Source organism: Heloderma suspectum, chromosome 6, assembly GCF_057233095.1.
Source record: "Heloderma suspectum isolate Gila_16-S chromosome 6, 16-S_ref, whole genome shotgun sequence".
NCBI lineage: Eukaryota > Metazoa > Chordata > Lepidosauria > Squamata > Helodermatidae > Heloderma > Heloderma suspectum.
The window spans coordinates 67,174,304-67,297,153 of record NC_139463.1 but is presented as its reverse complement, the minus strand read 5'-3'; the positions used below and the strand labels follow the sequence as shown (position 1 = coordinate 67,297,153).

Here is a 122,850-nt window from a genome sequence, read left to right as displayed (position 1 = left end):
ACTGAGATGAATAGAGCTTACTCTAAATATGCATAGGTTTGCAGTTATGCTGATCCTAACAAATTGGGTACTACTGCACCGTGTGCGTGGGGGTGGAACAGGAGGGTGTATATTATATGTATAAATAGATCAACACAGCTATTTATATTTTTAGACTCTTGGTGTGGGTGTGTCAATGGGGAATGTCATGATGAACCTCAGCACTTCAAATTTTACCATTGTCATGCAGGGCGGGAGAGGAGGGCTTTCCTTCTTCCCAAAAACGATTGTGACAGAGGGAGGTTTACCATTTATGATGGGGGGAAGTTTGGGCAGAGGAGTGTGCCTGCAAAACCAAATTTTCCAAACTGTTTAGAGAGGGGATGAGATGTTAACCAAATCTGGCCAGGGACCCTTGAAGATTCAACCCCAAGATCCAAGACATAGAAACTCAAGAAGCAGAGGTCAAGCAGTAAAGCAAATCCCCCCATAAAGTTTCCCCTTCCCTCCAGAGTTTAATTTGAACCCATGTGTTTCCCCAGATCCTGTTCTGTAAGCCAGGAATTGGCCCTGGAATGTTTGGTGTAAAAATACTGGTGGGGGTGCTTCCAAGCATATACAGAAAGTGTCTTTCCCTCCCTCCCCACTGAGCATCCATCTATACCCCTGCCTTGCCTGCTTCTTGGGATTAGGATGAAAAGCTTCCAAGCAGAGTCAAGCCCCTTCGCATGTTTTGGATTAAACTCATCCCTTCTCCCCCCACCACCCCAAAAGAAGGAGGATTGTGCTGGTTATCTTCTCTGGATAACCCTCCACAGAATGCCAGAGTTCAACCTGGGCATATATGAAATAAAAGAAAAGAATACCTCTGAGACTACTTAGAGTGCATTTTTATAGCCACTATTTAATACACAGACTTCACCCACATATCTTATCACATGGTGCAGTTTCCAAGCTGGCTTGAACCCTGGTATCTTTCTTGTCACTGGTTATGGCAAAACGACTTATGTGATCATTTAATGGCTGTCCCTTCCCCCTCAGGTCTCTGCTGAAAGGAGACGCCTTCGTAATATGGAATCCTATGCTTGACAGGCACATTAGTGTGGACTGATGGCCCTTCCTGCCCACAAAACATAGTGGAAAAGCTAAGGCTCTCGTTTGGACATAACCCAGCCAAAATAGTACATTGTGATTACTATTAGCAACAAAGAAGACAACAGTTATTAATTTATTTTACATTTATAACCCATCTTTCTTCCAAGAAGCTCATGCTCATGTTTCTTCCCCCACCCACCTTTTTATCCTCACAACAAACCTGTGAGGTAGTTGAGGCTGGGAGATAGTAGCCTGGTTCGCACATAACACTAAGCCATGGTTTATTTAACCCATGGTTTGTTCCTCTACCCAGGGTTTGTCTGGCAGATAATTGAACAAACCATGGTTTGTTTTCTCAATCCCTGGGCTGTTTCCCTCCTCCATTGCCTGCTCCCCCGTGTATCCCAAAGGCCTTTACGGTGCTGTAGTACTGGCATGTAGAGCGGCTGGGTTTTTTTGTTTTTTACCACTCTTGCCCACGCCTCTGTAGTCTGGCAAAACAACCCATGAACAACTCACAATGTTGGGTTCACACATAATGACAACCCATTGTTTAAACAACCCAGAGTTTACAACCCAACAATAAATTATGGGTTCTCTTTTTAATTTGTTCGTGGTTAATATAGCATGGTTTGTTAGTGGGACAGCATTTATACATCACACCAACCCAGAATTCAACAGCCCATGCCATTGATTAGCGTTATGTGCGAACGACAGGTCCAAAGTCAGCCAGTAAGATTGATGGTTTAGTGGAGACTTGAACCAGGCCCAGTCTCTGAACTGAACTGAACTTGGGCTGAATTTATTTAGGATGAGATAAGACATATGAAGAAATTATCTAATCCCCAAACCAGCAACTTGCTGGCAGTATGAAAAGTTAGAGTGTAACACCAATAGCGGCAAAGGCAGAGATGTTCAGGGGAGGACGATCAGCGGTATAAAGACACAGTATTTCACCTGAATGGATTTTTTTTTTAAGTGACAAAGGAAGAAATAGGATTAAAATAAGAAATATTTCGTAGCTTAGGCTAAACAGATGAAAGAAAGGACCAGAAGCAGGTGGATGATTGCCCACCATCATTTCTGCTTGAGAAAAGCCTTTTGGATGGCCTTTCTGAACCCACAACCTTTTCCTTTCTCCCACCCCAACCCCACTGTTTTGGGCCAAAAGTATGGTTTATTTATTTTATTGAATACTCCACTTTTCTTTATAAAATAAAACTCGAAGGGGTTTTCTGATACTTCCAATACATTTAATTTTAGGGTTGTCACTCAATTAAATTAATCAGAGGGCACAATCCTAGGCGGGTAGTCGGCCGCCTCCAAACTCAGAGGCGACCAACTATCCAATGCAGAGTGGGCGGAGTGCAGAGGGGATCTTCTCCTCTGCACTCCAGCTGCCCTACATTTGTGGCTAGACAGCTGATTTTGGCTGTCTAGCTGGAGTGGCTCGGGGGTGGGGGGAGACTGGACAGTGCATGGGAAGCATCGTACCAGCGCTTCCGCCATCCCTGCCCCTCCCTGCCTCCAGGAATGCCCCCTTTCCCCTGCTCCGCACTGCTCTTCCGAGCGTGGAGCCGGGTGTGGAGCCAGGGACAAACCATGCCGCCTATGAGCACTGGCTCCGAGGTTGGTTCCCAAACATTGAAAAATCCTATGGCCGTCTAGCTGCTGTCTAGCAGCCATAGGATTGCACCCTTAGTTTATTAATCATATCATGGGCTTTAAGAGATTAATAAAGTGTTCTGGTGGAGAGCAAGGAGGTTCACAAGCAGGGCACATTGGGAATATCCATCCACTTGAAATCACGTTCCTATTTCTGAATGTGGAAGTTGAACCTCATGCTGGCCATCTACAGTCTTATTCTCCCTGGACTCATCTCATCCAGTGGTTCTCAGACTTTCTGCCTTCCAGCAAGCCACTTTCCACATCCACTTATTCGCCAAGGGACCTGGGTGCATTTGCCACAGTTTGTAGATCCTGTTCTATGTAGGGGCACGCACTCAATTTATGTAAGGTGTTGACAGACCTCTTGGGCTTCACCATTGCTCTTGCAAACTAAGAGTTTTTCCAGATGACACCCCAAAACGCAGGAGTTTTTGCAAGAACTATACCAGGGATGGGGGACCTTGGGGGCGGAGGGAAGGTTCTGCACCTCTGCACTACATACACTAAAGCTCGCCTGCTCAACAGCAGTTGTACATTCTGTAGTTTCCATGGGCTATAGCAGGGATGGGGAACCTCAAGGGGCCAAAATTTGGTCCTCTGGGGTTCCCCACATGGCTATGCCCCCTTCCCCCTGGCCCCACCCTCTTTTCCCCAACCACCACTTTTTTGGTGGTCTCCTGGATTTTGTGCACTTCTCTCCTCCACTCCCACCCCCCATCCCCAATTCTAAAAGGCCTCTCCTAAGGCTTAGTTAGTGGCAGTAACAATCTTAAACTAAAATATGCTGGATTTTTTGGCCCCACCCCTTTTGCCCAGCCCACCATTTGAATGCAGCCCCCGAGAGCTTCTCCGAAATTGAATATTGGCCCTCAGGCGAAAAGAAGTTCAACATCCCTGCTATACCGTTCTGGCGCCACCATCAAAAAGGTCTTATCTGTTTTACCTGCCCTGTCCGATTTCATGTAACAATAGAATGGACCGCAGGCAGGGCCTCTAATGCTAATCTTAAAGCTCAGACATGTTTGCATGAATTGGGTGAATTAATGGCTACTGCTTCAAAAGTTTAGCATGTTCATTTAAAAACAAACACGAATCTTAAGTGTCCGTCATGTTTGATTTGAAAACCATCACTGATTCAGGATCTGAATTTTGGATTTGTACAATGTTTCAAGTAAGAGATGCTGTGCCTCAGGGGGTGGGCAACTTTTGGCCTTCCAGATGTTTTGGGCTACAGCTCTCATCATACCTCATGGCTGATGGGAGCTGTAGGCCAAAAGATTGGGAGGGCCACAAGTTGCCCAACCCTGCTGTACCAAGTTGAACTTAAGAGATGGTAAGAGAGAAGCGAGATGCTCACCTGCCAGTCATGTCCATTTATTCACTCATCCCAGGCTCCAAAACCACCAGCTCTTGCTCTTCCCGTGCCCCATGGGTCCCCATATTGTTGTGATCCTTCGAGGCCAGGACAAAGGCTGGAGCAGTCCTCTCCACTTGGATACCCTTGGTGCTGAAGTACAACTGCAGGGCACTGAGAAACTGCAGGAGAGGAACCAGATGAAGCAACTAATATAGCTCTCTTTGGTCATCCCTGCTTTGAACCTGGTTTTTAAGGGGTCTTCCCATGTTCCCTGTGCAGTCTTCCCTGATTTCAACAGTTCACCCTGCAGCTGTGTCTAGTGGCTGCTGGAGGCCATAGTGGTGCCTGACAAATGGATCAGGGAGAACCTTCACACATTTCTGAAAATATGAAGTTGCTTTATACTGCATCAGGCCGGTGGTGGGCTGTATCCAGGATCTGCCTGTTGTTGACAAAAGGGCTCCATTCACAGATCGGTGCTTCTGCCCGATTTTCAGAGATCTCACCTTCCCCAGCCCCGCACCACAGCTCACCCCATTCAGCAGGGTCCCCCAGCCCTCTGTGTAGCATTTTCAGGGGGCTGGAAGGGCTGCCATGGGAAGAGGGAAGTCTGCTTCCGCCAGCCCAGTTGTACGTGCCTATATCTGAATCCAACCCTGAATGTCTAGTTCACTATTGTCTATTCTGACAGGCAATGGCGCTTCAAGTTCTTGGGCAAGGATTGTTCTTAGCCCTGTTACCTTGAAACACTTTTAAGTGAAAAAGGACCTCGACATCTCAATTAGAGGTCTTTCTCAGTCCTGCTTAACCAGCGATTCCAGGGATTAAAACTGGGACCTTGTGCATGCAAAGCACGTGCTTTACCACTGAGCTACTATGGCCCTTCTCCAGAATTTTAACCCAAGCTATCATTTCTAGAGATCAGCAATACCAGACGGTCAGTTCGAAATCCACATCTCAATAGTTTCAACATCCTCAATTTTTGTTCAGGATTCTCACGGGGGTGGGGAAGAAACTCCCTGCCTCCTCCTGCACTGCTTCCTACAGCAGCCCTATAAACCACTTCATCTCAGGAAACTGCCTGGGAACCACACAGAGGAGGGAAGCAGCCTGAAATCTGCCTGAACAACCTGGGAAGGAAGACCTGTCCTTCACACAGCACCAGCATTGTACGTGCTGCTACGGTGTGTGGCATGGGGGTATCTTTACACCGGGGGTGCACAGCCTTTTTGGCCCTGAGGGTCACCTCCAGTGTTGCTGGGGACCCTGGGGGCTGTACTGGGCGGTATAGAAATGAAATAAATACATACATACATACATACATACATGTGTGTGCACAGACACACACACACGTGGGGTGGGGAGGCTCACACACAGCCAATGGTCAGAAATGCTGGCTGCTGTAAGAATATCTGGAAATCTACTTTCTGCCCATTCTGTCACTACTTTCTGTCACTGCTTCCATTTCTTCCCCTTCTATATGCCAGGAAGTGATGGGGCCAGCTGCCATGATCTTAGTTTTTTTAATGTTGAGTTTCAAACCAGCTTTTGCACTCTCCTCTTTCACCCTCAACAAGAGGCTCTTGAGATCCTCTTCACTTTCTGCCATTAGGGTGGTATCGTCTGCGTATCTGAGGTTGTTGATAATTCTCCCAGCAATCTTAATTCCGACCTCTGATTCATCCAACCCGGCATTTCTCATGATGTACTCTGCATATAAGTTAAATAAGCAGGGTGACAATATGCAGCCTTGTCGTACTCCTTTCCCAATTTTGAACCACTCGGTTGTTCCATGTCTGGTTCTTACTGTTGCTTCTTGACCCTCGTACAGGTTTCTCAGGAGACAGGTAAGGTGGTCTGGTACTCCCATCTCTTTAAGAATTTGCCACAGTTTGTTGTGATCCACACAATCAAAAGCTTTAGCGTAGTCAATGAAGCAGAAATACACGTTTTTCTGGAATTCTCTCGCTTTCTCCATGATGCAGCGAATGTTGGCGATTTGATCTCTAGTTCACTCTTTCTGGCGCTACTTGGAAATACCCTCTGCTCTTCCCCAGTAGTATATTGGACACCTTCCAACCTGAGGGTCTCATCTTCCGGCGTCATATCTTTTAGCCTTGTGATACGTTCCATGGGGTTTTCTTGGCAAGAATACTGGAGTGGGTTGCCATTTCCTTCTCCAGTGGACCACATTTTGTCAGAACTCTCTGCCATGACCTGTCCGTCTTGGGTGGCCCTGCACGGCACAGCTTATGGCTTCACTGAGTTACGCAAGCCCCTTCGCCACAACAAGGCAGTGATCCATGAAGGGGAGGGCTTTGTACACTAGCACTAATCCCTTAAACCTGGCCCGGTAGCGAATAGGCAGCCGGTGCAGTTCCCTCAGCAAACAAGTTACCTGCTGAAAAGGGGCAGCTCTCGACAACAACCGAGCTGCTGCATTCTGCATTAGCTCCAGCTTCCGGACCAGCCTTAAGGGCAGCCCCACATAGAGTGCATTGCACATACGTACATGTGTGGAGAATGAAACTGGGATGCCTCAACCACTACAGAAGCAGGAGGCATGGCCTGCTCAGGCTCACGCACTGGCAGTAAGATGTGCAAACCTTAATTCAGGCCTGCACAACCTGTGGCCCACCAAGTTCACTGCTGGTTTGTATGACGGCCCACCAAGAGCTGAACAAAGTTGCTCTTCGCCTCTTGTGTAGGACTGCAAAAACAAGGGGATTGTCAAAACACCTGGTAAGCCAAAGAATATCTCATTGGTGATGGTAGGATGCATTTGACTTGGTGGGTCACATATTTGGTCCAGCTTGCTTTAACTGATAAAGGGTGCAACCCTGTGCATGTTTGAACAGAAAAAAGTCCTACAACTCCCAGTATTGCTGGGAGTTGTAGGACCTTTTTCTGTCTAAACATGCACAGGATTGCACCCTTCATCAGCAGGCAAATCCACTTAAGTTTTAATTATATTTATATTGGTTTACTCTCTTTCATCTTTTATTTTTTCTTGTTTTTCTTTATATTTTTTATTTTAAAATAGATAAGATATCTAGTATAAAATATATTACTGATGGTTGAAGGTTTATATAAAGTTTTATTATCATATAATACTATATATACAGTCAGGGCCAGAAATATTGGAACAAGGATAACTGTTTTGGCAGTTGGCCTCTGCAAACCACCACACTGAAGGTGAAAGGAAACACACCCAGATGGGAGCGAAGTCAGGACTTTCAGCTGTCATTCAAGGGGTGTGACAAAAGTGGGGCACTAACCATTCAGGAAGGACGGCCAGTGGCATACACACACACCCATCATTGGTGGCCCATAAGTAATGGAACAAACCAACATCATTTCAAACATAAGGATCGCCTTTAATACCTGGATGAAAATCCTTTGCCGTCAATGACTGCCTGAAGTCTGGAACCCATGGACATGACCAAATGCTGAGTTTCCTCCCTCGAGATGCTTTGCCAGGCCTTTACTACAGCTGCCTTCAGGTGCTGCTTGTTTGTGGGTCTTTCAGCCTTCAGTCTTGTCTTCAGTGAGTGAAAAGTATGCTCTATTGGGTGGAGAGCAGGTGACTGACTTGGCCATTGAAGAACATCCCACTTCTTTGCCTTGAGAAACTCTTGGGTAGCTTTTGCTGTTTGTTTTGGGTCATTATCCATCTGCAATATGAAGTGGCGTCCTATCAGTTTGGCAGCATTTGGCTGAATCTGAGCAGAAAGTATAGCCCTATACACTTCAGAATTCATCCTGCTGCTTTTATCAGCAATCAGGTCATCAATAAACACCACTGACCCGGTTCCACTGGCAGCCATACATGCCCATGCCATAACACTGCCTCCACCAGGTTTGACAGATGACGTGGTACGCTTTGGATCATGAGCTGTTCCTTTCCTTCTCCATACTTTTCTCTTCCCATCATTCTGGTACAAGTTAATCTTGGTTCCATCAGTCCAAAGAATCTTATTCCGGAACTAGGCAGGCTTTTTTAGGTGTTTGCTGGCAAAGGCTAATCTGGCCTGTCTGTTCTTGAGCGTTAACAGTGGTTTGCACCTTGTTGTGAAGCCTCTGTATTTACATTCATAAAGCCATCTCTTGACTGTAGATGTTGACAATGACATGCCTACTTCCTCAAGAGCGTTCTTGACCTGGCTAGATGTTGTGAACGGGTTCCTCTTCACCATGAGCAGAATTCTGCAGTCATCCACTTTAGTTGTCTTCCGTGGTCTTCCAGGCCTTTTGCTGTTGCTGAGCTTGCCAGTTAATTCCTTCTTTTTCAGGATGTTCCAGACTGTTGTGTTGGCCACTCCCACTGTTTTTGCTATCTCTCTGATGAGTTTATGTTGTTTCCTCAGCCTACTGATGGCCTCCTTCACTCTCATGGACACCTCTTTAGACCTCATGTTGGGAGTTCCAGTGAACAGCTACCAAATGCAAATGTAACACTCAGAACCACCTCCAGGCCTTTTATCTGCTTGATTGGTCATGGGGCACCCAGGAAACAGGCCACACCTGGCCATGCAGCTGCTTGTCAGCTGTTCGTTCCACTACTTATGAGCCACCAATGATGGGTGTGCGTGTACGCCACTGGCTGTCCTTCCTGAATGGTTAGTGCCCCACTTTTGTCAAACCCCTTGAATGACAGCTGAAAGTCCTGACTTCGCTCCCATCTGGGTGTGTTTCCTTTCAACTTCAATGTGGTGGTGTGCAGAGGCCAACTGCCAAAACAGTTATCCTTGTTCCAATATTTCTGGCCCTGACTGTATATTATGATTATTATTACTAATGATATAGGCTTTTGGGAATGAATTGTAGACCTGTTTCTTTGATATAAGATTGATATGATACAGAAATGTAAGGTTGTTAATCAAACTGTAAGATTGTTACGGTTATAGATATAGTTTTTAAAATAGAATGGCATCAGAGGCCAGGTGGTGTTGGAATTTAAACTCAATTCTTTAAGGGGGAGGGGGAGGGGGATGGAGGGAATTTTTTTTTCTTCACTTCCTTTCCTCCTCCCTTCCCCCCTTTTTTTCTCTTTTGTCTCTTTTTTCTTCTCTCTTTGTTATTGTGGTGTCCTCATCAGAATATTGTACTGTTGGGAAATTGAAGTACTGATTAGGTTGTTGGTAATTTTGGTATTGTTTATTTCATTTATGAAAATAAATAAATAAATAAATATTTTAAAAAGGAAGTTTTAAGGGGGCAATTTTAATGGGTAATTCCATTGGTAACAGGGAATGCAAAAGAAAATATTAACTTTGGGCTTTTCTCTTTATGGCAAGTGGTAGCTGTTGTTTATTAAATAGCATGTAATCGGAGACTGTTTTTAACCTCCACTGAGGTGAAAAACCTCAGAGAGGGAGGCCAGGATCATCCCAGAGTGCAGGATATGGAATAATGGGCTCGAGTTACAGGAAGCCAGAAGCTGAACATCAGGAAAAACTTCCTGACTGGTAGAGCAATAGGACAATGGAACCAATGACCTAGGGAGGTGGTGGGCTCTCCCACTCTGGAGGCATTCAAGATGAAGCTGGACAGCCACTTGTCAGGGATGCTTTGACTTGGATTCCTGCACTGAGCAGGGGGTTGGACTTGATGGTCTTATAGGCCCCTTCCAACCCTACTATTCTATGATTCTAAGGAGCGCCTCCAACAACACCAGGGACACGCTCAATGAGATCGGCCTTGGAAGGCCGTCTGTCTGTCCCATCAGCCAGGACAGCTAGGCTGGTGAGGACTAGGGAGAGGGCCTTTTCTGTGCTGACCTCCACTCTGTGGAATTCCCTTCCTAGTGACCTCCGCCATGCCCCATCTTTGATGAGCTTCCGCCAGGCTTTAAAAACCTGGCTCTTCAGGTGGGCATTTGGGGTGGGTTAGGATTTTTTTAGAGCAGTGTTGTTTTGTTACGTTGTTTTGTTCAGTTGATTATATAAATTCGTTATATTTTGTGTTGTTATTAGTATTGTACGCTGTCTAGAGTGGCCAGGTAGCCAGCCAGATGGGCGCCTAATAAATCTAATAAATAAATTATATGATTCTACGATTCTATGATCAAGATGTGTGAAGTTGGCTGTGGTTATGTTGTGGTGAGGTAGAAAACACTCTGCCCGTGTTCAGAGGGACTCTTTGTATTACAACCTCACGTCTTTCAGAGCTGAGCCCGCATGAAACCCTTTCTCCCGTCTGTCATGAGGCCTCTTACCAGCTCTCGATTCTGCGGCCAGTCCAGCACCTTCCACTGCTCATTTTGAGTGGATCTTTTCAGTGCCCAGCCCTGTGCATGGAGACACAGGAGACTGAGGAAGATGAGTCGCAGAAGTAGGTTCATCACTCTTGAAACAGCTGCCTCTGGGAAGGAGTAACTGGAGAAGAGAACATGGCAAGTCATGGCCGGAGAGGAAGGAATTGTATCGTGCTTCCTACATTGCCACTGGTCTGGCAGCAAGAGGGACTATCCTGCTCAAAATCACACTTGGGTCTGTGGCAAGGAGGAGACTGGGTCAAGATTTAATATGAGCTAGGGCTGAGCCCCAGAACCTACTCAGCCCTTTAGGGCACAATCCTACGCATGTTTAGACAGCAAAAAGTCCTACACGTCCCAGCAGCCCCCTTGGGGCTGCTGGGACGTGTAGGACTTTTTGCTGTCTAAACATGCGTAGGACTGTGCTCAGAAATGCCGAGTAAATCGTAATGCCTCTGAGTACGTTTCAAATGTCTTAGCACTGAGACACGGAAGCCTGCCCCGCTTCCCCTGAGTAGTGCAGCTAAGAGATTTCAGACCTTGGATTTCATGGCATTGTGCCACGTGTATTACTTCAGTCGTGAAGCACATAATGGGAGCAATCCCACCTGGATAGGCAGCCGCCTCAGAACTCGGAGGCGACCGCCTATCCAATGCAGGGCAGGAGAAGCACAGAGGGGATTGTTCCCTCCGTGCTTCAGCTGCCCTGCATTTGTGGCTAGACAGCCGATTTTAGCCACGGGAAGGCGGAGCAGGGGAAGCCGTTGCCGGATGACACGTTGGATGTGTTGTACCGGCATTTCCGCCTTCCCCGCCTCGGAACGCCGCATTTGCGCCACTCCGCACTCCTCTTCCGAGCGCGGAGCACGGGGCGGTTTCAAGCTGCCTGGGAGGCAGTGTGGGAGCAGGGAAGGTCGGTTCTCTGAGAACCAATCTCGGAGTGCAGGCTCCAAGGTCGGTCCCCAGAAACTGACGTCTCCTATAGCCGTCTAGCCGCTGACTAGCGGCCATAGGATTGCTCCCTAAGTAACATTTCTCTCCCCCACCCCTTAACTGCCATTCCTTGCTCTACAACTGCTTCTACATTTTTGATTTGTTTGACGAAAACAAACTGCCAACCCCGATTAAAAAAAGAAAGACTCTGAGCATGTGCCGGTTTGAATCCTAAGCTTACTTTAATCATAGCACCATCGTGACTTGACAACAGGAATAAAAGGGAGTTTGTTTCTGCGGCCCTGATCCCGAACACATTTTCTTGGCCATAAGCACCATTGTGTTGCAGTAATGGATAATATTTTTTTAATATTTTTTTAAAGGAAAGAATAATTTTAAAAATTAGCATCTGTAACCATGTACTTGCCCACCCGGTTGCCAGACTATAATTTTTTTTTTTAAATAAGAAAAAAGAAAGGATGCTGTGGCAACCAGCTTCATCCTCAGTATGCCACTGTGGCCCAGGTGCTGAGGTTTGCCACTGCCCCCGTCACCTGCTGTTCTCTGGATGGTCATTTGGAGGTCTTGCTGCGCACAAATGGTCTCTCAAAATTCTTTACCTTCCATGCGGGCAGAGAAATTTGGGAGACAATTTCACTTAATTTCTCCAGGGGGAGGAGAAATTCTCCACCGTTTCTCCCAGGTAGGGCTCCCCATTCTTTCTCTTTTGGTAAGGCGGTTGGGGTTTTTAGTGCTGCAACAGCATCAGCTGTCTTGGCAGACTGGCCCCTATTTTGCATTCACCACAATGCAGGTGTGTGTGTGTATGTGTGTGTGTGAAGGGGCAGTGCTGTATCTAGCTGAAGGGATGAAATCTGGCCTCCAGTTTCATGAATGCTTTCTCCCACCATGAAGAGGCTTCTATCGTTCTGCCCCATTCTCAAGGTGTTTTATAATTCTTTTTATGTGGCATTTTTTTTTGAGCTTACCTAATCACTGATACCTTCCCAGGCTGCCTGCGCCTCCTGATCTGAAAAAGCCCCATGGGAGGAATGACCTCATGGTGCCTTAAACTGGGCTTTAGTTGAAGTGCAGGAAGCTGAGGAGGCTGCAGGCTGCCAGAGAGATGACTGTACAATGAAGAACAGGACACTGATGCTCACTCCTCGGCCGCCTCCTAAGTAAGATAAGTCCAAGAAACCCAAACCCAACCCATGAGAATTTCTCTGAAATTTCTTCAGCATCTAGTTTCTTTTCGAAAGCAATTTCTTTGCTATCAAATTAAAGGTGAATGGTCAAAACATGTGGGACAAATTTTTGGCACAGCACTATTTGGAGGCCCCTGGGCTGCAAGGCTATGGCCTTTGGCTTCGAGACTCGGCCCTAGCTGCAACTCTGCACGCACATTGGGAACAGGGAAAAGATTTCCATGGCAAGAGGGCCTAACTTCCAGGCAAGCTTGTGTGCCCTGGCCCAGGACCAATCCTCTTAGAAACTAAGCACCAACTTTGTTAGGGCCCCAAAACTTATTGTGAATGCCAAGGCTCAAACGTGGAATGTGTGAAGCCACAGTAATTAAGTCAGTTTCTCAACATGTGCAGAGTGCATTTTCTTAACCATTTGCAAACAGCTGAGGTAGGCTCCTGAGCCCTAGCACCTGTCTTTTAAAAAACAGCAGTCATCAGCCTGCATGCCCAAGTCCTCGTTCTCTACTTAAGCAAAAGCAAATGCTGGGGGCAGGGGGAATCTTCCAGTAAGCTCAAAGGAAGCCTAAGTACGTGTAACTGAAACAACCAGATATTGCTTCTCTATTTATCTCTGACTCCACTTCTTTCTCCTTCCTTTGTTGGTTCTCCTGTGTCATATTTTAAATTGTAAGCCCTTTGGGGCAGGGACTTGGCATCTTGTAAAGCACCATGTGCCCTGACAGTGTAGTAGTAGATTAAATAATAATAATAATAATAATAATAATAATAATAATATAATGATAATAAAACAATAGTAGTAATTACATTAATAATAATTTATTTCTAGTGATAAATGTTGCTGGACACTAATATTAAATACGATATATTTATTTATTTGTCTCATTTCTATACCACCCAATAGCTAAAGCTCTCTGGGCGGTTCACAACAATTAAAACCAAACAGCACACAATAAAACAATTTAAAATATATCGAACATTAAAACCACAATATAACAATACAACCACAATAAAACCTAGCAGCAGTGCAGGCGTTTAAAATACAGATTTAAAACGCCAAAGCTAAAAGGCTAGGAAGCTAAAATGCTAAAATACTGGGAGAATAAAAAGGTCTTCACCTGGCGCCAAAAGGAATACAATGTAGGTGCCAGGCGAACCTCACTAAGGATGAGCACAAATAATAAGCACGTTTGGAGTCTTGTTACTACCATTTTAGAGCCACAACGCTAAGCATTAACTTGTCAAAGTTGATACTTCACCCCCCATTTTCCTAAAACGTTTCAATCCAGCTGCGTCCATCACTTTCATGATGCATATTAATTTGAATTTAATGCAAGCAGAGTCAAGCTAGGAGAACTTTCTTGAGAATCCCCTGCCACCAAAAAAGCATTAAGGGTGCAATCCTATGCATGTTTAGACAGAACAAATGTCCTACAACTCCCAGCATGCCCCATGCTAGCTGGGGAATGCTGGGAATTGTAGGACTTTTGTCTGTCTAAACATGCGTAGGATTGCGCCCTTAATTTCCATTCTACTATATATTTCACCATGCCTAGCAATCAGGACTCCGATGGTGCTAACAACCCTCGGTGATGGGATTCCTGCAAAAAGGGATTCCTTACCTGTGCTGTTGTGTGTTTTCCAGTTGCAGAGTCTGTGGAGTATGGCGCAAACCCCCCATCTTATGTAGCTCTGTGGCTGGATGGGGAGGGGAGATCAAAGGAATCATTGGCAGCGGGAGAAGGTAGGTGGGAGGACAATTAGCTTTCCCTGAGACAGATGCCCTGATTGTGGCAAAGGGCTGGTACTTCCTGCTGTTGGGATCCATATATCTTAAAGCTTCTGTCCCCACTTCTGTGCCAACCCCATCAGTAGCTCAAGCCTATTCCAACTTCTAAAAAGCCTCTCTTTATTTCTTCATCGTCCCATGACACTACTCGATGCCTAATTTTAAAGCAGCACTAATGTACTTTTATTTAAGAGGGCGTAGGAAATAGATCAGTGTCGCACTTGAAGATATGAGCCTTGAAGAGCTCTTGTCGAGTCAATTTGCGGAGGCTGGGAGTGCTGTGCCGGCATGGTTGGCGTCACAGCTGTGACCCTGCCCATCTCGGACCAGCACCTGGTGCCCTGTGAACAAAGCACTCTCATTCCTCAGGCAGGAAATGAGACGAGATAGAAAAGGTGGCTGAAGGGCCTCTACGGGGTCACCTCTCTCATCTCACCTGCCCCCAAAGGCATCCGCCAGGAGAGGTCCTCAGATCCTCTAAGTTTGAGGGGGTCAACAGCAAGTTGGTCACTGATGGAGCTCTTTCCAAATCACTGGGGGCTGCAGGCTGGCTGGCTGGCTTTGCAGTAGCAGCAGCACGCCAGTGAGTCTGGGCAGCCCTCTGTGGGGGTCATGGAGCTGCCATTTTGATTTCCCACAATACCATGGAGTAATGCTACATTTGGGGCATTATGGGAAATAAAAATGACAGCTCTCTGACTAAGGTTTGGCTGGTGCTCATCAGAGTGCCAGAAAAAATAATTTGGGGCCCTGCCTTTGGAAGTTTCTATTTTGTTTTACACTATGACCTCTTTGATATACAGAGCAACACCACCCCTAGTACATTCTTCCCTTTTCTTCCTCTAGAATATGTATTCAGAGGAGACTATATCCCTATCAGGGGTGCCTCTGAGCATAGGCAGTGGCGGAGTAGCTCAGATTCTGAAGAGGAACTGCAAAACGTGGGGGAGGAGGAGTTTGAAGTCGCTGACATCCTGGACTCATGCCTTTTCCGAGGGTGCCTGCAATATTGGTGGACTGGAAGGGGTATAGCCCTGGCAAACGTTCCTGGGAACCAGCTGAACATTTGCATGCCCCTTTGCTGCTATGCTGTTTCCACCATCAGTACCCCCACAAGCCCGTGGCCCCAAGGGGGGAGCAAGAGGGAGGGCCTCATGGGAGTGGGGATGATGTCAGGTGTGCCTCTGAGCATAGGCAGTGGCAGAGTAGCTCAGATTCCGAAGAGGAACCGCAAAACGTGGGGGAGGAACTCTCCCAGACTCTTCCAGACACGGAGAGACAGACTCCTCAGGTTTCAATAGTCCAACTGGGCGGAGAGGGCCTCTCTTCACACACCCCTGTGAGAGATAGTGAACAGGGAGAGGTGGGGCTTGGAGGGCCTGAACTCTTAGACGCCAGGTGCAGACACAGAGCCAAGAGAGAGGTGGCAGGGGCAGAACTTAGGCGATCTGTTCGATTGGACTGGTGGGAACAGCTACACGTAGAGACCTCATGAGATAGAGGGAGATCCCCCACCCTCCCCTTAAGTTAGGAAAGCGTGCCCACCTTTTCTCAAATGGTGGGCAAGTTTCAACCTTCGTAGCTTCCCTTTGAATTCCCTGAAGGCATTTCCTTTGTAGACTGTGAGTTACTGACAATTTGCATCTGTATGACCCATTGAGGTAAAAGGATTAAAGAGCCGTGGACAGAAGCCACTTATCTGTGTTCTGATTTGGCTATTTGATGCTCAGCAGGGACAAAAGGGAACCCTGACAATCCCACTGGTTCTCTCCATTCCGCTCGGTTTCTGTTATGCGCATGTCATGGCCAATTCCTGGGTTGTTTAATCCAGGAACTGGCGGAGCATGTGGGAGCGAGCATGCTGCTTGCCACTTCCATTTTCAGTCAATGACCGAGGAATGTTCTTGAGTTATTTTGTGATGTCCAAACCTGGAAACTCTGGGTTGTGTATGGGTTTAAACAACCCAGAGTTAACCCAACAACGAGCCAGGAGCAATTGTTGGGTTAACTCTGGGTTGTTCAACCACTAAACATCCCAGAGTTCCAGGTTCGGACTTCATGAAACAATCTAGGAATGGGGCTTTCCTGGGTTAACTAAAAACGGAAGTGGCGAGTAGCATGCTTGCTCGCTCCCATGCGTCCCCGCTAATTCTTCTGTTAAACAACTGAGGAATTGGCTGTGACATGCAAATCAGGTCACTGTTTATGTACTCCTTTAAAACCAAGCACTCCAACTCCTCCATTTTGGCTTGGAGGCTTCTAGCTTTAGCACAGAAATGCCTGTACATTTTGCTCTGCTCTAAATGTCTCGTTGACTGCCTACCATGAACTAATGTACACTTCTTGCCTGTTTCTACTCTGTCCCCATCTGAACGATCAAAAACATTTTCACCCTCATCCCTTAGAGAATCCCAAACTGGAAGCACCATAGCTCCTTCCTGTCAGCTTTTCCCCAAGGCTCAGTTTATAAACTGCTTTGCTACCTTTTGGATGTTAAGCACTCTGGTTCCATCCTGGTTCAAGTGGCGCCTGCCCTTTTTGTACAGACCCAGTTTGTCCTAAAGTGTCCCCCCCACACACACCTGTGCCTAACAAATCTAAACCCCCCCTCCTCCCTCCCCCACCATCACATCCACGCATCGAGACGCCTCAGCTTCACCTGTCTAGCTGGCCTTGTGCTTGGAACAGGTAGCAGTTCAGAGCAAACTGCTTTGGCGTTCCTGACTTTCATCCTCCTGCAGAGCAATCTAAATTTGGCTTCCAGGATGGTGTGACTACATGTTCCCACATCGTTGGTGCTGACATGCAGCATGACCACTGGCTCCACCCCAGCACTATCTACCAGGCTATCTAGATAATGTGCAACACCGGCACACCAGGTAGGCTAGTCACTCTGCGGTCTCTGTGCCTGTCACAAACGCAGCTGTCTGTGTCTCTAATGACCAAATTGCCCAGTACCTCCTTGCTCCCCAGAGGTGTTTCCTCGGAGTGAGGGTATATCTGTTCATCTTCCATTGGTCCATCTAACTACTGTTGTCAGTGTTGAGTGGTAGCTGGTCTCCTGGGTTTCAGACAAGAACCGTTCTCAGTAATACCCGGAGATGCTGGGGACTGAATCTGGAACCTTTTTCTATGGCCTATTCCCATCAGTTACTGGTGTGTTTCCAAGCCCAATTCCAACTGCTGGTTTTGACCTTTAAAGCCGTAAAATGGCTTGGGACCAAGTTACTTGAAGGACTGCCTTAGAATCATAGAATAGTAGAAAAGTAGGGTTGGAAGGGGCCTATAAGACCATCGAGTCCAACCCCCTTCACGCATATCAGCCTGTCCGCCCTTTAAGATCAGAAAGAGAGGTCCTTCTCATTTGCCCCTCTGAGATCAGTCAGGTGGGCAATCACACGTGAGAGGGCCTTCTCTGCAGTGGCCCCACACCTTCAGAACAAGTTGCCATCGGAGGTCCGCCATGCTCCATTATTGCAGGCTTTTAAGAAGGCCTTGAAAACATATTACTTTACCATGGCCTTCTCTTGATATGACTGCGGTTGTTGCTGGCTTTGCCATTGCTGTTCTTGCTTGTTTTATTGTTGGCTTTTATTGTTTTTATGCTTTTATCACTTTTAATATTTTAACTGTTTTTATGTATTTTATTGCTATGAGGGCTGTGAGCCACCTTGGGAGGGCTTCTTGAAAGGTGGCCAAGAAAAGTTTTTTGTTTTTTGTTTAAATAAGCCTCAGGTCCCCATAAGAACCTAAGAACTGCCATGATTGCTCAGACTAAAAGTCTTGTCCGGTCTCCATCAGGTGTGCCAGCAGCATTTCAGCCTTCCTGTCTTCAGGAAGCATTTTCCACATTGACCCGTCTGCTGTGGAAACTGTCAATCATCTTCTGTGGCACACATTCAGTTCACCTAAAGCACTAGTTGAAGCCTCACTGCAGGGCTTGTTCACGCTATATTGCTATCCTAGGCAAAAAATAATGTTCTGCCCCAGATATTTTTGTCTGTATGGTAGGTTGTGTGTGCAGACTGTGTGTCTGCATGAGAGCCAGTGTGGTGTAGCGGCAAGAGAGTTGGACTGGGAGCTGGGAGATCTGGGTTCTAGTCCCCACTTAGCCATGGAAGCTCACTGGGTGACTTTGGGCCAGTCATAGACTCTCGGCCCAACCTACCTCACAGGGCTGTTATTGTGAGGATAAAACAGAGAGGAGGAGGATCATGTAAGCCGCCTTGGGTTCCTTGCAAGAGGAAAAAAGGCAGGATATAAATGCAATCAATCAATCAAATAATAATAATAATGATAATAATACTCTTCTCAAGGATTTCCTTGGGTTGTGGTCTCTTTGCCCAGCTCCCTAAACAATTTTCCCAAATTACTCAACTTGCAAAACTTGGGAACACTAAACCAGAATTTAAACTTGGGCCTTCATCAACATTTAGGGCGCAATCCTACGGCCGCTAGCCAGTGGCCCGTGCTCCGAGGTTGGTTTCCGGAGAACCATGTCCCTACTCACTCCCCCACCGCCTCGTAGGAGGCGTGGATCATGCCCATGCTCCACACTTGTAAGAACAGCACAGAGTGAGGCAAAAGTGGGTGTTCCCGGGGGGGCGGGACAAGCAGACGTGCTGGCACAACACTTCCTATGTGTTGTCCCCTCCCCGCCCCACACTTTGATGTCTGCGGCTAGTCTAGCCACGAATGCAGGGTGGCCAGAGCATGGAGAAGATCCCCTTGGCGCTTATCCCACCGTGCATTGGGTAGGCGGTCACCTCCGAGTTTGGAGGCAGCTGCCTATCACCATAGGATTGATTTCAGGGGTGTTTCTGAGCACAGGGAGTGGAATAGCAGTTCATATTCTGAAGGAGAACCATCAGACACGGGGGAGGTGTTTTCCCAGGCTAGTCCACATATGAGTAGGCCTGCTTCTCAAGTTACAAACGTACAGATGGCTGAGCTTGAGGGTCCCTCCTCACCCCCCATGACAGGCAGCGAACAGGAGGTTGACCTAATAGATGCCAGGCACAGAGCAAAGAGAGAGAAGGCTGGAGCGGAACTTAGACGGTCTACCTGATTCGCCTCGTGTGAGAAGCTGTGCTTCGAGGCCTCACGAGAAGAGAGGGACCTCCCCCCCTTAAGTCAGGCTAGCGAGACCGCCTCCCTCTTCAAACAGCGGGCAACTCTCGTAACTTCCATTTGGATCCCCTGAAGGCATTCCTGGTAGACGGAGAGTTTCTCTGAGAATTGGCATCTGTATGACCCTGTGAAGTAATGGATTAAAAGCTGTAGACCGAAGCCTCTCGTCTGTGTATGTTTGGGCACCGAAGTGAAGTGGGAGCTAAGGGAATCGTGGCAATTGGTCCCTTAATGTATCATTGTTCCCTGGGTCTGCAGACTCTGGCCTCGTCCATCAGCCAGAGAACCCATGTCCTGGCTGCACTTTTGTCTCCCAGGAAGAACATCATGAGAAGGGGGAGACCAACCTAGCCCAATACATCGGTCAGCGATGTATTTGCTTTCTTTCCGCTCCTCCCTCCCAATCCCTTTTCCTTTCGTGTCGTGTCTTTTCGATTGCAAGCCTGAAGGCAGAGACTGTCTTAATATTAGCCTTCCTTCGTAAGCCACTCTGGGAGCCTTTTTCAGCTGAAGAGTGGGGTAAAAATTCTCTAAATAAATAAATCATTGTAATGTAAGGGATTGCCAAGTAGACACCACCAGTTGCAGAAAGAAAACAAGTAGGCAGGGAAGATGTGAGGAGGGGTGGCAGTCTGATCACCGTGTCTCCTTCCTTGGTTCGTGAGCATCAGCTTCTCTCCGCTGGTGCAGGGGCGGCCACTGTTGGGCACCTGCCAAGGCACACTCCACTGGACGGTCCCCAGTGTCAATATCTGACACCTCCTGGGCCTGTTTCTCCTCCTCCTCGCTGGCGCTGCCTGTACATCTGCTTTCTCCAAGCAAAGCTGCCATGACAAGAGTAAGGGGACAGAGCAGTGTCCTTCACTTGCCTTGCACTCTCCTTCTGGCTGGGTAGTTGTACAGATTAGGCCCAGAGGAAGAGGGCAAACCAACAGGCAGCAGTGTGGATGACAGTGATGGAGAAGGATGATAGAGGCTAGGCTTCTCTGCAGAAGTCATGGGCAATTTATGGGCTTGAGACGGTCCAATTTCTTATGTTCAAGGACTAAGGGCACAATCTTATGGGGATAGGCGACCGCCTCCGAACTCGGAGGCAACCACCTATCCAATGCAGGGCAGGAGAAGCATGGAGGGGATCGTTCCCTCTGTGCTTCTCCTGCCCTGCATTTGCGGCTAGACAGCTGTCTAGCGGCAGGAAGGGAGAGCGGGGGAGGAGGCTGCCGGACGACACATAGGATGTGTCGTACCAGCATTTCCGCCTTCCCTGCCCCAGAATGCCCCGTTTTGGCCGCTCCGCGCTCCTCTTCCGAGTGCGGAGTACAGGGCCATTCCGTGCTGCCTGTGAGGCAGCGCAGAATGGGGGGAAAGTTGGTTCTCCGAGAACTGAGGTCACTTCCCAGAAAACCGCATATTCTATGGCCGTCTAGCCGCTGACTAGCAGCCATAGGATTGCTCCCTAATAGACTTAGATCTACAGTATTTGAGAACTGTTGCATATTTATTTATATATTTATTTTTATACCACCCAACAACCGAAGCTCTCTGGGAGGTTGACAAATAAAACTGGCTCTCCATTACTCTATATTAAATACAATAATTTAAATAATTACGGAATCACCGCAGCTTCATATCTGTATACATTAACCGTTCCAAAATATAGAAGCGCATTTACTCTTGCCCGTTTTAATGTGCTGCCATTGGCAGTATTAAATGGACGATTTAGAAAGATCCCAGTTAGTGACCGAATAAGTTTCTGTGGTGCCGGAGTAACAGAATCGGTCGAACACGTTCTCTTATATTGTGACTTCTATAGGGAATGCAGAGAAAAGCTAATTTCTCCACTATTAACAGCTTCCCCAGGAAGTACTTCCACCACTTTGCTATCCATTTGTTTAAGGGATGTGTCTTCTTGTGTCACTGGAAGGGTTGCCAGGTTTTTTATGATTTCAGTGCAAACTAGGAAAAAAATGATGTTATTTTCTTGAGAGAAGGAAGCTCATAAATTGTATTTTGGAACTGTGCTAGTTTTGACTGTGTTAGATATGTTTTATACTGATTTTGCTGGCCTGTGGCCATAATAAAGGAATTCCTCCAACAGGCAGCAGTGATAACGCCGAGGAGGAGGGAAGCCACCTGTGGGCCACCACTGAAAAGGGCCTCTAGGACCCACTCATCTGATGGATGTTGACAGCAGGCCCACAAGCAACGCTTCAGAGACAGATCTTAAAGCCCAGGCAGGTTCAGCTGGGTGCAAATGCTCCTTCAAAAAAGCTTGTCCCAAACAGTTTAGGACAGGGGCGGGCAACTTGTGACCCTCCCGATGTTTTGGCCGATAACTTTCAGAGGCCCTAGGCAGCATAGCCAATGGTGAGGGGTGATGGGAGTTGTAGGCCGAGACATCTGGAGGACCACAAATTTAGGGCACTGAAGGTCAACACTAGCACTTTAAACTGAGTGCAGCTGGTACAATATTGGTGTTATATGCTTTGAATGTAAGCAGGCATCCTGGCGGCCACATTCTGTACCAGTTGACACTTCGAAACCATTTTTAAAGGCAGCCCTATGTAGAGTGTGTCACATTAGCCTAGTCTGGATGCAAACGGCCTTAATCATTGTGGCAAGGTCTGCCTTCTCTAGATAGGGTCAAAGCTGGTGAATGAGGCAAAGCTGGTAAAAGGCGCACCTCGCCCTAGTGCCGCTTGCAAGACAGCAGCAAATTACAGACACAGGGATGTATGCCCTCTTACTGCTCCTGGCCTATCCAGAAACTTTTCCTTTCCCCTCCTCACCACCATCCCTGATACTGCTCTTGCAGTGGTCCTATACCAAACCTATTTGCTGATCAGAACCAAGGGAGGGGTGCCTCTGAAGTACTATTGCTCAGGGATGCTGTCCGAACCTTAAACCTGGTTGTGTTAACAGCCACCTCTGCAGGGAAGTCTGACCTGGGAGGCTCTGGCCCACTCAGAAAGAAGCATTCGGCCAGTCAAGCAAGCCAACTGCAGGAGGAAATGCAAGATAGCAACTCTCTTCCCTCCCCCATGCCCCCGCCCCACACACATGAGGAATTTCATGTGTAGCCCCAGCAGGAAAGCAGATTTCATTTGAACATTATAACACTCAGAACTTAAAACATTCAACAGGGGAAGAAACAAAAGAATTATAGAATCATAGGATAGTAGGGTTGGAAGGGGCCTGCAAGACCATCGAGTCCAACCCCTGCTCAATGCAGGAATCCAAGCCAGAGCATCCCCGACAGATGGCTGTCCAGCCCCATCTTGAAGGCCTCTAGTGTGGGAGAGCCCACCACCTCCCTAGGTAATGGGTTCCATTGTCATCAGACAGGTCATCAGACGGCATGCTCCTGGTGGTTCCACATGGACCCATAGCCCAGCTGGAGTCCACCAGGAAAAGAACCTTCAGTGTGGCAGCCCGAGATTCCAATTCCTGGGGACAAAACTGGTGCAGGCTTATGGGGCTTATAGGTACCAGCAGTAGATTTTCCCAATTCCATTGGAACCAATGGGAAGGAAAATTAAACAAACTGGTGAGCAAAAGGAAAGAAAGAAAAATACAAAGCCTCCACCCACATCTTCTGCTCTGGTCAGCATGAGCCCAGTATGTCAGTTCCTCCATCATGGACTCTTCCTTTCCCCTTCCTGGGGTTGTTCTGCTATGTGGATCACCTGCACACCTAGGGTTTTTCAGCAGCAACTGGGATCTTGCGTAGGATGGCTTTTTGAGTAACATGTGTATTGGCCCTAAGGAGGGCAAACCATATGCTGAAATTACAGTCTCGGAGGTGAGCGTATTCTGTGCTCACACTGGACAAGTGTGGCAACTGGTGTCAGGCTGAGAGTTCAATGTCTTGAGAACCCTGGCCTTTCCTTTTCTTTGTAAAGCAAATTACTAGTGCTTAAGCGCTTAAGTTAAACTCAAAAATTTGAATCTCAGGAGAGTGCTGAGTCAACGGGGGGGGGGGGGGGGGCTTCCTTGCTGTGCAGAGCTCTTTGCCCCTCCCCATTACAAGACGCAAAAAAAGGAGATTCGATGTAAATATGCTAGCCTGCACAATTTCAACATGTTACAGAATTTAGGTTGTCTTTTTTAATAAAGCATAAAGTACACCGAGCCCACATTATGGCTCTCTTTTTCCACAAGAGGGCACATTTAGAAATTAGAAATAATTACAGCAATTAGACATCTTTGTGAACAAAACATAATACGTGTATATGCAAACTTACCCCTTTGTTACTCAGGGACACTAAGGCACTGAGAAAAGTTAAGACAGGCAAAGTAAAGGAAGTCTCTTCATGGCAAAAAAAGAAAAATGTTGTTGGCATTATAGTTTCTCTGCATTAGTCTTTTATACTAAGAACCAAGAAGGGATGTGGGCAGTTTGGGGATTCAGTTTTTGCTGGCTAGCCTATTTTTGGCCTTCCTCCCATAGAGATGTTGGAGAAACCCACAGCAGATTCAAATGAGTTCAGATTTCTATGAACTCATTTGAACTCAGATTCTGCAGCAGACTGCCTTTTCTGAATCCCACGGATTCTGGGATTTGCGGACCGTTTTTTAACTGGGGGGGGGATTTGCACAAAATTTGTTTGCAAATGTGCATTAGCGCTAGTGTGCATTAACTAATTCACACTTGTGCAAACACACACTTGCAAACGAATAAAATCCTCACGCAAAAAATCCAATGCTGTCAATCAGTTGACGATGGAACGAAAGACACAATCTGTGAGACGTAGACAAAATGGATTTCACAAAATCCATACATCCCCAACCTCCCACAAAGCCCAGTAGGAGGATCCCAGTTTTCATCTTTCATGCCTCCCCCGCAGTCTTTCCTACCCTGACACTCCTAAGGAAGAAGGAAGGTTAATATTCCAGTGCTATGTGGAAGGTCCACAACCACTCTTCAACCCCGCAGTTCCACGATTCCAGAATGATCTCTAGTCCTTCCTTCCCCACCCCAAGCATTTCTTGCTCCCCTTCAATGGCCAGCCTAGCAGAAAGGGGAGCCCCAGACCACCGTCTCATGCTCAACCCCCTCAAGATTATCCCTCAGACCAGCAAATGAACCACATTGAGCACTGCAATCAGCGTGGTTTCTTCCCTCTTGAGTATATATCCCTACGGGGTGGGTGATAAACTGCGCCTAGCTTTTTTGGTTTCAAGCCCCTTACTGACCCTCTAGGCTCTCAGGTTCTAGAAATGTGGCTTGGCTTGCTTGTAGAAGCCCTCTGGAGCAACCTCCTTTGCAAGCACCTTTTCAGGTGTGGAACCACACTGTTCTTGATGGCACAGGATGACCTATAGCTATAGGGCCATCCTACTCTAAGGCAGTAGCGTCCGTTTCTCCCCGCGCCCCCTGCATGCTTTTGAGTTCAATTTGGGAACAGCTCAGGAACACGTGAATAACAAGGGCAAGTTCCTCCGAGAGAACGTGCTGAGTTTCTCACAATGATCACCAATCGATCAAGCTAGGCGCGGGGCTTCCAGGTCCAAGGACACCACTTCCAGGCAGGCTTCAACCCTGGCATCTCTTTTTTCTGACAACCGGGCACTGCCATCCTTTTACATCCCCCCCCCCACCCCACCCAAGCCACCAGCTCCAGGGCAACCGAGAGTCTGGAACATGCATTCAGAAGTCACCATGACAAGCTGGTCAGAGAATCCAGTTTGGTTCAAAGTATCAGACAAATACAGTGGCTGGAGTGATGGTCCGGAAAGCGAAGCCAAGAACAGCAAGTCTGCATCACACAGCCGTCCGGCGGCCGTGCTTCACGGCAGAAGGATAATACTTGAGAAAGATCTTGGTGGCGATCTCCAGCGTGTTGCCGATAGCCCTGTCTGGGTACCGTTTCCCGTTGTAGATAAATCCCTGCTCCACTCGGAAGACAGCTTGGTTGAACTGGTCCTGGTGGAAAGGTGTTCCTGCGTTGAGGCACTCCACCAAGGTGGAAACAAAGAGGCTCCAGCGCACCCCATAATAGTCCAGCACCAGCCCTCCGAGCTGCTTGTTGGCATAGTCCAAGATGTTGCCGCTGGGACCCCAGAGCGTCAGCTGGTTGCGTGCGTTGAGCTCGTACTGCTCCACCTCTCTGTCACTGGTGGCCGTTGTGCGGGCTGCCTCCAGCCAGTGCCCCAATAAAAAGCGCCTGTCGCTCGACAGCAGGCTGTCCAGGTCCGGGAGGAGGTCATAGATGAGTGTGCCACCAGCTGTGAGGAGGAGCGACAAGTTGCGGCTCTGGAAGGCCCGCACGATCTCCATGTAATGCTCACTGACCAGCTGCTGCACAGCCTGGCGCGTCACATCCACCAGGTCGTAGCAGAAGGCGGTGCTGGAGCCGAGCTCGCTGGCCGCGTGCTGCAACAGCCACCAGGCTTCGTAGACGTCACCCTCGTCATACCACAGCTCTGTGCTCATCCGCAAAGACGGGCGGCGAACGAGCGGGCTGCGGTTGTGGTTGACGCAAGCCCCCGAGCAATTGTAGGCGCTCCGCAGCAGCAGCAGCCAGGCTTGCGCCGCCTGGGTGTTCACAGCGCCATAGCGCTGCACTGCATACTGGGCCGCCCACTGCGGAAGACTCGCCGGCTCCTTGCGCCAGCCCAGGTCTGTCATGAGCTCATACATCACGTCGTTCTGCTCAATACCTTCGGGGGTCAGGCCGACGCCCACCATGGTGGAGTTGCGGAAGCCTCTGGCCTGGAAAGGGCCCTGGTTGATGCTCTCCGCCGTGCCGAAGAGGCCGTGGTTCCCGCCGAAGTTCTGAAGCATGCACCAGATGAAGGGCTGCCCGTAAAAGGACTCCGTCCACGGATAGACAGGCTTGGATTCAGCAAAGAGGTCCAGCACCACCATTCTGCCAAGAGGCACGCCCTGCAGGAGGGCTCGGACTTGGGCGGGCTGCCAGAAGTCAGGCTGGTGTTGGAAAAGCCAGCCTTGCATCAGCCACACAGCACTGGGGTCAACTGTTGGGGGAGGCACAGCTAATTATTACAAGAAAGAACAGAAAGTCCCAGGAAGCAGAGGTGCAAACAGTTCCTTTGATTGACAAACCTGTAACACACTGCAGAGCCTGTACTCTTCTCATTCAGGGAGAGATAAATAGATCTGTAGTCACAGAAATACAGTTCCCTAGGAGTAGTCCGACAATGGAAACCCATGACCAGACAAGTCCATCATGTAGACATAAACTGAGGGGCTAGTGTGGTACAGCAGTGGACTTCAGCTGAGGAGATCTGGGTTCAAATCCACTCAGCCAAGATATTAGCGGTCTTGGGCAAGTCAGAGGATAAACTAGGATAACGCTATGTAAGCTGCTCTGCCCTGAACTCCTTGGCGGAAGAAGGGATACAAGTCTGATTATACAAAATAATTAAGGGGGCAATTCTATGCATGTTTAGACAGAAAAAAGTCCTACAACCCTGGGTTCAAATCTCCACTCAGCCAAGAAATTAGCAGCCTTGGGCAAGTCAGGGGATAAACTAGGATAATGCTATCTATGCTGCCCTGCCCTGCACTCCTTGGAGGAAGAATGGGATACAAGTCTGATTATAAAAAAATAATTAAGGGGACAATTCTATGCATGTTTAGACAGAAAACTATCCTACTACTCTCAGCACGCCCCAGCCAGCATAGTTGGCTGTGGTATACTGAGAGTTGTAGGACTTTTTTCTGTCTAAACATGCATAGAATTACATCCTAAGTGTAGCCATCATCTTGCTTTCAACATCAAAGGTTGCCAAAAATGAAGGCAAGGTAGCCATGATAATCTGTTATGATCAGGACTCTATGAATGTCACATGGCACAAATGTGGAGTTTGAAACCAGGTGTAGAATTCAGAATCCTGAGAATCTCAGCTTCTAATAGTAAAAAAAAAATCTAGCCCTTATGGCTGAGAAAATAAGCTTTAAGGTGTGTGATGAGTACCCAGTTTAGTCTCAAAAAATGGGAGGAGAGGTGAATTGGAGAACTGAGATAATATACGCAAACCACTTTCAGCACTTAGGAAATGTGTTCTGCAACGATGCAAATCCAAAATGACTTCCAGTCCAGTAGCCAGAGTGCATAAGGCTTCATTGCTCTGCTTTGTTTCTGCCCCCCAAATTATGCAGAAGGAAATAAAACCTAATCTGGGCTACATATGAACAGATGAAGCTGCCTTATTCAGAATCAGCAAAGAAACACATAACACGTTGGGATGCGTAATACACAAAATCAGAAAATGACGAAGTTTTTAAAAATTCATGGACAATTGTTACATATGGAGTTTAACCAGTGTTATTAGTGGGTGTTTGTTTCATAGGAAGGGAATCATATTTATTTGCCTTAAAAGGGCCAAAAGGCAGTCTAGTTTTTAATTTAAAATGTTAAAAAAATGGGTTACATGAATTTGTAAAAGCTTTGTAGTTTTCTGATTTTGAATATTACACATCCCAACTTGTTATGTGTGTTTTTCTTTGTAGTTTAGCTGTTGTGTGCCATTTCCTTGTATGTATTATTCATTCAGAGTCAGATCACTGGTAGATCCAGCCCAGGATTGTACTCTTGACTGGCAGCGGTACCCTCCAAGGCATCTTTCCTGTTTGTTGTCCTTCTGCTGGGAGGCAAAGACATATTTATTCCAACTGGCTTTTGGTTTTAATCTGAATTAAGTTTTAATCTGGTTACAGTTTACTCGTTTTTAAATTGTTGTGTTTTTAATGGACAGGTTTTCAATTGATGGTTTTAACGGATGAGTTTGTGTGGTTTAATTATAATTATGTATTTTACTGTTAGCTGCCTTGAGTACTATTTTTTGTGGAAAGGTGGGACAGAAATTAAATAAAGAAACCTCCTAGTCTTGCTAGCAAAGATTCTTTTTTTAAAAGAGATGCCCCAGGGGACTGACATGGGGGGGGGGGGTGTCTTCTGCATACAAAAATAAAAGGGTCTGCTCTGCCACTGCATTGTGACCCCTTACAAAGAAAATAAAATGGGGGAAGGAGGAGGAGGACTAGACGAACCCAAACATCACGGTCCACAAAGCAACCCCAACGATACAATTTTATTATTACTTATTTATTAAAACATTTGTATCCTGGCCTATATCATTAAGATCTCAGGGCGACATACAGATAAAATCAGTTTAAACAGTATAAAACAATAAATAATTTAAACACCTAAAAACATATTAAACTATTAAACAAGCTAAAACCAGTTAAAATCTAGGGATGTACGAAAGTCACTTACCTGTTCGCGGATTATGCTGATGCTGGGAGGGAGGCGCTCCGTCCCTCCCCACGAAATTCTGGCCGGGGGGGGGAGGCGCTCCGTCCCTCTCCCCCCCGAATCCTGGCCGGCCGGCTCCGCTCCGCAGGGATTCTGCGGAGCCGCCGGCCAGCTCTGCCAGCGGCCGGACATCCGGCTGCTGGCTAGCAGGGATGCAAATGGCAGCGGCCGTAGCCGCCGCTGTTTGCACCCCTGCAGTCAGCCGTGATAGGCTACGTAAATGTTTACGTAGCCTATCACGGCTGATTAAAAAAAACAAAAAACAAAACGTGCGTACACAAATGGCGGCGCCCATGGGCGCCGCCATTTGCGTTCCTTATTTTGGCATGTCTTAGTCTACGTAAACATTTACGTAGACTATGGTGAAAATAAGGGGAATGCAAATAGCGTAGACGCTACGCTGTTTGCGTTCCCCTTATTTTCGCCGTAGTCTACGTAAATGTTTACGTAGACTAAGATGTGCCAAAATAAGGAACGCAAATGGCGGCGCCCATGGGCGCCGCCATTTGCATACACACATTTTTTTTTTAATCAGCCGTGATAGGCTACGTAAACATTTACGTAGCCTATCACGGTGTTTTTTAAAATTTAGCCGTGATAGGCTACGTAAATCTTTACGTAGCCTATCACGTTTTGTTGTTTTGTTGTTTTTTTTAAACTTGGAAATGGCGGCAGCGGCAGCTAGTCGGAAGACTGGCCGCCACCGCCGCCAAACCACTGCCGCAGCCGCCGCCACCAGGAAGATCCGCCCCAGGTAAGTCCTGTCCCGGGGGGGGCAGGGGGCCGTTCCGCCACCGATTTCGGGGGGCCGAATGCGCTGGCATTCGGCCTCCCCGAGATCCTTGGCGGAACTTTCGTACATCCCTATTAAAATCTAAAACAATAAAACAGTTAAAACAATGTGCTAGGGAATGCATTTAGCCCTCAAAGGCTTTGGTAAACAGCCATGTTTTCACTTAGCGCCGAAACGAGACCAATGTCTGCGCCAATCGGACCTCCGATGGGAGGGCATTCCATGATCCCAGGAGGAGCCAATCTGCTTCATTGGCATAATTTATTCAGGTTGTGGAATTTCAGCTGCAGAACCATCAGGGTATCTGATGGCTCCCCGCTTCCCGCATGAACCTGTGTGACAATTAACAGTAATTATCGGAGGCCGCCTGTTCAGTGTTCTGTCACCAAGGGAAACACAGCTGGCAGTAGCACGAGACAAGGCCTTCTCAGTGGCAGCACCCCAGCTGCGGAACTCTTTCCCAGTACACCATCACTCTGTTGATGGTTTTTAGGCAAGCAGACAAGATGGTTTTATTTTGCCAGGCTTTTAACAGGATTTAACTGTCTGTTAACTTTGCTGATGGCTGCTTTTGTTTGTTTTTATATTTTGTATTTTGACCTATAAAGCCCTATATGGCTTGGGACCAGGCTACCTGAAAGACTGCAGTCTCCCATACGATCCTTCCCAGGTTTCAAGATCTTTGGGAGAGGCCCTTCTTTCAGGAGGCGTATTTGGTGGCGATGAGCACAAGACAAGGCCTTCTCGGTGGCTGCTCCCAGGCTGTGGAACTCCCTGCCAAGGGTGGATAGTTTGGCTCCCTCTCTGCTGTCCTTTTATCAGCAGGCAAAGACATTTTTATTCAAGTAGGCCTTTGGTTGAGAAGGGGATGGCAGAGGATGAGATGGCTGGATAGCATCACCGATGCAATGAATATGAACTTGAGCACACTCCGGGAGAGAGCAGAGGACAGGAAGGCCTGGCGTGTTATGGTCCATGGGGTCACGAAGAGTCGGACACAACTGAACGACTGAACAACAACAACAACAACAAAGGCCTTTGGTGTGTAAGTTGGCCTGCTGGGTTGGATGCTGTTTCTATTCTGTTATTGTTGTGTTTAATGTATTTGCTTTATTATTGCTTTAATCAAGTTTTTATTTACAATTGGGTTATTGTTCCTACGATTGTACGCTGCTATGAATGCCATTTTCCTGGTAGAAAGGTGGGGTTCAAATCAAATCAATACATCAATAAAACTTATTTCATCAGGCTTTATTGTGGTGAACTGCCTTGGGGGCCCTTACGGGGTCAAAAAGGCAGCATATACATGTTTTTATAAATGAGCAAAATATGGATTAAAAAACAGCCCCTGCATTTTCACAGCCCTTCCTAGGGATTGGCGCACAAGATGGAATTCTCTACAGGGGAGACTCCTCCAGCTTATCACCACCCTACCAATTTACACAGCTACCGAAACTGGCTAAAGCGCCAGAGGCTGGAGAGGACTGGAGCAGAAGGGGGAGCAGAAGCAAGAAAACCCGTTGCATCATACCTCCCGTCATGGAGTGGAAGACAGCCGCGCTGACCTTGGACAGGTAGGCGGGCTCGGAAGAGAGCGGGCGCATCTCGTTGAAGGTGTCCGCGCTGTACACGTGGTCTGTACCGAACTCCTGGACCAGCTCTTTTAGGTAGAGGGTCCCAATGACCTGGAACATGGGATCTTCAGGTGACAAGAGATAGGCGCAAGAGTAGGTGCAGTCGAAGTGACTCCAGCTCCCCAGCTGCGTGGCGTTGACCCGGGGGAAAACCCTAGCATGAAAAGAAATCCAGAAAGGAACTGCAGTGCAAGCTGCTACTTCACATGTGTTGTGAGCGAGCTAAGTGCTGTAAGGTACAGGCTCTGCACGAGGGCTTAGGATCAAGACCAGGAGAAGAAAGCCCCAAAGGCAGAGGACGGGGAGGAGGGGGGGACCCCACCTTTTACTGCTGCACCAAAATCACTCCTGTGGTCAAGCTCGTCCCCTCTACCATTCCACCCCTTAGGGCACAATCGTTTTTCATTTTCTGGGAACTGAACGTGGAGCCAGCACTCCAAGGTCGGTTCTCAGAAAACCGCCTCCCGCCCCTTCCCCTGACGGAAGTGCCATTACGACGCTTCCTATGCACCATCTGGCCTCCCCCCCCCCCCCCGCTCCAAGGTGCCCTGGCTAGACAGCTGAAATTGGCCATCTAGCTGCTAATGCAGGCCAGCCAGAGTGTGGAGGGGAAGATCACATCATTCAGGTGCTGAAGGAGTTGCCCTGGCTACCAGTTGTTTTCCGGGCCAGATTTGAGGTGTTGGTTTTGACCTTTCAAACCCTATACGGCTCCGGCCCAGCCTATCTCAAGGACTGCCTCCGCTCAATAAGATCAGCCTCGAACGGCCTTCTCTCTGTCCCATCAGCCAGGACAGCTAGGCTGGTGAGGACGAGGGAGAGGGCCTTCTCTGTGGTGGCCCCCACTCTGTGGAACTCCCTCCCTACGGAACTCCGCCATGCCCCCTCTTTAATGAGCTTCCGCCACACATTAAAACGTGGTTGTTCAGGTAGGCATTTGGGGTGGTTAGGGTAGTTTTAGAAATATGATGTTTTAATGTGGAATTTTACTGTTTAAAACTGTTTTTACTGTTGTACATCGCCCAGAGAGGCTGGGTACCCAGCCAGATGGGCAATTAAGAAATGTAATAAATTAAAAAATACACGCTCCGCCCACCCTGCACACTGGGTAGTTGGTCACCTCCAAGTTCAAAGGCGGCCGACTATCCCCATAGGATTGTGCCCTCCATCTCTCTTTTGCAATAGGTAGATTCTAAAAAGATGGAAAATTGGGATTATGCCTTCCTGCCTGGAAGCCCCACTCTCTGGTTCAAGAAGGAGGAGGTCTGGCCAGAGGAGCTTAGCAGCAAGGAGGAAAACACTAACTGCTTAGGCGCATGGGCCCTTCTCAATGTTGTTATTTCACTTGGTCTGGAATTCTTACCCAGGAGTTCTCTCCAGTTCCAAGATTTGCTTTCACACATCCTGCCCAGCTTCCCACTGGTTTCCCAAATGCTCAACATGCTCCAGCTGTAGTGAAGCTCCTCATTCTTGAGTCAGAGCCTCTCTCATGTCTCATGGGGAAGGGACAGAGCTAACCAGCAGACCACACTCTTTGCATGCAAATAATCCTGGTGTTCAATCCATGGCCTATCCCAATACAGCTGGCAAAGCCTCTCGTCTGCAACCCTGGAAAGCCACTGCCAGACATACCAATAAGTCTGACATGGTCTAAGGCACGTTCTTATGTTCCTTGCCCAACCCCACTCCTTTCCCTCCTGCAAAGAATGGCCAACCTTAATTCGCATAACTGTCAGAGATGGAATACTCCTAACGCTTCTCTTATTCATATGTTTTGGCAGTGCCCAACAGTCTCCACCTTTTGGGAGGAGGCCATAATACGGATAAATTTTGTACTGGAACACTCTTTAATATTGAATGATACACATGTCCTCCTAAGCTGTTGACTGGTTTCTTGGAAGTTAACGTATGGCCAGTGCAAATGGATGTTCTGAGCCCTCTTGACAGCGAAAAGACTGATATTACAACATTGGAAGCACAGATGTTCACCTCCTATAATGCAGTGGGTGGAAGACCGAACAGCGCTGTCAACATTTGAATGGCTGGTACATAGGCGCCACTCACAAATGGATAAATATATGGATATATCGTCTGCTTTTCTTGAAGTTTATGCATAATCCCTTGTTTTGTTTTCCAAAATGTTGTATTTAATATTGATATTCCTATGCATGTAATTTCTTGCCTCCCCCCCTTTTTTGCATGATTTGTTTTTGTTTTGTTCTGTTAAAAATCACAATAAAGAGATTAATAACAACAACAAAAAGCATGGCCAACCTTTACCTTAAAATGCCTTGGGGGACGTGTCCAGAGAAGGCAGGCAGCACTGTAATCATACCCAGGCTCCGCATTCTCTCCAGGATCCTGTACTGGAAGGCAAACAGGGCAGGGTGGAGCAGTGTAACAAGGCCCACAAAGCATCCATTTTGTGCCCTGCTATCCCCACCAGTTAGCTCCAGGAGGAGGCCCACATTTTATCGAAGGTGTTGTGCATTGTGCAGGCCAAAGCTAGATGCAAGAGAGACATGTCTCCTGACATTTTTTCAACGAGGTCACTGCTTGGGCAGCAGTGGGGGCTATATGGGGGTGCTGAAACCTTCTCCCTGTGTAGCGTTCGGAATTTCCAGTGGCAAATTTGGAGGTTCAGGAGTTCATCATGATAGCCTCCATCCACCCACCGAAAGAGCAGGGGTACATAGCCCTCCTAATAAACCCAATTTATTAGGAGTAGCCAACAGCGATAGAATAGTGAGCTGGTAAAGGCTCACCTCCCTGATGTCAGTTCTTGCCAGTTGACTGGCGGCGATACCTCCCTAGCTGACAAAAGGGTCGTAAACCTCTCCAAGGCTGAGCGAAGGAAAAGGAGACTGAAGCAGGAAGCGTTACCGGTTCATTCAAATCCAGGATGTGGCACAGAGAAGTCCGTTTCCCAGTCCAAAGTCCAACACATGAGGGAACATGAGCAAGGCGGGGGTTAAGGTTCGGAGTCGAGGCGAGGCTGACAAGACCCGGCACGTGACAATGATGCTGTTCTCCAGCAGCCTTGCCCCTGCCTGCTCCCGGCTTTTAACTGCCATGTCCTGAAGCAGCGGCAAGTAATCAGTCTCTTGCTGCCGAGAGCCTCTCTGTCTTAAGTGGACAGAGGCCCGCCCACGTTGTTCTTTCACATGCAGCCACCTTCACTCTGCTGGGGTCAGTGGCATTTCGCCCTCTGCATCCTCTGGGGAGGCTGCAGTCAGGCAAGGAACATCCACAGGAGGTGAGGGGGCTCAGGATCCTTCTGCGCTGGTTCCTGCCCCTGGATCTGGAGGCTGCCATTCCCCTTCATCCTTGGGGGACTCCGAGGAAGGCATGACACCTGATCAGCCATGAAGTTCAATGGGTAACCGTGGGCAGGTCACTATCTGAGCCTCACTTACCTTATGGAATTATTAGGAGGATAGAGTGGAGAAACCCACAACCCATGCGTGCCACCCTGAGCTCAACGGTGGAAGGATTAGAACACAAATATGAATAACATTAAAGCACCACAGAGTACCCAGCTGGCCTTTTCACATGCTGGTGAGTCTCATGTAGAACCATTTGCATAACAGATTATAGGACAACTGTGTTACAGTCTAACACAACCTTCTCCAACCTGGTGCCCTCCAGATGTGCTGGATGACAACTCCCAGTCTCCACCAGCCAGCCATGTAATAGGAGTCATCATCCAACACATCTAGAGGCCATCCAATTTTACTTCAGCACCAAGTAAAAACATGGCTGTTTACCAAAGCCTTTGAGGGCTAAATGCATTCCCTAAAGCAGCACACTGTTTTAATGGGTTTATTGTTTTATATGTTTAATTGGTATGAGCTTGTTTAATGGTTTAATATGTTCTAAGTGTTTAAATTATTATTTTATACTGTAACATATCGTAGGGGTTGGTCTAACATATCTTTACATATCTGTAAAGAACAGGGGCTGGTCTAACATAGGGTTGGTCTAGCATATCTTTCCTGTAAAGAATAGGAGTTGGGCTAACATATCTTTCATATCTGTAGTTAATCTAACATATAGTTAGTTATCTACATGTAGGGGGTTGGTCTAACATAGCTTTCATCTCTGTCTAACATAGCTTTCATGTAGGCGTTGGTCTAACATATCTGTCATATCTATATAACATATCGTAGGGGTTGGTCTAACATATCTTTACATATCTGTAAAGAATAGGGGCTGGTCTAACATAGGGTTGGTCTAACATATCTTTCCTGTAAAGAGCAGACCCCTTCATTCCTTTTAAAATAACTCAGGAAAGGCTCTTGCCAGGTAAATGTATTACAGGAGACGTCATCGCTCCTGCTCTGAAGAAAAGGCCAGAGCTGCGCATCGCCTCATTGTGACTCTCAGCCCCCGTCCCTCTCCTGGAACAGCTGTTAGCCCCACCAGCAAAGAATACAGAATCTCCACCACCACCCCCATCCCGGACTGTGTTTTATAAGCGAATGGGGCAGACATGTGATCAGGCAACCATGGCTGCCCTGATGTCTACCTTGTCCTTCACTAGCATGAGTGGTGCACCCCCTTCAAGTGGCCTGAGACAGTGGTGTGTATTTCTGCACAGACTAACATATGGAAGGAAAACCCAAGTTCCAAAGGCAAGAACTAAAACACAGCAGGAAGACAAGAAGCACCCCAACTGCCAGGCCACTGGCCCCGGCCCGCCACCAGGTACCTGCAAATAGAGCTGCTTCAGGTGCCACGAGAGAGGCAGCGGCCCTGCCCAGGTGTGCAAGTTCCCCATTCGGTTCCATGCAAGAAAGGCCGGGCCAGTGAAATACTCGTCAATTTCCGACTGGTTCAGGCCCAGGGACAAATACACCTGGAAACAGAGAAGCGGGATGCTGAGCTTGAATTGCTGCAAACTGGTTTGGGAGACAATTTTTGTATCAACATATGGTTGCAGCTGTAATAATATGCTAAATAAAAAATAAATACTCAACCCGCTGCCAGATGGCTTCCTGCCCAGTGAATGCCAGTGCCATGTTGATACCATGGAGTGCCATCCAATCAATCTCCCGTTCCCAGCGGTCCCAGTTCCACCACACATATGAGTAGCTCTGAGTGCAGACATTTTGATAGAAGCGGAACCTGGGAAGAAAGGTTAACAGAGACAAGAAGTCCTTGCAGGTTGTCTTCCTCAACAGTATGCAGCTTGGCTCACTTGCTCGAGACATCTGGAGCCATTTGCCATTTGCACATTTCTTTTCTGCAGTGCACCTGCTGTCTTTGTTTGAGGCACACTGCAGCTAGGATTACGTTGGTGCATGGGGAAGCCTGCCCCTCAGCAGGGAGCTAAACTACATGGCCTTTTCATCACTTCCAACATTAAGATTTTGATACATTTTAAGAGCACTCTGCCTTTCCCCCAAGGAACTGTCGTTTTTGTAAGGCCCAGTAGCCATGGATGCAACTGATATCTTTTCTGCTCCTAATACAGTCTAACCTAATTCTTCCACTCCATGTTAACAAGCTTACGAACTGCAACCTGGGGCTTCTTCATCATCCATAGCAATATCTTCTCTCTTCACCTCCCTTTTCATTTTTGTTGGTTTTTGGTCTTTTGCTTAACATCCTGAAGAAGAGTTCTGATGAAACTGAAAGCTTGCTTCCTACGTTATGACATCTCCCCCCCCCGCCCCCCAAAATTAGGGTGCTGAAATCAAAAAAGCTTTTTTGCGGCGGGAGAACAGGACTAGATTGGAGTGTGAAAGAATTTGTGTACGAGTCCAGTTCTAGTACTGAAAACAAACTCCTGGGCTGAGCATGTGCTCAGAGGCACCTTGTTCTGCAATCTTATGTCCACCTTCTTGAACGGCTATTTTTTGCACCTCATTCTGGGGTTGGTGGACCTCAGGGGTTTCAGCAAAAAATACTGTAGATCAAGGAAGCCTAAAGTCTGCCCACCCCATGCCAATCCTTTTGTTTCCCAGATAGCCATTTTAGTAGTTGCGCTAGTCCAGGGCCAGGTAGGTAGGGTGGGGCAGGAAGGTCTTGATACTGCTGATGAGGATAGGGTCATATTTAGTGTTATTGCACTCTTCGATCCACACCTGACATTCACAGAGCCTTGCATGGAGGAGCTGTGCTTCCAGTCACGCCAAATTGCTGCATCCACACAACACCCATAACTCACAAGGCTGCCTATTAGCTACCGGGCCATGTTCAAAGTTTTGTGGTTGACATTCAAAGCTCTAAATAACTCGGCGCCAGGATACCTAGATGACTGCTTCTCCTAAACACACCAACTTGACACCTGAGATCTTCTGAGGAAGCCTTATTGGTCATTCCACGAGCAATAGCGTGTCATCAGGTAACAGCACGTAAGCGGGCCTTCTCGGTGGTGGCACCCTCCCTCTGGAACACTCTCCCACTGCAGATCGAGAGGCAAAACTGCGGCAAGCTTTAAATGACTCCTGAAAACACATTTCTTCACTCGGGCTTTCCCTGCAGCGTAACTGATCACGACACAGCTCCACTTTACTGATTTTGCTGTAATCTTTTAAAAGTATTGATTGCTTTATACTGCTTTTATTTTGGTTTTTGTATTGTACTGTATGTGTTTTTATGTAAGCTGCTTGGAAATCCTGCGATGTCAAGCAGTACAGAAGCAGCTTAAATAAAATAAACGATCCACATCGCTTTTGCTTTGTCCAGCAGGCCGTAGAACAGGGTGGTAGAAGTGCTTGAGTGATGATAAACGTGCAGAAGCGGTAAACGGTGCAAGCATGCTTAAGAAAGCAACATTGCTACGATCATCACAAGAACTTCAGATTAGCTGCCGGGCCACGGCCTTGCCTTGGGGTTGAAGCGATCCTAGAACTCCTTTGTGAGACAGCTGCTTTCCGCAGGGCCCCTGACACACCACCAACCTCTTCCTTACAATGTGGCACAGTCAAGTCACACAAGACTCTCTTTCACCCGGCCAACCCCTGTATTTTCACCGGGACTTTTGTCCGCCTACAAATCAAGGGACAGCTTCTCTAACGAGGCCCTGGGTCCCATCCCCCCACCCCAAAACGTCTGGGCTAATTGAGTTGATCTCTGAAAGGGCGAGACTGACGTGACATCCAACATGCAGATGGATCATCACGGTGACTGCTAGACCCATTCGAGTGGCATAGAAAGGAAGGGAAAAAACCAGGGACACACACACACACACACACACACACACACACACTCTCCTTCCCAAATCTGTTTGGCAGCCCTCTGTGGAGTGCTTGATTTTCCCCAACCCCCAGCAAATCATTTGTGATTGAAATTGATTTACTACTACGATTTTTTAAAAAGTAGTATATACCGTACAGAATGTCCTAAGAATGGGAAAAGGGAATCGGTATTTCCCCGCACTCCATTTTAGGTTAAATTAATCTTGAAATAATAATCCCCAGCTAAGTAATAATCCCCTGCTAAGAGTAACCTACATGCTGTACACAAAACTGATGCTGCCCCTGCTTAGCATCTGTGCTTTACACTACATTTCAGACTCTGTGTGTGTGTGTGTGTGTATGCACACCAAGGCTGCCTCTGAATTAGCTTTGGCCAAGGCCTCGAAAGTTTTCTGGGCACTTCTGAGAATGTGAATACCATGCAGCACCATTTAATCACTCCATTAGAAATTGCAAAGATCTTTCCACTTGGCTAGAAAAGGGGTTGGGGATGCTGCGGGCCTTCAGATGTTGCTGGACTCCCAACTCCCATCAGCTCCAGGCAGTGTGGCCAACGATCAGGGATTATGGGAACTGCAGTCCAACCGCTAGAGGGCTACAGGTTCCCCATCCCAGGCCAGACAACTAACATTAAAAAGCACACATGATTTGCACGTCACTTATGACTGTCCCTGCTTTCTAGATACGGGAATCAAGGATGAACAAAAGCGGACTTTTGCAAGACTTTCCTGTAAATTAATGCCATAGGGAGATTTTAGCTGTTTATAAGCACCAGTGTGCACAACACTTTACAGAACAACATAACCAAAGGGTGGGTCCCTGCCTCAAGGAGCTTACAATCTAAATGTAAGATGATATGACTTCACACAACTGCCTCTCCACCCTCAAGTCTTGAAAGCACATGTCTGGAAAGGCCGTGCATTGCACGGACTAAGCCTCACCCCACACTGACAATATGGTCCCTTCACACATGCTTTCAACAAGGGACGGGCTTTGTGTTAACCCCCCCCCCCCCCTTGAGAGCTAGTAGGGGCAGCTAAAAGCTCTAAACCAGGATGTCACCAGTTAAATTTCACTTAAGCCACTCTTTCACAGCATCAGCCTATTATTTACAATATCAAGATAGCCCTGACCTACCTTACAGGGTTGTTGTAAGGATTACTGAAAACATATGTGAAAGACTTTGAACACTCCGAAGTGCCATATAAGGGCTAACCATTATTATTAAAAAACTAGACCAGGGCAGGTGATGGGAGAGAAAACAGGGGAGAAGAAGGAGCTGGAGTTTGAAGGAAGAGAATGCTTCTCTTGGGTGAGGAAGTTTTTGATGTCAAGGCAGTATTCAAACATACAGTCCCCAGCAACATCCTGAATCGATATGGTGGCGGGAGGATTGGGCTATGCATGTTTTTTTCCTAACTATAATAATCAGCTCCAAGTATTTTCTGCAGGCCACGTGAGATTTTCTTTTACATTTAGTCGCCGGGTGTGGGGCGAGGCTTTCTTAAAATATGGGGTTTCTAATAGATCACATTTATTTTTATATCACAATATTTGTAAACTTTGTCACCTAACCTGAGGTTTTGTAGATGGGGCAAGATATGCAGAGTTAAATTCACACACACACACGCACACACACACACAGCTTGTTCCATATAGCACCATCTGGAGCCAAATGACCCCTGTGAAGTAGACCTCTAAAACTGAAATCAATCATCCCTCCCCATTCTGGAAGGAAATGCACTTTTGTTCTAAAATAAAAGATGCCTGTGCTCCAGACCACTTAGAAGTCATGCCTTTGTACCTGAAAGCCCTGTACAGCCACACTTGATTTGCTCCGGGAGAGTGCGCAGGACACGAAGGCCTGGCGTGCTATGGTCCATGGGGTTACGAAGAGTCGGACACGACTGAACGACTGAACAACAACAACAAGAAGTAGAAATTTATTTACAAGTGGAGGAGAAATCACTTTGCACATGTTCAGAGGTGCTTCAATTTATAACAATGTTGTTGTTCTTGTTGTTATTACTATTCATGCGCCCCAGGGCTAAGCCCTGTCACACTATAGGGTTGAGACTTGGAATTAAGCTTGCCAGGTTGTTTCTGCACAGAGACTCGCCGCCTTAAACAACTACAAGGCAGTCAGAAATTTGACAAGTACTCCTTTCCCAGCTACTCACATCGCCACGCCAAGAAAAGCTGCACCTGCTGGATTTCCTTTCAACACTGAAGCGCTTAAAGTTTATTAACAACGCGGCAAACCCCCTTGGAGACGAGCTTTGCTTTCTGGACATGCTCACAGGTCATTATGAATTATTATTATTATTATTATTATTTACTTCCACGTGTCAGGGTGGAAGCCGGACGCGCCCCTGTTTAGCAGCAAAGGCAGGAAAGGAAATCCTTCGCTCTCCCCCGACGTGGAATCACCTGTTGGGGCTGGTGACGAGGATCTCGGTGGGCACAGGCGGCAGGCGATCCGGCAGTCGGAGCTGCGCCCCGGACCAGGAGACGTGGCAGCCGCAGAAGTCTTTCAGGTAGCGGTAGGCGCCCGAGGCGGCGGCCACCCCGCTGGAGCCAGCCACGTCCACGACCCCCGGCGCCCCCGAGCGCAGCCGGTACGTGTCGAGCCCGCCGGGCCCGGCCAAGGACCGGTTGACCGACACCGAGAAGGCGGAGGCAGCCCGGGGGCCCAGCAGCCGCTGCAGCAGCTCCCGCGCCGCCGCCGCCTGCCGCGCGCCCGCCGCCTCCGGTTGCAGACGGGCGAGCGGCTCCCACGCAGGCCGGGGAAAGGCGGCGGCGGCGGCCGCCACCGTCGCCCAGACAAGCAAGACCCGCAGTCGCGCCATGGCAAGGCCCCGCTGGGCGCCCACAGCGAAGCCGACATTCCAAGGGGCGGCGCTCTCCCGCGCGCCTTAGCCAATCGCCGGCCGAGCAGCGGCTACGCGTCTGCCTTTCGAGCCAATCGGGCCCCGGGCCGCGCCCCTTAGGCATGCTGCCGGGGACGGCCCTCTGCGAGCGGAGGTGTCGGCCTTTGAACTACACAGAGTTCTTCAGTTCAGGCGTATTTCAAGTGAGCATTGTTCGGAAGCTGGGGAGGAGGAGGAGGCGCTCGGTCCTCTGAGCACGGGCACCCTCCTCCTCCTCCTCAAATTTATATGCCGCTTTTCCACAACAAGCGCCCAAAGCGGCTAACAACACAGCAGGAGTACAAGAACAAGAAAGCACACCAATACATCCTAATAAACAACCCAAACAATTCATTTCACTGATACTAACATTTCAAAGTAATTACAAAAGAGGCGAAATCAACCATTGCAACACATGATCAATTCTTATTGACCAGTAATGTGTAAATCAGAGCCAACTACGCTAAACCTTTCCTATGCATTGAGGCTTTAATAGACACTACCAACTGCGAACAGCTACCCCAGGAATGCAAAGTGCAGACATAGCAGCCAGAGTTCTTACAGCCTGCAGCAGACGATCTCTCTCGTGCTGGTGATGCAGTTCTCAAAGTACCAGCAGAGACAAGGGTGGCATGTTTAGTCTTTTCCCCTGTAGTCTGGATGTTTCTGCTGCTTCTGGAGGCCTGTGATGGCTGCAGATATATACCCAGCCGCTCTGGAAACCCAGTGTTTTCAGTTTCCCCAAGAGAGAACTCACCCTCCTCCACTCTCTCATGCTGGTGCAGTTCTCAAGGCTCAAACAGAGACAAGGGGGGGGGGGGTTGCCCAGCCTTTGTTTGGACACCTCCAGCAAAGGAAAGCCCACCCTACTATCCACCCTGACTGCTATCCCAAACTGCTCTTACCTTTAACAAACATTCAGCCAAAATCTACCCTCTGTCACTTGAGCCCATTTGATGCCATGTGACCCCTGTGTTCAATCTCCAGTGACAAAATTTTGAAAATAAAATATTGACAGGTGGGACCTGCAACAAAATGCAGGTGCATGCCCCTCACCTCTGAGTAACCACAGCCTCCTATCACGTGTTTCATTTATTATTTATTCCATTTTTATACCGCTCAATAGCCAAAGCGCTCTGAGCGGTTCACAGAATTAAAAGCACCAAAATACAACAGAAAATACAACAGAAAATATAATAGATTAAGGGCGCAAGCCTATGCATGTTTAACAGAAAAAAAAGTCCTACAGCTCCCAGCAATATAACTCGAGCACAATAAAAAAGACATTAAAAACCATAGAACGGTAAGAGTGCAATCCTAGGCATGTTTAACAGAAAAAAGTCCTACAGCTCCCAGCACTCCCCAGCCAGCATGGCTGGCTGGGGAATGCTGGGAGTTGTAGGACTTTTTTTCTGTCTAAACATGCATAGGATTGCACCCTAAAAGTACAGAATGAAAATGCAACCGGAGTAAAACCTAGCAGCAGTGCAGATACTTAAAACACAATAGTAGATTTAAGACAGCAGCGCTAAAAAACTGGAATGCTAAAAATGGCAGGGAAAATGAAAAGGTCTTCACCCGGCACCAGCAACAGTACAACGTAGGCAGGTGCCAGGCGAACCTCTCTAGGGAGTGTGTTCCACAACTGGAGTGCCACAGCAGAAAATGCCTTTTTCCTGGTAGCCACCTGCCTTACCTCTTTTCTCACATATACATCTGGGGTTAGAAAACAGGGTTTCTGGGTAAAGAAGAGTAAATGTTTCTAGGCAGGCTTGAGTCTCAACACCTTTCACTTCAGTCATGAATCCTCTTCTATTTCTGCTGCTGTTGTTTTATGTAGTTTTATCTGCATGGTGTTTTTAGATGTTTTGTGATGCTTGTTTTAGATTTTGCTGTTTTTAACTGATTGTTTTATTTAGTTTTTTATTTGATTTATAAGGATTTTGTGTTTTTTTTTAATTGTACATCAGCCTTATTAGCTACAGGGCAACTAATACATCTTAGAAATAAATAAATGCATAAGTAAATCAAACTGATATTTTAAATTTATTAGAGTTCGATAGTGAAGGCACTCTGCACAAGCTCAGAGTTGCTCTCCCCCTGCAGCCATGTCGTCTCTCTTATTTTGGACATTCTAACAGAGCCACACCCAAAGCAGTTTTCTATCATGAGAACTATGAGGAAATGTCTGGGGAATACAGTCACTGGCAGCTGACCATTGGGGAGGGTGGAAAGAACAATGAAGGAAATCCCTGTTCCTCTGAACAAGATATGGAGAAGCCAACATGAGCAACTAGATGCAAGAATGCATTGAGACTTTTTCCTCCTCTGGTCACATGGGGATACGGGCATGTAAACAGCCTTTTTACCAGCCAGTTCTGCTGTGACTTTGATTTTTCTTCTCTTCTTTTGTTATCTACCCGATTGCAGAAATTTAGATACCAACATTTTCTTTCTTGCTTATATCTCCTCTTTGGGTTCAACAACGAAGTGCGCAATCAGTGAGAATGAATACAAAACAACACCTAGTAAGATTCTTTTAAAGGCAGTAATGACCAGGGCTGTCATGGTAAATTCTGAAGTGCAGACATAGAATCATAGAATCATAGAATAGTAGGGCTGGAAGGGGGCCTACAAGGCCATCGAGTCCAACCCCCTGCTCAATGCAGGAATCCAAGTCAGAGCATCCCTGACAGATGGCTGTCCAGCCTCGTCTTGAACGCCTCCAGTGTGGGAGAGCCCACCACCTCCCTAGGGAAAGGGTTCCATTGTCGTATTGCTCTAACAGTCAGGACTTTTCTCCTAATGTTCAGCCGGAATCTGGCTTCCTGTCACTTGAGCCCATTATTCCATGTCCTGCACTCTGAGATGATCAAGAGATCAAGAGATCCTGGCCTTTTTCTCTGTGACAACCTTTCAAGTACTTGAAGAGTGCTATGATATCTCCCCTCAGTCTTCTCTTCTCAAGGCTAAACATGCCCAGTTCTTTCAGTCTCTCTTCATAGGGCTTTGTTTCCAGTCCTCTGATCATCTTTGTTGCCCTCCTCTGAACCCTCTCCAGTTTGTCTGCATCCTTCTTAAAGTGTGGTGCCCAGAACTGGACACAGTACTCCAGATAAGGCCTAACCAGTGCTGAGTAGAGGGGAACTAGTACTTCCCGGGATTTGGAAGCGATGCTTCTATTAATGCAGCCCAAAAGAGCATTGGCCTTTTTTGCAGCCACATCACATTGTTGGCTCATATTCAGCTTGTGATCGACAACAATTCCAAGATCTTTCTCGCTTGTAGTGTTGTTGAGCCACGTATCCCCCATCTTGTAACTGTGCATTTGGTTTCTTTTTCCTAGGTGAAGAACTTGGCATTTATCCCTATTAAATGTCATTCTGTTGTTTTCTGCCCAGCGCTCCAGTCTATCCAGATCACTTTGAATTTTGTTTCAGTCTTCCAAAGTATTAGCTATCCTGCCCAATTTTGTGTCATCTGCAAGTTTGATCAGCATTCCCTTCACCTCCTCCTCCAAGTCATTAATAAAAATGTTGAAGAGCACTGGGCCCAGGACTGAGCCCTGCGGTACCCCACTCGTTACCTCTCCCCAGTTTGAGAAGGTCCCATTGATAAGCACTCTTTGAGTCCGATTCTGTAGCCAACTGTGGATCCACCGGATCGTTGTTTCATCTAGCCCACTTTGAGCTAGTTTGCTCATCAGGATATCATGGGGCACTTTGTTGAAAGCTTTGCTGAAGTTAAGGTATATGATGTCTACAGCATTCCCACGGTCCACAAGGGAGGTTACTTGATCAAAAAATGAGATCAGATTTGTCTGGCAGGACTTGTTTTTGACAAATCCATGTTGGCTTCGAGTAATCACTGCATTGTTTTCAAGGCGCTTCCAGATGGATTGCTTTATCATCTGCTCCAGAATTTTCCCTGGGATTGATGTCAGACTGACTGGTCTGTAGTTCCCAGGTTCCTCCTTTTGGCCCTTTTTGAAGATAGGGACAACATTAGCCCTCCTCCAGTCATCTGGCACTTCCCCCATCCTCCATGATTTCTCAAAGAGAATAGACAGCGGTTCTGAGAGTTCTTCTGCCAGTTCCTTTATGACTCTAGGATGCAGTTCATCTGGCCCTGGAGATTTGAACTCATTCAAAGTAATGAGGTGTTCCTTGATCATATGCCTATCGATCTCAAGCTGCAATCCTGCCCCTTCAGCCTGTACTTCGCTTTTGCCAGGGGGGTCATAGACCTTCTTTTGGGAGAAGACTGAGCCAAAGTAGGAATTGAGCACCTCTGCCTTTTCTTTGTCATCTGTAATCGTTTTGCCATCCTTATTTAATAGCTGAACCACCATTTCTTTCCTCTGCCTTTTCCTACGCACGTAGCTGAAGAAAGCCTTTTTGTTGTTTTTAGCATCCCTCGCTAACCTCAGCTCGTTCTCAGCTTTAGCCTTCCTGACGCCATCCCTGCAATTCTGTGCTACCTGCCTGTACTCTTCCTTTGTTACTTGGCCTTCTTTCCACTTCCTATATGTGTCCTTTTTGTTTTCAGGTCATCCCTAAGCTTTTTGTGAAGCCACATTGGCTTCTTCTGTTGTCTTCCACCTTTTCTTCTTGTTGGAATTGTTTGTGATTGTGCCTTGAGAATTTCCTTTTTTAAAAGCTCCCACCCATCTTGGACTCCTTTTCTCGTTAGCGTCGCTTGCCATGGGACCTTACTGATCATTGTTTTGAGTTTATTAAAATCAGCTTTCCTAAAATCCAGGGTACGCGTTTGACTACTCTCGGCTTTTGCTTCCCTTAGAACCAAGAACTCAAGTGCAACATGGTTGCTTTCCCACAGAGTTCCTGTAACTGCTACTTTATCCACTAAGTCATCTCTGTTGGTTAGGATCAAGTCAAGGATAGCCGATCCTCTAGATCCTTCTTCTACTTTCTGTAGGAGGAAGTTATCCGCCACACAAGTCAGGAATTTCCTGGAGGGGCCATGTTTTGCAGAATTTGTCTCCCAACAAATATCGGGGAAATTGAAGTCCCCCGTTACTGCTACATCATGCTTCCTTAAAACATTGGCTATTTGCTTTTCAAAAGTTTCATTCTCATCTTCTCCTTGGTTGGGTGGCCGGTAGTAGACTCCGACCACGAGGTTCCTTTTATTCTTTGCTCCATTTATTTTGATCCAGATGCTCTCGATGGGGCTACCAAGCTCATCCTCCTGTATTTCTGTGCAGAGATATCTATTTTTCACATACAGTGCAACCCCACCTCCCTTTCTGTTCTTCCTGTTCTTTTTGAACGAGTTATATCCTTCCATTGCTGTATTCCAGTCATGAGAGGCATCCCACCAAGTCTCAGTTATACCGATCAAGTCATAATTTCCCTCTTGTATTAAGAGTTCAAGTTCGTTCTGTTTGTTTCCCATACTCTGGGCATTAGTATATAGACATCGAAGACCATGTGCTTCATAGTCTGGCTTTCTTCCTACATGTGTCTGAAGACTATTATTGGGCGCTATCAGAGCTGTTCTATCCGTTGCAGTGCATGCGCCTACGTCCATTGTTACCCCCAACATTACATCTCCCTTCCCCATAGGATTCAGTTTAAAGCCCTCCTGATGAAGTTCTTCATGCTGTGGCCAAACACATTCTTCCCATCCTTTGTGAGGTGCAACCCATCCCTTGCCAGCAGCCCATCTTCCAGGAAGTATAGCCCGTGGTCCCAGAATCCAAATCTCTCTCGTCGGCACCACCTTCGTAGCCAGTCATTCACCCGGAGTATTTTTCGTTCCCTTTCTATCCCTCTTCTAACTACTAGAAGGATGGATGAGAAAACTATCTGGGCTCCAAAGTTCTTGAGTTTCCTTCCCAAAGCTTCAAAGTCTGACGTGATTTCTTTGAAGCTCCGCTTGGCGGTATCATTTGTTCCCACATGGATGAGAAGAAAGGGATACCTGTCAATGGGTTTTATGAGTGCAAGCAACCTTTCAGTCACGTCTCTAATTCGTCCTCCCGGGAGACAACACACCTGGCGAGTCCACGGGTCCTCGTGACATACCTGGGTCTCGATCCTACGCAGCAAGGAGTCCCCCACTACTACCACTCTTCTCTTCTTGTTGTTGTAGGCCTGGGTTTCATTGCCTGTTTGACTGACCTTCAGCCTCTTGCTCACTCTCATGTAGGTTCCCCTGTGATTCTTCCTCTGCAGGCTGTCCTCCAGTCTCATCCGCATGTACCTGGAATCGGTTCCACAGGTCCACTGCTTCCACTGGTGCAGAGTGGTGTCTAGTTCTTCTTCTCCTGTCACCCTTTTCCAAGGAGTATCCTCTACTCCATTTTTCTTCACCTCAGCATTTCCCACTGCCTCATCTTGCTGTTGCTCTTCAAGCTTCTGGTCTTCCCTTTGCTGCTGTAGTTCCCCCATTCTGTCCAAGAACTCTTTGTGTTCTCTTATTCCCCGGAGGGTCGACAGTCGCCGCTCCAGTGCACTTACTTTTTCTTCCAGCAGCATGATCAACTTGCACTTGTTGCAGGTGTAGGCCATGTTGTTCTCAGACAAGAAAACAAACATTGCACACACCTTGCAGATCACCATCACTGGAGAGTCCTGTCCTTCCATTGCCTCTTTTCCCTTTTTGTGTCTAGCTTTGTGATTGTTCTAGACTAGCCTGTGCCTGCTCCTCTACTCAGTAGAGGTTAAAAGCAGAGTCCCACTCTTAGCCTCTGTCTCCTTTGTCTCTTCAATCACCGCAACTCCCCTGGCCAACTCCTGTTTGCTCCCCCTGTCTGCTCACTCTGGTCGCTCGCTCTCTGGGAGCTTGCCTGCTTCTGTAGTCCCTGGACCAGCTGGAGCAGCTTGCTCTGCTCTGCTCAGCTGGGAGGTGGGAAACAGACGGTCATCATGACAGTCCCGTAGCCACGCCCTCACAGAGATCGAATGTCCAGGCAGCTGTGTTGATCCATAACAAACCAGTTCTGGCAGTTTTCATCTCCACCAGGAGCAGGTCTTTTGTAAAGCTAGACCAAGCCACCCCTAAATACTTTGCATTGCAACAGGGAATATATTGTTGCTGAGAAAATTCATCTCCCCCACCCCCAGCTACTGTGAGGAGGACTGCAACTAAGCGGGAACTGGGATTTCTGAGGGGGGCAGCAAATTAGCAGGAGTCAGTGTCCCTGGGTGTCATAGCCCTGTGTGCCCTGGCTCCATTACGCCACTGATGGTGACTTAATGCCATGATGATGGCAAACATCCACTCCCCGGGGCTTAGAGGTTGATGCTGCTGGCATTGTGGCAATTTCAACTGCTGTGGAGACAGCAAGGGAGAATGCCCACGCCTGAGGTGCTGCTCTTCCTTCAGGTACCTGTCCTATTCTCTCTCTCTCTCTCTCTCTCGTTACTTTGTAAAGTACTACACTTAATCCAAGCAAGCCCAAAATGGAATTGGTTGGAGGGTTCTTCCAGTGATCGGGACACAGTTGCGCAACCAGTGTGTGGCATGGGGTTACCCGCCCCCTGAAACAGCCAGTTTGCAGCGTAGGGGTGCTCCAGGATCCAGCTGTTCCTGGATGACCACATGGTGTGTGTGTGTGTGTGTGTGTGACAATTCCCTTAGTCTCCACTTCACTTCGATGCCCGAACATACACAGACGAGAGGCTTCCGTCTACAGCTTTTAATCCATTACTTCACAGGGTCATACAGAAGCCAAGCCAATTCTCAGAGAAACTCTCCATCTACCAGGAATGCCTTCAGGGGATCCAAATGGAAGTTACAAAAGTTGCCTGCAGTTTGAAGAGGGAGGCGATCTCGCTAGCGTGACTTAATGGGGGGAGATCTCTCTCTTCTCGTGAGGCCTCAAAGCGCAGCTTCTCATGCAAGGCCAGTCGGGTAGACCATCTAACTTCCGCCCGGCCTTCTCTCTCTTTGCTCTGCGCCTGGCATCTATTAGGTCAACCTCCTGTTTGCTCGCCTCTCACGGGGGGGGGGGGGGCGAGGAGGGACCCTCAAGCTCAGCCATCCGTACGTTTGTAACCTGAGAAGCAGGCCTACTCATATCTGGGCTAGCCTGGGAAAACACCTCCCCCATGTGTGATGGTTCTCCTTCAGAATCTGAACTGCTATCCCATTCCCTGCGCTCAGAAACACCCCTGACACAGAGAGAGGATTCTGAGGTTATAAAAGGAGAGAGCTGACAGTCAGATAGGGCTTTGAGGATCGTGGAACCCCTAGTTAGTGGGGTTTGTGTACAGGATTTTAAAAGGGGGAGAATAGGCAGCGAAGTTAGGACCAAGCATTAACGAATAATTGTAACATATAACTCTTCCTGTGTTAAATAAATTTGCATTTGTTTTGTTTAAATACAGACTCCCATGTGTTGAATTGTTACGCTCCCTTTATTATATCTATTTCCTGGTTACTTCTCCTGTAGCCAGTTGAGAGAACCAATTGAGCATATTGAGTTTCTCTGGAACCCAGAGAGAGTAAAAGGGCTGAACTTGTGGGACTGTGGGTACAGCTGTCCCCAAGTGAAAGCAGGCGTTTGTTTCTGTTTCTGAGGAGGCGGCTGGGGAAAAGGTGGAACCCAGGCAGGTACACCACATAAAGAAAACCCCATTCATTCCGCTAGCCCGTTACAGTCTCCCTCAACTGGCAGCAGCTTACGTTTTCAAATTGAGGCGTTTCCTTGAACCTGGGACTTTCTGTGAACAAGGTGTCCGATTTAACACAGAATGTGCTACTGGACACAGCACTCACCTTCATCCGAATTCCAACTTTTATTAAAGCAAAACACAAAAATGTGCTCTGTTCCTAGCAGAGCCAGCCCTACTGTTAGGCAGAGTGTGGGGGCAGCCTCAGGCAGCAATTGCTGGATGCTGTGGAGAGGACAGCAGTGGCAGCCTCCTGGCTGTTCCCTTCTGTAGGAGGACAGAGCTGTGTGTTCCTGCCCTGCACCTGTAAGCTAATCTGCTGCCCTCAGGTGAGTAAGATTCAACTGCCAGTCCAGTTGGCTTCAGTAGGTGGAATGGGGTCTCCATCTTGTTCTTTGCCTCAGGCAGCAAAATGTCTTGGGCTGGCCCTGGTTTCTAGTCCTCATGACCATGGACACGCTTTTTAAAAAGACTATGCGGGCAAATAGCTAATGGAATGTCAAAAAGCTGAGAAAGAACAGGTGGTGGGCAAGAGAGATCAACCAAGATTTCCAGGAATTCAGGGCTTCAATGACTTGCATAATCCTCCCCAAGATGACCATAAATATAGAATTATGCAAAATAAGCAAACTCGCATCATCTATACAGGTAATAGAATCAAGATTTTCTTTGTACCAGCTTCACATAGCTCTGATGACTGCTTTCTGTACTTCAGTAATATATGAAATAGTATGAAAGTATTCAGTAATATATGAAAGTATTCAGTAATATATGAAATATATGAAATAGAGCAAATAAATAAATGGGGAAAAACCTGCTTAATAAATCAGCTGGATAATTAACCAAACCTGCTGCCCATGGGTCAGAACTCCTGAAATATATAGGGCCAGTTCACATGATCAAATATGCCATGGCGGCTTGTTTTAATCCCCAGCATCTGCCAGGCACCATTTCCCTAATTAGCCCCCCGGGCACTACTTGCCTTGTTGTCTGAATGCAGGCAGCATGGCTTGTTTGAAGAGGAATCAACCCTCAAACAACCCTACAACAGGCCATGGGTTATTTGACAATTGTTTCCCCTCACACAAGCCATGCTGCCTGGGTCTGGATGACATTACAAGTTGTGCCGGGGCAGCTAATGAGGTAAACGACACCCCGCACATGCCGGGAATTAAAATAAGCCACAGTGGTTTGTTTTAATCGTGTGAACTGAATCACAGAACATTTACTAAGACCAAAACCTTAATATAGTTTCACAAACTCTGCAATAGTGGATCTAAAAGAAGCCAGCACACTTTTTCTACTCAGACATATTCTTTATTATTTTGTTCCTTTTATTTATTAAAAAATGGAATGGCAACATTATTGGAAGGCCCAGTACGGCCGAGCCAGGCCCTGCAATCATACAGGTTAAGCACACAAATGTGGTGGGTGTAATGCAACAGTCACTTAAGAGAAGGAGGTGGTTCACCACTTAAATGCTTCCCTCCCCCTCTCCGCTCCCCTATTATAAGGTTCCGCAGAGGCATAGCGGGCAAATAACTCTCCTATAATGAGAGGAAAGGGGAGGAGGGGATGGGTGTGCACAAGGTTGGAGGAAGAGACCGGGATGGGGTGGAAGAAAATGATTGACCTATTTCCCGTAGCAACTTCTTTAGACTTTGTGGCTGATGCAATACGCTCAGTGTTGAGGGCCGCTGACAGCTGTTTGGGAAGCAATATGATGTTATGTCTTACAACTCCCTGGCAAGGTATTAATTTGACACATGCAGCCCCAAGCAACTTAGGACTTCCAGAGCAAGTACTTTAACACAGTGAAGTCCACCTGGACAGACTACCCACAAACAGGGAGCAAAGGGACTGGCAACTGAATGATCTGGTTAACATAATACGGCAAGCCAGAGTATGGCTTGAGTACATGTTGTCATTGAACTGCAGGTTGTTGTTGAATCATGGGTTGTTGTGTTGTGTGAACCCAGCTGTGTTAACAAACTATGGTTAGTGAACCACAGACCACCCACAATTTACAACCCAACAACAAACCATGGTTTGTTAGCAAGGCCAGATTCACACAACACAACTGCCCACAATTCAACAGCAACCCATGGTTCAACAACAACCCACACTCAACCTGTACTCTGGCTCGTTGTGTTGTGTGAACCCAGCCAATGGGGGCTACTAGGCCTCCCACCTCACCAACCCACTTTTTCTGTTTCTCCTCTCCACATTTACTGAATGGATCACTTGAATCAAGAAAGAAAGAAGCAGCTCAGGAGCAAGACCCCCCCCCCCATCACTCTCCCAGATCGCCCAAGTGATTTCAGGCAGTGCTAGAAGGAAGAGGAGAAAAGACATGGTGGGGCGCCCACATGCCCCATTAAATAGAGGCCACCAGTAAATTTACATTACCCTTCTAGGGTAGTCTTCCCGAGCCTGGTGCCCTCCAGATGTTTTGGACTTCAACTCCTATCAGCCTCAGACAGCATGGCCAAATCTGGAGGACAACAGGGCGGGGAAGGCTACATCTAGGGAACTTCACACATTTATTTTCCCCACCCCACTATGCAGGGAATTCTGGCCACGAGGACTGGAATTCCTATGGAGTTCATCTTTCCATAAACTTACCTTTTCCCCACCCCAAAATAAAAGAGCAAGAGATAAAACCACCAGAGATAAGGGACCGTTGCTTTTTCAATGGGAAAACAATTGGTGGTTATATCTCTGTGTCACCACACGGTGGCACATATATCAACCACCCCCAAATTTACAGGAATTTCAGGCGAGCAACCAGGGTGCATGTCTCTGGCCACACGGCAGCTTACTGTCCTCTATCGGACAGCATCTAGCATCATTTTAAAGTATCTGGTTAGCAGCAAAACCAGCCGCCCCATATGAAAAAATAAAATAAAATCTCTCCTAATCCCCCTAAATCAAGGCATGAGAAATAACCAATACAGCAGACTCTCACAGATGTATGTGCAGCGAAGTGCATGTCAGAGGGTGGGGTGGGGAGAGGAGAGATACAATCACCAACACCACTGACATGGTCAGAGGCAGCACCAAAGCTGAAAGGAGAGGCCTGGCTAGTTTGGAGAGAAGCGGGGGGGGGGGGGGGGAGAGGTCTGAGAGTAGACAACCATCAGTCATGGTTGTAGCTGACCAAAGAGCTGCAAGCTCCAATAAGTGCAGGGGGAAAACATATTTCGGAATGGTTCATAAACTGGAGTCTGGGGAGAGGACAGGCAGCCAGGCAGGAATGTCCGGGGTGGGAGGGGAGGCACAAACTTGTGGGGAAGCAGCCTTGAACATACCGCAACCATTCTTTAGCACTGAGTTAACTTTCGATTGGGCACTAGGCTGTTGGTGGATTTTGTGATGGCAAAGAGCTGGATCGGCCTAGTGAGTAGGGCAAAGTTGTTGTTTTAAAGGGCAATACGAGTTTTTGCTCCCCCGTCCCCCACCTTGGTTGATTACTGGCTTACCTGCCTCTCGTGGCCCACTGAGATTTAAGCCTCAAGGTTCAGAGGCTCCTACCCTCTGCGGGAAAGGAAAACTTATTCAGGTGAGCTAGTGGACACCTGTGAGCTGCCCAAAAGGAAGGAAGGGCTTCAGATATGGTCCCAGCAAAAGCTCTTGGGAGGGAGGGAAAACTCCCTATTCCTTTAGCCTGTATAATTCCCCACCCTCTTGGTCCTCTTCTGCCCCAGAACTGCTCCTTTTCTACATTCACATGTCATGAAGGAATGGCTGAACCTCAAAGCAAGGATGGCATGAAAGCAGATGAAACTCTCCAGAGGCCAGGCAGCATGGAACTACAGGAGACCCACAGACACAAAAGGGAAACTGGGGTGGGTGAGAAGGTGCAGCATGTCCCTTCTTAGATCTCAGACGCTTGCGTGATGATTCTGAACCCTTTTTGGCAAGAAGGGGAGAAAGCCATCTTCCAAAGCTCTCCCAGTTACTCCCTTCTGGAAAGGAAGACCCAATGGACGGAGTGAAAAGGCTCAGAAATTAACATGGCTGAGAACAGGTCACAGGCCATTAAAGGGAGTGTAGGGTACAGAGATGATCATCTGTGCGTGGATTCCCCCTTCTCCCCCCACCCCAATCATGAAAGGGGAAACCCCTTACATCCAGCCAACCACATCTGGTTTGTGCATGAGACGCGGCACAAAGCAGCCAGGAAAAAGGTCCAGCCGTTCACAAGCCAGAAGAGCTTCCAACAAGATGGCAGGGATGGAGGCGAACATTCCCACACGGTTGGCGGCCGCTCCTACTTGTCAATGAGCCCCCCTTCCTTGAGCTTGAAGTAGAAGAACTTCTCCAGAGTGTTGCCGCACTTGCAGTAGTCACTCTCCGGCGGGTTGTATTCACGGCAGTTGGTGATGATGCGCTGCAAGTCGGCGATGAACAGCTTCTTGGTGACGTAGTAGCGGTTCTTGAGCCGCTCCGTCATCGTCTTGAGGTCTGCAGGGTGAGGGGGTGGGAGAGACAAGGTCGCTTGTGTGGGCAGTTGCCCCCCCAATCCCAAAAAGGGTGGGCTCTATGGTTCACTCCAAACTCTGTTCCTCCTTGACAGGAATGGGGAATGGCTTAAGTGAGAAATAGCCAGGGGAGGTGGGGAGAGACATAAACCCAAAGTAATAATTATTTCTCTCATGCTGATTGGCTGGGGATGCTGGTAGTTGTGGTCTAGCATGACTGGAGAGTACCCGGTTGGGGAAGGCTAGTTTATAGCTTCATTTTTAATACTCTTTGGATTTGCTTTAGGGCTGGTATTAAGGTATTTCAGGAGCTCCTATTGTGTTTTGTAAGCTTTTTTTTTTTTTTTTTAACAGCCAGGCATTTATATTCAAAGTTTGAACCACCACCACTGTTCTCACTGTGTTTACACAGCTTCTGCCTTTAAAAAAAAACACACCTCGCCTGTAATAAACTGTAATAAACTGTAATAAATAATAAACTTTTAAGGAAATCAAGAAATACATTATTGTTTTTTTGGGGGGAAAAGATTCTCTTTTAGGACCGTTGTGGCTGTTTGCTTCGGTTCATGTGAACACAGCCTGAAGTGCCAAAGATGACACCGTCTTCACCTTTCTAAGCTCATCTCTGCACTCAGGAAAGCTAGAAACCCCCTCTTTGCCCTTAAAAGACAAGGTGTTAAAAGACAAGGAATCTGATGGGTACTCTGGCTAGGACACCGAAACCTACATGCCCTGGCTCTGTGGAAGGATTGTGATTCTAAAGGAAACCAATCTGCATGAATTCAGGCATCTGTAACAAAAAATATTTTCGCATCAGCTGCACTGAGTCCCAGCTTACCTCCCTCTTAGTCTAGAAAAGTTGATCAGTCCTCCAGGCAAGGCCCAGATCCTGCTACCTACCGATGGGAAAGCGGATGATCTCGTAGTAGTCAGGAGCTTCGGATTTCTTCACTGGTTCCATGAACGGCCAGGCGCTGGGGTGGGTCTGGCAGGTGAGAGAAAGACAGCGTATTAGCTGGTAGCTCTCTAAATAGAGAGTAAAACAATACCTTTATTAGGACCAACCAAGCCAGACAGAGGTGTGCAGGCTTTTGAGTTACACCGAACTCTTTCTCTGGCTGGATGTTAACAAAAAATATAAAAGGAGAATGAACTTTCTGAGAGGGCAGTTGCTCAATAAGAAATATATTGGTAATCCTTCTAAATGTTTTTGTTTTAACATCCAGCCTGAGGAAGAGTTCTGTGTAACTGCATACCATATTGCATATCTTAAGTTGGTCCTAATAAATTTATTGTTTTACTCCCTCTGTTTGGATACAGCCCCCCACCCCCGCAGTTACTGGCTTTTTATCCACTTTGGAGAAGTTCTCCCATTTATCCAGCTGTAATAATTTTTTTAATGTGTGAGTGTGCTAAACAAATATCACCGAGTCAAGTCACCTTGATTTGTGCAAGGAGATTTTTCAAGGTGGTATATAACTGGTCCGGATCCTTGAGCTCCTTCCTGGAAGAGAAAATCAAATTCCACCCCATCAGCCGCCATGAGAGGGCTTGCCAACCTTGTCGCTGCCCATTTACATGAAGACTTGCGATGTTTGGCTGCATTTCCATACATGTCCAATTAAATCTCAAGAACTTTTTCTTTGGGGGGCGGGATTTATTGCCAGTTTCCTTCTTAAATCCACAGCACAGCCTATTAAGACCCCAAAAGCAGCTGGGTCACAAGAAGGGAGATGATGTCCTTGGGAAAGTTAGAAGGGGAAAGCTAAGAGATGTTAGACTTCCCAAAGTGCACCAGGCCAGAGTCGTTTAATGAACAGTTGGCCCTTTGAAGGAGACTCAGAATGGGCTTGTCCTCCTCGAACAGTGGACCCTCTTTCTTTGGGGTCTTCTATCCTATTTCATCAACCCCTTAAGCAACAATATAAACAGTATTTTTTACTGTGCTTTGGGGTATTCAAAGGCCTCTGCCTGCATTGTCAGTAAGCTTCATAATTGTTCTGAAAGGGAAGTAAAGATCTTGGGAGGAGGAGGAGGGGTTGCAGAGAGGGAAAGAAGTACATGAAATGCCACATGCTGCTTACCCTTTTTCCTTCCCCAGTGGCTTCCATCCTGTTTCCCCTGGAAGAGAGGAAGAGTCACACGTTATCCCCAAAGAAAAAGTTCTCAAAGTGCTGGTGCTAATTTGTTGTGCTTTTTTTTAAAAGGCAGGCCAAGTCATTTTTGGCATCTGAGGCGGAAAATCCCACAAGCCCCTCTCCCTGGGAGTAAAAAGAAAAGCAATAATGACCATTTGCTATCCTTCCATGACACCCAAAACCTGAGGCAACTGCCTCACTCTCCCTAATGGCAAGGCCAGCCCTGTGGAAGAAACAGAAAGAGTGCAGTTACTCCTCCAAGAGGCAGGCATGAAAATTCTAAACCTGATTTGAAAAGGCCCAACCTGTGGGCGCAAGGGAGCAGAGTAACTCATTCCAGGATACCACCACTGAGAAAGAAAAAAGCATCCTTCTCCAACTGTGTGCCCTGGAGAGGTGTTGGACTGCAATTCCCAGCATCCCCCAGCCAGCCATGCTGGCTGGAAATGCTGGGAATTGTAGTCCAACACCTCTCGAAGGCACCAGGTTGAGGAAGGCCGGAATAAAGCGACTAAGACCTGGAACAGACAATATGTTTACAACGTCGGCGTCGTTATTTCTTTGTCTTTTATAGCCAGCTGTTCACCACTTTGTATCCTTTTACAAAGCAGTAGGTTCGTTTGTGCCATAAGTATAAATAAATACATCTATCCCCAGGGTTTTCTTGTAGAAATAGCACCTGGGGAGGGAAGATCTATTTTGTGACTGTGGCAAATGGAGGGGTGGAGGAGCGAACCCTTTCCTTCCTGTGTGGTTTTCCCACTGACAATACCTGCACCCCCCATACCAATTTGCTCTTGAAGGTGACACTCACTGCAAATTCCCCAACATCCCTAGTCAATGTTGCTCGGGGAGAAACCCCATCCCACTTTCAATGCTGGCTCATCAGCCAAACGTTGAGCAGGAACAAAATGCGCCCGCAATATGTGGAGCTCTCACCTGCGCGCAGAGGGTAGAAATGCCGCCTGGCTCTGGTTGCCCCCACGCCTCAACACACACCTCCTCGGCCTGCTTCTCTGGAGGGGAGAGGTGAGGAGGAAGCGAGAGGGACTGCTGTAGAATAGGTGAGCATGCTGCCATCCTAGGAGAGAGGGCAGACGTGGGGGGCCGGCAGAGATCTGGAGCCAGACCTGCCCCTAGTTTCAATGACCTAGGGAGGTGGTGGGCTCTCCCACACTGGAGGCGTTCAAGATGACACTGGACAGCCATCTGTCAGGGATGATTTGACTCGGATTCTTGCATCTAAGGAATCTCCAAGCCTTTCCAAGCTCCAGGCCCCTCCAACAATGAGTCCCTAGCACCCCAAAGAAGTGAAGGGGAGGGAAGGGGAGAAGGAGGCACAGCCACGATCCGGCAAGAGCTTTCTTCCAACCTGTGGCTGAAAACCCTACTACTGTTTAGAATCATAGAACAGTAGGGTTGGAAGGGGCCTACAAGGCCATCGAGTCCAACCCCCTGCTCAATGCAGGAATCCAAGTCAGAGCATCCCTGACAGATGGCTCTCCAGCCTCATCTTGAATGCCTCCAGAGTGAGAGAGCCCACCACCTCCTTAGGTCATTGGTTCCATTATCGTATTGCTCTAACAGTCAGGAAGTTTTTCCTGATGTTCAGCTGGAATCTGGCTTCCTGGAACTTGAGCCCATGATTCCGTGTCCTGCACTCTGGGATGATCAAGAAGAGATCCTGGCCTTCCTCCCTGTGACAACCTTTCAAGTCCTTGAAGAGTGCCATCCTATCTCCCCCAAGTCTTCTCTTCTCAAGGCTAAACATGCCCAGTTCTTTCAGTCTCTCCTCGTAGGGCTTTGTTCCCAGTTCCCTGATCATCTTCGTTGCCCTCCTCTGAACCCTCTCCAGTCTGTCTGCATCCTTCTTAAAGTGTGGTGCCCAGAACTGGACACAGTACTCCAGATGAGGTCTAACCAGTGCTGAATCGAGGGGAACTAGTACTTCTACTTGCTGTGTCTCCCCACGCCATGCCCACTCCCCGAACATCAAACATCCCCAAAGGCTGCCCAGCTTCGCTCTGCTAGACTCACGAATGCCTGGAATGCTTTCGATTGGGATATGCCGAACACCCTCCTTGAAGCAAGTGAGGCCAGGGTAGACTTTGCGGATCTGGGCCTGCTTCCTCTCTATCAGCTTCTTGATGATCTGTAGAAAGAAACAAAGAAAGAAAGAGAAAAGCAACTGGTGCAGCCTTGGAATGTCAACATGCCCAGAGCACCCCTGCAGGATCAGGGCAGGGCAGGGCGTCAGTTCCAAGTAGGGATGTACGAAAGTCACTTACCTTTTTGCAGATGTGATTCACCGTCCCTCCCCCCGGAATCCTCGACGGAGGGGGAGGTGATCCGGTCCTACCCCCAGAATCCTGCCCGACTGGCTCCGCTCCACAGCGGCTCCGCAGAGCAGCCAGCCAGGGCCGTCCGCAGCTGGAGTTCCGGCTGCGGACGGGCTGCTGCGGACGCAAATGGCGGCCGCCATAGCGGCCACCATTTGTGTCCAGCCAGGCTGCCGTGATAGGCTATGTAAGTATTTACATAGCCTATCATGGCAGGCCAAAAACACAGACAAAAAACAGCGTACGCAAATGTTGGCAGCTATGGTGGCTGCCATTTGCGTTCCCTATTTTTCACCGTTTCAGCCTACATAAATATTTATGTAGTAAATATAAATAGTAAGCTATTACCGCGAAAAAAAGGAACGCAAATAGCACCCACTACTCTATTTCCTTTCCCCCTTTTTTCGCCATAATAGCTTACATAAATATTTACGTAGGCTAAAACAGCGAAAAAAAGGGAACGCAAATGGCGGCTGCTGTAGCCGCCGCCATTTGCGTACGCTGTTTTTTTTTTTGCTTGCTGTGATAAGCTACGTAAGTATTTACGTAGCCTATCACGGCAAACAGCAGATGCAAATCGCAGCCGCTGGTGCCGCCGGTCAAAAGACCAGCCGCCGGAACATCCACCCCAGGTAAGCTTTGTCCCAGGGTGGAATCCATGGGGGGGCAGGGGGTGGGAGGCTGTTCCACCACCCCTAGTTCCAAGGCAGTAGTCCTGAGGGGGTGGGGTGGAAAGATGAGCCAACAATGTGATGTGGCTGCAAAAAAGGCAAATGCTATTTTGGGCTGCATTAAAAGAAGCATAGCTTCCAAATTCCGGGAAGTACTAGTTCCCCTCTACTCAGCACTGGTTAAGCCTCATCTGGAGTGCTGTGTCCAGTTCTGGGCATCACACTTTAAGAAGGATGCAGACAAACTGGAGAGGGTTCAGAGGAGGGCAACAAAGATGATCAGGGGACTGGAAACAAAGCCCTACAAGGAGAGACTGAAAGAACTGGGCATGTTTAGCCTTGAGAAGAGAAGACTGAGGGGAGATAGGATGGTGCTCTTCAAGTCCTTGAAAGGTTGTCACAGAGAGGAAGGCCAGGTTCTCTTCTCGATCATCCCAGAGTGCAGGACATGGAATCATGGGCTCAAGTTACAGGAAGCCAGATTCCGGCTGAACCTCAGGAGAAACTTCCTGACTGTTAGAGCAATACGAGAAGGGAACCGTTTACCTGGGGAGGTGGTGGGCTCTCCCACACTGGAGGCGTTCAAGGGAAGGCTGGACAGCCATCTGTCAGGGATGCTCTGACTTGGATTCCTGCATTGAGCAGGGGGTTGGACTCGATGGCCTTGTAGGCCCCTTCCAACCCTACTATTCGATGATTCTATGATGTAAGCTGGGCTAGTAGAGCCAAGGAGATGGGGAAAGGATGGCGGGGTGAGGCAGAACTGAGGGAAGAGGTTGAATTCTAGGCGCCTCATTGCACAGAGCAGAGGTGGGGAACATGTGGACCACAACTTCCATCATTCCTGACCACGGGCCATGCTGGCTGGGGCTGATGGGAGTTGGAATACAACAAAACCTGGAGGGCCACAGGCTCCCTGGCCCTGGCGTAGAGAAAAGCCACAAGGACCAGAACTGGGTGGACCACCCTTCCACCGAAGGTTCAAGGACTGCGACGCTCAACCCGAAGATGGCAAGCCTGTGTCTGGGCTATGGTGCTTCAGCCCGCCGGAGGAGCCTGCTGTTCCATACTGGGTGTGTGTGTGGGGGGACATAAACAAGAGAGCTTCGGCTACTGGGTGGCACAGAAATGAAACAAACAAACAGATCCCCACACACAGAAAATTAGCATATCAGGACCAAGGAGTCTAACCCACCTTCAGCGTGACATTCTAGTTTTCCGTGTGCAAAGAATGCTTTTGCACGGAAGAGCGTTCAGTAGCGCGAGCTTCCACACACAGGCTGAAGTGGTACAGAGATCACCCCAAAATTCTGGTGGTGGGAATCATAGAACAGTAGGGTTGGAAGGGGCCCCCAAGACCATTGAGTCCAACCCCCTGCTCAGTGCAGGAATCCAAGTCAGAGCATCCCTGACAAGTGGCTGTTCAGCTTCATCTTGAATGCCTCCAGTGTGGGAGAGCCCACCACCTCCCTAGGTCATCGGTTCCAGTGTCGCATTGCTCTAACAGTCAGGAAGTTTTTCCTGATGTTCAGCCGGAATCTGGTTTCCTGCTCATGGTTTGGAAACTGCAGCTGGTGCAGAACACGGCAGCTCGCCTGATTAAAGGCAGCCGCCAGCGTGATCACATCACTCCGGTGCTGAAGGAGCTGCACTGGTTACCAGTTGTTTTCCGGGCCAAATTCAAGGTGTTGGTTTTGACCTTTCAAACCCTATATGGTTCCAGCCCAGCCTATCTTAAGGAGCGCCTCTGCTCAACAAGATCAGCCTCGGACGGCCTTCTCTCTGTCCCATCAGCCAGGACAGCTAGGCTGGTGAGGACGAGGGAGAGGGCCTTCTCTGTGGTGGCACCCACTCTGTGGAACTCCCTCCCTACGGAACTTCGCCATGTCCCCTCTTTAATAAGCTTCCACCACGCACTGAAAACTTGGTTGTTCAGGCAGGCATTTGGGGTGGGTTAGGGTATTTTTAAATAATGTTTTAATGTATAATTTTACTGTTTTAAATTGTACTGTTGTATATCACCCAGAGTGGCCGGGCGATCGGCCAGATGGGCAATTAAGAAACTAACTAACTAAATAAATAAATTCTGTATCTTGCACTCTGGGATGATCGAGAAGAGATCCCGGCCTTCCTCTCTATGACAGCCTTTCAAATACTTGAAGAGCGCTATCTGAAGAAATGTGAGAATGAGCAGGAAGGCCAGTGATCAGTTATGCAGTAATGGGTTAAGGAAGGAAAAGCGTTGATGCTGCTGCTCAGGGCCCGGGAGAGATGCTGTTTTAAAGGCAGCTCAGGGGACAAAGCTTCCGTTCAGCTCCCAGGTTGGGACACTGCCCCTCATCCCCAACAACACATCCAGTCGATTGTCCTGGCAGCATTGGGAAGGGGAGGCCTTTCTTCCAGAGAGGGAGCCAGGTCCCCTTTCAGAAACGCCGCAGTGTGGATATTGTCCGTGTTGGGGGGTTTGCTGTTGAACTGGAGCTAGAAGAGACCCTAATGCAGCCTCCCCCGACCTGGCGCCCTCCAGATGGGTTGGACCACAAACTCCAAGGCCCTGCTAGCTGGGGATGATGGGAGTTTGTAGTCCCACCCAGTTGGAGGGCACCAGGTTGAGGGAGGCTGCAAGTAGGTCACTCAACTCAGGGATGGTTGTGGCAGATCAAGCATATCTGTCATATTTGCATGATCTTTCCTCTGCTGCTCGATTAGGAAATTCTATAATCAAATGCCTCCAAGAGAATTCTGGAATTAAAAATGGGATTCCAATGCCTAGCATCACCCAGTATGGACTTCTCACCCAAGAGTAATTAAAATGTGTTAGCTCTGAGGTTTGCCAGATGAGAGACAATTGTACCAGGCCATTAGAAATAAATCGTTAGATCCTTTTACTGTTTAGAAAGGAATCAGGATAAAGAAGTGTCAATATTAAATTTAGGGTGATGACTTTCACTCCATAGAGTCTCGTAAGGTCATTAGGTCAGATGGGCCATCAGCTAAGTGACCGAGGGGCCTCACTGGAGTTGGTAAATAGCTAAGAAAACAAGCTCACAAGACAGGATGAAGTCAAGTAAATACATTTGTGTCAAAAACACACCTGTAACATGTCAGAAAAAGCTAAAATGTTTAGATAAGTATGTTGGTATGCACATTAATCTCGGTAAGAAATGTCAAAATTCGATACTCTTATTTAGACATATAAAGATTTAGAGGAGAAAGGTTATCTTTGGAATTCTTGGATAAGAAATATCAACCGTGCTAGAAATAGTTTGGACATATTTTACAGCATCCAAAAAGTGCATAAAGGAGACTCTGAACATGCAACAGTGGAAGCTATCCTTTAGGATCAGCTTTCCCCAGTGTGTTACCGGTAGAATCAACCTGGTAAGCTTGATATTGATTATCACTGAGAACTAGCAAATGTACTTGACTCTGCTTAGAAGCCTTGTCTAAGAATGCTAGATGTTTCGTGTGTCTAAATGTATGCGTGCATAAGCTCTTGTATTTAGTACTGTTATGCTAATACTTTGTAATAAAAGACAAATCTTGTCTGAGAGAGTGTTTCTTAAGAACTAGAATTCTGTATTACCCATATCAGAATGAAGTACTGAACTGGCTCTAGATGGTATCTGGTTGGAAGAAAAATCTGACTGTATACACAGTAGACAAGTGATCAGCGGTTGCCAACATCCTGACAATATAGTTTGAGAGAATCTCTGAACCAGGGCATATGCCACATGGCTAACGAACACCTGTATTTCCAGGGACCCAACAACAGGCGAAAGGCTAGAACTGAAGGTGGGTTTCTCAGGTTGCTGAAATTCTGTACTGGACACCAGTTCTGCATATGCCCCATGGCTACTCACTCTGCAACTTCAAGATGGTGTGAGTTACTAAGTTGATTCACCAAAAATATGGCCAAAATATGGCTGACCCAAGAGCCACTGACAAGGGAGGCGCAGTTCCATCTTCCCTCCTCTTTCGCACCCAGCCCTCACCTCCTTCTGCTTCTTGATGATATGCGAGAGCTCTGTGTAGGGAATCCGGGGATTCAGCTCGCACTCCATCAAGGTGGCTCCCTCGTAGTCCTTGATGTAGCCAAGGTACCGGCTCTTGGGGACCTTGATGTCTTTCGAGAAACCCTGGAGGCCGGAGAGGAAAAGCCCATTCATTCTCCAGGACCAGCAAATCATGACTTAGCAATGAGAAACATAAGCCACTCATGCGGTGAGATGGTGCCCTTTCTCAAGGCTTTGAACCAACTCCTCCTCACTCACCCCATCACACTGAAGTAGCTAGTCCTTATTAGAAGGGGGGGGAAGGGAAGTATGCCAACCCAAAGCAAGGCTTGAGCACGCAGAGTTGACTCTGTGCCAAACAGCTGCTGCCTCATCCTCTTCTCTGTTGAGAAAGTCTCTTGCGCAAGTGATCTGCAATTTTTCAGGTCTCCCAAGCTGAACCTACCCAGACACTATGAGCAATGGCTGAGGCCTTCCTCTGAGGGCCACCTCCAAGAGAGGCTCAGAAAGTGGCAACAAGAGAGAGGGCCTTCTCAGTGGTGGCCCCCCAACTGCTGGATGAGCTCTCCACTGAGGACCGCCTGGAGCCAACACGGTCATCTTTTCGGCACCAGGTTAAGACTGCCCTCTACTCCCAGGCATTTAATGGCACAGGATGGGGCATTTATGTCAGCTGTCTTTAACAGGTCTAGTATTTTACTGACATTGTTTTTAACTGTTTAAATTGTTTTAAATTTTGTATATTGACATTTTATGCTGTATTTTATTGTCTTGTATCTGTGATTTTGTGACTTGTTGTGAACCGCCCAGAGAGCTTCGGCTACTGGGCGGTATAGAAATGAAATGAAATTAATATAAATATAAATATAAATATAAATATATATATATATATATATATATATATATAAAAAATAAAAAAAATATGAGTTTACACATGCTGTCTCCAATGTGGAGAATGGTAAAAGTCACTGCTGGAGTGGCACATCTTGGAGCTTGTTCCCGCTTGCACAAGTCAAGCTAAACTACGGTTTGGTGTGATGTGTGAATGTGGCCCTAGGAAGACCCCCCTCCAGGCTCTGGGCAGGGAGCCAGGCCCACCCACATTTTCGATCTGGTTCCCTAAACAGCACACAGCTCAGCACAAAGCCAGTTCTAAATCATTGTCAGCAGTGACACTGTAGAAGTACCTGCTTCTTGAAGTAGCCAATGGCATATTCGTCAGCATAGGTGAGGAAGTAGAGGATGCTGTGTTTGATGTGGTACTCCTTCAGGTGATTCATCAGGTGGGTCCCATAGCCCTTCAGGAAGAGAAGAGGAGGAGGAAAAATGATTGTGGGAAAAGTCCAACGACTCAGGACTCATGCAGGAAAATGTGGAATGTTACTATGTGTTAACCAAAGTATATCAATTTAAAATTAATTCTGAGGCAAATTAAGGATCAATAGATATTCTGAGGTAATTAATGTCAATTAGATGAATAATAATTACTTTTGTTTTAAAGTGGAGGTGGAAGATGTGAGATACAAATGAGACACCTCTCTCAAAGGATGCCCAGAGGAGTCCAAAGTCAGTCCCAGATGTGACAGTGAATTGTCCTTAAGGAATTCTGTCTTTGTAAGCAATCTTTTACTTGTCTGTTTCGAGAAGCAGATGGGTGCCAGTGCAATCCTTCACACATCTGCTAATAAGAACGCCCCACTGAGCTAAATGGGGCCTACTCCCAAGTAAGTGCTTCCTAACTCGACTGCTTTTCCATTTCCAAGACTGAAAAAGGTTATACCTTGGTATAACCTTCAATTCCTTTCTTTGCTTTTCTCCACACTCCTACCCCCCTCATAAAAAACCAATCTGCGCCACATGTAGTCTTTTGCAAAAAAAGATAATTTGACTCTCTCATCTGAAGTTACTAAAGCTCCTCAGACAGGCATTTCTCTCTCACATAACTACTGTAATGGTTTCTCGATTCTTTTAACATTCACTTCTGTGTCTCCTGCTTTCCTCAAGCTCTTGTTTTTACTTCTAAGTGTCTCCACTCCCATGCTCCTCCTCCTCCTGCTATTCTTCCACTTCTCTTCTTAGTCTTCATACACATCTTATTGATTGATTGATTGATTGATTGCATTTACATCCTGCCTTTTTTCCTCTTGCAAGGAACCCAAGGCGGCTTACGTTGCCCTCCTCCTCTCCGTTTTATCCTCACAACTACAACCCTGTGAGGTGGGTTGGGCTGAGAGTCTGTGACTGGCCCTAAGTCACCCAGCGAGCTTCCATGGCCAGGTGGGAACTAGAACCCGGATCTCCCGGCTTCCAGTCCAACACTCTCACCGCTACACTGATTCTTCTCCATCAATCGCACTGGCCCTATCTGTTTACTGGTACACTCCATCTTCCATTCCTTGGCTGCATCCTCTCTCTTCCGTGGCTCTCCGTCACTGGAATTCCGTCTCTTGATATCCGGCCTGCTCTTTTCCTTTGCAAGAGGTCACATATCCTCCCAGCACAATTTCCTCCCGGTTTCAGCCCTTCGGCTGTTCTGAGCCCATAACTGCAGCAAAATAGCTCTCTGGGAGCTGTCAACTCAACAGGGGTCTGGAGAAGACTGAGAGCTTATTTGCTGGCTGTCCCTGGTTCCCCAGTTGCAGTTGGGTCTTCCTCCTCATGGGTAGACCCCTCCTCCTGAGTAGACCCTTCCTCATGAATATACCCTGAGGGAAAGGGTCTTCTGGCTGCTAGGTGGGTGCTCCGATGGCAGCTCTGAGCCTCTCACCTGGTCCGTCACTGCTGGTGCTCTGGCGAGCCGGGGGCGGAGAGTCTGGAACTCCAGCTGGGCTCTGAATGGGGTTGAAGGAGGTTTGGGGGACCTCAACCCTGCTATAGGACCCCTCAGGCTGCCCCAGGTCTACTGTAGGAGAGGTGTGCTGAGGGATCAAACTCCCCCTTCTCCTCCGCAGAGGTTTTCCCTGGGCCTGAGTTGGCCAGGAGCCTGATATATCTAAAAGGAAGGCAGTGATTTCTGCCTAAAGCCCCACCCTGGCCAGCTGAGACTTTGCTCCTGGGCACAGGTCTCTGCTGCGGAGGCAGTATTTGGGCAGCATGATGCGGAGACCTTAGCATCCACCCCCCAACTGGCTTCGGTCGACGGGAGCATTGTTTCTTCTAAAACAAGCAAACAAACTTGATTTTCCTGCATTCCTCGGAGATCCCCAGGTATCTAGGAACCAACATCTGGCCTGGCCTTTTCCCCATGTTCCTGCATAGTGTGCGCATGCATAGGAAACCTACTTCACTAATAGGGACAGTGAGATGTTTGGCTGGATGGGGAAATAGTGCCTACATCCTAAGTTTGCACACTTTTTTTGGGAGGGGAGATTTGTTCTGGTTACAAACTTTGGAGTATTCCGATTAACCAGTTCCAAATGCTAATTTAGAACCGAGTTCTCTTCCCTGCCTCAGTTATCACTCCTCTGGTCTGGATATATTGTCACAACCCCCCTGGAGGAATTCTCCTCTGGGGAGGAGCTACAGCTCCCAGAGACAGACAGTGCCAAGGAGCCAGCCATGTCAGGAGATCTGGGGGAGCCTGGGCCCTCCGGGGAGATCACCGCTAGTCAGTCCCCACAGGAGGACGGGAGGCTGGGCAACCACTTAGTCCTGGAGAAGGTCATTGCCTCAAGAGCCAGGCCAATAAGGGTCCTTCGAGAAGAAGTGCTCGACGACAAAGGAGGACTGCTCAAGAGGACAGGACCCCTCGGGAGCAAGGCCCTTCTCCCGAGGAGGACTTTTGCCGGAGGACCTGTAGCGCACTGCAGCTGAGCCCTGGGTGGGGCTCAGAAAACTCTGGCTATTATAAGCCTTCAGCATTAGCTTAGCCAGTGCTGGAACAACGTCATTCCATCAGTTTTCCTGACCTTGCCGTGCGACTGAACCTCAGTGTTACTGACCCCTTGGACTCCTGCTTGACTTTGCTTCTGGACTGTGTATTGTATCTGACTGCTTAACTGTGCTTTGACCTTTGCTTGTGTCTTTACCCCTCCTGCTTTAGTCTGATCTCATACTGGACTGAAACCTTTGTGCCTAACCATTTGCCTGCTTTCTTACCTTGCTGTTTAGAGTGCCCTGTAATTTGCCCTAACACTGAATCCGATTCAGCCATAGCAGGACATATATGCACCCCATCCCACAGCATCAAAGAACAGTAGGGTTGGAAGGGGCCTATAAGACCATCGAGGCAGAGTGTCTAAGTGAGATGAACAGCAGAACTGAGCATGCTCAGATGCCTACTAAGAGGAGGAAAAGTACTGTTTTGACAACTTATGGTGTACACCTGCTGATAAGAGAATGGCCTTACTCAATGCTAGTTAGGTGGGGAAGCTGTAGCCCTGAGCACGAGCGACAACTGCAGGGAGGTGTTTGGGCGGATATGACCAAAAATGGCCAAAGATGACCGGGAGTTCATAGAAGATATAGCAGAGAGAAATATGTCAATCGAGATAACATGCCCAGATGGCAGACTTTGGGTCATATTTTGGGACATTTCAAAGTAACCTGTTTGTAATGGTGCTAGACATGTTCCCCAGACACATGAAATTGTGGGAGATAGATGAGACACCTTGCTTCTGATTGGTGAGCTCTAACCATGTGCATCCCATTTTGACTGGAAGATGATCGTCCCGTTGCTCCTTGGGCCCCACCTTTGATGAGGGCAGGGGTATAGAAGCACAGGGAATGAAAGCTCCTTGTGGCTCTGGTTCCTGCTGCTACTTCACTTCACTTTTTCTGCTGTGCCACCAGACCCAAGGATTTGGGTAACTATGGACCTCTTTAGATTCTTAGACTTTGGAACTTAGGATGTTTTCTGAAAGTAGAACTTAGAATTATTTCCGAGTTTAGGACTTAGGGTGTTTTCTAAGCTTGAGACTTGGAGGTTATTTCTGGGGAGGGGATTTGGATCCCATCTTCAGAGGTGGCAAATGGAATTATTTCCAGGTCTTGGGTTTTCCTTTCACTCTAACTCCTACCTCTATTCTTCATACGCCTAGAGGAACCTCCCTAGGTCATTGGTTCCATTGTCGTATTGCTCTAACAGTCAGGATGTTTTTCCTGATGTTCAGCCAGAATCTGGCTTCTTGTCACTTGAGCCCATGACTCCGTGTCCTGCACTCTGGATCGAGAAGAGATCCTGGCCTTCCTCTCTGTGACAGTCTTTCAAGTCCTGGGAGTCTGCTATCATATCACCCCTCAGTCTTCTCTTCTCAAGGCTAAACATGCCCAGTTCTTTCAGTCTCTCTTCATAAGGCTTTGTTTCCAGTCCCCTGATCATCTTTGTTGCCCTCCTCTGAACCCTCTCCAGCTTGTCTGCATCCTTCTTAAAGTGTAGTGCCCACAGTACTCCAGATGAGGCCTAACCAGTGCTGAGTAGAGGGAAACTAGTACTTCCCGGGATTTGGAAGCTATGCTTCTATTAATGCAGCCCAAAATAGCATTGGCCTTTTTTGCAGCCACATCATATTGTTGGCTCATATTCAGCTTGTGATCTACAACAATTCCAAGATCCTTCTCACTTGTAGCATTGTTGAGCCAAGTATCCCCCATCTTATAACTGTGAATTTGGTTTCTTTTTCCTAGGTGCAGAACTTGGCATTTATCCCTATTCAATTTCATTCTGTTGTTTCCAGTCCAGCGCTCCAGCCTATCAAGATCACTTTGACTGCCACAAATACCTCCAAACGTCCCTACCTTGACTTGCTCATTGGATGTCACAGCACAGAAGACAATCTCCGTGAAGCCCTGTGTCGGGAACATCCGGAAGCAGATGCCGCCAATCACTCGGCCGTCCTTGATCAGTGCCAGCGTCTTGTGTTTGCTGCCAAGAAAAGCAAAAGGAAGAGTCTGGACCAAAGGGCCAGGATAGAAACGGTGAGCATAATGTTCTTGTCTCACCCTTCCCCTTTTCTGGACTGTATTAAATAGAGGCATACAAATAGCACCAGCCCCTGTCTATGCTACAAACAGGAATAAGATTTCTAGCACTTCTAATGATCATGGCTTCCCACCTAGAAACTTGGAAACAGTAGGGTTTCTGTTGCTGTTGGAACTCACTGCAATCCGCAGAGTTCCCTGGGAAAGGTAATGACTGCAAAATCAGACTAAGCTTGTACTTCGATTAGAACCAATGGGAGATGCACCAGGCTCTACAGTATGGCAAACCTGTAAGCTACCCCCACCTCTAGCCATTAGCTGAGCTGCTGTGAGGCTACAGAATGTTCACAAACACTCTAGCTTCTGAGGACAAATAGAAAATAATGGTTTTATGATAAAGCACCTCCAGAATCTAGGCCATATGGTGCAAAACACTAGAATAAAGAAGGGGTATTCTATTTTTTCCATTCCGTTCAAGTATGACTTCTTTCTGTCAGTAGGGTCAGTTTGAGGGGAAGGCTCAGTCACAGAATGCTGAGGTGCAACGAAAGGTTAGCATAGTTATGGATGGTGTCACAAAGGACCTAGGTAAAAAGAGAGGCTGCATGGATGCTAGATGGGGGAACAATTTCATATACTGATTTGGTTGCAGGTCTCCAGTTATTTGGTTAAGAAAACAAGTTCTTCCATTCTTATCCACGAGCCTTTACTCAATCAATTTGCACTGATTTAAAACTGGCCCAATTCCACAGAATCGGGTTTTGTATCACGTGTACGGTCCTGACACAGCACCCCCCCCCCCTTTCTGGCACACCCGTTACTATGACCACCCGTTATCATCCAGAATGGGCCACTCTCCAACCTACGGGTCAAAGACCAGGCGGGTGATGTACTCCTTGGGCATCCGAGGCAGCTGGTGTGAAAACACATTCTGCAGCCCAACCAGCCACATGAGGATCTTCTTGTTCGATTTCTGCGAGAGCGAGTTGCCGATGACGTGGAACTCAATGATGCCACGACGTTCCTCTAGGCGGGCTGTCTCATCCCGGGCCGCATTTGCTGAGAGGAGGCTGGTCTGCAGGCAAAGGAAAAACATTGATGGGAATCCATTCATGTTAACATGCAAGGTTTGGAGTGGAACGGAGCCAATCGCTTCTGGTCAGAATTCAAGGTTTTGGTGATGATATTTAAAGCCCTAAGCGGCTTGGGACCTTGATATTTGAGGGAGCGCCTCCCCCTATATATGCCTGCCCAAGGACTGAGATCTGTGGGAGGGGCCCTCCTCTGTGTCCCACCAGCGCGAGACATACACTATGGTGGGACATTGGAGAGGGCCTTCTCTGCTGTGGCACCCCGGTTGTGGAATGCCCCGACATTGGTCTCGTTTCAGCGCCAAGTGAAAACATGGCTGTTTACCAAAGCCTTTGAGGGCTAAATGCATTCCCTAGCACATTGTTTTAACTGTTTTATTGTTTTAGATTTTAACTGGTATTAGCTTGTTTAATGTTTTAGGCGTTTAAATTATTTCTTGTTTGATAGTGTTTAAAACTGATTTTATCCATACGCCGCCCTGAGATCTTAATGATATAGGGTGGGATAGAAATGTTTTAAATAAATAAATAATAAAATAAAAATGTGGATACAAGCGGTTATGGGAGGTGGGGTGGGGGAGGTTGGCCTTTGTTTCCTACGTATGGTTATAAGTTACCTGAAATAATTCCTAGAACCCTTTGCTTCTAATTCTCTCATTATAGACTTTACCTACACAGAAAAAGGAAACAGGCAGTGATTTACATTCTCTATCAAAACCTAAACTAATCTTAACTCAGGTGCTGCTTATTTAAGTAACTTGAGCCAATTAACAGGTTCTTTTTAAAGGCTTTGTTGTCATTTTGTGTTTTCTGACACATGAGCTGGAAAAAGTTATGCGGAATATGAGGGAGGAATTCTAAAAGGAATATCTTCTGATGACATCTGGGGGAAAGAGAATCTTTTTCATGGCTAACTATAAAGCAGGGGTGTGAGGGGCGCCAGGCTGCTGCAACAGAGAGAGGCACTTCCTTGCTGAGGCCTCCTCTTCCTGGCTCAGCCAAACTGAGGGAGGCTGGGTCACTGGCCCTGGAGAGGGCCAGGGCCAGGCCTCCCAGACAAATAGATTTGGCAATCCATGTTGTCGCCTTGCACCATACATGAAGGCCCTTGACTACTGCTGAGCTTGGCTTGCTGTGCTCTGTGGTGGTCAGGCCAGAACTAAAGATGGTGACGAGCCGCTCCTTTATTTATGTATGATAAATGTTTATACACTGCCTTATTTGCTAAGAAGCCATCATGGCAGTGAACAACAATTTAAAGCAATATAACTGGAGTACAATAAAAAAAAAGACATTAAAAACCATAGAACAGTAAGAATGCAATCCTAGGCATGTTTAGACAGAAAAAAGCCCTACAACTCCCAGCATTCCCCAGCCAGCCATGCTGGCTGGGGAATGCTGGGACTTGTAGGACTTTTTTCTGTCTAAACATGCACAGAATTGCACCCTAAGACAACTACATACATTAAAAAGCTAAACTAAAAAGATGCGTCTTCACACCCTTTCTAAAAGCCAAAGGAGTGGGGCCAAACTATTTTAGGGCAACACAGGAGGAAGCCCTTTCACGCATGCCCAACAAATGGGCCTCTGCGAGTAATGGTGTCCTCAAGATCTTCTGCAGATCTTAGTACTTGATCAGGTTCCTAGGAAGACAGGCGGTCTCTTAGCCAGGTCCTACGCCATTTAGGGCTTCAAAGGTTGAGACCAAAGCCTCAAATTGAACCCAGAAACCAACTGGCAGGTCTTTCAGGATGGGGGTCATCTGGTCCGGACACTGTACACCATTGGCCTATGCACCAAATGAAGCTTCCGGACACTTTTCACGGGTAGCCCCACGCAGAGCGCATTGCAGCAATCTAAACATGATGTAACCAAGGCATGGATAAGTGTTGCCAAGTTGGACCAAGTCTTCTTACACCCTCATCCCCGCTTACCATACCTCAGGCCCCAGCATGGCTGCGGGATCCGTGATGGTCAGCATCACTTCATTGACAAGCTCCATAGGGATGTCGCCCAGCACACGGATCCGCTTGGCATCCTCGAGGGTCAAGCTCTCTGGAAGCTTCCTCTTCTCCCCTGTGTGAAAAGGAAGAGGCCTAAGGCTGAAGGACTCTTAAGTGTATGAGACGGAAACTAGGTGAAAGTGATTGATGTAACTCCCAGAACTCATTGCTTCTTTCTTTCTTGGCATATAGCATGCATTTCATCTGATTCAGGATTTTACTTCTACATGGCAGAAGACTTTGAGCTTTAGGTTCAGGGTCAAAGTTAAGACCCAGTTAAGTATTGCCTGTGAACTGACAGTCAGGGAAACAGCATCTTTGGAGTAGCCTTCCCCAACCGGGGTCCCTCCAGATGTTTTGCCTTACAACTTCCATCAGCCCCAGACTGCATCAGGAATTATGGGAGTTGTAGGCCAAAACATATGGAAGGACCCAGGCTGGGGAAGCCTCATTTAGAGGGGCCAACCAAACGTTTACATTTCAACATGCAAGGTTTGGGGGTTCACAACGTCATTGTAAGTCTGGATGTTCAGGAAAAACAAATGTTAAAAGAGGAAAAATAGATGTCTCCCAGCTAGGGCTTCATATTGAGCCTTTTGCTGCAAATGTTTGGATCTTCTTTCTGACATTCCCCGGCTGACCCCACTGACCATACCTGGCACAGAATCCAATGAACTGCCATCCAGGTTAATAGATGCCAAGGAGGAGCTGCAGCTCAGAGATTTGCTGAAGAGTGGAGTGCTGGCGGCAGGAACAGTGCTGATAGCTGCACAGGGAAAAACAATGATAATAATATGCAGCCCTGTTAAAACATGAAGCATCAGCAATAGAGAAAGCAGGTGGAACCATCTGACACCCCTACATCAAGCGCACCAGAAGCTGGCACAAATAGCAAGAGGATTGTACCCTGATATTTTCCTTCAAGGAGCTCAGGGTGGCACGGTTAGTTTTTTATTTTGGTTTTTATTCTTCTACTGTATTTTTCTACTGTTCTACTGTTATTTTCTACTGTAGTTTTAAATTTTTAAATTATACTTTATCATGTTGCATTTTATGGTTTTAATTGTCACGAACTGCCCAGAGATAAAGACAGAAATACATAAAATACTCAAGATTCTCCCATTCTAATGCTCACAACAATCCTGTGAGGTAGGTTAGGTTGTGAGATAGCAAAGGGCCCAAAGTCGCCCAACAAGATCTGTGGCTGAGTGGGGATTTCAACCCAGATCTCCCTGGCAAAGTCGTATACTGTCTTCCTTCTCCAACCTTGTGCCCTACAATGGGGTTTTGGACTACACCTCCCATCAGTTCTAGCGGCATGGCCAATGGTAAGGGGTGATGGGAGCGGTGGTCCAAAACATCTAGAGGGTACCAGCATGGGGAAGGCTGTTGACCATAATAATAAGACTGCCACTGGGGAAACTTGATTATACTTAGATAACTGGTTGATCACCATATTTATAGTTGGGAGGGCTTTTCTCTCCCTTTCCCGAACTTAAGCTGGCCAGAAAACCTGATTTTGTTTCAAGGGGGAAAGGTGCCTTTGCCTGTAGTAACTGGCTTATGGTTTGCTTGTCTGCCCCGTTCTCTGTCACCACTACCATCCCGCCTTTAAGAAAACTGGATGCCCCCCAAGCAGCGTTTGAGGTCTCATTCACACAAGCACCTAACTGCCCAAGAGCCATGGGAAGCACTTGCACTTGCTGAGACCCAGCCTGCAGTGGACTGCTCTGTTGCCACAAATGACTGGGTTCGCACAACACAATAACCCCCACTCAGTGGTTGAGTGTGGGTTGTCATTGAACCGTGGGTTGTTGGTGAACCATGGGTTATCGTGTTGTCTGAACCCACCATGTTTTCTCCAGGGTGGCTTGTTAACCACCCTGAACAACCCAGCAACAAGCCATGGGTCCTCAAGGTGGCTTGTTTAAGAAAAATAAACAATTTTTATTTTTATTTATACAATTTTATATAACAAAAAATAAATAATATTGTGGGGTTAACAAGCCACCCTGAGGAAAATGCACTAGGTTCAGACAAGATGACAGCCCACGGTTCAACAACCACCCATGGCTCAACATTACGGATGCTGGAGAAATTTGAGACAGACTAAAATGAGCTTGGATTTCTTAAGAATCCAACCTGCAGAATCCGCTGCGGAGCGACCCCCTCAGGCCGCGTGGAGTCCATGGACTGTCGGATGATTTTTTTACTTTCCCGAAATTTACGCATATAAATTTGTAGGAAAATATGTAAGCTTCTGCTGAGGAAACATTGAATGGACTGGGGTACAATATGCAAATGTTACGTACTAAGGTAAATTCTGTAAATGCTTACGTAAATGCTTAAGTAAATGCTTAGGTATTTTTTCTGCATGAAGAAAAAAAATATTCGCATCCGTCTGTGAGTGGACAACGGAACAAAACACACCTGACAATCTGCAAAACACAGACGGAGTGGATTTTACACAGTCTGTACATCCCTACTCAACGACAACCCACCATCAACCAGTGAGTGGGGGTTATCACGTTGTGTGAACCCAGTCATTGTGACACTTCTTCCAGCCCACTGGCTGTTGTGCAGCATAGGGAAAGAACAGCTTAGCGGAGGAGCCCCCCGCCCTTTTCTCATGCAGAAAGTCTGAAGCTCAATCAGCCTCACTGTCAGTCCAAAGACCTCAGAGAGCGAGGTCGGGAAAGATCTCTGCCCGAGACACTGGGGAGCCACTGCCAGTCGGAGCACGCTGGGCTGGGCCAGCGGTCTGATTCCATGTACTGCAGCTGCATAGGGTGAGATGCTCAACGGTTCTGTGAACACACACCGAGTTCAGATGGCTGCCAAATGGGGCCCCAGCAGAGAGGACCTACCTGGCCGGGGGACAAGGGGGGCTCCTTCTGTCGCAGGCATAGTAAAGTCGGCCTCCCAGATGGGGGAGCTCTCCCCATAGATTTCTTCCTCCAGCATTGACAGAAACCTGGGCAAGGAGAAACGGAGAGGGATCAGCAAAGCAAGACAAGATGTACGTACATACGTACATGTGTGTGTGTACGTATGGGGGGGAATTCCCATGCACCCAGTGTCCGCCCAGTGGGCTCAGCGCAAAGCGTTAGCTCTGGGTTCAAATCCCACTCCAGAAAGCCCCACTGGCTGGCTTTTGGCAAGTCTTTCGCAGCCTTCATTCCCACCATTTTTAAGAGCGGGACAGTAACACCCGGCCTCCTGAAACGGCTGTGCAGGAAAAGGAGGAAAAGGCATGAAGCACTTTGAAGTTGTAGACACACACGTGCCACTCAGTTCCTTCATGCTCTAGCAGGGGGCGCACAGCCTTTTCGGCCCCAAGGGCCACATGTGATGCTTCAGGGTCACCCATGTGTGCGCACAGATGTACATGCCAGCGGTCCTAATGCAAGATCCTGCTTTCCTCGCAGCTAACATTGGAGGGGAAAAAACAATCTGTATGAGGATCTCGGTGTGGGGGGGAGGAGTGGAGAGTGTAGGCCTTGGGGAAATGTGGCAGGGGCAGGGAGAAATATGGCGACAGGGAGGAGGTCAGATTGATCAAGACTCCCATTCACTCCTAGGGGAAACGGAAACAGTTGCAGTTACGAACAAAGCTGCCATGCAGGCAAAAGCTGCCCATCATTCTTGACTCCAACTGGTCTGGACATCCACAAACAGGGGCCCCATGGAACTTGTGCACACAGGAGTACATACTGCACCCTCCCAGGAGTCTCTCTAATATATGGGCCCTCCTCTTCATACATATACACCCTGCCCATCATGCCTGGCATGTCATGAGTTCAGAACAGGACAGATGTCAGGCTTGGTTAATCTAATAGTTGCTTTTACTAGAAATTGTCAGGAGCGCCTTGGCGGCCTCTCTCAGTAGATTCCAATTGCCAACTCAAGACACAGACGAAAGGAATTATTTTCAAAGCTTTAATCCTTTTACAACTTCATGACTCTTTCAGATGCTAATCACCAGCGGCTAAAGCAAGGAACAGCAGAGTAGCCTAAGCTTCAGGTAGGCAGTTGATCCCTGTCTGAAAGACAGTCACTTGAAGACCCAGAACTTATGGGCTAGGGAGAGATCCTCCCTCTTTCCCTTGGGTCCATGGGAGGCGACCGTTGCTTGCGCGCCAAACGAGCGCTACGCCTCCTTTCCGCGCCCTCCATCGCTCGTCGCTCCCTGCGTCTGCACCGAGAGTCTAGCAAGCCCCCCTCCTGCACTCCCTCACTACCAGGGTCACTATCTATCTCTGGAATGCCGGCAGGAGGAATCTCTGCCAAGTCCTGAGCCTGTGAGGGATGAGCTGGCTCCTCTCCCACAGATTGCTGTTCCTCCTCAGAATCAGAACTGCTCTGGGGCGCTCTGGGCTCAGTTTCCACCCTGACAGAAACCTGTCCATCAGGTACAAAACAGTGGCCAGGGGGGCAGGGGAGGGAGGAAGAAAGGCAGCACATACACTAGAGGTTCCCAAGCTTTTTGGGCTAGTGGGCACATTTGGAATTTGGGGGGTGTTGTGGGCACTCTCACAAAATGGCTGCCATGGCAGGCATGGCCAGTCACAAAACACTCATTCTCCAGAAGCCAGATTGGGGAGGCTAAAAGAAAAGTAACTTGTCCAAGAACCTAAATACAAGGCAGAGGTGGGTTCGGAGCTCCAAAACACGAAACCACTCCGTTGAACCCAAATAAAGATGGTGCTGGGGGGGGGGGGGGGCGACCCTGCAATTCACAGCATGCCGGCCTCCCAAGAAAATAATAATAATAATTAAAAATAATAATAAACTAAAAATCAGGAGGGGCAGGGAGTCTGGCAGGTACCAAAAGAGCTGTCCATGGGCACACTGGTACCCACCCATGGACATGACACTGGAGACCTCAGACGTACGCCGCAGAATTAAGGAACAGGCTGCCTCAGAGCACACGCTCAGCACAGGGATTAGTTTAATACTAGAGCTGAGTTTGAGTCCTTCCACACACAAATGCATGCCCAGTTTTCCCCCTTGGCTTTCTCCATTTCAGCAACCCAGTTTTTGGCGGCGGGGTGGAGGGGGGATGACCCCACCTTTATGTTGTGGCTGTTAAACAATAGGGCAGGGGTAAGCAACCTGGTGCCCCCCAGATATTTTGGACTACAACTCCCATAATCCCTGACCACTGGCTAAGCTGGCTGGGGCTTATGCAAGCTGGAGTCCAAAACGTCTGGAGGGCACCAGGGAGTCAAAACTCCTCACTGATCTACTGAAGATCACCCAGAGATCTAGCAAGAGACCTTCTGCTCATCCCTGCACGAGTTGGTAATAAGCAACCACCTCTCACTCATCTCGGTAGGAGAGCTGCTACACACACATGTGCCACACACACACACACACACACCCCTTGCTTCCTGGCAGGCAGATTAGAAACAGCAATAACATGGGTCATAGAATCCTAGAACAGTAGGGTTGGAAGGGGCCTATAAGACCATCGAGTCCAACCCCCTGCTCAAGGCAGGAATCCAAGTCAAAGCACCCCTGACAGATGGCTGTCCAGCCTCATCTTGAATGCCTCCAGAGTGGGAGAGCCCACCAACTCCCTAGATCATTGCTTCCACTGTCATATTGCTCTAACAGTCAGGATGTTTTTCCTGATGTTCAGCCGGAATCTGGCTTCCTGTCACTTGAGCCCATGATTCTGTGTCCTGCACTCTGGGATGATCAAGAAGGGATCCTGGCCGTCCTCTCTGTGACAGCCTTTCAAGGACTTGAAGAGCGCTATCCTATCTCCCCTCAGTCTTCTCTTCTCAAGGCTAAACATGCCCCGTTCTTTCAGTCTCTCCTCGTAGGGCTTTGGTCCCAGTCCCCTGATCATCTTCGTTGCCCTCCTCTGAACCTTTTCCAGTTTGTCTGCATCCTTCTTAAAGTGTGGTGCCCAGAACTGGACAAAGTGCGCTCAAGAGGAGGCCTAACCAGTGCTGAGGGTCAAAAGGGCTGGCTGGGAAAAGGCCATTTCCAGCTCCCAGAGTGACCTCAGCATGGGCCCTGCCAGCCTATCATGAACAGCAAAGAAAATGCTTAGGATTAGCTGCAGCCAAAGGAATCCTGACCTTCATGGTGACTCTAGGATCATGAAAGCTAAGGAGGAATCCAGGACCCAGAGGGACTGGCCAGTCTCCGGCCAGATTTAGACCTTCCTGCAGTGGTGACTGTGTACCAGGCTATTCCACCAGATTTACAGCGGTGTTGACAGGACCGAATGCTCCTCCGTTAAAAATAACATCCTCTACACTGAAAAGTAGCATGTCAAGGAGAGGGCTAGGATCTACTGGTACATCTCAGGCTGCTTTGCAGTGAAAACACTGCTGTTTCAGGAAGCCTTCCTCAAGTGACTGGCCACGGTTTGTCAGCCTTGGTTTCATCAGAACTCCGTTTCTTTTTCTAAAAATTTAAATTACTTTAACACATTGTTTTTAGTCTTTATCCTGTTTGCTGTTCACCGCTCTGAGGTCTTTGGATGTGGAGTGGTATATAAGAACTGTAAATAAATCAAATACATAGAATAGAAATAAATTCTATTCTATGAAGGAAATTTGCCACTCTTCAAACCAGCACAATTTCCCTGGGGCAGCAGCATCACACAAATATCCACTCCCACATGTTTGTACTACAGACAACACAGCACTGATATACATCAGGGTTGACTTCCTGTGCTGTAAAATGTACATCAAATTGAGGGAAGCCCTTACTCTATAACAAACTTGAATGCAGGCTTCATTTTGGCAACTGGACAAAGAAAATTACTGATTTACTTAAACACACACACATCTTGTAATTAAAGGCCAGGAGCAGTATGTCACTGGGCAGTCTTTGGCTCTGAATCAGCATAGTTACAGAACAAAGCAGGAACACATGATGTAAATAGAAATGCAAGATCAAGAATATAATTGATGCCCTGTACCCATTCTCAAATACGACAATGGAACCAATTCCTTCGGGAGGTGGTGGGCTCTCCCACACTGGAGGCGTTCAAGACGAGGCTGGACAGTCACCTCTCAGGGATGCTCTGACTTGGATTCCTGCATTGAGCAGGGATTGGACTCAATGGCCTTGTAGGCCCCTTCCAACCCTACTATTCTATGAGTCTACATCAGCAAGAGGAATTCCCAATGGTTTAACAACAGCAACAATGAAAAGACTCCCCGCTCCCCCCATATTAGATTGCTCCAACGAAGAAAGCTCGGGGGGAAACCAGGCCTGGATCTTTCATGAGTTGTGAGCTCAGTTCTGCTACTGAAAACAGACCCTTGGGCTGCACACGTGCTCAGAGGCACCCTGCTCCTTAATTCTCAGGGTACAGAAGCTCTCCCCGGCCCCGAGCCACCACTTCCATTTGGCTTTGGTTAGTGGACCTCGAGGTTCTAGGGAAAGAACCAAAGCAGGCCCATGAAGCTCAATGTCTGTTCCACTCCCCAGCCCCACCCCTGTCTGAAGGGGCCCGGCCCAGACAGAGCTTTACCCCTTGCTCCTCCTCCCCAGCCTTACCCCGCCACGGGATGCTTCATGGAACTGGCCTTACTTGGGGAAGTGGGTGAGGATGAGGGTCCGCTTCTCGGGCACCAGCTTGTCCTTCTCCACCCGGAACTTCTCCAGCAGCTGTCGGCGAGTGACCGTAAAAGTTGACTTCAGGAGGTTGCGCCCGAAGACCTGGGTGGTTTCGTAGCGTGGGAGGCTGTCGCAGCTCTGGGGAACGTGGCAGTAACACAGCCACCTGGGGTGGGGGGAAAGAGAGGCAGCACAGGCAGCGAGGACCAGTGGTTAGGGCTCGCTTCCACAAGATGGGAGTGATGGTTGTCAACCTGGAAGGCTTTAAAAGGGGATTAGACAACTTCACAGAGGATAAGGCTGGAGAGGACCAGTGTGGTGTAGTGGTTAGAGTGTTGGGCTGAGACTCGGGAGGTTTGGGTTCTAGTTCACACTTGGGCATGAAGCTCACTTGGTGATTTTGGGCCAGTCACTGACTCTTAGCCTACCCTACCTCACAGGATTGTTGTGAGGATAGTGACCACATAAGCCACCTTGGGTTCCTTGCAAGACAGGGAAAAGCAGGATATAAATGTAGTAGTAGTAATAATAGGAAATAAGGCTATTAATGGCTACTGGTCAAGATGGCTACATATATTACGATATTGGAAGGATAAAAGCCCACTGCCTATAATGCAACAGACTGAAGACTTAACAACACTAGCAACATTTGAAAGAGTGGTATATAGGCGTAACTTGCAGATGCAGATGGACTTATATCTGGATATTTGGTCTGCTTTTACTGAAGTGTATGTGTAACCTATTTCCCTCCCCCTTTTTTTTCTTTCCTTCTCGAATATTGCAATATTTGAAACTGAGCATTTTAGAATACGTTGTATTTTTTATTTTGTTCTCTCTCTTTTTGGTTTTATTATGTTTTCGGTTTGTTTTGTTAAATCTCACAATAAAAAATTGGGGAAAAAGATGGCTATATATTACCTCCAGTATTATTATATCATCATCATCATCATCAATATTTCTATACCGCTTCTCATTTGTAGAAATCCCAAAGCGGCTTACACAAGAATACAGGCAGTAATATTCCCCTCATGTCCTGCTTGTGGGCTTCCCAGAGGTATCTGGTTGGCCACTGTGGGAAGAAAATGCTGGACTAGAAAGCTCTTGGGTCTGATCCCACAGGTCTCTTCTTATGTTCTTAGGACTATGGACAGACAGATCTGTCGAGAAATGGTGCTTGTTTAGAAAGAAAACACTGAACACCAAACTGAAAACTTCAGGGGAGGTCTGGTGAACAGCTATCAAGGCTCCAGTTGGTAGCCAAATCCTCCCAGAGCGAAGACTTCTTATCAAGCCCTCCTTGCCAGGCCTGTGAATTAACTGGGGTGGAGCTTGATGGGGAATTGGCCTTGCTTGGCCAGGGTTAGGAACTAAAGCGTTCACAGCCAGATTCTGGTGGTAACATCCTGTTACCCTGTTCTAGTGGTGAGGAGCTATAGCTCAGTGGCAGAGCACATACTTTGCATGCAGAAGGTCCCGGGTTCAATCCCCAGCACCTCCAGGTAGGGCGAGGAAACAAAACCTGCCCGAAACCCTGGAGAGCTGCTGCCAGCCAGTGTCAACAATACCGGACTAGACGGACCGATGGTCTGACTCAGTAGAAGGCAGCTTCCTACGTTCCTGTCAGGAGCGCCCTAGCGGCCTCTCTCAGTAGACTCCAACAGCCACCTCAAGACACAGACGAAAGGATTGTTTTCAAGGCTTTAATCCTTTTACAACTTCATGACTCTTTCAGATGCTATCACCAGCGACTAAGCAATGAACAGCGAAGTAGCCTATGCTCCGGGTAGGCAGTTGGTTCCCGTTTGAAGGAGAATCACTTGAAGACCCTGAACTTATGGGCTAGGGAGAGATCCTCCCTCTTTCCCTTGGGTCCACGGGACGTGACTGTTGCTTGTGCACCAAACGAGCGCTACGCCTCCTTTCCTTTCCTCGCCTTCCATCGCTCGTCGCTCCCTGAGTCTGTGTTGAGCGTCTAGCAAGCCCCGTTCCCGCACTTTCTCACTGCCACGGTCACTATCTATCTCTGGAATGCCGGCAGGAGGAATCTCTGCCAGGTCCTGAGCCTGTGAGGGATGAGCTGGCTCCTCTCCCACCGATTGCTGATCCTCCTCAGAATCAGAACTGCTCTGGGGTTCTATCGGCTCAGCTTCCACCCTGACAGTTCCTATTCTTAAAAGCCTTTTAAGGAAACGGTAACTAAAAGTTGGTACATTATTTTGCCTATTTCTTCTTAATAAACTATACTACACTTTTGTTTTAAAATACATGAACCTCTGGTTTTCTTTTGTCTGATGCCTATGCTCAGCTACCTTAGGTATAAAAAAGGCTTAATAAATAAGAGGGTTTAAGTTTCATGGTGGCAGTGGAATTGGATGGGGAGATAATCCTAGACGGAGGGATTTTTACATTTTTACTCTGTGACATTTTACAAAACTTTGTTAGGGCACAATCCTATGCATGCTTAGACAAGAAAAAGTCCTACAATGCCCAGGGCTTTTTTTCTGTCTAAATATGCATAGGATTGCGCCCTGTCTTTTTGAACCCAGGCCTTCTTCTGAACTTACAAGCACTTACAACCCACTCAGGTGAATGAGCCCTTATGTACATAAGGAATGAGCCCTTATGCACAGCTACCTGTATGGAGCCCCCCGCTCTCTGTTGTGAGGATCTGTGGACTGGGAGACTAATCCAGGACTTAGCAGAGGACCAGAACAGGCCTCCCCTGACCCCCTCTTAAAATCAGCGAGGGAGGGACAGAATGTACTGTGGCCAGAGGGTCCCACATGCTCCTGTCTGCTCTGCAGCTTTGGTAGTTAGCACAGTAGTCTGAACAGCCACTAGGCATCTTCTGTCGAATGGGGAGAGACTCCACCTGCTGCAGGATCATCTCCCTCCCTGGATCTTTGCCTACCTTGGAGGGAAGACGTTGCCTCACAGACTGAGAAGCACTGAGGTTCTGAGTTGCCCATGGTTACTCCGGAGAGAGGGAAGCGCACTCTGCGCATGCCCAGAAGTGCTCCTCTTTATCAACACATCGCACATCCCAGAATCAAAACAGATGCTGGGCAGGAGCCCTGGGAAGACTTGGCTCCGCTTCCTCCTCTCCCATCTCGCCCCTCGCCAGGCTCACCGGGTGTAGTTGACCTTGTATGTTGCCACGTCATCGTTTTGTGAGCGCTGGCGGAACTGGGATGGCGTTTCCAGCTTCCAGTAGTTTAGGCACAGAAGGAACATCTTGGAGAGCTCAAACATGGTCTGCCGCTCTTTGGGAGGAAGGTGGCTGAACTTGTACTGCACAAAGTTTAAGACACCCTGGGGGTGAGAAAGGCGAAAGTCAAGTGACACTTTGCGGCAGGCAAACAAGGAGTCATTGGCCTTATGCCTCACCACAGCTCCAACAAACTGGGTTGCCACCTATGAAACACGCCCATCATTCGCTATTATAATATATCATCATCATCATCTATAACGTCCCTAAAATCTTCTCAGCGCTGTACACAGATGAAAAACAAGGAAGTCTCTGCCCACAGGCTGGCAATCTAAAATGCAGAACCCCAAAGGAAAAAAGGATGGGGAGGGAAGAGGAAAACAGCCAACTCAAGCACCGATTACTTAAGTTTTTAGGTTGTTCTTGTAATAACCAGCTTGAACAGAAACCGTTTGGGGAGGGGAGGAGCGATATGGAGACAAGTCTCTCAGCTGAGCCAGTGTGCCCAACTGTTACTTCCCTAGAGATGTGAAAGCCCAGAAAATAAAAAATGGAAAAATTTGGGAAAAAACCATTTTCTCCCCATTTTTTTCTGAGCACTTTTTTATTTTTTTCCAAAAAATCAGAAAAAACTGAACAGCAATTATGATTATGAAATGTTTTTTTTTTAGAATTTAAGACAAAGTATTTATATGTTGTTTTCCAGCCTTTCTATGATTTATATGAACATGATTTCTAAAAGCTATGTAATAAGAACACTTTTATAGAAAGACTAGAGATGTAAAATGTCTGGAAATAATGAAGCCAGGAGGAAAAATGTTGTTTTAATTCTCTCTGTAAGATGCCCAGGATAGTTATTTCTTTCACTCCTTTTTAAAATTATTGATCTAAGGTATATTTTACTGAAAGACATTTATGCTCAGTGCCCCAACATGTGCGTAGAGTCACCATTGTGCATTGCTGACAGTAAAGGTGCGTTCTTGGCAGTTTGGGTTTTTGTCCTATAGAGAGTCCGGTATTTCTGATGCTGTAGCAGTCCTTTAGGACGCAATCCTACCAGGAGAGTCAGCTGCCTGCAAAGTCGGAGGCGGTCAGCTACCCTATGCAGGGTGGGCAGAGAGCACAGAGGGGATCCTTCCCTCCACCCTCTCTGCTTTTGTATCTAGACGGCCGATTTTGGCTGTCTAGCTGGGGCGTGTTGGAGCGGGAGGGGGGGAGGCTACTCGGCATATCGGAAGCTACATAAGCGACTTAAGCAGCTTCCTCCCCTCCCCATCCTTGGAAACGCCCCCTATTCGCCTGCTCCGGACTCTGCTTCCGAGCACGGAGACAGGCGAGAACTGCACCACTTACGGGGCGCCGGGGAGCATGGTTCCTGGCAACCGTAGTTGGATCACTGGCTCCAACTTTGGTTCCCAGGAACCGAGAAATCCTATGGCCCTCTAGACACTGTCTAGCCACCATGGGATTGCCCTCCCCATGTAGTTCTAATCTATTCAGACAATTACAAATTTACTGAGTTTACTTTTAAAAGTTTTAAAACAGAACGATAATTTCATGAGCAAACTGAGTCACACATAAATTAACTTTAGGAACAGAAAGGGTGCTTCATGTTCCTTAAGCTGCCCTCCCCAATCTGGTACCCTCCGGATGTTTTGGACTACAGCGTCCAACATTCCTGACCATTGGCCATGCTGCCTGAAGCTGATGGGAGCTGAAGTCCAAAATATCTGGAGGGCACAAGATTGGGGAAGGCAGTCTTAAAAGCAACAAAGTGACTTTAGATCTGTAAAGAGCGCTAAAAAAAGAGTAATACTTACTTTCCCATTTCCCCCCAAATTTTCATTTTTTCCCAACCCCCCGCCCTGAAAAAACCCATTTTTTCCCATGGTCTTAAAATTTCCAGGAATTTTACATTTCTATCCTTTCCTCTTCCGCTGAAGGTGGAATGATTGGCAAATTAGCATTCACATTCCCTTTTCTCTGTTAAAACCTTTTAACAATCCACTTGAACTGCTTGTTGCATCTTGGGGAGTGACCTGGGATAGGAGCCTTTTCTGTTATGGTACTCCGCCTCTGAAACTCACTGCCCGCTGGAAATTCACCTAGTGACTTTCTATTAACTTTTAACTCTATTAACTTTTCAGTGCATGTGACGATTTCTTCATTCACTCGGGCTTTTTGGAATGTTTAGTTTTGACTGATGGGTTTATCCGGGAATAGCTCTGGCTACTGGGCAGTATAGAAACTTATTCAATCAGTCAATCTGAGAGCCAGTGTGGTGCAGTGGCTAGAGTGTTGGGACTGGGAGCCGGGAGATCCGGGTTCTAGTCCCCACTCAGCCATGGAAGCTCACTGGACGACTTTGGGCCAGTCACAGACTCTTAGCCCAACCTACCTCACAGGGTTGTTGTTGTGAGGATAAAATGGAAGGAGGATAATGTACGCCACCTTGGGTTCCTTAAAGAGGAAAAAAGGCAGGATATAAATGTAATAAATAAATAAATAAGTCTGGCATTTAAATGCTCCTCTGCTCAGTATAAATCTTTGTTAATACTGTATCACATCCAACATTTTGTAAACCACTTTGGCGAATATAAGGTATATAAAACCTTAAAATAAACAAAATAGATAAGTGTCCACCAGCTCTTGTCACAGTGGCAGAAGAACTATGTTCCCACTTAGGTCTGGATTTCACTTGGCAATTTTAGACCCGTGCCAACATTGTATTTACTGTGAATGATCCGGGTCACACATAACGCTAACCCACAGTTTATTTAACTCACAGGTTGCTGGAATTCTGGGTTGTCATGATGTGCGACAACCCAGAATCCTCTGTGGGTCCCGGCATCATTGAAAAGAACTTCTCCTGTAACCCTGTTGATATGAGACTGCTAAAACTGTGTGCCGGAGTTTGAGGCGCTCTGCTGTTTCGTCTTCCTCCTCCTATTGTTTTCACTTCCCTACAGGCAGCTCCTTCCAAAGGACCTAGCAAAACATGTACTTTCAGTCTTCAGCCACTTCATAGAAGGTGAACCAAAGCTCGCCTTTTTCCCTCACAAATTCCTCCAAGGAGGACATATCCATTTCTGACAGGCTGCCTGAAAACTTAAGCACCCAAGGAGCTCCGAAGTAATGCGGCACGGGCAAGGGAGTGCGTGGTAGCAGGCCTGTCCCTTCTTCCCCAAAAGGACCTGCCTTCATGTTCCCTTCCGTTTTGACTCAATCTGCTCGTTCTGTTGTCGCTGCTTTGGACTCCATGTTCTTGAGGTAACTTGTCACACCCTAGCAGAGAGGTCCAGATAGTAATTTTACTCCAAGTAAAGGAAGAGGCAGGGACAGTTGCCATCGGAGAATTTGGAAATCATTACTGAAGAACAAACAGACATTCTCTTACTAACCTATAATCCCTGTAACCTATAATCCCAGGCACCTTCCAGATGTGTTGGACTGCAACTCCCAACAACCCCAGCCCCTAGAGATGACAGGAGTCATAGTCCAACACATCTGGAAAATTCCAGGTTGACTGCTATGACACATTAGTAACAGCTGGTGCCTCTCTTTATTCTCACCCTAATGTCTTTTTCTTCCCTCACTCACTTTCCTCACAGACACGCTCACTGATTTGCACTGCCTTGAGAACACTCCCGCCCATCGTATGTGGCTTCTTGCTAATATTCTAAAGGACTTGGGGGATTACACAAGCTAGGAAATAAGGCAGGGCACTTGGATACCTGGCCTCTATCCATGCCTCTCCATCCCTCTGGTAGGAGTAGATGCGGAAGCTATGCAGCCATCTTCAAACCCCCGGCCCTAAATTATACCACTGAAATGAAGAAAGCTTGGGGCAACCAAGAGTCAGTTTTTGTGCGGAAGGACTATAAACTCCGTTCAGATCTGGTACTCCAAACAAATTTCTGGGCTCAAAAACCTTCAAGTCTAAGTGGGTGTTTTTTGTGCCAGGCTCCAGAAAGTGGATCTTGGGGTTCTTGTTAAAAAACAAAGTAGATCCTGCAAGCCTAAAGTCTTCTCACCCTTGCTTTAGATCATCCCCCTAGTTCCTGTACTTTATAGCAGGGATGGTGTACTTCTGGTCCATAGGCCTAATAAGGCCTGCAAGGGTTTCCCATCCAGCCAGCAGCTTCTTCCCTTGCCTCCCCTCCCACCCCCCACCCCCACGGAGGAAAAAGCTCATCTCTGATCAGCAGCTGATCGGAGATAAGTGCTTTCCCCTGCTTAGCACTGAAAAAGACTCCCTTTCTCGGTGCTTAGTAAGGGAAAAGCACTTATCTCTGATCAACTGCTGACTGGAGATAAAAGCTTTTCCCTGTGGGGCAGAGGCGGGAATGACACCACTAAGTGATTCAGTCCTTCTTCCTTCTGAGCCTTGTCCTGCTTACTTCTGAGTAGTCATGCAGAGACTTGCCCGGCTACTTGAGAATAGACATGCTGCTCAAGCTTCTGAGTGGGCATGCTTCCTACTATGAATTGCTAAAGACTGGATTTGGTGGTGGGTGGTTTTTTCAGCCCTTTCCACTTTTGACTATTGCCTCACCCACCGTTGGAATGCACAAGAGCTTCTCCGAAACAGAATCCATCCCTCATGCCAAAAAAGGTTACCCACCACTGCTTGGGTTCACACAACATGCTAACCCACCAAGTGTGGGTTGTTGTTGAACCATGGGTTACCGTGTTGTCTGAATGCAGCACTTTTTCTGCAGGGTGAGTTATTGTGTTGTCTGAATGAGGCGTGTTTTTCATAGGGTGGGTTATTGTGTTGTCTCAACACAATGCTTTTTCCGCAGAGTGGGTTATCATGTTGTCTGAACGCAGCACGTCTTCCACAGGGTGGGTTATTGTGTTGTCCAAATGCCGTGTGTTTTCCGCAGAGTGGGTTATCATGTTGTCTGAGTGCAGCACGTTTTCTGCAGGGTTGCTTGTTAACCATGCAGTGTGGCTTGTTAACCACCCTGAACAACCCAACAAGAAGCCATGGGTTCTCAAGGTGGCTTGTTTGAGAAAAATAAACCACACTGCATGGTTAACAAGCCATCCTGCAGAAAAAGCACTGTGTTCAGACAACATGATAACCCATCCTGCAGAAAATGCACTGCATTCAGATAACATGCTAACCCACTGCGTGGAAAAAGTGCTGCATTCAGACAACACAATAACCCATGGTATGTTAGCGTGTTGTGCGAACCCTGTCTTAGAGTAACTAAGCCAAAGTACATGTAAATGAAATAATCACATTCTTCCCCTGCCTCCATTTCCCCCCTTCTTTTGTTGTTTCCCTGGGTCTATTTTAAATGGCAAGCCCCCAGGGGGTAGGAACCTGCCATACCTGTTCTTCAGAAAGCACTACTTACACAGATGGCACTATATAAATAAATGAACAACCCATCCTCATCGTCCTTTCCCCGGTCTGTCTCCTGTCTGATCTCCTTGCCTTCTACACTTAACTTGAAAGCTGGAGATCATCACGCAACATCACCTCATTCTGCCTAATGACAGGGCCGGCCCTGGTCAAGGACACAAACACAGTTTTAAAATAAATTTAGGGAGCAATCCTATGCTCCTCACACAGCATCTGAGGGGAGCATAAGATAGTTCAGTTTCCCAACTCTGAGGTCGGAGCCAGGAAACCACGCTGCCCCCACTTCCCCTCCCCCTCGTAGCTGGCGCAAAGAGAACCACGCCAGCTGCCTCTCCACGCTTGGAAAATGGAGTGTGGAGATGGGGGAAAGGGGGCATTCCCAGGAGCGGGGAGGAGAATGGGGCGACTGAGATATGACGTATCCTATGGCTGTCCCAGCCTCCCTCCCTTCCCCTCTGAGGCGCTGTCACTAGACAGGCAAAATTGCCCGTCAAGCAGAAACACGGGGCAACTGCAGCACAGAGATAAAGATGGCCTCTGCTGACCTCCCGCCCTGCATTGGATACTCGGCAGCCTCCGAGGCAAAGATGGCCTCCGCTGTCCTCCCACCCTGCACTGGATACTCAGCAGCCCCTGAGGCAAAGATGGCCTCCACTGTCCTCCCACCCTGCATTGGATACTCACCAGCCCCTGACTTCGGAGGCTGCCAGCAATCCACTTAGGATTGCGTCCTTAGTCAATGATTGTCTCCATGCAGCCATTTTGTCCTCACCATCTGCTATTAGTGATGTGTGTGATGGGGTGTGTGGGGGGGGGGAGATGTCAATGAGAATGTAAAGCTAGAAATCTTCTCCCTGATATCTTTTTTTTTTTTTTCAAAGACACAGGGAACCTGACCTTTAGGTTCACCCCAGCGTTTTATATCTTGATGTCTATAAAAGGTCACCTCCCTGTATATTGTTCTTCAGATGGCCGGTAAAGACAGCATTGTTCTGCTGAGTTTGTAATAGTTAATGCAGGTCTCTGATTTTACTATTCATCCCTGGTTTTACTGAACAACATTTTGAACAGCTCTTTGTCCTTTATGTATTTTATTATTTTTATTGCTTTTATTTGTACATCGCCTCAAGCCCGCACTGAGCAGTGGTCCACAGGCATTCTGAATCAATCAATAAATGCACAGCATCTTACCTGTTCAATGTTTGGCTTTTCAAAAGGGGGGCTGCCGAGGGATCCCTCAACAACCGGGCGGCTCATCTGCAGGATGCATTTCCTTAGGAGCTGCAGAGGGAAAAATGTCATTCCAACCCCAAAATCACCCATTATTTCCTTGTGCTTGTTTGACTAGGTCAGTGATCTTCACTATTTTTCAAGTAGGAGGCATTTTGGCCAAAAAAAAAAAAATGTATGTGAGAGCCACATTACCTTACTACCAAAATTATTACCTTACTACCAAAATTAAAACAGAATAATCAAATGCAAAACCTACTTTAATGTTCTGGACTTCAACTCCCATCAGCCCCAGCTAGCTTAGCCAAAGGCCAGGAATGCTGGGAGTTTTTGTCCAAAACATCTGGAGGCTACTAGGTTTGGCACGACTGATTTAGGCTGCAATCCTAAGCACATTTTCCTGGGTTTTACTTTTCAAAGTAAAACCCTTTGAAGTAGTGGGACTTATTTTTGAGTAACCCTTAATAGGATTGCACTGTTGATGTATTCCTCCCACCCTCACTGAGCGGGGCTATTCACACAACATACTAGCCCACACTCAACCACTGAGTGTGGGTTGTTTTGAACCGTGGGTTGTTTGTTGAACCATGAGTTAGCGTGTTGTCTGAACACAGCCAGGATGGCTTGTTAACCATGCAGTGTGGCTTATTTTCTGGAACAACCACCTTGAGAACCCATGGTTTGTTGTTGGGTTGTTCAGGGTGGTTAACAAGCCACACTGCATGGTTAACAAGCCACCCTGCAGAAAATGTTCTGGGTTCAGCCAACATGCTAACCCATGATTCAACAAACAACCCATGGTTCAAAACAACCCACAGTGGGTTGCTTTGAACTGTGGATTGTTTGTTGAACCATGAGTCAGCATGTTGGCTGAACCTAGGGCATTCTTGACAGGGTGGCTTGTTAACCATGCAGTGTGGCTTATTTTTCTCGAACAAGCCAGCTTGAGAACCCATGGTTTGTTGTTGGGTTGTTCAGGGTGGTTAACGAGCCATACGGAATGGTTAACAAGCCACCCTGCAGACAATGTCCTGAGTTCAGATAACATGTTAACCCACGATTCAACAACCACCTGTGGTTCAACTACTGAGCGTGGGTTAGCATGTTGTGTGAACAACCCCAAAGACCTCCAGCCAGCTTCAACTGCAAGAAAAGAAGCAGGCGTTGCATTGCTAGAGGGCAGGATAAGGAAGGAGGTGGCAAAGGTACAGATGAGGGAAAGGGAGGAGGAGGAAATGCAAATCCTACTGTCATATGAGAAAGACTAGAAGGAAAGTTTTGCGAGTGGGGGGGGGGCTAACAATTTTCAAATAATCTTGGAACTAACCAGAGTTCAGTGGAATGGTCTTGGAATTCAGCTGACTGATATGTCTGTTTACTTTTATCCCACCTTCAGCTCCAGAGAGACTGAGCACCTCCCATCTCTCCTTCCCTGCGGTTCTTCTTCCCCTTCCAGAGGCAATCTCCTGTAGTTCTTTCCTCCACCCTCCCACCCTGGCTCTCCCACCTGTCCTCCCCTTTCTTTTCCTTCCTCCACCTCCCTTCCACTCTATTCTGCTCTATCCTCCTCTCCCCCTCTGCTATAGCATTTATCTCTCCTTCGTCTGGCCTCCTGCCAGCTGATCCGTGTCATTTGGAAGTGTGTGTTATGAAGAGCGCACAGTGCTGCAAGCAGGGACTTTTCTAAAGCTCTTAATGCTTGAGAAAATGCCCATTCCCGCTTCCAGCATTGGAAACTCCTGCCTGCAGTAGTCTCTCTCGAAGCGGCAGCAGCCATCTCCCTGGCTGGGCAGGAAGAGAAGGATTTTTTGCAAGCGCAGGGCCACCAGCAGACAACCAGCGCACCCTGCTCTTGCAAAGTCCTCTCCCTGCTCGGGGAGGGAAGCAGCAGTAGCCACCTCCCTGCCTGAGCAGGGAGAGAAGCGCCTTTGCATGTGGGTTGTTAAAGGAAGGAAACACAAGCGTTTCCCTCTCGGCCACCTTGTGAAAGGCGCTGTGCTGAGAATAAGAAAATATCACAGCCACAGCATTGGGGGGGGGGGGCAATGAGGGGGTTTGGGAGCCGCCAGCTGCCTGCGGGCTTTGCAGTAGAGAACACTGGACCTGGCCCATCTGAGACTTTCAAAAGGCTTGTGGAATCAGAAGGACACAGGCGATGCGTTCAGAATGGCTTCCACCCAGGCTATGCAAACTGTCCTTACCGACCTATACCACATTGTTCAGAATTTTTAAGGCTCGTCATGTAAAGGCTCAATAACTAAGTAGTCAAAAGAGAGAGCGACACACACGCTCTTCTTCCCTGCCTTTACACCCTCATTTACCCCATTGCGGGAGATGGAAACGGCCCCGGGGCAAACTTTGGAATGAACCATTCTATGGAAGCTGTTGTCCACCTGCTCTTCTCAAGCCCATTTTTAAACAGTCAGCGATTCAAGCTCTATTATCTGAATGGGCTGCAACAAGCCGCCGAAGCCTGCCAATGTATTGTTAAGCACGGCGTTGATGAGAATTGCCTGAGCAACTCCTTGGGCTCGCGTGGGTCTCTGCTCCAAAGCCGCTGGGGAAATTCTGCAATACTCCCTCTACCCACCTGGGCTCACCTTGAACAGGTAGAAATAAACCTGCTTGGTGTCTGTGTCCTCTTCCTTGTGCACAGACATGAAGAGGTTCTCCACATCCAGCACCATCCCCAGAAGCCGATTGATCTCCTCCTCTGAGACGTTCTCCAGGTGAGACACATGGTCAGCTAGGGGTCAGGCAAAAGAGGCTGCGTCATGGTTCAGATTTGGACCCTTCAAGCTGGAGGCCAAGATGGTCCAAAACTGAGGCTCGTCATTTATCAATTCCCCTTCCCCTTGACAACGATTTGGTGTTGATGTAGCCACAGATGGGGCTGTCTGTGTTACACAGGTTTGTTGTACACACAAGCCTGTACAGCAGGCGTGTGCAACCTGTGGCCCTCCAGACGTTTGAGCCTACAACTCCCATCATCCCTCACTGTTGGCAATGAAGGAAGTTGTAGGACAAAACATCTGGAGGGCTGCAAGTTGCCCACCCCTGCTGTAGTGTAACGAACAGAGTGAGACAGAAATGGGGAGAGCTGGCTTCGACATCCCTAGCCCCCACTAAGCCACAAAGCCCATTGGGTGACCTTGGGCTTGTCACTCTCGGCTTAATTTACCTTACAAAGTTGTTGTGGGGATAAAATGGGGCCAGGGGGAGAGACCATATACACTGGCCTGAATTTGTTGGAGGAAGGCTGGGATAGAAAGTTATAAATGCAACAAAACACCACACACCAAGTAAATCTAATACTGAATTTGGAATCCAGAGAGAGTTCAAGAGAAATGGAGTTTTCTTTAAAAAAAAGAAAGAGAGAGCAAGTCCTTAGTCGATAATAGGTGTAATAACCACTAGCCAGCAGCATCCTCAGATGCTACTTCAGGGGCGTGGTGAGAAATTAAAATACTCCGTTTTAATTCCCCACCACACCCCTGAAGTAGCATACAGCAGATGGTGATAATAGGATCTTTAGGCCTTGTGTCACCATAAAACCTCTAGAAGAAGTAGATTGCAGAAGGGCATTGTGGGAAATTTAAACGGCGACCACCATTTTAGATTGTAAACCTGCAGGCAGGGACTGTCTTGCTTTACCGATGGCACGTAAGTGGCTCTGGGAGCCTTCTAGGCTGTGGAGCAGGATAAAAGTAAGTCAAATAAATAAATGAGAAGTGAGAAAGGGAAAGAGGGGGAGAATAACTGTACACTTACCAACCTCTGCTCTCCCCCCCTCTGGCCACTGAAAATCAGCATGTCGCCTTTGCTGGAGGCAGCCCAGATGAAGAACCCCCAGCCCCACCACCAATGACAACCTAAGTGCCTTTGCTGGTGGCGGTGGAGAGCACACCAGAAGAAAGGAGCTGCGCATGATTACCTAGCGTGTGCCCACAGCTGCGGCAGGGCTCGCTGAGGTTGGTGACCGTCTGCTGCAGATCCATGCGGGGGGCGGTGGGAGGATTTGGGTTCTTCCAGCCATTGCATTTGCAGGAGTCGTTAGCCTGCAGGGGTGGGGAGAGAGAAGGGGAGAGAGATTGAGACAGCACGGTTCACTGTGCAGAGTAGGGGTGTAGAGAAATGGCGGCTCTCCAGATGTTGGTGGACTCCAAGTCCCATCTGCCCCAGTGTCAGGATTAGGCCCAGACTCCTTGCAGAGACCGTGGAATCAGAGTCAGAAGATGAGATGGGCCAGGGGGCGGGGGAGGAAATTCCTCGAAGAGCTCCAGGAGACAGAGAAGAATCTTCTCAAGGGCAAGCTAGTCAGTCAGAGCCAAGCACAAGCACCACTTCTCCTTCTGGGGGAACTCAGCAACTTACAGAAGGGGAAGGGGAGAGCGTGGCAGATGCATGGATCCAACATAAAACTAAGCAGGCAGACAGTCTACCAGGTTAGCCCATCACAGGAGCTCTTTAGGGGAAGTTGCTCCCTGAGGGTGGGGCTGAGAAAGCCTTTCAGGCCCTGTGCTAAAGTGTGAGGTTAGACTTGTGACAGCTTTCTAGTCCACCACAGCGCATCTGTCACAGAGATCCTTAAGTAAGGTAGTTAGGGCTGGGGCAGCTTAGTCCAAGAATTAAAATCTGAACTGGTGAAAGACTGACTGTTTCGCATAATAAAGCCTATTGACTCTGCGACTGAGTCTTTGTTTAGTGATTACTCAACTGGGAGGGCTCAGAGTCCTGACACCCAGTCAGCATAGCCAATGGTTGGGGAATCATGGGAGCTGTAGTCCAACAACACCTAGAGGGCCACAGGTTTCCATCTTGTGGTGTAGAGAAACTGGGCCAAGGCTCCCATTGAGGAACACCAACAGTTAATTTACATGATACACATAGAGCCACTTCATAAAGTAGAGCAAAATGTTCACCCTCAGACATTTGGGGGGGGGGTGCTTTCAAGGGGCGTAAAAAGAACTCTGAAAAAAAATACAGTTCCTTCCAGTTTTTACATAGTTTTTCTTGCCTATTTGCAGCTGCTGTTCTTCCAATTTGCTTCTGCACCACTTTAAAAAAAACAACACCAAACTTTTAACAGGGCTTATTTTTGTTTTTAATTTATTTATTAAAATATTCATGAATGGCCTTTCTGCCCAAAAGGACCCCCCTCCCCCAAAAAGATTTATCAGCTTTAAAAACAATACCATATCAAAACAGGGCAAAACAAAAACAAAACAGAACCATCTTGAAAACATACCAGAGAGTGGATGAAATTAATTCCATTTTAAAGCCCATAAAACCAGAATGGAACAAAAATGTTTTAATGGCCTGCCTAAAGCTAAGCAAAGATGGGGCCAGTCTGACCTCTTTAGGGAGGGAATTCCACACTTGCGGCGCTGACAAGGAAAAAGGCTCAGTCCTGCGTTTCCACCACCCTAGTCTCCCTTGGTGGCGGGCATTCTCTGATGAAGATCATGACCTATGAGCAGGTTCAGACGGGAAGAGGCAGTCTTTCAGATACCCTGACTCCAAACCATTTAGAGCTTTATTGATAAGAACCAACACCTACACCTTGAATTGGGTCCAGAAACTAATTGGAAGCTGGTACAGGTTCTGCTAGTGTTTCCGAACACTCTTCAACATAGAGGATGTTGGAGTAATCTAAACAGGAGGTGATTAAAGCAGGGATCACTGTGCCCAGATCTCCACTTTCTCGAGGAAGGGGTGCAACTGGTGCACCAGTCATCACTATGTTAGCCCAGCCAATGAAGAAATATGTAGAGAACAGGATAACATCATGGCTAATCAGCATTGGTTACTTCAAGACATCAGCGAGAACAGAACATAAGAAGAGCCATATTGGATCAGACCAAGGATCCATCTAGTCCAGCATTCTGCTCACACAGGGGCCAACCAGCTGCCCACAGGAAACCCACCAGCAGGACATGAGTGCAACAGCACCCTCCCTCCCATGTTCCCCAGCAACTGGTGAGCATAGGCATACTGCCACTGGTACCGGAGGTAGCATACAGCCATCAGGACTAGTAGCTATTGATAACCTTCTCCTCCAGGAATTTGTCCAACCCCCCTTTGAAGCCATCCAAATGGGTGACCACCACTGCATTTTGTGGCAGCGAATTCCATAGTTTAGCTATGCACTGTGTAAATAAGTCCTTCCTTTTATCTGTCCTGAATCTCCCACCAATCAGCTCCATGGAATGGCCCCAGGTTCAAGGACGATGAGAGAGGGAGAGAAATGTCTCCCTATTCACATTCTCCACACCATGCATAATTTTGTACAACTCTATCGTATCTCCCCTTACTTGCCTTTTCTCTGCACTTTCCTCATAGGGGAGATGCTCCAGCCCCTTGATCATTTTAGTTGTCCATTTCTGCACTTTTTCCAGCTCTACAATCTCTTTTTTTAGGTGCGATGACCAGAACTGGACACTGTATTCCAAGTGTGGTTGTGCTATAGATTTGTATAAGGGCAGTATGATATTGGCAGTTTTAGTCTCAATTCCGTTCCTAGTTATGCCTAATATGGAATTTGCCTTTTTCACAACAGCTGTACACTGGGCTGACATTTTCATTGAGCTGTCCACCACAACCCCAAGATCTCTTTCTTGGTCAGTCACCGCTAGCTCAGATCTCATCTGCTTATACTTGAAGTTGGGATTTTTTGCCCCAACGTGCATCACTTTACAGTTGTTCCCACTGAACCGCATTTGCCATTTAGATGCCCATTCTCCCAGTTTGAAGAGATCCTTTTGGAGCTCCTTGCAATCCCTTCTTGTCTGAACCACCCTAACGTGGTATCATCAGCAAGCTTGGCCACTTCATTCAAGCATACACCCAATGAGAGCAACATGGTGCAAACAGACACCATCCACACTTTGATGGGCATCCAAACTGACACACCTTGTTGTGATGTGCTGAACTGCCGCAACACGGAGCAGTGTTGGCCCAGTGCTGAGCTGATGGGGATGTATTCTCTCACCTTGCCATGACCACTTTTGTTCCCCATAAAATCACCATCACAAAGGAGGAGGAGGAGATCTGTAGGGGTGCAAAAATGTTCATGCAACTTAATCTCTACCACCCCACCCCCATCCCTGCTATTAGCTTAAAATCAAGCATTTTATGCAGCATCCTTTACTTCACATGCTGTAAGTCCCCATATACATCCCCATATGTACAATCACCATGCCACTGCAGATCTCTGCCAAGGAAAGGGTGCAGCTTTGCAGTGATACGGTGAGAATCACTAGATCTGCCAGAGACAGGTATGTCTTTAGAAGGCACAGAACACACCATCAAGCAGTGCATGGAAAGATTGAAAGCAACGTTGAAAATAAGGCATTCATTTTCATTTGTTTATTAAATCTATGTATCGCTTCCCACTGTAAAAGCAGTCTCGAAGCGACAGAAGCAAGAAAGAGTACCCGCAAAACCCATAATCAATCTAACAAAGCAGACAATGTCAACATAAACCATAATCAATATGACAAAATAATACCAATATAAATAGATAGAATAAAACACAATCTAAAAAGACTGCAGTACTAAAATATACTTTATCTATAATATACTTCAAATACCCAAATCTCCCATCTTCCACCCCGCTTCACAAGCCAGAATGAGATATAATAAATATGTCTTTGCCTGATGCTGAAAAGATGAGTGTCAGCTTCAAGTAAACTTCCTTAGGGAGAGTGTTCCATAAATGTGGGGCTATCACAGAAAAAGTCGATTCCTAAACCATGCAGGGCTTTACAGGTTAAAACCAGCACTCTGAATTTGGCCACAAAACAAATTGGTAACCAGTGCAGGTGAGCCGAGACCAGAGATATATGTTCACATTCCCTAATCCCAGTCAACAGGCTGGCCGCTGAATTCTGCATTAGCTGCAGTTCCCAAACTCTTTTCAAAGGCAGCCCACTGTACAATGCATTGCACTAATCTAACCTAGAGGTTACCAGAGCATAGACCACTGATACCAGGTTATCCCCATCCAGAAAGGGTAGTAGCTGGGCTACTAGCCAAAGCTGGTATAAGGCATTCCGTGCCATGGAGGCCACCTGAGCCTCCAATGACAATGATGATCCAGGAGCACCCCCAAGCTGTGCACCTGCTTGTCCAGGCGGAGTGTGACCCCATCCAGAGCCAGTTGAACTCCCCCTATCCAGACCCACCCACCAACAGAGCCTCTGGCTTGTCGGATTGAACTTCAATTTATTTAAGTCCCTCAAAGTCATTTTCCCACATATTTTCACTAGCCAGCGTACCCACACATGTCCATAAGTTAAGTCACTTGTGACCTAACAGGCAAAACAAATAAACAAAACAAACGTGCGAAACAGCCTTTCCTGGTCATCTGCAGGTGATTTTGATTTGACACAGCCCACCAGGCAAGTGACTACTTTCAAAATGCTTTAAAAATGTCTCTGTGGTGCAAACTGGTTGCGTGATGGGTGTCAATGTACATTACCATTCGAAAGCCATAAAACATACAGCGATGCATCAACCTTTCTTCCTCCTCACCCCCCTCGCCTTTTCTAGCAAGATGCACCAAAACAAGGAGCGCTGCAGGATAGGGCAGCACGAATCCTTCGAGGGGGCACAGCTGCCAGGAGAAGGAGACTGAATGAGCCCAGCTGCATTTGGTCATGTACCAGCACCAAGTCCCAGATATCTATTTTGCTTTGTTCAACCCATCCTGAAGGCTCAGGGCAAGTAAGAAATAGCTTAGAAACCGTAATAGAATATCAGCTATATATATAATATACTTTAGGAAGCAATCCTATCGCCCCTAAACAGCATCTGAGGGGACAAAGGATTGCTCGGAGACCCCCCCCTCCAAGGTAGGAGACAGTGCTCTGACCTCAGAAGGGGGAGTCAGAATTCCGACCATCCTCCCCCTTGCAGCCAGCATGGGAAGAACTGCACCAGCTGGCCTCTGAGAGAGGGGAAAGGGGGCGTTTTGATGGGTGGGGAAGGGAGGAGACTGGAGAGGCCAGGATATGAGGTACCTTGAGGCCTCTCCAACTTCCTTCCCTCCCCCTCCAAAAAATCTTCGCTAGACAGGCAAAAAAGCCCATCTAACGAAAAATGGAGGTTGGGAGGATGGAGAGGCGAAGATCACCTCTGCTGCTCCTCCCACCCTGCATAGGATGATCATAAGCCTCCGAGTTTGGGGGCTTATGATCATCGAGGGTGCAATCAATAGGATTGTGCCCTTAAAAACTCACTCACTTAGCTGCTTGACCTCAACCACTAAAAAGCCAGCCTCAGATTTTTAAAAAGGGGGTGGGAGAAACCTACATAAACAGCTATCATAGTACCTTGCAACAATGAATTTCACAATTAGTCTTAAAAGATTTGAAAAATGGCACGCCTCCCTTCTCAATGCATGGTGTGCCGCTTTTAGGAGGGGCAGATATGTCTTTAGAAGGCATTACACTTTTCAGGATTCGTTTGATGGCCTTGTAGCCCTGTTAGTCTGTTGTAGCAATAACAACGAAGAGTCTTATGCCATAAAAAACGTGTTAAGTCTTTAAGGTACCACAAGGCTTTGTTGTTGTTTTTCTAAAAATTGTACATGTTCATTTTAATTTAAGTTTATAAAAACCCAAGGCCTGGCAAAAGACCACATGTTTTGCATGCAGATGATTCCAGGTCCAATTCCTGACAGTGCTTGTCAATGGATCTTGGGCGGGCAGGCAGGCTGCAAAAGGCCCTGACCCAACCAGGTGCCCTCTAAATGCGTTAAGACTATACTTCCCACCATCTCCAGCCAGTACAGCCATTACATTCTAGCTGGGGATGATGTCCGTAGTCCAATGCATCTGGAGAACATCAGGCTGCGGTACAGAACAGGCCAAATGAACCAGCAGCTTGCAAGGAAGTTCTTCACATCCAAAACAGAATACCCAACTGTTGCCGTTTGCCTACAGCATTCCGCGGAGTGGGTGATTAAAAAAAACTAAATGAACATCTGGAATCGCACTACTGCCCAAACCAAGTGGTGAACGGCATGCGGCACAGCTTCTGGGCTGACAGCATCTTTTCGTGCACCAGAGAGGATGCAGCGATGGCTGGACCACGCACCTGGAGGCATCCCCGCACTCCTTTGTCCCCTCCAGGCCCCCGTACCTTGCACGCTGAAAATACCCCTAGCTTCTCCAGCTTTTTCGCCCGCGGGAAGCTCCGCGCATGCGCCTTCCGCTGGCTCGCGCGCTGTTGTTGGCTTAATCCCGGGCGAACCGGATCGCTGCCGCCGCCGCCGCCGCCGCCGCCAGCTCCGCCTCCCCCCACCACCGGCGGGGCTGGGACTGTGGAGGCCGTGGCGACGGAGGGAGCGCTAGTCTGCGGGGTCCGGGCAACCTGTGAGGAGACCTCCGGCTCCGCCATGATGCCCAAGACCCTCCGGGACGGCGTGGGCGCGTGGACGCCACTACGCATGTGCAGAGGATGGGCGGGGCTTTTAGTCGGTGGGTTGGGTGCTGCTACGCATATTCCGTGCCGCCCGTTGCACGCTGGGGGATGTAGTTCCACAGATGTCGGCCATTTGTGTGGAGGTGATAGAGGTAGAAGTGGCGGGGTGGGAATGGGGGGAGTCGCCTCTGTTCTTACTGAACCATGTCGCTGGATAAACAACGATGAATGCTGCTTCTCGTGTAGAAATGTGGGACAGGGCCAGTCAGAAGTGAAATGATAGAAAATAAAGTAAACACAATTAAAATATGTGACCTTTTGTGCATGGCAAATTGGTCTAGGAAACTGATCCACCAGCAACCAGATGTATACGTAAGCGGGAGGGACACATGTGGAATTGATAAAGAGGATTTTTTTTTATTGAGATGGGCACCTTTTATAATATACTGGAGTCGCGCTGTAAATGATGATGATATGATATTATCCATTCAGTTGTATCTGACTTTTGGCGATTCTATGGATCATCTCACTCCACATATCCCGATCTTGTACTATTTCTTTGAGCTGTTCCATGCTCTCGTTGGTATCAATTTTGATGGCATCTAGCCATCTTGTTCTTTGGCGGCCAGGTTTCCTTTTTCCGCTAACCAATCCAAGCATAATTGCTTTTTCTAGTGAGTTTCTCCGCATAACATGGCCAAAATAAGTCAAATCGCAGTTTCTAATGACATGCCTGGGTTTATACGTTCCAGTACTTGCTTATTTGTTATCTTAGCTGTCCAAGGAACGCGCAGGAGCCTTCTGTAACTGTATTAATGCTGTAAAGACTCTAAAGGAACTATTTTTATTTTATTTATTTATTTCATTTCTATACTGCCCAATAGCCGAAGCTCTCTGGGCAGTTCACAATTAAAACCACAAAGCCCAACATAAAACAATATAAAATATGAAAGCTTAAAGCCAATTTTTTTTGTTAAGTAATGTATGGTTTTATAATAAAGCAGGTGGCTTATTTAAAGAAAGGCTTGGGAAAATTATAGCATGAACTTACCTATGAGGGTAAACACTTCTGGGAAGGAACAATCATCAGTGTTGGTTTGGCTCTGAACATGTGCAGAGTGCCCCCGCAACACTTAAAAAAATGACCTAAAAGAAGGCATGCCAAATGCTGTTTCCCACCGAAAGGAGCTAAACTTTAGTTTTTAAACAATGGACTGAGCCCTTCTGAGAAGAGACAGAAGAATATTCCTCGTTACAAATAAACAATTAGACAAACTAATTCCACTTCCACTTGGCTCTTAAATACACTTGGACAACACAACTTCTCCAGTTGGCTACATGCAGATTAGAACCAGAACCACCAAAGTGCATGCATCAAAGGTTTAAGATATGTCTCATAAAACATTACCCAAATTGACTTCCCAAGAAAGGAGATGAAGGGGGAGGAAAGAGGAGACCTGGTAGTTCACAGCTTGACTGTGGGCTTTTGGCTTTTAGGCCTGGCAACCAGTTGAGAGGGGAGGATCTGGAAAAACTGGCAACGCTATTCAGCTAAGGCATACAAAGCTGCCTTATACAAAATTCAACTAGTCCAGCCTTCCCCAATTGGATGCCCTCCATATTGGACTACAGTGCTGGCTGGGGATACTGTGAGTTGTAGCCCCCCACATCTGATGGGTACCTGGCTTGGCAAGCCCAGTGCTTTCAGTTCTGATTAGTAGCAGGCCTTGTCTTCTCTAGTCATGGCACCAGAGATCTTTTTAGGGCACAATCCTGTCCATGTTTAGACAGAAAAAAAAGCCTAAAACTCCCAGAATGCCCCAGCCAGCATGGCTGGCTGGGGCATTCTGGGAATTGTAAGCCTTTTTTCCTGTCTAAACATGGATAGGATTGCACCCTTAATGGGATATGGGGACCAAGTCTTCAAAAGCAAGTGTCCCATTACTGACCTCTCCTATAAATGTGAGGTTTAATATGAAGCAAACACTAACCCAGTTTTTTGTGGGGGAAAGAGGTAAGGACAGCTACCTGATTGTCTTATTACAGGCTAGAAATATCCTCCTAACATTGACATGCCTTACAGCACATCAGAGCCAATTCCAGACTAGTTTAACTAGCATGTGCATATGGTTCTGGGAAAGATCTATGGATCTACATTTGAATTCCCTGCCGTGGGGTAGGTCATACAATATCCATGGGCACCAGTGCACCCCTACACACACACACACACACACACACACATACATAGACTCCGTGGTGCCTGCTGAGGTGGTCTACCCCTCTCACTTTAAAAATCATTTTCTTTCCTGCAGCTGGGATTGCTTCAAAGCAAAGTGAGGGCCTATAGCGGCTGCTGTCTTCATTTCCCGTGAATGCCTCTGAGCCACAGAGACGTTCTTTGGCAATGGTGGATGGCTGCAGGCCAATGCTTTCCTCTAGAGCAGTGGTCTCCAAAGTGGGGTGTGCGCACCCCAGGGGATGCACAAGACAATCCATTGGGGTACGCAAGCCACCTGATCACTGAGTGGCCTCTGGCTGCCCTGACAAGCTGCCATTGTGTGCAATGATGGTGGGGGCAGCAGGATGGGATGGGAAAGGAGAGGGAAGCTCCATGGCATTTCTCTCGGCTCCAGTCCTATCCTTCCTCTGCTGCAGCCACCGAGAGCAACCGCGCCAGTCTCTGCCAGGCATGGCAGAGGAAGCCGGCATCAAAGCAGCTGCGGGAAGGAGATTAGCCCTTCCCACTCTCCTTTGGCAGAATGAAGCTGAGAAGAAAGCGCATGCTATGGCAGCCATTAAAACCAAGTATCAAAATAAAGTGAACTTGGAACCAGGCCTTCGAAGTGCTGTATTACAGCATTAAACCAAGATTTTCAAAAATAATGAAGCAAATTCAATCACATTGCTCTCACTGAAAAAATATTAATACAATATTTTTCAGTGAGAGCAAGTTTTTTTGTATCGTTAATAAATAAAAAATATTTTAAAAATAGTTTATTTCATCTTTATCTCATCCTTTCTATTTTGGGGTATGTTTTCTGATATACGTAATATATTAGTACAGTAGTGCATGTATATAATTTATAAATAAATATACATACATTGGGGGTGCATGCTCAATCTTTTTTTCCCTGATAGGAGTGCGTGATCAAAAAAGTTTCAAGACCACTGCTCTGCAGCACACCAACCAAAGAAAGAGGAAAAGGAAAAATGGACTCCTGTCGCTTCTGTTCTGGTAAGCTGTGGGAGGGGGTACAGCAGTAAACCAGTTTGGAAAGCCAATGGGGACAGTGGAGAGCATCAAGATGCCTGCAGGGAGCTGGGAGCAACCTGGCAGGCTGGCGAGGCTTGTGTGCTTGTATGACAGAGCAAGAGAAAGGGTTTAAGGGGATCCTGAAAAAGTGTGGCTTTTCATGTGCTTGAAGTGAGAAGGGAGGGATGTGCACATGGGTCTATGGGTGGTGAGTTGCAGGGAGAGAGAGAAAATGACTAGGGGGAATGAGTTGGCTGGCAGAGAGAGGGGGAGAAAGAAAGTTTCCCTTCTGTGATAGAGGTTTCTGTTGGCACTGAAAACTGTGGGTTCAAAGGAGTTGTTTAATGTGTTGGGGCTCAGACCCCCACCTCGTACTCAAGTCTTTTGGGCAGGTTATGTGTCTGTTGTGACTAGCCATGCCTCTCATGGCAGCCATTTTGTGGGATGCCCAAGTCCATTTCTCAAATTGCCAGATGTACCCACGTGCCCAAAAAGGCTGCCTACCTGTGCTCTGCACCATCAAAAAACTGTTAAGTTCCAAGTAATTAATTTGATAATGAAAGCAATGTTTTCTTTGAAGTCCCCACCCCGCAGTGTACTTTCATTATATGAGTAGGTTCGAGGGGAGACTGTGTAAACCCCTTTTCTGGAGTGCCTGCTGGATACCTTAAGAAAGGGATAACCCATTTTTGGAAAGGAGTTTGGGCACTTTTACGATTCTATGGGACAAGCAGACTAATACTTATGAGAGTACTTGTAGGGGTAAAGTCTCCTCTCCTGCCGCCCCTGCTCCCCCGGTTAAGGAAGACCAGAGACCTAAAAGTGTATTTGGTTTACTCAGATCACTGGTTATCAGTCTCTTCACCCCCATCCAATAGCTAAGATGATTGAAGAGAGCTGAAAGTTTCCCTTGCCCTTCTATTTACTTCCTCAGAGTATACAGGTGTTCCTGTCTTTGGTTTCTGTGTGAGGGCTTTCCCCCACTTCCCTCTCCCAGGTCACTTTATTCTCTTCCTCTACCACACATCCTTTCCCCAATCGCCTTCTGCCTCCCTTCAATCACTTTCCCTTCCCCTCGTCTTTCAGCTTCCCAATTCCTCCCACCTTCACACACTGCTTCCCCATAACCCCCCATCTGCCCTTTCCCCCTCTTATCAGACAGTTCCTCAGCACTACGTGAATATTCCTGACATGGCAAACTGGCCTTTCATTTCTCTTACAGAAGCATCACTATCAACATTATATTATATAAAACATCCTCCTAGGCAGTTAGGATATTCATGATTATCCCATGACATCACAGCAACTTGCCCCCACAACTCAAAGGCACTTATAGGCAATAGCCATGTTTTACCCCACCCCAAAATAGTCAAGGTTTTCTTTTTCAGAGGAAAAGTCTTTCGTTCTTGAAATAATATCTGGAAGGAAGCACTCCAATATTTGAAAAAACAAATATATTTTCAGCAATTTAACCCAATAGTGGAGAATTTACTAGTTCATTAACACAATTTGCACAGTGTACCCACAAATTTCATTCAGTGAAAAACTTTCTTATTCCCAATTAAGTTTAGTGGAGATATCAGTCATTAGGTAGGCTTAGTTATACAAAACAGAAGTGAGTCATTCTTGTCAACATCAGATTTATAAAAATTTATTTATTTTTAATCATACACAACTGGAGCTTTGTATTGAAGAGCCCAATGTAGACTCCTTCTCTTAAATACCAGTATGAGTAAGACAAAATTGCCTCAGGCACTAGTTCAGAAGCAAAATTGGTGACCTCCCTTCTGCAGTTTTATTTAGTGGAATTACCAATATTTTGTCTGTATATGAATACATATTTCCCCACCCCCCACCCCGCAGCCCAGCTTGTGTCTGTTCTCCCCACCTGCTGCATCTATACACTCACCAACATTATACTATAGGCTTATTATTAACAATGGCATCAGGTTGCTCATCAAAAAAGTGATAATTTTTATACAATTTGTCTTCAACTGGTTGAATTAGTGCATTACATCCAAAATGTAAATAGAAAAAATTAATGCAGAGTTGGTATACTGAAAGCCCGATGCAAACGGAGGCTAGCTTGTATATGTAATTAAAGAGATACTGATTGGTTACAAGTTGAAAACTAGAATACAAAATACAGAAGAAAATCAGCACCCTACCCCCACCCTCACCCCACCAATACTCATAATTGTGATTTGGTCAAAACAAGGCGTAAAAGGCCAGAGGTTTATCTCAATCTAGCATTAATGCTACAGTTCATTTAGTGGTTACCTGCATGTTCTTGCTCTTTAAAGGCCGAGTCTATGCCACATTTAAACCAGGCTCCCAGCCAAGGAACCCTGGAAATAGTTGTTCCACCACTCTCTCCACATCTTCCCTAGCCTAGAACTACCACAGTTGCTTAGGATAAGCCCTACCAGGCAAAGCGGCTTAAAATCACCAAGCAGATGTTCCGAAAGTCACATCCTGTCCGAGACAAGGATTTCTCTCTTCCAAGCAGCTATGAGAAAATACAAGGCTGTAAAACCCTTCAGAAAAATCAAAGGCAGAGAAAAGAAAGACCAAAAGCTGAAGACACGCATCACCATCTAGTCATGAAGTGGTAGAGGAGTGCCACAGTTCATTCGTGTGTTTTAAAAAGGTGACTAAGGCTTTAAAAAAATATGAATTCATTATTTGTACAGAAGAGGAGGAGGTGGTTTTTGCTCCCCCCCATTCTAAGATCAGAAGAATAAAGAAGGGGAATTGGGGTGGAAAGAAGAGGGGATCTTGGCAGCTGTTCTTCTGTAAGTACGATCGGTTCAGGTGCATTCCAGTTGGGGCTGCCCAGAGGAGCAGGCAGGGAACCTTCAGTTGCTGCAACATTGCCCCTTGCTGGGTTGGCTACTCTCCTGGAGGTCAACACCTCGATTCCTGCCTGCTGTCCCTGTTGCACACGGCTGTTCACTTTTGGGGAGCTTCTTAGCTGAGGAAGAGAGGGCACATTCAGGAACTGGTTCTTTTTTTCCCCCTTAATAATTCTTCACTAGTTTTTAGTTTCATATCACAAAAGAACAATATATCAAGAAATCAACAGTGCCTGCTAGTTGTTTTATTAAACATGAATAAACGTTCTCAAATCTCACTGTTACATGGATTTCCATTTCTTTTTCTTACAGTCCTTTTTTCCCTACCAACCCAATAACACCCACCACCTGAGTGATCCCACCTCAGGACTAACTCAGGAACAAAACCCCAGACAGACAAATAATATTCAAAGGAAAGCAAAAGGGGGAAATAACTCAGTAAAAGTGGTTAATCCAACAGCTCCACATATGGCTGCTAAATCAGGAGGCCTCTGTCCTCTTTCATTACAGGGACCGGTTCTTAACTCACACCACGGGGAAAACACGAACAAATGAAAGAACCCTCTCCGATTAGCCTCATCCCAGCTCCAATGAGCTAGCACCATCTAATATTCCTACCGCTATTCAACTGGAGACTCGTACCCTAAGATTCAACTGGATAGTCTAGAGAGGTAGGTGCATATATTAAGGTGCCCCTCCCATCCCAAGCTTCTTGGACATTCCTACTCTACGCCCCCCCCAAAGCTGCCTTGCTTACCCACCACTTCGCCCCCCAAAGGCTCCGTTTACCCCACCTCTTACACTCTCCTTTCCCTCCCATGTCTCAGCACCTGCATGCTCTGCACTGCCTTATTTCAGGCTCCCCTGTCCTGGGACCTCCTGCCGCTCAGCTTCCCGGGCAGCTCCTCCTGTGCTTAGGCCTGCGGCTTCCTTCAAATTTGCACTGTCCATATTATTTATTTTTATTTATTTTATAAATATTCTGCAGTTAACCATTTTCCCCAAAACACTTAGGAGTGTTCAGGAAACCATGATATTGTGCTTGGTCCCCAGCCCGTGGCAACGCAGGGAACATTTGCCATGCCGCTTCTCTCTGGTTTACTAACCTATTGCCATGAAGGTTTCATTCACATTCATTGCTGTCTTTGCCGATGTCTCCATAAACAGCAGGCTATTGTCATCTGCATATGTCTGGGCTTCCTGCAAGCCAATACATCAGCAAGGTTGTAATCTGGGTACAGACATGGAGAGTGGCAAAACGCTACCCTTCCCTCCCGTCTAAGTTTAGTTTGCAGCCACTACTGAAGAGAGGGGGGACCACAGAAGAGAGGTGGTAAAGAAGGGCTGAGTAAACCCATTAGTATGTTACTGTACAAGACATTGGACAATTCCCAGTTTTGCTTACTTTCATAACTTAGCAGTTGTAGCTCACTTTAGTCATTCAAAGCACTTCCCACAGATTCTCTAAGAAATCCTTCCAGCTACACTCCAGCTTTCCCCAACCTAGTGCCCCTCAGATGTTTAGGACAACAACTCCCAGCATTCCTGACCCTCAGCCATGCTGGCTAGAGCTGATGGGAACTGAAATCCAAAACATATGGAAGGCGCCAGGCTGAGAAAAGGGTGCTCGAAGCTAAGCCAATATTACCATCCCCATATTGCCCATAGGCAGCAGAGACAGGAGCTGCTTGCCTAACCATGGCTGTGGCTCCATTTCAACTGGGAACTTCACAGTCCACACTTATCCACTACTCCACACCAGAACCAATGTGGCACGTCCTTCCCTCCGCTATTTTGCAAGGCAGATGGATGTGATTGCAAGTTGAAACCTGACCAAATTCAACCAATAAGCCTTTTATTTAGCACTTTTAGGGCACAATCCTAAGGAGATAGTCAGCAGCCTCCAAAGGAGGCTGGGGTGAGCATAGGAAGCTGCGTAACACAGCTTCCCCAGTCTCCTCTCCTCCCCTGGGACAGCCCCTGTTTCCTCATCGCCGTGCTCTGTTTTTGAGTGCAGAGACGTAGCCAGAACCACGCTGGCTACAAGGGGGAGGGCGGTTCCTGGGCTCCAAGGTCAGAGCCCAGAAACCAAACAATACTACGTCCCCCCAGATGCTGTCTAGGGGGCACAGGATTGCTCTCTTGGAGAGAGTACAAAGCACTTCACATAAATTACCTTGTTGTGATCATTATGACAAACTCTGTTATATATGTCAATATTGTTTCTTGCTGCAGATTTGGGAAGAGGCCAAGGCGAACACAACCGCTTAAAGCCAGCACATACCTCTTGCCTTGAATTAGCAGGATAACAATTTTCAGAGTGATACATTTCACAGGAGCGTCACTATGAAGGCAATGCCATCCACCTATAGATACTATTGTAAACTACTCCAAGAACAGTTATGGTCAAAAAGCAGTATACCAACACTAGAAAAAATATGAGTGGCTCGCCTAAGGCCTCCTAGTGAGTACATTAGCAGAGGTGGAATATGAACCAAGTACTTCCCAGTTTATAGCTCAGACTTCACTGGGCTATCAAGCAACATTTCCCAGTCAAAGGAATTGTGCTGATGTCTTCATTTGATGCAGTATCGTATCTCCTACGTTCCGTACCAAGACAGTAAATGTAAAATGAATCCAATTTGTGGCGAGGAGAAGCACTAAACAACTGTTATTCACACATTCATGGGATGTGCCTGAGAACACAGCAGAAAAACGCCACTCACTTGGAAGTCAACAGCTCGCTTGCTGCCCAAGTCAGCCTTGTTCCCTGCCAGGGCAATGACTATGTTAGAGCTGGCTTGCCGCTGCAGTTCCTTCACCCAGTTCTTGGCTCGCACAAAAGTCTCCTACGAAAAAGACACAGACTGTTGAGGAGAGACTTCTGCTGCCATTTTGGTGTTAGCAGCCCCTATTCTTGCCCACTGAAGTGCCAACATCCATACACGCGCCGCTCTAGCAAGTAGGATGGCATCTGGGAGTTCACGCAGCAATAGCCAACTCAGGCAGCTTTAAAGGGGGATTAGACAAATTCATGGGGGACAAGGCTATCAAGGGCTACTAATCATGATGGCTATATATTCCATCCAGCATCAGAGGCAGTATGCCTCCCAATACCGGTTGCTGAGGGACATGAGCAGGGGGTGTGATTGTCCTCGTGTCCTGTTTGTGGGCATCCCAGAAGCTACTGGTTGACAACCATGGAAACAGAATGCTGGACTAGATGGAGCTTTGGTCTGATTCAGCACAGCTCTTAGTGGATATTCCTAGTTGTGGGGCCTCCCCACACCTAGAAATGGGAGTCAAGCAAATTTCCAGTGCATTTCTATGGACAGATCTTAAGATTCATGGCAGTATTTAATGATCAGAAGGGCATCAGTTTCATCTTGGTTTTGCATGTCCAAGAGAGGGCAAGATGACAGAGGAAAAGTCTTACAACACTTATAGTTATGGATGCTATTCGATTTAAAGAGTTAAGGAAATAGGATGGGGAAGTAGTCGATTTGACAAGGTAACGCTTAGTACAAATTCAACAAGGATGGGAAACTGCTACTTCCTGAGACCAAAGTTCACAATGTGGCACACAAGCCTTAGAGTTACGCAGAACTCTCCTGAAGGCTGATGTCAAAGGGACATGTTGGCTTTGATATTTTTTTGGACACCCAGCTTGAGGAAGTGTTGCGTAACCCAAGCTCACCTGCCAGACAGAACCTGGTGGGTCCTAATAAAAGGTACTTTATTGTCTCAGTAAGAAACCAACATGGCTACCTTTTTTTGCTAGCCTTTAACAGTGGCTGTTCTTGTACATAATGCTAAGCCATAATTCAGAGCCATATGCCTGGTGGAAAGGAGCCCACTCAAAGTGTTGGGCTCATGCATTCTCCCCCTCCCCATGTAGCCAGGAGGAAGAATAAACCAGAATTCAGTTTTGCTTTAGCACACCACAGGATTGTTATGTGCGAACCAGGAACTATGGTTTACAATAAACTCTAGCTTTTTGTTGTATTCATCTTACTTATATAGACATACTAACAATTAAAAAAAATATAATCTAAGAAACCAGAAAAATAATCCAGGGTATGTTGTTGCCTTGTTTAACAATTGACGAGTTTATTTAAGCCTTAATTCAGGAACCTGCTAAAGCCAAACTGAGTTCTGGTTTATTCCTCTTCCTGGTCTGCAATCCCGAGGCTTAATGCAGGCCTTTCTGCTAGGACACTGTTTCAAGCCCTCTCAGTACCTTGGATTATGAGGACAGCTTCTAAAAATGAAATCCTGTTTAATACCAAGATTTCTAACAGCTAGATTTTAACCTCAAACATTTAGCTAGGCACTCAGGCATTCTCAGAATTGTGGATTTTACTCTAGTTACAAACCCCATACACAGAAATGAAATTGACCTAAAAACAGCATGTATTTAAGCATTCTAAAATTAGGCCTAGTTCTCACTGAAGTGATAGATGTGTCTGTGCTGTACCACTCCAGACTGCAGGAGAAAGCTTCTAGCCTCCCCTTTTCCCCCCCAACATGCTACTTTTCTACATGTAGAGATTCTTTGTATGAATCACTGCATCACGCAGATCACGCTCTTTGAAGTGGTACAGCCCAGACACTAATTTACCACCGCAGTTGTACGACTAGGCCCAACACTAAATTCAAAATGCAACATGGCCTGAGAAGCTCTGTTTGCCTTGGTTGTCACACCCTGGGGCTTCATGCGTTCAAGGCGATTGGGACCAGAGAAGAACCACTCTCGAGCCCAACTCTACTGGATCTATGCAAATCCTCACCATGTTGGTGATGTCATAGACAACAATGGCTGCTTGTGCACCCCGGTAATACATGGGTGCCAGGCTGTGGTAGCGCTCCTGTCCGGCCGTATCCCAGATCTCAAACTTGACCGTTGTGTCATCTAGGCAGATGGTCTGTGTGAGGAAGGCAGCTGAAACAGAAAAGTCAGGGCAGAGTTACCACAAGGGGCTTGAGCTCTGCCTACACTATTTCATAAAGCCTTGTTTCACCTGTACATCTCAGTCATAGTACTGAGATGAGCCTTGGCTGCAGCCTGCATTTTTAGCCTATGATCATCCCAGCAACCTTCGCCTGAAGCGTGCTTGAAGCAGGTTCCCCTCTGGTGGCCAAGCAGAGACAGCTCCCTATTTTTATCCCAGTGCTGCAATTTTGGCCTACTGGGGTCAAAGCGTGCCTCCTCCCAGCGTGTGATCAGGGGCAGGTGCATGCAGAAGCAACCTGCACGGCCTCCTTTCTTCCCGAGTTTCAGGCACTGCCACAACCAAGCTAAGAGCGCAATCCGATTGGGATAGTCGGCTGCCTCCGACCTCGAAGGTGGCCGACTAGCCAAACCAGGGTGGGTGGAGCACAGAAGGGATCCTCTCCTCCGCATTCCAGCTACCCTGCATTTTTGGCTAGACAGCCGATTTTGGCTGTCTAGGTGGGGACATCAGAGTGGTGGGGGAGGCCACGCAACGCTTCCACGGTCTCCTCCCTGCCCCTGGGAGCGCCCCCTTTACGCTTGCTCTGTACTGTGTTTACGATCATGGAGACTGGGAAGAACCACGCGGCTTATGAAGCAGCAGGGGAGGGGGGTGCGGTTCCCAGGAGCTGAGCTCGGTTCCCAGAAACCAAAAAATCCAATGGCCATCTAGACACTGAGTCCAGATTGATAACGCTGATCAGAAGGTCCGAACAGATAACACCGACTCTGGCCCGCTTGCACTGGCTGCCTGTATGTTTCTGAGCCTGATTCAAGGTGCTGGTTTTAACCTATAAAGCTGTACATGGCTTGGGACCACAGTAGCTGACCGAGCGCCTCTCCTGACATACCTACCCATATACTACACTCAACATCTAAGGTCCTCCTCCAGCTGCTGACACCGAGGGAAGCTCAGAAGACGGCAACGAGAGGGCCTTTTCGGTGGTGGGCCCCAAATTATGGAATGATCTCCCTGACGAGGCCCGCCTGGCACCAACATTATTATCTTTTTGGTGCCAGGTTAAGACCTTTCTCTTCTCCCAGGCATTCGGCAATATACAAGTGTTATCCTGGAATGTCTTATGGTTATGGTTGTTTGTTTTTGAGGCTGTTCGAAGTTGTTTTAGATACGTTTCTTTTGTGTATACTGTCTGTTCATGTGTTTTTATGTAAATGGTTTTTAATCTCTATATATTGTATTTTAATGTTTTTAATATTTGTAAACCGCCTAGAGCGCTCCGGCTATTGGGCGGTATAGAAATGTAATAAATAAATACGATTGCGCTGCCCGCTGTTCAGTAGTGCAGCACTGCATTCCAAATGAGAGCTCCTTTGGGAGAACTCTGTGGATGGGTTTCCTCCAGCTCAAGTTCTGAGTGGCAAGTTGTTTTCCAGGTCATGCTGGCCAGTGAACCTGGGTTGCACTTGCCTTTCTCTGCAGTGCACGTTATGGCTCAGTCATCAGGAGCTATTTGCTCTGCAAGGACCTCGCTACAGTATATCTGCTTTCAACCTGTTGAAAGCGTCTTAAGATGCCACAGGTCTTAGCTACGAGAACTACAATTCTAGCTGGGGGTGAGGGTGGGAGGCTTCGTGTGTAGGAGCCCTCCTCCTGGGCACAGCCTTGGACTGATGACCAGTTCACACATGGCTTTGGCACATACAAGCCACATGTATCAGAGTGCAGGAGGGAGCCTTGGGCTCACATGATCCACTCCACCATATATAGATGCATTATGCACCTTGCCTGTTGGAAACAGGTTACGCATGCAGAGATCAAACAGCAATGGTACACGGCGGGGGGGGGGGGGGGGCTTCTGGTGGCAACTCCCCTTTTCTAGATGTCAAATTCAAAAACTAAATACTTTCTAGAAAGACTACAAAGCTGTCCTCTTTGGACAGGGATTCAACAGTCAGGATTAAGCAAGTATGTATTAAAAGGGGTATTTTGTTGCGATGCCTGCATTGTGCTTTATTTTTTAAAATGCTGTCCTTTCTGATATCAAGCCTTGCAGAAGAAGCACAGCAGAAAGTGAAAAAAAGTAGGGTTTTGGGGTGAGCCAGGGCTCACACAAGCACATTTGTATGGGGGTAGACCCCACCTGTGTGATTATCCACGCTTTTTTGTGGCATCTGATGAGCAGGACTTACATAAAGTCTTGCGCATGCAGAACATAGGCCAGTTAGTCCACAGCTCAGTTCCATAACCCAGCACATGTGGAAGGCACATGCCAGGCTAACCAGCCTTTGCTCTTCAGATTCGGCAGTTCTACAAAATCAAACCAGATTCAACACCACAGCGACTCGAGTCAAGCCAGAAATGCTCACTTTGCTAAACTTGTGCCAGGAACTGCTGAGGCTCGTATCACCGCCCAGCACTTGACAGAGGGAAATTGTAAGGGGTGAAGCAAGGACTGCTACAGCCCTTGACATCCAGCTGGCCCATCTGCTCAAGGCAGGGAAGAGACTTTGCCAACCTGACTTTTCTGTGTGGCCATGTACATGCACAGCCTTCTCTTCCATTGGCGTCGAAGTTTCATCGAAGAGCAGTTTCAGGACTCTAAAAGGTCGAGAAGGTAGTCTTGAGACAGATTAGCCAGCATTCCCTAGAGCAGGGCTGCAGAACTAGTTTAAGGTGGGGCGGGGGCAAACTGCCCCACCCCAGTCCCTCTGGGGGGCTGGATGATGTCAGCAGGCAAGGGGGGAGAGCACCATGCAGGGACCCCACCAACTTCCACCTTTGCGCTGCGCTCTGTGAAGGAACCCAAGGAGGCTCTGTGGCCAGATGCATAACCTTTGTGGGCTGGATTAGACCACGGGCTGGAGGCTCCGCCTGCCCGCCCCAGGGCAACTCCATCCTTCAGCCAAATTGCCTCCATTTGAAACTATTGTTGAGTAGGGGAACACTTTTGAAAGAACACAGGTTCTTCTTCTGGAGGTTTTAGGGCAAAGCAAGGCCTAAAGGCCCTCTTACCGCCACCTCCTGATGTCCAATTAGTTCAGGAAGTTAACTCACAAACCACTGGCTAAGTTATTATCAAGCATAAGCCGCCAGATGGCAGAGATCACAGAAGACTGAATCTCACAGGTCTTAAGGAGAACATCCAAATCTCCAACAGGAGCTCTCCTGTCCCTCAACATATGGAGAAAGGGCTCCTGTTCTCTTAGATATTTTACACAATCCCACAGAATGTGATCAGTTGTCTCAGATACTCCACAGGTTGCACAAACATCTGAATCCACCTGTCCAATATTGAACAGATTGCTTTGAACTGCACAATACAGGTTCTTGGGAATAAATTAGACCAGCAGCTGTCAACCTTCTCAGGACTCCTGAATGAGAATCAGTAGTGACAGACGGGTTTCTCTGCAGACCGCCTACTCTCTGCTACTAATAGATTGTTCCCTACGCACCCAACCTACTACCCACACAGGGCAACAATGAGAGCCAACAGAGCTGGGCAGTTATATTTATATATATTTATATTTTTTTATATTTATATAATATATAATTTATATATATTTATATTTATATATATTTATATTTATATATATTTATTTATTTATTTATTGTAATTTTATCCCGCTCCTCAGCCAAAAAAGGCTCCCGGAGCAGCTTATAATCAACAAAGAAGACAGTCCCTGCCTGCAGGCTTACAATCTAAAAAAGACACGACACACAAGGAAAAGGCAACTGGGAGGGAAGAGGGAGAAAAAAGAATTTGGTAGACGGTCAGCAAGGCTGGTGGGATGGCCCTGTTCCCCCCTCTCATCTCCCAAAGGAGGGGCAGTCCAGCTGGAGCAGGGCCTGATGTTCCCTTTGCATGCTCCCTCGCTCCTCCTCCTCCCCCACTTTGAAACTAATATGCACCACAGAACACTCTCCCAGGATCCTCTGCAACGTACTAGTGTGGAAAGAGTTGCCTAATTGCCGAAAATATTCAGACTGCCAGCTAGACACTTCATCCACCGCTGGTCCTAACAACGCTCACCTCCTATTGTGCTCTCCTGGTACTCGTGGAACTGCCCTTTCACGAAGCGCAAGACAAGGCTGGACTTCCCCACAGCCGACTCTCCCAGAAGCACCAGTTTGAACTGGCAGATCTTATTTCCCACAGCTGGCCCGTTTGGCCGCGCAGCTCCACCGCGACCCGCCATGGCCTGTCTCAACGGCCACGAACTCCAATGAGAAGGAGGCGGGACTGCTGGCGAGGCAAACAAATCTCCGACTGAAAAAAGAGAAGAGACATTTCAGCAACACGAGCACCGGCTTCAATGCAGCAGCTGAAGTGCTGGGCTTGGAGCTCAGAGACGTGGCTTGGAGCCCCATCTCTGCCACAGAGCGTCTTAGATGGTCTTTGACAAGCTGCTCTCCTGTTATTTAATGGGAATCATAGTGCTTTACCTGGGCAGATTGTTGCAAGGAAAGATAGAGATGATAAATCATCCAGAGAAGTGCAAAAAATAGATAGTTGATAAGAATTTTCCCATGACGAGACATCTTCAGCACCAATCAGGTTGACAGCTGGTTTAGCACAGTAGTTGAGATACTGAATTACAAATCTACTTGTGATCTCAATCACTGAATTCAAGTCTCACACAAGCAGAAGTCCAATTGCACGATGGGACATCCGCTCGTGTAACAGGACTTCCCCGTCCTCTCCTCTTCATCGCAGTGCCCCCGCCCCCCACGCATACCCCAAATCTGCTTCAGAGGGACCCTCAATCTTCTGGAGCAGATCTGGAGGCATCTTTGGGGAGGGGGAATCTGTTCCACCAGCGGATCCCTTCCACTGACGAAATGACACCATTGGATACAGCCCAGTAACTCCATGAACTCAACAGGCTGCCATAGGCAAACGAATCTCTCAGCCCCCACTCCTGTATAATACCCTCTACAGGAAAATAATACTGACCTACCTTACAAGGTTGTAGTAAGGATTATAACAAGATAATGTTATGTTAAGAGTTTTGAATTATATACTGCTATATAAATGCCAAGTATTAGAACCAGTTGACCTTTGGGCAAATTATCATTTTACAATTTACGGCATTTGTTTTCATAACAGCAGTTCAGAAGTGAAAGAGAAACAGTCAGCACTCATCTGTAGCCTCTGATAAAGAAACTTGCATATCTGGGAAGTATCAGTCTGATTTAGTTACTAGATCCTTGTTTCTGAGAGGAAATGATGTTCGTGTGTTTAAAAGATAACTCTATAGAAGACTAATACAATAAGATGAGCCTGCTAGGTTATTTTATGTATTAAATACTAACTACCATTGTAATGTCATATTTGATTGTAGTTATTGTCATCATTATTATTCTACTGATGCTGTGAAAGGGTAGTCACTGAATGAATAAATATAATCTGAAATGGTTTTTAGCAATAGCACCATTTCAGGTTGCAGTCAATCGTCACAGCACAGTTATCAGACCTGGAAAAGCTCATGTTCAATCATGGACATAGATTGTGAAAAGCCATGTAGACTATACAGTCACAGAAGATTCTTAGTAATGTGCTTCAGTATGTAAAGAGTAGAAGAGATTGTAGACCTAACCTCAATTCTGTGAGGTTCAGCCATATGTACAACACTTATTTTGCCCAAAACTTCTCTAATCGAAGAAAAACCCTGGTGTTGTATTATTATTATTATTATTATTAGCACACAGTGTGCATACGTGAGAAGGCATGGACATTGCAAAGAGCTCACAGGGATGCAGCAGTACCCCACATTGTATCCCCTACAGCAGGGGTAGACAGATCTGGTTCTATTGGTAGATCTCTGGATGGCTTGCAGTAGATTAGCAAATATTTCTGACTCCTAATTCTTTAACAAAATGACTCCCCACCCTATGTTATACTGCTGAAATAAAGAACACTTGGGGTAACCAGGAGTGGATTTTTGTGTGGAAGGGCAGCAAATTCAGTTCTGGTACTTAGAACCAGCTCCCCAGATCACAATCCTTCAATTCTACGTCTTTGGCACCAGGCTCCAGTTGATGAACCTCGGGTTCAAGTAAAAAAACAAAGTTGACCCTGCAAGCCTGAACTCTGTCCACCTCTGCCCTACAGCAGGCCCCCCAACCACATGCCCTCCAGATGTATTGGACTACAGTTCCTATCATCCATAGCCAGCATGGCCACTCGCTAGGTTGGGGAAGGCTGCCTCACAGGAGCCCCATCAGTGAGGACTGGGCCACCCAACATCAGGGGTGGGGGACAGGTTCAACCCATGTTACAGCAGTGTCCCAAATGCAGCACTTATTTCCAAAGAAGCAAACGGCCACCATTCACTTACACAGGAGAAAGGTGCACTTTGGGACTCCATCGGAGGAACGAGCTTTAACCTGCTCCTCCGGCAGCCCCCGTATTAGAATCAAGTCTGTCCCTGTCTAAACAACTTATCCCAAGAGGTCTGTTTGGTCACTTTAGAGCAGCCTTTCCCAACCTGGTGCTCTCCAGATGTTTTGGACTCCCATCTCCCAGCCAGCATGGCTAATGGTCAGGAATGCTGGACGCTGTAGTTCAAAACATCTGGAGGGTACCAGATTTGGGAAGGCTGCACTAGAGTATGACAGAACATTGGAAACAAGTTTTCATATGCATTCCCAACACCACCACCACCCATGCCCCAGGCCCATCCAGCCTTGAAGTAGGGCAGAAGTAAAAAAAAAAACAAACCAGAACAGACACAAAAGGGTCTGTAAATGGGGAAAAGTGAGCACATAAATGGGCAGCCACATAATATGGGAAGGATGCTTGCAGTCTGTGGGAAGCAAAAGAACTCCTACAGCTCAACATTTAGCTGTACAAGCCACACTGAGCATTCAAGCAAACTGGCCATAGCCCAGAGGCTTAAAAAACAATCTACAGATAGATGAGAGGCAGCGGGGGGGGGGGGTGATGGTAGCAGTCAAGGACTCACAAAAAATGGTTGGGACAGTTTAGGAAGAAATCAGACGACAAAGGAGGAACAAGACAGATTATAATAGAACAATTGTTACAAGGGAAGATCTGCTGCCTTTCACAACTAGCACTCTGTATTTATATTGACTCCTCCTGAGTTTTTATCTGGTTCACTTTGCATGCTTCACATCAATATTCTTACAGCCTTACCATGATGGGCCAGTGTTGATTGGGAGGGGAACAAAAACCAGGAGGCGGGGGCTTCCCAAATAACACCAAATGGGTTCATGGAAGAGTGGAGAGTTAAACCGAGGACTTCCACTCACAGCTCACTCTCTCAGCCGCTACACTAACTCTGAGGGAGGCTTCTTTTAAGAAAATGCCCATCCGTGGAAGATAAAAGCTGTAAAAAGATCAGGGATTTGCTTGTATAAACTAAATTGGGCTTTCCTTATTTGTTGGCTTTATATGATGGAAAAAAATATTGGACCTAAGTTAAGAGGAGGGCATACAACAGTTAAGTCGTTATTGACTCTCAACATGGTACCTTTAAAAGAGGCTTTAACAAAGTCATTTTCGCTACAATCATGGAAATTCTGGAAAATGAGCTGATGATGTTCCAACGCAGCCCACGTTCGCAGCAAAATACAATCAGTCAGAGAGCCCTGCACATATGTAGTTTAGCCTCTGCACCCTAAAAGTAGGATATCCGATATCAAAGTAGGATTGGACAACACGTAGCTGTACAGATGTTGTTGGACTGCAATTCCCATCAGATCTAGCCAGCATAGCCAATAGTGAGGGCTGATGGGAGTCCCACAGCATCTGGAGAGCCACACTTTCCCCATCCCTGCTCTAAAGTTACTGCACGCCATGAAAACTGTACCTGTTGAATCTCTCAACACTGTTGTTAATGCCAACGATAGCCACTGTAGCGTAGTGGTTGGAGTGTTGGACTTGGGAGATCTGGGTTCTAACTCCCAATCAGCTATGAAGCTCACTGGGTGCCTTTGGGCCAGTCGCTGACTCTCAGCCTGCCTACCTCACAGGATTGTTGTGAGGGCAAAATGGAGAGGAGGAGGAGGGCCATGTAAGCTGCCTTGGGTTCCTTGCAAGAGAGAAAAGGTGGGATATAAATGTAATAATAATAATAGAATAAAAAGAGGCAAAGCAACCCCATTAAGAGGAGAAGCAGCAGCATTCCCAGTTCAGAGTACAACACACTCCATGGCAGAGAAAAGTTCCTCTGTCTGCACACACACATCCATACACACTCGCAAATATCCACACACACGCCCCATTTCTCTTGCCTCCCTCTGTTACCATCAGGTTTTTTAAAACTGTAAGCTCCTCAGGGCAGGGCCCCAATTTTGTTTAGCGTATCCCAGAAAGCCACCACCTGCAGCAGCAGAGCCCGGTTAAACGCCCAGATCAGACGCCCCAAGCACAAGGGCACGTCCCGCCGGATCACAGCAAAGGCCCATCTACCCGCTGCTTTACAGTGGCGAGCCAGACGCCCCCAGGAAGCCCACAAGCCGGGCACGAAGGCGAGAAACCCGCCCCTGTCGATCCAGCAGCGCCAGCGACGCAAGGGGTACACTGCGCCTGGACAAGGAGGCTCCATCTGGCTGGCCACGGCGAAGCAGCAGCAGCAACGCCCACCTGCGAGGGGGGCAGAAGGGCAGGACTCCCGCCTCGCCCGCTCCTCCAAGGAGCTACAGCCTCGACCCGTCACTCACCTGCTCCCGCCTGCGGGACCACCGCCGCCTCCGCCACCAGTCCGCCCGCCACTCGGTTCCCCCTACTCCAAATCTCAAACAGCGCCACTTCCGCCCTCGGCTCCTTTCCAGCTTCTTCCGCTTCCGCTGAGGGCTCCTCCTTGTGGGTGGTTTTTTCTACTTCCTGTCTGCTCCTGACCGGCTGTCCCGCCCGCCAGTCAAGAGGAAGGCGCCGCAAGCCCCGCCTTCCCATCCTGCTGCAGTGACGTCATTGGAAAGGGAGAATGGGGAAGACCCCAGAGGACGAGCTGTATTTAGCTGTTGACTGCATTTCTATGGCGCCCCGTAGCCGAAGCTCTGTGGACGGTTCACAGAAATTAAAACCACAGTGCGCAGCATGAAACAATGTAAAATAGGAGCCAGTGTGGAGTGAAGAGGAACGTAAAAGCAAAAGGAAAGTAAAAGTGTGGTGTAGCGGTGAGAGTGTTGGCCTGGGAGCCGGGAGATCCGGGTTCTAGTCCCCACTCGGCCATGGAAGGTCACTGGGTGACTTTGGGCCAGTCGCTGACTCTCAGCCCAACCTACCTCGCAGGCTTGTTGTTGTGAAGCTATAGTGGAGGGGAGGATTACGTGCACCGCTTTGGGTTCCTTGCAAGAGGAAAAAAGGCAGGATATAAATGCAGTAAATAAATAAATGAAAGCTTAAAACCGGAATATAACAGTACAACCAGAATAAAACCAAGCAGCAATGCAGAGACTTAAAATACATATTTAAAACAACAGAGCGAAAAGGACTAGGAAGCAAAAATGCTAAAATACTGGGAGAATAAAAAGGTCTTCACCTGGTGCTGAGAGGAGTACAACGTAGGTACTTCCTTTGGTTAAGGGGAAGGGCCTCAGCTCAATGGGAGAGGGCATGCTTTGGCAGGGAAGGACTCTTGTCTGAGCCCCTACAGAGCCACAGCTAATCAATGCATGGGAGACGATACTGAGCTGGATGCTAGACCAATGGCCTGACTCTGTATAGGGCTCCTTTGTTCCAGGGCGGAAGGGAGGACAGATAGCGTCTGAGCCAGAAATTTAGCAATAGTAACAATTTAAAAAACAAAAAATCTTCAGGGCCGTACTTCCGAGGAAAAACTGGCATATTTTCAGATTAGCGTAAAATGTTACTTTTATGTTTTGCTTTGTTGATTTTTCTTATTTATAAAAAATATATAGTTATATAAATATAATTGGCACATTAGTGCTTCTGAGCATGTGCAGAGTTCCTCCCCTCCACCTTCAGATACAGAGGGTGCACCCTGCCTCATTCACAGTTCATGGGGGTCCTGACAGTGATGTCTTCGACTCATGACCCTCCTGTGTTTTCTTCCAGGTTCTCCGGTTTTTTTTCTAACCAGAAAATCCGTTAAGGAGAAAAAGGTGGAACAGCTGCACAATGCCTTCTGACTTAGCATTAGTACTCATCCATCTGGAAGCACTGAGTCTTTCTTATTTTCGTTGCTTCCAGACAAGGCTTTTATCTCACCATTGCTCTGCCTCATTTATGGAATTCCATGGCAGGGATGTGGCGTGTGTGTGCGGAGTCATCTTCCACTCGTAACCCTCCCAGGTTTTCCTACCGTTTCTTCCGTCGTCTTTTTCCTACTGCAGAAAATCAATTAAGGGTGCATCCTATCGGGATAGGTGGCTGCCTCCGAACTCGGAGCTGACCGCCTGTCCAATGCAGGGCAAGAGAAGTGCGGAGGGGATTGTCCCCTCTGTGCTTCAGCCGCCCTGCATTTACGGCTAGACAGTCGATTTCGACTGTCTAGCCATGGGACCTCGGAGTGTGGGAAGCGGCAGCCGGACAACACGTAGGATGTGTTGTACTGGCATTTCTGACTTCCCCGCCCTGACACGCCCTCAGGAACGCCCCATTTTTTTCTGACCGTGGAGCACAGGGCCGTTCCACGCTACCTATGAGGCAGCGCGGGAGGGGGTGGAGGTCGCTTCCTGGGAACTGACCTATCCTATGGCCATCTAGCCGCTGACCAGCAGCCATAGGATTGCGCCCTAAGAAAAAAAAATATTGCAGCACATTGCCTCCTGATTGCTAGCACTAGGAACCCGCTGTCTGGAAGCACTTTCTTTCCTCACATATGCATTTATATGTTGTATTCTCTCGAGAATATGGTGGATTCTCCCTAATTCAAATGAGAGTAGAAACTGAGAGTGTATCATGCCTCACTGTCCTTGTTGTTTATTCGGTCAGTCGCTTCCGACTCTTCGTGACTTCATGGACCAGCCCACGCCAGAGCTTCCTGTTGGCCATTGCCACCCCCAGCTCCCCCAAGGTCGAGTCCGTCACCTCCAGAATGTCATCCATCCATCTTGCCCTTGGTCTGCCCCTCTTCCTTTTGCCTTCCACTTTCCCTAGCATCAGCATCTTCTCCAGGGTATCCTGTCTTCTCATTATGTGGCCAAAGTAGTTCAATTTTGCCTTTAATATCCTTCCCTCAAGTGAGCAGTCTGGCTTTATTTCCTGGAGTATGGACTGGTTTAATCTTCTTGCAGTCCAAGGCACTCTCAGAATTTTCCTCCAGCACCACAGTTCAAAAGCATCTATCTTCCTTCGCTCAGCCTTCCTTATGGTCCAGCTCTCGCAGCCATAGTTTACTACAGGGAATCACATTCCTACCACACCAATAATGTCTTTTATAGGGCAAACCTATACATGTCTACCCAGAAGTAAACCCCATTGAGTTCAA

The 122,850-nt window shown here is 47.5% G+C and overlaps 3 protein-coding genes across 8 annotated transcripts; all 3 read right to left on the bottom strand.

The window, feature by feature from the left end:
• Window positions 1–23,466: 23,466 nt before the first annotated feature.
• NAGLU (N-acetyl-alpha-glucosaminidase) lies at window positions 23,467–41,225 on the bottom strand. Its single transcript, XM_084804705.1, has 6 exons — window positions 40,759–41,225; window positions 36,103–36,250; window positions 35,835–35,981; window positions 33,404–33,489; window positions 31,021–31,277; window positions 23,467–26,393 (listed from the first exon to the last, which is right to left on the bottom strand). The coding sequence occupies exons 1-6, from the start codon at window positions 41,175–41,177 to the stop codon at window positions 25,177–25,179; spliced, it is 2,274 nt and encodes a 757-aa protein (XP_084660831.1). The 5' UTR covers window positions 41,178–41,225; the 3' UTR covers window positions 23,467–25,176.
• Window positions 41,226–48,904: 7,679 nt separating this feature from the next.
• On the bottom strand, window positions 48,905–100,433 carry KAT2A (lysine acetyltransferase 2A). Of its 6 annotated transcripts, none has more exons than XR_014783822.1 (19): window positions 100,089–100,384; window positions 93,877–94,000; window positions 92,543–92,688; window positions 89,904–89,993; window positions 83,258–83,439; window positions 80,102–80,293; window positions 75,408–75,514; window positions 73,196–73,306; window positions 72,477–72,613; window positions 70,313–70,521; window positions 69,264–69,390; window positions 64,715–64,825; window positions 63,507–63,650; window positions 58,539–58,653; window positions 57,441–57,517; window positions 56,448–56,484; window positions 55,804–55,867; window positions 55,264–55,348; window positions 48,905–54,346 (listed from the first exon to the last, which is right to left on the bottom strand). XR_014783822.1 is itself a non-coding variant. In XM_084804701.1 (19 exons), exons 1-18 carry the CDS (start codon window positions 100,344–100,346, stop codon window positions 55,293–55,295), a joined length of 2,352 nt encoding a protein of 783 aa, XP_084660827.1. In that variant the 5' UTR covers window positions 100,347–100,384; the 3' UTR covers window positions 48,905–54,346; window positions 55,264–55,292. The 6 variants fall into 6 exon arrangements, 4 of the variants coding, with proteins under 4 accessions (XP_084660827.1, XP_084660830.1, XP_084660828.1 ...); XM_084804701.1 differs by having other exon boundaries at window positions 57,441–57,582; XM_084804704.1 differs by lacking the exon at window positions 57,441–57,517 and having other exon boundaries at window positions 100,089–100,433.
• A 4,825-nt stretch (window positions 100,434–105,258) lies between these two features.
• On the bottom strand, window positions 105,259–120,187 carry RAB5C (RAB5C, member RAS oncogene family). Its single transcript, XM_084804700.1, has 6 exons — window positions 120,119–120,187; window positions 115,464–115,700; window positions 111,269–111,420; window positions 109,205–109,327; window positions 107,585–107,678; window positions 105,259–106,597 (listed from the first exon to the last, which is right to left on the bottom strand). The coding sequence occupies exons 2-6, from the start codon at window positions 115,627–115,629 to the stop codon at window positions 106,482–106,484; spliced, it is 651 nt and encodes a 216-aa protein (XP_084660826.1). The 5' UTR covers window positions 115,630–115,700; window positions 120,119–120,187; the 3' UTR covers window positions 105,259–106,481.
• Window positions 120,188–122,850: the final 2,663 nt, after the last annotated feature.

Bases quoted from the DNA above. Each gene is read 5' to 3' on its own strand.
- NAGLU (XM_084804705.1), bottom strand. From the start codon at position 41,177: ATGGCGCGACTGCGGGTCTTGCTTGTCTGGGCGACGGTGGCGGCCGCC. The intron at 31,278-33,403 runs GTAAAGGTTGGC...TTTTCATGCTAG, and splicing joins GTCCCCCAAGGCATTTTAAG to GGTTTTCCCCCGGGTCAACG. The intron at 26,394-31,020 runs GTATGATGCAAC...CTCCCCCAACAG, and splicing joins CTTCCACTCCATGACGGGAG to TTGACCCCAGTGCTGTGTGG.
- KAT2A (XM_084804704.1), bottom strand. From the start codon at position 100,397: ATGCGTAGTGGCGTCCACGCGCCCACGCCGTCCCGGAGGGTCTTGGGC. The intron at 94,001-100,088 runs GTACGGGGGCCT...CCACCCCTGCAG, and splicing joins GGGTATTTTCAGCGTGCAAG to GCTAACGACTCCTGCAAATG. The intron at 64,826-69,263 runs GTAGGGACGTTT...CTCTTCCTGAAG, and splicing joins CATCCAATGAGCAAGTCAAG to GGCTATGGGACCCACCTGAT.
- RAB5C (XM_084804700.1), bottom strand. From the start codon at position 115,629: ATGGCGGGTCGCGGTGGAGCTGCGCGGCCAAACGGGCCAGCTGTGGGA. The intron at 111,421-115,463 runs GTGAGCGTTGTT...TTTCTGTTTCAG, and splicing joins CCAGGAGAGCACAATAGGAG to CTGCCTTCCTCACACAGACC. The intron at 109,328-111,268 runs GTGAGGATTTGC...TCTTTTTCGTAG, and splicing joins TCTATGACATCACCAACATG to GAGACTTTTGTGCGAGCCAA.